At 36.8% G+C, this 131,370-nt stretch overlaps 2 protein-coding genes, 1 long non-coding RNA gene, 5 other non-coding genes and 1 pseudogene across 12 annotated transcripts; 2 read left to right on the forward strand and 7 right to left on the reverse strand.

Moving 5' to 3' along the window:
- Positions 1–46,344: 46,344 nt before the first annotated feature.
- On the forward strand, positions 46,345–47,505 carry LOC113309281. The gene is made up of 2 exons (XR_003340483.1): positions 46,345–46,592; positions 46,749–47,505. It is a non-coding gene; the product is annotated as an uncharacterized LOC113309281 (long non-coding RNA).
- A 20,302-nt stretch (positions 47,506–67,807) lies between these two features.
- Positions 67,808–78,922, reverse strand: LOC113312093 (annotated as a pseudogene).
- LOC113314467 lies at positions 75,762–75,880 on the reverse strand. Its single transcript, XR_003342415.1, has one exon. It is a non-coding gene; the product is annotated as a 5S ribosomal RNA (ribosomal RNA).
- On the reverse strand, positions 76,251–76,369 carry LOC113314680. Its single transcript, XR_003342559.1, has one exon. It is a non-coding gene; the product is annotated as a 5S ribosomal RNA (ribosomal RNA).
- Positions 76,737–76,855, reverse strand: LOC113314568. The gene has a single exon (XR_003342469.1). It is a non-coding gene; the product is annotated as a 5S ribosomal RNA (ribosomal RNA).
- Positions 78,923–103,971: 25,049 nt separating the features above from the next.
- On the reverse strand, positions 103,972–104,044 carry TRNAK-CUU. Its single transcript has one exon. It is a non-coding gene; the product is annotated as a tRNA-Lys (tRNA).
- Positions 104,045–106,515: 2,471 nt separating this feature from the next.
- LOC113309469 (ABC transporter B family member 1-like) lies at positions 106,516–112,565 on the forward strand. The gene is made up of 10 exons (XM_026557887.1): positions 106,516–107,279; positions 107,368–107,422; positions 107,514–107,689; positions 107,774–107,974; positions 108,072–108,331; positions 108,431–108,747; positions 108,836–109,059; positions 109,811–110,190; positions 110,286–111,000; positions 111,110–112,565. Exons 1-10 carry the CDS (start codon positions 106,797–106,799, stop codon positions 112,391–112,393), a joined length of 4,095 nt encoding a protein of 1,364 aa, XP_026413672.1. The 5' UTR covers positions 106,516–106,796; the 3' UTR covers positions 112,394–112,565.
- Positions 112,566–113,988: 1,423 nt separating this feature from the next.
- On the reverse strand, positions 113,989–121,055 carry LOC113309470 ((R)-specific enoyl-CoA hydratase-like). Of its 5 annotated transcripts, none has more exons than XM_026557891.1 (7): positions 120,466–121,055; positions 119,191–119,312; positions 116,371–116,603; positions 115,060–115,379; positions 114,661–114,776; positions 114,463–114,575; positions 113,989–114,013 (listed from the first exon to the last, which is right to left on the reverse strand). In XM_026557891.1, the coding sequence occupies exons 4-6, from the start codon at positions 115,327–115,329 to the stop codon at positions 114,488–114,490; spliced, it is 474 nt and encodes a 157-aa protein (XP_026413676.1). In that variant the 5' UTR covers positions 115,330–115,379; positions 116,371–116,603; positions 119,191–119,312; positions 120,466–121,055; the 3' UTR covers positions 113,989–114,013; positions 114,463–114,487. The 5 variants fall into 5 exon arrangements, with proteins under 5 accessions (XP_026413676.1, XP_026413678.1, XP_026413675.1 ...); XM_026557890.1 differs by lacking the exon at positions 113,989–114,013 and adding an exon at positions 116,717–116,870 and having other exon boundaries at positions 114,160–114,575; positions 120,466–121,052; XM_026557889.1 differs by lacking the exon at positions 113,989–114,013 and having other exon boundaries at positions 114,160–114,575; positions 120,466–121,052.
- Positions 114,081–114,153, reverse strand: TRNAK-CUU. Its single transcript has one exon. It is a non-coding gene; the product is annotated as a tRNA-Lys (tRNA).
- Positions 121,056–131,370: the final 10,315 nt, after the last annotated feature.

Here is a 131,370-nt window from a genome sequence, read left to right on the forward strand (position 1 = left end):
AACAAGTTATTGTGGAATCACAAACGATGAGACGAAGTTTGTTCGTGATTACTTTTCTATCTTGCCTATCGGAGATATAAAATCTCGAGCCAATTATTTCAATTGCACTCAACACGATAGAAACAACAAGATCAGATCACGCAACTACAAAGATAATAGTTGGGTCTGGCTTCACAATCCCAATGAAGTCTTCAACTCATTAACCTACAGGGTCTCGAGAAGAAACCTAAGGTTAAAGGAGAATCGACTCTAGTTATGCAACTAGTAACACACAGGAGGTGTGGGGATTAGTTTTCCCAGTTGCTAGAGTTTTCCTTTATATGGTTTTCAAATCAGGGTTTGCAATCTAAGTTACCTTGGTAAAAAAGCCTTCAATATTCACCGTTATATGAAAACCTGATTCAACCAAGCTAATATCTTTCAACCGTTAAATCGAACTTAGCTTGTTACACACAAATGAAATGTACCCTCATTTAGGTTTATTTAACCGTACCTAAACGTGTACACCATGTTGGTTCACAAATAGTTAATCGAGGTTAGCCATATGATTACTCTCATATCAACCTTATTCATCTTAACCATAACTAGTTCAAATGACTCAAATGAAACTAGTTAAGAGTTGTTCAATTGTTTAGAAAACACAATTTAAATCAAGTCGGTTTGATTCACTTGAATCAATCATGAACATTATAGCCACGGTTTGCAAAGATTGCATTCCTTATGATTTAAATGTTTAAGTTCATGGACTTGACCGATTTGACAAAGTAACCAGCTTAAGTATGCGTACGGATATGCGTACTTAAGTAACCGGTTTTGAGTTTGTGAATTTTCCAGACTCAGCAGAAATTTTCGGTTCAAAAACTTCCGCTAGTATGCGTACGAGTACGCATACTTAAGGTGACTGGTTTGTGAGTTTTGCCAAAACCAAACTCTGCAGAAATTCTCGGTTTGAGAACTTCCGCCAGTATGCATACGGGTACGCATACTTTACCTGTCTCCTTCACCAAATCCGTATACACACATATGTATACTCTTGGCTTCCGGTTTATGGACTTATACACTAATGTGCGAACACACTATATATGCTTATATCCAAAGATGGTTACATCATCAATTCTTTATTTCAATCATTTAAACATTCTTCTATAATGTTAATAGCCGTTTTCACACACTATCAACATCAAAGCAATTTTCAAGATATTGAAATAATCATTATTGAAACCTTCCAAGTCTTACACCAAATGATTGTATCACACAAACCATGTAAGATGTTACTCGACAATTTTCTCATGATATAAGATGAACTTGGTCGAAGCGAAAGCTTACCAACACATATTTCGAGAAATATGTAAGCGAGATATACTCAGCTCGAAATCTCAATGTGTATAGAGAAAACCATATCGTAACACGACTCATGTCTCAATATAGGAGATAATAGAAATATACTTTCCAAGTGATAATAAGTTCAAGTATCCACATACCTTTTGTCGAAGAAGTTCCACAAGCTCCCCTTAGTAGTTCTTCGTCTTCAAGAGATGAACGTCGAGAGATTTAAGATATACTACACTATCTATGTCCTAGTTCGAAACATCTACAAATAGGCTAGAAATCAAGACTTATAATTTTGATCACTAACATTGAAAAAAATGCTTGAGATAGCAACGCATGCGAGTTTGACCGAGCAATGCTCTAACAATATCTATCACCATAGGTAGGGTATATAGACCTCAAATCCCCGTGAAATCAAAATTTTGATATATATCGTATATTTATAATACATGATCATAGGCAAATTCATATTTTTTGCATGTGCCAAATATCCGATGCCAACACTATTATTTTTCGCATTATATTGATTTTATTTTTATAAATTAAAAATACAAGCAAGTTGTAAGTTAATCAATCTTTGTGATTTAAGAACTCTTTTAAGAGATTATCCAAGGATATTTTCTTTTCTGCTTTTATATTGTATTGAATTTCACGCAATAAAATAGTTTATAGGTTTCGTAACGAAAAGGTTGGTGGTGTAATTTGTACCCTTCTCTTTCCAATTGGTTATAGAGAAGGAAAACACCGATGTTTATGACTGAAAAATGTTTCTACTGATTTTGGTAAATTTGGGTGTGTGGATGAGAAACGAATCTAAACCCTAAACAAATGCACTGCACGGGAGTGCTTTTGATTCGAGAGATCAATCTATACAATTCTGGCCTAAATCAAGAAATGGTCGTTCCAGACTTGCTTCGGTCACAAAGTGAAGGAGATGGGGTTGATCTTAGGGAGGGAAGCGAAGAAGGTGTTGAGATTGTGAAGGTGTTGGCTGTTTATGACTTGTATCAGAATGATGAACTGGCTTGCACAATGAAAGCTATCAGTTCTGGGTGTTTTCTGAATACTGTGACAACACTTGTTTTTTTCTGTGTTGTTTGAAGATAGGTCGAAGAACCTATTTATACAAGTCATTTGAGCGCAATCCTCATCTCGTAGGAAGTGGATGAAGTTGAGTGATGGAGTAGTGGGGTCGTGTAGGTGATTGTCACACGATCACGCCTTTGCCCACTTCCCTCATCATCATTAACCGCCATGCTTCCTGACACGTTCTCGTAATGGGTGCGTTGCACGCCGCATATGCTGTAAACCGCCAGACCAATACCCCAGTAAGTATCCCCCATTTTGTGACATGTTTGATGTCTCGAATGAGTGGGTCGAGTCGTGGGACCCGCCGCAAGAAATAGCATACGGTGCTATTAGGGTAAATAACTAAGTTATTTAAGGATTTGATATTCGTGAAATATCGTGCATGCTCGATGCATGTAATGCATCGTTTTAAAGCAAGCAGCTCAAAATAATCGATATGCATAAAGCATCGCTGTTTTAAAGCTTGATCGAGTAAGTCACAGATTAAGCGTCTTAAAATGACAGCACGTCCAACCATCTTCGAGTGATCGTTTAGAGGCCGCGTAGGCAGGCCATCATCTGGTCGATCACTCCTTCTGACAGAGTGGCGGACTGTAATCATTGAGGCGCTTCATTGATTGCCTAACTTTTAATCCAAGCCGTCCGACCAAGATGGAAAAGTTGGACGGACGAGATGATTTACGACATATATTTGTTGTCTTTGATGGATTTTAGAGTTTTTAGAGATGCGCAACATCCCCTCTTTGGATTGAACGAATCCAAGCGTGGGTGCTAATTTTGGTGGGACCGACCAGGCATGCGAGGAGACGGCCTGCCGTCGTGCATGCCTACACCTCTCGGTCCCATAAAGATTCGATCAAGGCCACTCAATTCGTCCGGCAAAGATGAGTGGTCATGGTCGATTTGCAATAGAAATACATTTCCGCAAAGGTTTAAAAGCAGTGTGGCATGCCACCTTTGGGCTTGCGTTTCGAGGCGCCGGGCCCTAGTCTGCATAGGCCGACCGGTCACACGCAAAGGTGGGCCTACGGTGATCACGTTGACATCCTTGGGACCTCTTGAGTCTATATCAACACCCTCCGTTTAGGCTGGCGAAGATGGATGGTCACGATCGAACTACGACAGATGTGCATCGCCGCAAACCCTAATTAGGGTTTTGAATCAGTCACGTACGCGTGACTTTGGCCAAACGGTTTGGCACGCCGTGATTCTCCTTTGGAGAGACCGATCACGTGGGCCCCATGTTGGGCTGACGCTGAACGTATGCGCACCTTCCTGATGGTCCTAAATGCGATCTAAGCCATCCAAATAGACTGTCTAAGTTGGATGGTTGTGATCGATTTTCAGACACTAGTGGAATTCCGCAACCCTTAGAAACATCACGTCTGCCATGGTTTGAGCAATCGTTTCATTGCTCCATGACCTCGCCGTGAGAAAACCGATCGGGTGAAGGATAAGTGGGCCGCCAACGTGTGCGTTAGCGCTTCCCTGATCATTCATGGGATGATCTAATCCGTCCAACCAGGCTGGTGAAGTTGGACGGTTGTGATGGTTTTAATACTGCCCTGAAAAGTCTATGCTCATCGAGCTTCTCCCAAAACAGCGCGACCACTCAACTTTGGGTTGACGTTTGATGGCGCTGGAGGAGTATGGAGATTTTTCGACCGTCTAGGGCATAAGTGGGCCCGCCGGTGGTCATCACAACAATTGCCTGTTTTTGCCAGGGTTTGGCTAGGCTTGTTAAATTGCGTGGCCACGATCGTTTCTGAGACTGATATGGACAGTCCAGATTTTCCTTATGGAAATTAAATACGTTCGATCGAGCTGTCTTTAATCAAAAGCGCGTCGATTCGAAATTCTCTTTGTCAGAGAGTGATGCAGCCTATGTGGGTATTTCATGCATGTCTCAATATTGGCACGGAGATTCATGCTACTCTGCTGAGAGTGAACACTCAGTCGTCATGTCATGTCAATAAAGAGAGTTCGGCTGAGAACATAGCACGGGAAATACTAGGAAAATCATGCATTAATTAATAATGCTAATAAAATTCACAGAATATTTGGTATTGCTGTTGCACGCACCATTCTGGGTGAATTTTGTGTATTTATTGAATTGATTCAAATAAATAAAGTGAAGAGGTACTCATCACTTATCAAATGACTTTACCCTTTGCAGGATGTCAGCGCATTATCAAACGGCTTTACCCTTTGCAGGATGTCAGCGCATTAAATTTGGTTTTACAATTTTAGCCCTGAAATAAAATCCACCATAAACATTAAGTCCCCTGCCTAGCACGCAATGGTTGCACTATTGTGGGGTAGGCATTAGATGGTGACAAATAAAGATAAAACTTATGAGACAAAGTTAGATGTTACCAGGATAGATGGGTCGTCCTGTCCTTGGAGCATGTCACGTTCAAGAGGCGTCCAGGTGAGCGTTCCCCTAGCATGATGTCGGTTGTCCCCAGGTAGATTAGGCATATGGTTGGTCGAATTCTCAAACTATTCATGACGAGGTCGTAATCCTAGATTCTGATGAGGATGAGCCCTATCATGAGTAATATCATTAAAAGGCTGCTAAACCAATTTCTGAAAAAGATGTTGAAGCAGCTCCAAAAGAGAACGTTGATGTAGCTTCCGCATCGAACGTCGAGGCTCCTGGAGAGAGTGTTGAACATCTTCTGGATCAAACGTCGAGGAGGCTCCTGGAGAGAATGTTCCAGCGCCTTCTTCCTGAGAGATCGTTGAAGTGGCTTCTTCAGGAGAGAGCGTTGAAATGACTTCTTCAGGAGAGACTGTTGACTGCTGGAGGGAGCGTTGAAGCGGCTTCTGCTGGAGGGAGTGTTGAAGCGGCTTCTTATGGACAGAGTGTTGAAGAGGCTTCTTCTGGAGAGCGTGTTGAAGAGGATTCTTCTTCAGTTTGACTTTTCCTTGCGAATTACATGCTTCTTGATTGGCCACCTCTCTTGTGTTGAAGAAGTCCTTGACTGACGACGCAGGAATTTCATGTTGAGCCTCAGTCCCCAAAGCGTGATTTATATGGTTCTATCTTGTATGGTCGGTGGGTTTACCATAATAAAGATATCGTCATCTCGTCTACGTGACTCTATTACTTCTCCATGGGAAAATAAAATATGCAGAAGTTCGGATTACCTGTGTCCGTAGTGGTTGTTTCTATAGTGAAGCTCGGGATTGGCAGTCTTCATATAGTGATAGAGCTTGTCTCGTTATTAGAGGGAAAAGATAATGATAGAACCAATAGCTTCCCTGATGTTGCCTCATGGAATGAAAAAATAGGGAGACAGTCCCCTGCCCACGAGTATCTACTGAGCCTTCGATTTGATAGACGTTGTCACGCTGGGTTCATGAGGTCGTCTTTACGTCTGCACTGTGTTTCATAGACGTCCAGGAACATCACTGGTCTTTGACAATACGTCTGCTCTCTTGAGTATATCCTTGTCTTTGGACATCTTGGAATCATAATGATAGCGTGCTTGCATCTCTCTAAATTCACCATCTTTGAGATGGGCAGTGCTAAGAAGTCCTTAGTCACACTCCTTTGCCATTATCATCTTTGGATCCTGTCTTTGAGGAGTAGGGAAGTTCCTTCATGCGAATGACTTAACTAATACGTTCTGCAAATATGATGAAGCTCTTTTCATGGAGAATCTGTATGTACCTCTTAAGTCCAAGGTGCAATCTCCTTTGGTAACACAACTACTTCTTCTACGAGAGACGAAATTCTGAAAGCGTCTCTCATTGATATTTCTGCCGTCGATACAGATATAGAATATCTTGGACGTTGTTTCATCATTGTGGCAGTCGTGCATGTGGTATTGGAATTGGAGTTGGCGATTTTGGACGCGTAGGATGTTGTATCTCGGTGGTTTTCCTCTTGCTGCTTCGGCGAAACTGCTTACAGAAGGCTGAAGGTTGTATTGCCTGTTGGTGAGATGTATGATTCCACGAACATCATGAGGCTCTTCATTACTGGCATGCTTGTTCTTTCTAGCGGGGCATGTGTTGTCGCAACTGAGCATTTAGCAGCTTCACGGATTTCAGAGGATGTCTGAAAGCGCAGGTTCTTCGACAAAGTACGATAGACAGGTACCATCATATTTATGCACAATTACACCACTTGTTGTTCAGTCACATTTGAATTGTGACCCTCCAGTTCCTGAATTCAGGACCTCTTGACATAATAATTTGGATGTTCGATGTTTCGCTGAAGCATTCCTATTAAGTCTGACAGAGTGATTCGCTCAAGCTGCGGATTATTTCTCGACATGATGATACGGACATCGCTATCTTCTTGAGGTTGCTCCCTTGAGGTTTCGACTCTAGTAGATATGAAGATGTCCCGGGGTCGCTCTCGTCCGGGCTGACATAATAGGCGAACCCTTTATGATGATTTGGAGATGACAATATTCGTTGAATCTTCCGAAACACTTCCTGTTGTAGTGCGATCCAGACGAAACTTGCTCATTTCTTCAGTAAGGGGATGAATGAAGCAACAAGCTGGGCTAAACCAGGTATAAAACTGTAGTTCACCTTTCCCATGAAGCTTTGGAGTTCCTTCACAGTTCCCGGAGGTATCATCATGAGGATAGCTTGGGTCTTGGATGGGTCCACTTTGATTCCCTCAGCAGTCACCTTTCGAACACTTGTCATAAGACTCCTGTGTGGGCCACCCGAGCTTTTGATTTGACTACAATATCATCCACGTAGTTTTCAACCATGTCGTGGAAGATTGCCGTTATAGCGCGTTGATACGTTGCGCCAGCATTAACCAAATGGTATTACAGTATAATAAAAATATCTGAGAGGAGTTTGAAAAGCTATCTTACTCGCGTCATGTTCATACATCCTTATCTGATTGTAGCCGCTATATCCATCCATGAAGGAGAACATATCGTGTCCACTGGTTGCATCTACTAACATGACGATGTTAGGTAGAGGAAAATCGTCTTTGGGGCAGCATCTGTTCAAGTCTCTGAAATCCACGCAGCACCTGATCTGTCCGTTTTTCTTTTTTACTGGAACCACATTAGCCAACCAGGTCGGATGATAAATGGGTTTAGTAAAGCCAACAACTAACAACTTCTGAATCCCAGTCTTGATTTGCTCTTCTACCTCGTGTCTGAACTGCCTCGGAGACTGTTTAACCGGCTTGGATCCAGGTATGACATGTAGATGATGAGTGGCCAATTTTTCATCTAAACCGGGCATTTCTTCATACGTCCAAGCAAATATGTCCTGGTACTCTTTGAGAAGTTCCACGAGCTTCGTGCGTTCATCCGTACACAAGGTTGAGCTGATGGGATAGTCCTAGGAGATTCCTCGTTCCCGATGTTAACGATTTCGAGCTCATCAGTTGTGGAGTTGGTGCCATCTTGCAGCTGTCGTGGAGCATCTAGCACTTTTTTTTTTTGCGTCTAGTCGTTGTTGTAGCATTCCGTTGGGAGGAGAGAATGGGTAACAGTCTCCCCTGCTAATTTCTAACAGAGGCGTCGGTACACGGTTTTACCTTTCTGATCACGGCTCGTCATAAAAGTTCGTTCCCTCTTAGTGTGAGCGTGGGTCGTGGCTTCACATGATGAAGAAGAATTGGTACGCCTTGTCAGCAAAGATGCATCGTGGGTCTTAGATTTTATTGATGCAAGTCGGTCCTCTTCCTGGATTGACGCCCACGTGGGGAGTGGGGTGCAATGAACCTTGTCTGATTCTCCCCGCACGCACAACATACTGGTGCTAAGGAGACAATGATGCAGGAATACGAACGACTTCTTTGTTCAGCATAGTCTTCAGGTATTGATGATACGTCGAGGGGACGATCCTATTGTCATGAAGCCATGGTCTCCCCAGTGTCATATGGTAGTCCGTCTCCTTTTCTATGACTTCGAATTTCACCTTTGATTGGACGGGCCCTACAGATAGATTCAGATTGACATACCCGTATGTGTTGGTTTGGTTCCCTTCAAAGTCTGTCATCGTGGTAGGCTGTCGCACAATTTTGCTTGGGAGAACCTTGGACGTTCTGAGTATCTTGAGAGTAATCACATTCGAAGACGCTCCCGTGTCGATGAGGGCCCTCTTGAACTCTGAACCCTTGATGCGTGCAGTAACGTGTAGGGTCCGGTTGTGACCTTCTTCAGCCATCATGTCCTCTTCTGTAAATGTAACATTATTCACAGACATCTCTGGTGTTTTTGAGGCTTCTGAGCGCAAAGGATTCAAATGCACGTCCAGGGCTATCTGGTTGATTACAGCAAACGTCTCCGCCCGCTGATTCTTCGAGAGGTATAAAAGTTCGCATAAGATTTCCACTAGAGAAGCCTCTTCCTGATCCACCAGTCTCTGGTTCATAGTGAAACTATTGACTTGAGGAGGATCGTTGCGAGGATCAGTCCCCAGTGTAGAAATCTCCGTGACAGGAGAACCGCTCATATCTGATGTCATTTTGACGAGGATATCGAGTATGTCGTTTATTGTTTCTTTGATCAGGTCCATGTTCTTCGTGTGAATCTCCTTTACCCGTGCTAGCTCGATCAATGTTGGTATTCTTTCGGTTAGACCATCTGATACACCGTTGGGAAGAGGGGTATCTTCATTGGAGGAGCTTCGACCGGGATTTGAAATTATTGGGGAAGTCCTAAGACAAACCATTTTGAAATCATCCAAATGGGATTGGGTATTGAAGAAATTGACTTCACAACCAAGAGATTAATCTCCCATTGTGGTCGCCAATTGTTTATGAGTGAAACTGTTTTTACTGATTTTGATAAATTTGGGTGTGTGGATGAGAAACGAATTTAAACCCTAAACAAATGCACTGCACGGGAGTGATTTTGATTGGAGAGATCAATCTATACAATTCTGGCCTAAACTAAGAAATGGCCGTTCCAGACTTGCTTCGGTCACAAAGTGAAGGAGATGGGGTTGATCTTAGGGAGGGAAGCGAAGAAGGTGTTGAGATTGTGAATGTGTTGGCTGTTTATGACTTGTATCAGAATGATGAACTGGATTGCACAATGAAAGCTATCAGTTCTGGGTGTTTTCTGAATACTGTGATAACACTTGGTTTATTCTGTGTTGTTTATAGATAGGTCGAAGAACCTATTTATACAAGTCATTTGAGCGCAATCCTCATCTCGTAGGAAGTAGAGGAAGTTGAGTGATGGAGTAGTGGGGTCGTGTAGGTGATTGTCACACGATCACGCCTTTGCCCACTTCCCTCATCATCGTTAACGGTCCATGCTTCCTGACACGTTCTCGTAATTGGCGCGTTGCACGCCGCATGATGTAAACCGCCAGACCAATACCCCAGTAAGTATCCCCCAGTTTGTGACATGTTTGATGTCTCGAATTAGTGGATCGAGTCGTGGGACCCGCCGCAAGAAATAGTATACGGTGCTATTAGGTTAAATAACTAAGTTATTTAAGAATTTGATATTCGTGAAATATTGTGCATGCTCGATGCATGTAATGCATCGTTTTAAAGCAAGCATCTCAAAATAATCGATATGCATAAAGCATCGCTGTTTTAAAGCTTGATCGAGTAAGTCACAGATTAAGCGTCTTAAAATGACAGCACGTCCAACCATCTTCGAGTGATCGTTTAGAGGCCGCGTAGGCGGGCCATCATCTGGTCGATCACTCCTTCTGACAGAGTGGCGGACGGTAATCATTGAGGCGCTTCATTGATTGCCTAACTTTTAATCCAAGCCGTCCGACCAAGATGGAAAAGTTGGACGGATGAGATGATTTACGACACATATTTGCTGCCATTGATGGATTTTAGGGTTTTTAGAGATGTGCAACATCCCCTCTTTGGCTTGATCGAATCCAAGCATGGGTGCTAATTTTGGTGGGACCGACCAGGCATGCGTGGAGACGGCCTGCCGGCGTGCATGCCTACACCTCTCGATCCCATAAAGATTCGATCTAGGCCACTCAATTTGACTGGCAAAGATGAGTGGTCGTGATCGATTTGCGACAGAAATACATTGCCGCAAAGGTATAAAAGTTGCGTGGCATGCCACCTTTGGGCGTGCGTTTCGAGGCGCCGTGCCCTAGTCTGCATAGGCCGTCCGGTCACACGTAAAGGTGGGCCCTCGGTGATCACGTTGACATCCTTGGGACCTCTTGAGTGTATATCTACACCCTTCGTTTAGGCTGGCGAAGATGGATGGTCACGATCGAACTACAACAGATGTGCATCGCCGCAAACCCTAATTAGGGTTTTGAATCAGTCATGCACGCGTGACTTTGACCAAACGGTTTGGCACGCTGTGATCCTCCTTTGGAGAGACCGATCATGTGGGGCCCATGTTGGGCTGACGGTGAACGCATGTGCACCTTCCTAATCACTAGTGGAATTTCGCAACCCTTAGAAACATCACGCCTGCCATTATTTGAGCAATCGTTTCATTGCTCCATGACCTCTCCGTGAGAAAACCGATCGGGTGAAGGATAAATGGGCCTGCCAACGTGTGCGTTAGCGCTTCCCTGATCATTCATGGGATGATCTAATCCGTCCAACCAGGCTAGTGAATTTGGACGGTTGTGATGGTTTTAATACTGCCCTGAACAGTCTATGCTCGTCGAGCTTCTCCCAAAACAGCGCGGTCACTCAACTTTGGGTTGGCGTTTGATGGCGCTGGGGGAGTATGGTGATTGTTCGACCGGCTTGGGCATAAGTGGGCCCGCCGGTGGTCATCACAACAATTGCCTATTTTTGCCAGGGTTTGGCTAGGCTTGTTAAATTGGGTGGCCATGATCGTTTCTGAGACTGATATGGACCGTCCAGATTTTCCTTAAGGAAATTAAATACGTTCGATCGAGATGTCTTTAATCAAAAGAGCGTCGATTCGAAATTCTCTTTGTCAGAGAGTGATGCAGCCTGTGTGGGTATTTCATGCATGTCTCAATATTGGCACGGAGATTCATGCTACTCTGCTGAGAGTGAACACTCAGTCGTCATGTCATGTCAATAAAGAGAGTTCGGCTGAGAACATAGCACGAGAAATACTAGGAAAATCATGCATTAATTAATAATGCTAATAAAATTCACAAAATATTTGGGATTGCTGTTGCACGCACCATTCTGGGTGAATTTTGTGTATTTATTGAATTGCTTCGAATAAATAAAGTGAAGAGGTACTCATCACTTATCAAATGGCTTTACCCTTTGCAGGATGTCAGCGCATTATCAAACGGCTTTACCCTTTGCAGGATGTCAACGCATTAAATTTGGTTTTACAATTTTAACCCTGAACTAAAATCCACCATCAACAACCGAAAAGACCTAACAATCTGTGCTTGTAAATAACCCAACATATGGACAAGATCTCTAGTTTTATTAACGTATAACCAAAATTCACCAAAATTCGATGGCACTAGATATTAATGGCGGAAAACCGTTTTTTTTTTTTTTTATATTGAGATTTTAAAAATTGAATCTTGGTTATTAATGGATATACACGCCTTAAGGTCTTAGTACAAGGTTCTGAAATAGAATACAAGATCAAGAAACTTGAAGGCTATAACACCGATGAGATTAATGAAGCACATGGACTTAAAACTATAATCCATGTAGTCAAGATCTTCAACATCATGTTTCAACATGTGAAACTTCTAATGATGTTTGGGACACCGTATATAAAGAAAATTCTTCAAAGAAAGATACTAGGCTTCATGACCTAACTTCTGAATGGGAAAAACTTTGTATGTCGAATGATGACACCTTTAAGGTTTCGCCATAAACTTTTTGAAAATGCCTCACATTTTTTAGATAAAAATATTTCAGAAAAGGATAGTATGTAAAAATTTCAGGTATCTACCATCAAGATACGAGTAAAATACATGATGTCATGGAAGCCAGCGATCTTTCGAAACTAACAAAAAGTGCACTTTCTGGAAACTGAAGGTCCTTTAATCATGTACAACAAATTGCTAAAAGCAATGACGTTTTTGAGACCGTAAACGTCTCTAATACGACTTCTGAAAAATCAAGCTTACTTGGGATGATGAATGCAATGATGATGAAAAAGTTGTATATTTAGACACAACATTGTCTCTTATTACCTAACAAGTTAGGATTTATTGAAACAGAGGAAAATCCAATGTTTTGGAAAGAATTTCTCCTCTAAACCTTAAAATCTTTCTTATGGAAGATAAATAGATTCAGAAGAGGATAATGAATTATAATGCTTTAAATTCCACGATTTCAGTCATATGGAAAAAGTATGTCCAGGAAACAAATACTATAGAGGAAACAAGCATTAACTACAACTCTCGATGATATGCTTGACTCGGTTATCTTTGAAACATCTGAAAACGCTTAATTTGATCAAGATGATGATGAATCTAACAATGTGATTCTTGAAATTATAACTAAAAATGAAGAAATTCATTATGAAAATCTTCAATTGAAGAAATATCTTGACTAGGATAAAAATTATCTAATAAAAAAAATCTAAAAAATTAGAAACTCTAAATTGTGACCTTTGAAAGAACCTTGTTATAAAATACTCCATCATGCACCTTGAAAAGAGATCGGCACCTTGAAAAGTAATTTACAAAGGCTCTCAAGAAGGTCTAACAAAATTTCCGTCATTCTTTTTGGTCAAAAGACCTTTGGAAACACTTATGACGTTAGATAGAATATAAATCTCCTATAGTAAAAAATAAATAAAATAAAATCAATTCTTGTCGGTTCCTCTCTTCCTGCAGATGAAAACTTTAAAGTTAATTCTAGAGCCAAAGAAAGTATCAAGGTCCAAGCATAAAATAATTTTAAGAATTGTTCTTATTGTGGCAAGACAAGTCATGCTAAAGAACAATGCTTGAGAATTGACAAAGATAATAAGATTATCAAAAAACTCCAGGCAAATATGAGAAAGATGGAAGAAGATCTGAGAAATTCCACCGAAGGAAATAAAGGGAGTATGTCCTTAAATTACTGCACTAAACCGAAAGGAAAAGCCAAAGAAAGGTAAGGCACACCCAATATTTCAGTATAAGAAAATAAAAGATTCTGATACTTCAGTACTTGACACAAGTGGTGACACCAGTGCTCACAACAATTCTACTTAAACGTAGTAAGGGTGTTGATCCTCGTTCTTCTAAAATGAGGTTCATATTAACATCAGGATATCCGTTGTTCCTGATGTGTACTAAGTCTTATATATTTTTAGCATTTTTATTTTATTTATGATTCACAAGTGTTTTGGTGGGATCCTAATATTTTTTTGTGATACTTTAATTTAAGATAACTACCTTGTGTTGAAAAACCCTTTTTAGGAAGACAATAATCTTCATCTCTTTTATATCGAGCTTTCTTTTTCAAGCACATGAGTCCCATTTTATAAAATTTATGCAACCTTACGTTTATGACTATAATTCCCAAAGTTGTTGCCATAACACTCTTCTAAGCGCGCAACTTCAAAATAATAAGAGTCAGTGAAGATCTGACTCAAGGTGCTACCACATCGGTAATAGTAAATCCAAATTGTAAAAACTCGATGTGGGTATCAACATTATTATGCTATATATAGAAGTTTCATGTTTCTGCCTCCTAAGGAAAGAGTTAAGAACATGATACATGGTAGCTATACAAAAAACTAAGATGATTATGTACTAAGATAAGTTTTATCTTATTATCATGGAGTTGATATTTAAGCTTAGGTTAATTTATAAAAGGTTTGTTTATATCAAGTTATCTATGTATCTTATCATAAAAATATTTTGGGTAACATCAATCATCTTAGACTGCATTCCGAAAAATTGTTCTTATTCTATTTTTAACGAGTCTTTCTTGTATTGTGTATATGTTTTCCATCTTTCCACAAGTATTATAACTTGTATAAATTGTGCTTTTATTTTCAAATCCATGTAATTACTTTCTTTTGGTAATGGTATAAGGTTCTAGAACGTCCACGTCCATGAACTAGTGAAGTAAATTGCTCCTAGAGGTTTCTTTTTCTCAGAACTTCCATTACTAGGCAGTTCTTCTCTATATATGTTATTCATCCTTTGAACAAAACTTTGTACTTTAAGAAATCATGGCACCTACAACTAAAAATATAACATATAAATACACTGAAAAAGTTGTCGAAGTCTACTTTTGAAAAGGTATATGTTCATCAAAGACAAAAGGATGGGTATCGATAAAGAGACTAGTTCTTCATCATCATCTATTAATGTATGTTTTTGTGTTATTTGTCTTCCGTACCCGAGGAGTTTGCTATAAACTCATGGGATGCCATTGAGTAATTTGTGTTTCGAAGAAATCATCGTATAAACCAAATAAATTTGTGGAATCAGTAATGGAGAGAAATACAGACATTTTGTACATGATAATAGCTGAACGAGTCATGCCAAGAAAAACAAAGGCATTGAAAAACGAAAGAATGCAATGTAAAGATGATGTAATCATCAAGGTGTAAAAAAATGGCAAGAAGAAGGAATACACAAAGAAAAGAAAAGAGAGAAAAAGAAAAAGAAAAACATAATGATGAACCATGAAGGATCGCTCTTAATACTAAGCGGATCTAAGAGACTCATAGAAATTTCATTTATCTGAGAAAATAACGAGACATTGTCCCTCCCCCACCAAAGTTTGGCGTGATGAATATTCCGGAATCGGACCCTAATCTCCGAATTATGTAACTTAAAAGGATAGTTTACCAAGTACACCTTTTCGCTCTCCAACCTGTATGGAGAAAACCTAATACAACTGCAAGTAGACCAACTTGATGATCCTTGACGATATGTGTACAAAACTTATATCTTTATCTCCTCTCAATAAGAAAGTATAAACAATGGAGCCCATGAACCTCATTGTTAAGAAGAGTACTTGGACGATCTCAAAATCAATATCCAAGAACAATCTAGTCATATCCAATATCTTCAGGTCCGAATTCTGCCACGTATAAAACTTGTTATCTATCTTTTAAGATCCAAATTCTATAAAATACGAGTCTCATAATTGATCTTAATAATATATGAAGATGTATCTACTAGAATCGAATACCTACTACTTGTGTAAATCTTATTATAAAGATAAACAATATGATGCAGAAACTTGTTAGAGCATTGCTCGGTCGAACGCGCATGCGTTGTTAACTCAAGCATGTTTGTCAATGTTAGTGATCAAAACTATAAGTCTTGATTTCTAATATACTATATCTAAGGTCTCGGACTAGGATAGAAAGTGTTGTTGAGCTCAAGAACTCCATGATAATCATCATACAAGACGAAGGACTACTCAAGGAACTGGTGGATCTTCATCGACTAAAAGGTATGTGGAGACTTGAACTTATCTATCACTCAAAAGTTTATTTATCTCCTATCTTGAGACAAAAGTCGTTTTGCTACATAGACTTAGATTATACACATTTGTTATTTCGAGCCGAGTTTATCTCGCCTATCTATTTCTCGAAATATGTGTTGGTAAGCTTTCGCTTTAGCCAAGTTCATCTTTACCTAGTGAAGAAAGTCATGACAAGTTTCAATAACTTCGAAAATTGCTTACTTTGACGAAAAATAGTTTGTGAATAACAACTATAGAATATCAACGTCCTCTAAGAATGTTTCAATGATTGAAATGAGAGTTTAGATTATATAACCATTGGAGGATATAAGCATTGTTGTGGAAACACGTATATGTATAAGTCCTTATTCCTTGAACCGAAGTTTGCAAACTTTGTTGATCAAGAGTACCGGCATGGTGGCGTGAGCCAAGTCCGCGAACTAGCGGAAGTTCTCGTCCCGAGAATTTCTGCTGGAGTTTGTGAACTCCGTCCGGGAAATTAAGTCCGAGAACCCAGTCCTCGAACTTGAGTAGTTTATATCTAAAAACGATGTTTGTGAACTTATTCATATTAACTAAGGAATGGAAATTGCAAACCGTGGCTATATAGCTCATGAACCGATTCGAGTGAATCAAATCGTTTTTGCTTCGATTGTGTCTTGTGTAGTTACATAAGATTTCCTTGCAATTGAACAACTCTCTAACTAGTTTATTTGAGTCACTTGAACTAGTTATGGTGAAGAAGAACATGGTTGATATGAAAGTGATCATTTGGCTAACCATTTGGTTTACTATTGTTGAACCAACAAATGTACAAGTTTGGGAACAGTTACACAAGCCTAAAAACGTGCATTTCATTTGTGTGTAACAAGCTAGTTTTCGATCTAACGGTTGAAAGATATTAGATTGAATATGAATCAGGTTTTCATCTAACGTGTGAATATTGAATGCTTTGTTACCAAGCTAACATTGATTGCAAACCCTGATTTTAAAGACTATATAAGGGAGAACTCTAGCAACTGGGAAACCTAATCCCCACACCTTCTGTGTGATACTAGTTGTGCTAAGCTAGAGTCGATTCTCATTTAAACTTTGGTTTCTTCTTCTAAACCAAGTTAACGACTTAAAGACTTCATTGGGATTGTGAAGCCAAACCGATACTACTTTCTCGTAGTTGTGTGATCTGATCTTGCTGTTTCTATCGTACGAGTACAATTGTAATAATTGGCTTGGGATTGATATCTCCGATAGGCAAGATATAAAAGTAATCACAAACACTTCGTCTCATCGTTTGTGATTCCACAATATCTTTTTTCGCTGCGTCGATTAAGATTATTGTGACGTGATTGATAATACTAGGTTGTTCTTCGGGAATATAAGTCTGGTTTATCAATTGGTTCATGTTCACCTTGATTTATCAAAAGACAGAAAAAAACTCGTAGGTATATTCGTGGGAGACGGATTTATCTATTACGGTAGACTTTTCTGTGTGATACGGATTTTTTTACTAAAGTCTTCGACTTTGGGTCGTAGCAACTCTTAGTTGTGGGTGAGATCAGCTAAGGGAATCAAGTATGTAGTATCCTGTTGGGATCAGAGACGTAGGAGCATAATTTTACCTTGGATCAATGTGAGATTGATTGGGGTTCAACTATAGTCCAGACCGAAGTTAATTTGGAGTAGGCTAGTGTCTGTAGCGGCTTAATACCGTATGTGTTCAATCTGGACTAGCTCCTGGGGTTTTCTTGCATTTGCGGTTTCCTCGTTAATAATATTCTGGTGTTTGTGTTATTTATTTTCCGCATTATATTTTGTTATTTAATTGAAATATCACAGGTTGTGCATTGTTCAATCAATTAGAATATCCGACCTTTTGGTTGTTGATTTAAATTGATTGACACTTGGATATTGGTCTTTAGTACCATCCAAGTTATCTCTCTAGTATTTGATAAAGACTCGCAGATTTATATTTGCTTGAGTATATATCAAATCGAGATTTTGAGATATAAACTCTTTGATATACTTTTTTATCTAGATTGAGTCTGACTTTCTAGTTGATTCTCTAGAAAGTATGTTGGAGTTTGTCCATACAGATTGCTAAGCGACATATTGGGTGTGGTTGTTGTACCCTCGCTTTTTCAATTGGTATCAGAGCAGGAAAACACGTTCAAGACCTCACAAGTCTGTGTTTGTAGCGATCTGACTCACTGGACAGAGGTGATATCTCAATTAACGTACCACCAGTCTTTGATGGTTCAAACTACCCGTGGTGGAAAGTTGCTATGCACGTTTTTCTTCAAGCTCATGATTTTCGAGTATGGGTACATGTTATTAATGTCTATGAGCCTCCAGTTAATATAAAAGGCGATGTATTTATTCCTAAGGATGTTGGTAGTTATAGTCCACAAGAAATCCTTGCTGCAAAGCAAAATTATGAAGGCTTAAATGCTATCAGACAGGCCATTACCCTAGACCTTCAGCATTATGTGTCTACTTGCACTAAGTCTAAAGATGCCCGGGATATCTTAGAAACTACTTTTGAAGTCAACAGATACGTTTCTAAGAAGTATACCATCGATGGAGGAAATAACCTCAACACTCTTTCCAAAGATATTCCTTTTGGAAAGGTAAGAATTCCTGATCAAAATTCTGTTCAAAATATTGCATTCAATGATGTTTCCTTCACAAGTGAATCCTCTACCTTGTCTTTGGATGATGAATGCTGTTCAGACGGTATCTGGTTTGAAAAACCATTGATAATAGAAAATATCAAAGAATTTGTAAAAGGAAGCATTAGACGTGACAAACATCTTTTGTCAGCCTCCACTGCTAACGATTCCGTGAACGGAAGATCTCTTAGTGTCAACCGTTTGAATACGATTGATGGATGTGATAAACCCTAAGCTCTTACAGCAAAAACATCCTCATACTCAAGTTCTGATTCAGAGTTTGATTCTGACACAGAGATTTTAGAATTCTTGAATAAATAGGTTCTTCGAGAAAATCTTCAATTGAAATCCTTATTGAAGAAACTAGAATCATTAATCCAGGTGAAAAATCTTGAGATAGACTGTCTTAATGATAAACTCACCAGAACCATTTCTCTAAAGGAGAAAGAGATTAATACTCTTAAAGATGATCTACAAAGATTGTCTGGAAGCTCTGAAAAATCTTAGCAATGTTATTTGGTCAGAAGTCCTTAGGAAACACTAATGGTTTAGGATTTAAAAGAAAGTGTGCAGGCATTGTCAACCCCGTTGCTTCTATTGATCAGGGAAAAATAAAGGTTGACTGTTGTGTTAAGCAAAAGACACCTCAACAAGACAAATGAGCCTTGATCTGTTCGTTTTGTGGACACGCAAATCATGTTCAAAGTACGTGCTGGAGATTCAGAAGGAGCAATAAGAATCTCTCTAAACTGCGGAAGAACATGCAAAAGATGAGTTTGGATAATCATCATGGCTCCCATAAAACCAGTGTTTCCAGAATCAAAAGAGGTAGGAATTCTGTTTACACAACAAACCTTGGTAAATCACTATGTGATAAACAAGGAGAGCGTTCAACTCACAACGTCTCTATTTAATACTAGAGACGTTCGCATCCTCTTCTTTAACTTGAGAAAATTGGGCTCTAAGTATTTGTGGCTCAAGTAGTGTATTTATTGTTGTTAAGAAAATATTCTCCTAACAATATAGAATATTGATTCTCTAAACTACGGAAGACTGGTTCTTCTAGGGTTTAGACGCTCACTAGTTTATTTATTTCATTTGTAGACTATTTCCTTTCTTCCCTAAAAAGATACAGTTTCATGGCTCCTGTAACTAGAGGCATCACAAGCAGAGATGCAGTCGAAGCAATCAACGTGTATCTTTGTAAGGGAATCTCTTCCTCAAGGTTGAAGAAATTGAAGACTACAAATTGTGGAGAAGGTTCTTCCTCTAACTACCTCTTGCCTTTTTATCAGCTTGATGATAACTTCAGGGGTTTGGTGAAAGACCTCATCAACATAAGAAACAATTTAAAATATCAAATTGTTTCATCTTTAGAAGAGATAGCTCAATATGAACAAATGTTGTCTCTTTCAAAGAACACCTTGTGTGAGCTAAAGAAAGAACTTAGTGAGTTGACTGATATTTCTGAAGATTTGGAGGAATTGAACGATCCCATAATCAATGGGTTTTTCAATAATGAGAAGGAATTCTCTGTAGAGAATCTGAGAAAGATCTACAACAACTAGTAAGTCTTCGAATAAGAATTCTTTTTCTTGTTTTTGTTAGAAGAATAACTAGTGTTTGGAATAGCCACTATTGTGATTACACATAGCTATGTACAACGTTTTCATCTCCATGTTTTTAGATTTATTGGTTTAAATTCTAAATTTGTTTGGAAGATGATTTTTGCAGTATTAATCTTTATGGTTTTATACATTGCAATATTGTTATGGGATATGTGTGTTTACGTCCGTGAACTTTGATTATCCCATACCTTGTCAAAAGTAAAGTCTTTCTATGTCGATATGCATGTATTGATAAAAGAATGAATAGACTTTTGAAAAATACAAAAGTTAAGCCTATTATGTCAATTATTGATGGAAGATAGGTTAAAATCTTTTGTTTACAAGGATTATGTCTATTGAATGTCGTTATGCGAATAATAATGGAAAATAGAATGAATCCTTGTGTATTCCGCAGTATTGATCTTCCCTGATCCATATTTTATGTATTACTGTGAGGCTTCGTAAAATGTCTTATGTTGAGCATTAAACGACCAAGTTGATTATTTTTATGATTAACTATGTTGTTGTTCCGTGAGGTACTGTATGTCGAGCATTTTCAACTAAATTAATCATCTTGTTTGGTATTTAGTTGTTGCTCCGTAAGTTTTCTTATGATGAGCATGACCAATTAAATTGATTATTTTTGTGATTAGTTTGGTTGTGTATTTTGATTAGATTAATTATGGGTTCTCTTGTGATTAATCTAATTGTATATTTTGAGTCTCCATAAGTTCACTTATGTTTGAGCATCTTTCAATTAAATTAATCATGGGTTCTCTTGTGGTTAGTTTAATTGAATATTTTGGATTCAAATTCATACTTGTATGTGATTTGTTATGTCCAAAGAATCCTTCTTTTCGTTCGAAATTAAGGTCGCTCTTGTTGTTTTCGGGAATGACATTTTATGGGGGAGAGTTCTTAATTGAACTTGTGCTTAATTGCCAAATCTTTGTGGGGAGTGCGGCTGTGGAATATTATAGGGGTTATCTTACATCTTTACAAACTCCTTGATGAATGCATTTAGCTTCGGCTTTATGATTGCATCTAAATAAGATGATATATTTTTGCTTTCTTTTAGTCAAGAAATGTCTCTTTCGGAAATTTCATTAGGATCCCGTTCTTGTACCTTTGCCAATTTTATTAACAAAAAGGGGGAGAATTAATATGTAGTTCACACTACAAATACATATGGTTTTCGGATCATTATGTAACGGGGAGTGGTTTCCATGTGAGATGGAGTATTGACTAAGGGGGAATGATACATATCACCATAGTATTGTTGTTGAAGTTGTGATACAATTGAACTTTGACGCTGTGTAATGATACTATGACACTGTATAACAATGATTGAGAACTCTTGTTTTCTCGTTGTTATAGCTACGGATTTTCAACAACGATGATGCTGAACTTACAACCTTTGGGATCATTGGAGTACTTGGAAGTGACGAAGATTTCGAGTAATGTTGAAGATTAGGCATGTGGAATAGGATCTACAAAAGTTAATTTATTTATTTTTTGTATTCCATATGTATTGATAGTTTTGTCACTAAAATTGACAAAGGGGGAGATTGTTATAGCATTGCTCGGCCGAACTCGCATGCGTTGCTAACTCAAGCATGTTTGTCAATGTTAGTGATCAAAACTATAAGTCTTGATTTCTAGTCTACTATAGCTAAGGTCTCGGACTAGGATAGAAAGTGTAGTTGAGCTCAAGAACTCCATGGCAATCATCATACAAGACGAAGGACTACACAAGGAACCGGTGGATTTTCATCGACTAAAATGTATGTGGAGACTTGAACTTATCTATCACTCAAAAGTCTATTTATCTCCTATCTTGAGACAAAAGTCGTTTTGCTATATAGACTTAGATTATACACATTTGCTATTTCGAGCCGAGTTTATATCGCCTATCTATTTCTCGAAATATGTGTTGGTAAGCTTTCGCTTTAGCCAAGTTCATCTTTACCTAGTGACGAAAGTCATGACAAGTTTCAATCACTTTGAAAATTTCTTACTTTGAAGAAAAATAGTTTGTGAATAACAACTATAGAATATCAACGTCCTGTAAGAATGTTTCAATGATTGAAATGAGAGTTTATATTATATAACCATTGGAGGATACAAGCATTGTTGTGGAAACACATATATGTATAAGTCCTTATTCCTTGAACCGAAGTTTGCGAACTTTGTTGATCAAGAGAACCGGCATGGTGGCGTGAGCCAAGTCCGTGAACTCAGTCCATGAACTAGCGGAAGTTCTCGTCCCGAGAATTTCTGCTGAAGTTTATGAACTTCGTCCGGGAACTTAAGTCCGCGAACTTGAGTAGGTTATATCTAAAATCAATTTTTGTGAACTTATTCATATTAACTAAGGAAGACAATAGTCTTCATTTCTGTTATATCGAACTTTCTTTTTCAAGCACATGAGTCCCATTTTATAAAATTTATGCAACCTTACGTTTATGACTATAATTTCCAAAGTTGTTGTCATAATTCTCTTCTAAGCGCGCAATTTCAAAATAATAAGAGTCAGTGAAGATCTGACTCAAGGTGCTACCACATAGGTAATAGTAAGTCCAAATTGTAAAGACTCGATGTGGGTATCAACATTTCTTATGCTATATATAGAAGTTTCATGTTTCTGGCTCCTAAGGAAAGAGTTAAGAACATGATACATGGTAGCTATACAAAAAACTAAGATGATTATGTACTAAGATAAGTTTTATCTTATTATCATGGAGTTGATATTTAAGCTTAAGTTAATTTATAAAAGGTTTGTTTATATCAAGTTATCTTTGTATCTTATCATAAAACTATTTTGGGTAACATCAATCATCTTAGACTGCATTCCGAAAAGTTATTCTTATTCTATTTTTAACGAGTCTTCCATGTCTTGTGTATATGTTTTCCATCCTTCCACAAGTATTATAACTTGTATAAATTGTGCTTTTATTTTCAGATCCATGTAATTGCTTTCTTTTGGTAATGGTATAAGGTTCTAGAACGTCCACGTTCATTAACTAGTGAAGTAAATTGCTCCTAGAGGTTTCCTTTTCTCAGCACTTCCATTACTAGGCAGTTCTTCTCTATATATGTTGTTCATCCTTTGAACAAAACTTTGTACTTTAAGAAATCGTGGCATCTACAACTAAAAGTATAACATAGAAAGACTCTGAAAAAGTTATCGAAGTCTACGATTAAAAAGGTATATGTTCATCAAAGACAAAAGGATGGGTATCGATAAAGAGACTAGTTCTTCATCATCATCTATTAATGTATGTTTTTGCTTTATTTGTCTTCCGTACCCGAGGAGTTTGATATAAACTCATGGGATGCCATTGAGTAATTTGTGTTTCGAAGAAATCATCGTATAAACCAAATAAATTTGTGGAATGAGTAATTGAGATAAATACGAACATTTTGTACATGATAATAGTTGAACGAGTCATGCCAAGAAAAACAAAGGCATTGAAAAACGAAAGAATGCAATATAGAGATGATGAAATCATCAAGGTGTAGAAAAAATGGCAAGAAGAAGGAATACACAAAGCAAAGTAAAGAGAGGAGAAGAAAAACAAAAACATTATGAAAAACCATGAAAGATCGCTTTAAATACTAAGCGGATCTAAGAGAATCATAAAAATTTCATTTATCTAAGCAAATAACGAGACATTTTCCTCCCCACACCAAAGTTTGGCGCGATGAATTTTCCGGAATCGGACCCTAATCTCCGAATTATGTAACTTAAAAGGATAGTTTACCAAGTACACCTTTTCGCTCTCCAACCTGTATGGAGAAAACCTAATACAACTGCAAGTAGACCAACTTGATGATCCTTGACGATATGTGTACAAAGCTTATATCTTTATCTCTTCTCAATCAGAAATTATAAACAATGGAGCCCATGAACCTGATTGTTAACAAGAGTACTTGGACGATCTCAAAATTAATATCCAAGAAAAATCTAGTCATATCCAATATATTCAGGTCCGAATTCTGCCAAGTATAAAACTTGTTATCTATATTTTAAGATACGAGTCTCATAATAGATCTTAATTATATATGAAGACGTATCTACTAGAATCGAATACCTACTACTTGTGTAAATCTTATTATAAAGATAAACAATATGATGCAGAAACTTGTTAGAGCATTTCTCGGTCGAACTCGCATGCGTTGCTAACTCAAGCATGTTTTTCAATGTTAGTGATCAAAACTATAAGTCTTGATTTCTAGTCTACTATAGCTAAGGTCTCAGACTGGGATAAAAAGTGTAGATGATTGTAGGATCAGAATCTCGCAACAATAATGCCTCAGCAAAATTATCAACAACACAACACAACAGTGTCGCAGAACAATTTCTGAAATGACATGATAAACGATGTCAGCTAAAAACGTGAGAAAAGTATGATGATCGTGCGAAATTTAGGATGTTTGTGAAGTTAACATTTGTAAGTTTGCGAAAATACCGCAAGCCAGATCCGAAATTAGGGGAAATGTTAGATGTACTCCACCATATATGAGCTGTCATCTATTATGTAAATACCTATATAAAGAGAAAGGCAAGAGAGAGAAATGAGGATAATCAAAAAATAAAAAGGAGAGACACACTTTGTAGAGAGACACGTTTTGTAGAGAGAGAAAGGGAGGTCAACCTTCTCTTTTGTATTCATCTTCTTCCCCAAAAACTAGATCTAGAAAGCTCCAAATACTCATTAATGGAGTCTCAATTGTAATCCATATGTAATTACAAAAAATTACAGTGAAGATCCCTAACCCCGTGGATGTAGATCATATTGATCGAACCACGTAAATCTTGTGTCCTATTTTCTATTTTCATTATTTTTATCTTTATTTGCATATCAAATAAGTTTAGATCTCGAAATTATAGTCATGATAATACAAGGGGTGTGTTGTGGGATTTCCTGCAACTACATAATGGCGCTAGAAACAGGGAAATAATGGGAGAATCTACTAGAATGAGAAATAATGGAGAAAATAAAATTCAACCACCAGTTCAACAAACACTAGTACAAGGAAGGAATATAGATTATGATAGGGTGAGTATACACACTTGGCAATCAAATTCCGCAGAAGAAGTAGAAGAACAGCAGCAAACCAGAAACCATAGACAGGTAGAGAGAAATCAAGAAGTAGATGAAGGAATAATTCATGGAGATGAGAAAATTGGAGCGTTAGAAACGTTGAGACGAAGAATACATGAAGAAAGAAGAGCTGAGGCAGAAGAACGTGCAAATCTAACAAGGAAAAATCACGAATTGAGGATGGAAATATGAGAATACAGAGTAGAAGATCGAGAAGTATTACAAAATCATATTCAAGATCGACTAGAAGAGATATGAGGCGAAACTCACCCACAATTAATGCTGAAAACAATATTCAAGAAGAAATATCAAATCCTAATGATAAATATCGCGAAAATAGAGAAAGAACTGATGATCGTTACGTTCCACAAAATGAAACTTTTGATGATCGGAAAAATGATAGAAATCAAGAGAATGGACAACGTCAGGGACGAAATGATCAAGATGGCGAAGGGAATCGAGAGGAAGGAAGGAGAATTTTACATGAGAGAGAAGCTCAAATAAATCAACAAACGATTGAAGAAGAAATTGAAAGACATTATGTTGAACAAGCACGTTTAATTTTCGAACGTGAAAGATTGAGAGCGGAAATGAAAGAACAAGAGATTCAGGAGACAATTCGCCAGAACAATCACGACAATCGAGAAAGAAGGCGTACATAAAACCGGAATAACGGTAATATCAATGAAGAGTACGATAGAGTACAGAGGATGGCTGAAAGACAACAAATGGAATTAATAAGAAATGAACAAAATCATGAAGGGGAAAATGAGAGACATCATCATATGCGAATTCAAGATAGAGATGAAGAAGAGAATCGCAGAAGAAGACAAGATGAGGATAATGAAGAAGAAATGCAAAATTTCGCGAGGGAAGAAAGACATGAACGCAGAAGAAGGGAGGTGAAATTAAAAAGACCAATGGATCAAAATTCAGGTGTAAATAAACAAATCTTGAAAGAATTAGAAGAGATGAAAGGAATGCTAAATAATAGAGGAGAGGTAGGCAGAAGACAATTAGATGAAGCTATAGAAGAAGCTGCGAAAACTCCATTTACAAGGGAAGTACAACTAGGAGGAATACCTCCGAAATGCAATTTGCCCGCATTAACCAGCATTTTTGATGGAACAACTTGTGCAATTCAACACATTAAAGCCTACGTGAGGTATATGTTGCAATGGGAAAATCATGATGCCGTAGTATGCAAGTATTTTGCATCCAGCTTAACAGGGGAGGCGTTAAAATGGTTCGAAGATCTACCAAAGAATACAATAACATCCTTCAATCATTTGCAGACTACATTCCTGGGGGCATATATAAGTAATAATTCTTCGCGACCTGGTATTGAAGATGTGTTTGGATTAAAACAAAGGATTGGCGAAAGTTTTAAGCACCTAACTAAAATATGGAGGACTATGTGTAGCGAAATGGTTGGTCGTGTGGATGAGAGATATCTTATCTTATCATTTATCAATGCTATGTTTGCAACCAACCTATTGTATATCCAAATTTTCAGAGTCAAGAATATGATCACAATGACTGAATTGCGAGAACTTCTAGAAGAATATATTGCTCTAGAGGAAAGGCAAAATGAAATGGAATCATACCCAGTTGCGAATGCCAGTTCACAAACAGCGAATGCAAGCTTATTACCCAAACTAATAAACACAGTGGCGAACACTTCGCAAGTACAACAAGAGAAGGTGACGGGTAACAATCAACAGAAACTTGTGGCTATGGGAAGCCGAGATCAAGAGGAGTATGAAAGAGAAAGAAATTTCTATAATCGTGGTGGAAATAACAAGATTCAAAGACTCGATCAGCCACAAGAAACTTATGGAGGTCAAAGACAAAACTATAATAGAGGACAAGGAGGTCACAAGGTAGTATGGGAAGAAATCAAGATGCCACCTCTAAATGCAAGTGTGGAGAAAATATGGGAAGCTATAATTTTGATGGAGAATATACCAACACCATGGAACATGGGAACGGAACCACCTCCAAACCACAGAAGTCATGAGTTATGTTCTTATCATCACTTTCATGGACATACTACAAATGATTGCAGAAATGTCAAAAGAATTATTCTGAGAATGATAGATCAAGGAAAACTAAACTAATTTTTGGTAGGGCACCCACAATCTCAACCATTGCCACCACCACCAGAGCATCATAAAGTAAACACGATGAAGAAGAAGGAAACATTCTTTATAGAAGTTGGTGTAAAAGCAAAGAATCTATTCTGTCACTCTATCGTACATTCATACAAGACAATTGAAGATTTTCATGACAATGTTTTGAGTAGAGTGTTCGCAAGAGATGATGATGGAAGAGAAATTATGAATATTGCGAAAATCTCGCCACTAGAGGAATGGCAGAAACAGATTATTTCTTTTACCGCAGAAGAAATCCCCGAAGGTGAAGAGGTACATGATAATCCATTGGTAGTAAAATTAGAAATTAATCCAAAACCGAAAGAAGATGAGGATGATGAAACTGAAGATTCATGGGCAATTAATAGGATTCTAATCGATACGGGAAGCTCTGTGAACATCTTATTTTATCATACTTATAAAACTATGGGAGGAAGAGATGATGATCTTATACCATCAACATATAAGATATATGGTTTTAATGGTACTGCCAACAAGCCTAAAAGGGAGGTTACTATGCGAATTCCATTGAAGGGAATATCTTCTGAAATCTTGTTCTGTGTCGTTGACGTAGAATCACCCTATAATGCATTAATTGGTCGACCTTGGTTACATGGGATTCTAGGTGTAGCTTCAACTTTCCATCAGTGCGTCAAATTCCCTCACCCCAGCGGTGTAAGAAACATAAAGGGAGATTGGGTTGAAGGAAAGAGGTGTTACGAAACTGAGGTGGAATCTTGCGAAGGAAGAGCAAACAAGAAGGCAAGTTGGCGACAAAAAATCAAAGAGACACAAAGAAGTGAGAAATTGATGGTGGATGCATTCGAACGAAAAGAAGAAGAGATGTTGCGAAACTAATGCTAGCTCAGAATAATAAATGATGAACATACCACTACCAAGGAAGCAGTAGCAGAAAATAACAAAGAAGCAGATCATGGCAAAGGTAATAAAAATAAGAAATGTATGAATGATTAATTTGTTGCGAAACTCTCGCAATAAGTAAAATTCTCAAAAATACTTTTATTACTTGACAAAATTGAGATTGCGAAATGCAAATACGATATGATGATGTGCGAGAATCTCGCAGAGATAATGGATTTTACAGAAGACAATCAGAGAACAATGACAAAAGAGAAAGGGGCGAACCTTTATGTCGTACACCCTAGTTCGCGAATACAATTTCGCAAGAGGCAAATGTAAGACCTAAAGTACGTTATATAAGGGGGTACCTGTTGCATGGCTCAGGGAAAGGCTACACCGCCACCGGAACCTGAGTCATGGAGATTTGGGGGTCAATAAAGCCCATCCGGGAGAGGCACCTTGGATTCTCAGCTTACGCATATGCTTAGGTTGGGCGACTAAGGTAATAAGGACTCTCCCAAGGAGTGTAGAATCTGACCAAGGCGCCGAGGTACACGGTTGAGTCAAGAGTTCCAGGGGCGTCTGAAGCGTACCTTGCCATTCTTGACAAGTCTAGGCTTATACTGCACTCGGCCCGAAGAAAACCCCACTTAGGGTGCAGTCTCGTAACCATAAACCCTATAGGTAAAAGGGATAAGAGGCTGCGAAAACAACTGGTTGTTGTTAAGACCGGATGGGAGGAACCAACCTTGTATGTTAGAGGTACGCCTGCTTGAAGGGGAAACCAGGGGGAAGATAAGGGCGGCACCCTCCATTAGGGAGCTGATAAGTGTCTTAAGACGCAAATGTCATGAGGCTTTTTACTCGCAAGTGTGTTAAGGCTTGTCATATTTGTGCGACAATCCTGAAGAGGCAATAATACAAAAGAAAAAGATAAGATGAGATCAATGGGTTTTCGCATGAAAGTGCGAAGACGTCCTGCGATTTCGTCGCAAGACGGCAATGTCATGGGGCTTTATTTTCGCAAGAATATTTAGGCATGTCATATTGTCGCAACATTCCTGAAGAGGCCATAATACAAAAGAAAAAGTTAAGGCAAGATCAATGGGTTTTTGCATGAAAGTGCAAGAACGTCCTGCGATTTTGGCGCAATGACAAGAGGTGGCATAATAAGACCTTTAACTAGGAAGGCAAAATAAGACCACACAGGAATGAGATTTTGAAAAGAATCAAAATTCACTTCGCATAAGATTGCGAAATTATACATAAACAACTGCGAAGTTGAGGCACAAAATAAGAAAAATCTGCAAAATCTCTCATTTGGATACAAATAACAGAGGCAAGTATGGGAATGAATGAAATTATAAAATGTTCTTTGTCTCCATATGATAGATTTATCCAAAAATTCAAAAATTAATGATTATGTTGATTAACTGTATTGCAAGGAAGAATTGTTTTAATGTATGCAGGTCAAAATGAAAGAAACTCATATATTAAGGAATATGGGGAACCAAAAGAATTCGCAAATATACAGAAAGAAGGAATAAATGTACAAGTATTACAGAAGATCAAAGAAAGAAACAAAGACTACTTCTTAGTTGATCCTTCATCATTTTCATCATACTTGTTCCCTTCTTCTTCTGCATCAGAACTTTCATCTCCATCAGAACCTTCATCACCATCAGATTCTTCATCATCAGCTTCGCTATCAGAGATAGTCAGACTAGGAATGTTCTTTGGGATCTCCTCCAAGAGACAAGGATAATCAGAGTGAGGAATACGATGGTCATCACAAACCATTTGAATAGTTTGATTACGAAAATGCAGAGCGTCGTTCTTAAAGTTCGCAACAGTGATCTTGATTTGATTCTTTAATCTAGAATACTTGTCGTTGCGAGAAGAAAGATTCTTTGCGAGTTCCTCTTTTTCAGCTTCAAGTTCCTCAATTCTTTCGCGATATCTACTTTCAGAATCTGCGAGCAAAAGGCAATCAATTAATAACTTGATGAAAATTCATAAGAAACAAAAGATTAGTGAAGAAGAACAGTTAATAACCTTCTCTGTCAGAAATCATATCTCTAATCAAGGCTGTATGCTCAACTTGGAGACTAACATTTACACCTAAATCTTTTCTGGCATCGTCTAAGATTTTCGCAGCCCAAGCGAATTCATCCTCATTATTTATAAGAAGACGAGAACGAATTTGGTTTTCTCTTTCGCAGAGCTCGATGTTCTTGCAGTTAGCTTCATCTCGTTCAAGTTGAACTTCAAGAAGGGTCTCTTGGAATTTCGCCAAATCCTTAGCACCTTGATCAGAGATACGATCTTTATCATCTATGAGACCGCTAATTTTGGTTCTTAACTCATTGATTTTCTCTTTAGAATTAAGAAGGAGACGCTTAAATCGGTTGGCTAAGCCTAAACTAGATTTATGGTCAATTTCTAAGAGGCGAAATTTGGATCTTAGTTCATTCAGAGAAAGAGACGAAATTTTATCATTTGAGAAACTATTTAAAGATTTATTAAGACGCTCAAGAAGGGTATCATTATCCAAGGCATTAGGAAATGAACGAAGAATGGTAGCTTCATCAGAAAGACCATAAATGTCTGCAAAAAGGATCAATTAAATAAGATAAAACAACAGGATGAATGAATGAAGGGAAAGGAGAAAAGTATCATACCATAGAGTTGATTATTAGCTTGCTGAAGACTAGAGATTTTGTTCTTATACGAAGAAGAATCAATTTCTAGTTGTTTGTTCTTCTCGCGAAGACATTTGACTTCAGCTTCCAGTTCCTCATTCTTTGTACGAAATTGAAGATTCTTCTTTTCAAGTCTTCGCAACATTGGCAGGCTCTTCTATTTCAGCAATAATCTTCACACACAGATAAAAATAAGAAATAGAGGCAACAGTATACTGTTTAAAATCATAAGAGAATATTTCTTACCTCATCTGTGTATGAGCGAAGAGCTAACAAGGTACTAGCCTTCCCAGTCCTGTGATAGCTATCTTTCAGTTTCTGGATCTGTAGAATTTCGCAAGAATCAGCGAACAAAAGAATAAAGATAAATAAAGAAATGTAAAGTGAGCGAAACTGGAAGAAACATACCTCTTTTTCCTTCTCAGGCTAAAAGAGTACCCAAGGTTGATAGGTAGCGATATTCTCAGGAAGAACATTTGACCCAGCAATGTAAGGTCCTTTCAGCATCAAGGGAAAAACACACCATTTATAATCTTTGAATTGGCGAGGAGTTGTGTTCTTACCAGAATGCCAATCAATGTCTTGCATGAGTATTTTACCTTCATCAATATTATCTTTCCTTTTCAGGCGAATACCCCAACGAGTATTCTCTTTCTTCATGGAGATCAATTCATAATTCTCGAAGAAACTCGCTACTGTGTATTTTTCAGCGATTATCTCCAAATCTGCGAATTTAGGATCCCTAAGTTCTTTAGAGTTTTACCAGCACCACGGTTAGTGAACTCCATCATCAGACGGATACAATCCCCACTCAGTTGGAAGATAGCTCGCGAAAATCCCGAGTGAGCGAGAATTTCATAGAAGAGAGGAATATATGGGTCATAAAGAGGAATGGGAAGACCTGTGAGAATTTGACCTAGCGAAACTATGATTGATTGATTATCACAATGTTGATCAGAGAAAAGTTTGATAGAAAGAATTGATTTGGCACTTTCACCAGGAATGGTAGAAAGTGTGAAACCTTTCTCGGCAAGATCTTTTTGGGTTTCTTTAAAAGTTTTCTCATGCTTTTGACCGCTTGGAGGCATATCTGAATATAAAGTATGGGAATGGATGAAAAATAAGAAAATTAAAGAAGGAAGAATTAACTTACGGAAGAACAATAGAGTTGCAGAGATAAGAAAGTAAAAAGAGAAGAGAAAGTAAAAAGAGAATGGAAAGAAGAGTAAGAAGAATATATAAAGAAGATTTTTTTTACTCGAAGAAATAAACATTATTAATGCGAAAAGACGTGAGTGGTTGAAAAGCAGCGGTTACAGAAGATGTGTCAAGAAATAAATGGAATAAAGGATACGTGTGATAAATGCATAATATGAAGAGATGGACAACTGCGACATTTCTCACATCATTCTCTACTTCGCAGAGAAGATATGAGAAGAGGCAAGATGTAGGATCAGAATCTCGCAACAATAACGCCTCCGCGAAATTATCAACAACACAACACAACAGTTGTAGGATCAGAATCTCGCAACGACAATATTTCAGCAAAATTATCAACAACACAATACAACAGCGTCGCAGAACAATTTCAGGAAGAATATATTAAATAACGTCAGCTAAGATCACGAGAAAGATGTGATAGTCCTGCGAACATTAGAGATCTTGCGAAATTAATATTTGTAAGGTTGCGAGAATATCGTAAGTCATTTCCGAAAATAAAGGACATGTTAGCTGTCATCCACTATTATTTCCCTATAAATAGTCGTTCAGTTGTAAAGGAAAGAGAGATATTTTTTGAGTAAGAAACAAGTAAATAGGAGAGAGAAAGTCTAGAGCAGAAGTCATTCTTGATTCTTTTATCTTTTCTGTACGAACATTCAAAGATTAATCAATAAAATTAAGAGTGTAAATCTAAAATGAGTTGAGTAATAGTGAAATCATATGAGGGGTGTAGTGTAGGATTTCCTGCAACTACATAACGGCGCTAGAAACAGGGAGATTGAAGATCGAAAGTTGAAGATTGTTGTTGAGAATATTCAAATCAAGAAAGTGATTAAATAAATCAGTGAACCAGTTAAAAGAAAGATGAATAGAATTAATGAAGATGACAAAAGATTGGAGTGTAATATGATAAAAAAAACGATGGTTAATGAATTCCATGAAAACATCAATAGAAGAATACATAAACGAAATTTTGAAGGAAGGAAGGTTATGGCGATAGAAAAGACATCACCCTTGAAAGATTGGGAAAAGCAAAAAATTACATTCATGGCGACAGAAATACCAAAAGAAAATTTGAACCACACATCTCCATTGGTTATTACAGTGCCTATTACGCGAAAAGACAAGGAGACGACAACAAAATACAAGGGAGAATGGATATTAAACAGAACTTTAATCGATACAGGAAGTTCAGTGCATATAATATTTTATCATGCATTCCGGGGAATGGGATTTAAAGATGAAGAAATGTCCAATTCAACATATTTTGTTCACGGCTTTGGAAAATCCACAACAAAACCTAAAGGAGAGATAGTGGTACGAATTCCACTTGGAGAGATCGAGACATACGTAACACTATGCGTGGTGGATATGGAATCACCGTATAATATGTTGTTAGGAAGACCATGGATACATGCGATAAAAGCTGTAGTATCAACATTACATCAATGTATTAAATTCCCCACACCAAATGGAATAGGAGAAACCAGAGGAGATGTTGATAATACGAAATTATGTCATCAAATCGAAGTAAAGCATTATGAAGGACAAGCAAAAAAGAAACGATTTCGTAGAAAGTTGGCAAAGGAAGCAAAGAAAGAAGAAGAATTTAGAGTATATATGATAAGGGCAAAATAAGGCAAAGGAATACCCAGCGAAATTTCGGAAGAAGGAGAAGGACCTATGAAAACAATAAAAGAACCAACACCAATGGGAGAACCTAAACCCAGTTACACTGTCGCAGAACCAACAAAAGAAATAAACGTTGGGACTATAGAAGAACCTCTAATATTGAGAATTAAAACCAAAATGGATGTGGAAGAAGAAGAAAGAACTGTTAACTTGTTGTGAGAATATAAAGATGTTTTCGCAGGAAGCATGGATGAGATACCGGGAATAGATCCATCAATTGCATGCCACAAGTTGGAGATTAACAAAAATGTGAGACCATTTAAACAGAGAATAAGAAAAATTGCAAAAACTTACCATTCCCAAATAGAATAAGAACTACAGAAAATGCTTGATGCGGGAATCATAAGAGAAGCTAAATACCCAGAATGGATAGCAAATATGGTCATTATCCCAAAGAAAAACAAAGGAATCAGGATTTGCATAGATGTCACTGATTTAAACAAAGCTTGCCCCAAAAATAGTTTTCCGTTACCAGATATTCCTCAATGGTGGAATCCGCAGCGGGAAATGATAGAGTATTGTCTTTAGATGGGTACAAAGGGTATAACCAAATCCCTCTCGCTGAAGAAGATCAAGAACATACTGCTTTCTTTGCCCCTAGAGGTTTATATTGTTACACGAAAATGCCATTTGGTTTGCGAAATGAGGGAGCGACATACAAAGAATGGTAGAGAAGGTGTTCGCAAAATGGATACACAAAACATTAGAAGTATACGTGGATGACATGTTAGTAAAAAGTAAAGAAGCTAAAGACCATGTACAGGACCTGAGGGAGATTTTTGAAAAAATGCGGCAGTATAACATTAAATTGAATCCTGAGAAGTGTACTATTGGAGTTGCATCGGGAAATTTTTTAGGCTACATTGTATCAAAGGAAGGAATACAGGTTGATCCAGAAAAAGTGCAAGAAGTTCGTGACATGACAACACCAGCAACAATAAAAGATGTACATAAGTTGAATGGGCTTCTAGCTTCGCTGGGGAGATTCATTTCGCGATCATCAGACAAATGCAAATATTTTTTCAATATACTCAAGAAGGGTGCGAGATTTAAATGGACTGATGAATGTGAAAAAGCTTTTCAGGGGATCAAAGAACATCTTATGAATACAACTATTTTACAAAAAGCAGAATCAGGAGAAGAATTATTGATCTATCTTGCGACGACGTCGCATGCATTAAGTGTTGTGTTATTGTGAGTAGACGCAGGAGTGGAGAAACCCATTTATTACATTAGCAAAACTTTTAATACTGCCGAGAAGAATTACTCAAATATTGAGAAGTTAATCTTAGCATTAGTTTATGCATCATTTAAGCTCCGCATATACTTTCAAGCGCACAAGATAAAGGTATTAACAAAAGTACCAATTGAATCAGTGATGAAGAATTCTAAAATACCAGGAAGAGTGGAGAGATGAAATGCACAAGTAGGCCACTTTGATATTAAATATGAAATTTTGTCTTCACCAAAATCACAAGTTGTTGTAGATTTCTTGGCAGAATTTCCTTTAGAAGAAGATGAAGCAGTAGAAGAAATGATGGATGTAGAAGAAGAACACGGGGATCCAAAAGATTTATTAACAGAACCAAATAGATGGGATATATTGGTAGATGGATCATCAAATGGAGAAGGAAATGGAGTTGGAATTGTTTTAATTTCTCCAGAAGGAATAAAGATGGATTTTTCATTCATATTGAAGTTTGCATCCACTAATAATGAAATAGAATATGAAGCTGTGATACATGCCTTAAAATTCGCAATAGAAATGAAACTAGAAAATGCCAGGATCACTAGTGATTCGCAGCTAGTTATTCGCCAAATAAAAGGAGAGTATACTACAAATGAACCATCCTTGAAGAAATACAAGAATCTGGTTGAAGAATTGTCGGCGAAAATCCCAAAAATAAAATGGAGGCACATTTCAAGAAAGGATAACAGACTCGCAGACGCTTTTTCTTTCATCTCAAGAATGATGACAGATCCAACTGCGAGATGCATAAAAATACAAACACTTCTGTCACCATCAATAAATAAAGAAGAAGAAGACGTGGATGTGATGATAATAGACGATGAAGAAGAAGAAGAACAAATGAACAATATCACAGACTGGAGAATGGAACTTCATGCATATTTGGCGAAAGGAGAAACACCAAGAAATAGATTGGAAACACACAAGTTCAAATCCGTGAAACGAATTATAAATTAAGAGATGGGTTGCTATACCGAAAATCCTTTAACGGACCATCACTCAGATGTTTGACACGAGAGGAAGGAGAAAAAGTGCTAAAAATGTTACATAGTGGGGATGCTCGCAATCATAGCGGGATAAGATCTTTTGCACATAGAGCATGCAAGGTTATTACTGGCCATACATGCATGAAGATGCAAAACAAATATCAAGGCGTTGCGAAGATTTTCAGCGGCATGGAAAGAAAATATATGCACCTGGAGCACCGTTATCATCTTCAACCAGTGTGTGGCCTTTTGGAAAGTGGGGATTAGATATTGTGGGACCATTTTTACCAGGTTCTGGACAAAGAAGATATTTAATAGTCGTAACAGATTATTTTACAAAATGGACAGAAGTGAAAGCAGTACAGCATATTCGCGACAAAGATATCTTTACATTCATATTCGAAAATATCATTTGCAGATTTGGAATTCCTGCGCAGTTGGTATCTGATAATGGGAAACAATTCGAAGGACAGAATATAGAAATGCTACTTAATGCATTCAAGATAAAATGTGGAAAGTCTACTCCTTTGTATCCACAAGCTAATGGGAAGGTAGAAGAAACAAACAAAACAATTGCAGATATATTACAGAAGAAATTGGAAGGACATCACAGAGCATGGTGTGAACAAGTACATAATGCAGTATGGGCTTATAATACAACTAGAAGAGAAGCTACTGGAATGTCACCTTTTTGTTTAACATACGGAGTTGAAGAGGTGTTACCAACAGAAGTTGTTATTCCGACAACAAAGAGAGAAGCTTGGGAGAAAAATCTTAGTGCGGGTTTGATCTTAAACAAACTTGATGAATTAGAAGAAATAAGAGAAAAAGCTTTACAATATATGGAGAATTATCAGCGAAGATTAGCCCGAGAATATAATAAACGTGTCAAAGTACGTGAATTTCAACCAGGAGATTTAGTTCTGAGAGAGACACCAATATATCAGCAAGAAAATGGCGGAAAAGTAGCGAAAAAATGGGATGGACCTTACATCATTAAGGAGATAGTTGGAACAGGAGCTTACAGATTAATGGATCCAGAAGGTAGAGATGTTGGTCATAGATTTGATAGACCATGGAACAGGTTGTACTTAAAAATATATTATCAGTAAGAAGCTTTGAGAAGTTATGGATTCTGAAAGAATAATTGCAAGATTTTTCATATCAAAACAAGACCATGATGTGCGAAATTTTCGCAGAGATAATCACAGAACAATGACATAAAAGAAAGGGGCGAACCTTTATGGCGTACACCCTAGTTCGCGAATAAAACTTCGCAAGAGGCAAATGTAAGACCTAAAGTACGTCTTATTAGGGGGTACCTGTTACATGGCTCAGGGAAAGGCTACACCGCCATCGGAACCTGAGTCATGGAGATTTGGGGTCAATAAAGCCCATCCGGGAGAGGCACCTTGGATTCTCATCTTAAGCATATGACTTGGGTTGGGCTACTAAGGTAATAAGGACTCTCCCAAGGAGTGCAGATCTGATCAAAGCACCGAGGTACACGGTTGAGTCAAGAGTTCCAGGGATGTTTGAAGCGTACCTTTCCATTCTTGACAAGTCTTGGCTTATACTGCACTCGGCCCGAAGAAAACCCCACTTAGGATGCAGTCTCGTAACCATAAGCCCTATAGGTAAAAGGGATAAGAGGCTGCGAAAACAACTGGTTGTTGTTAAGACTGGATGGGAGGAGCTAACCTTGTATGGTAGAAGTACGCCTCCTTGAAGGGGCAACCAGTGGGAAGATAAGGGCGGCACCCTCCATTAGGGAGCTGATAAATGTCTTAAGACGCAAATGTCATGAGGCTTTCTATTCACAAGAGTATTAAGGCTTGTCATATTTGTGCAACAATCCTGAAGAAGCAATAATACAAAAGAAAAAGATAAGACGAGGTCAATGGGTTTTCGCATGAAAGTGCGAAGACGTCCTGCGATTTCGTCGCAAGACGGCAATGTCATGGGGCTTTATTTTCGCAAGAATATTTAGGCCTGTCATATTGTCGCAACATTCCTGAAGAGGCCATAATACAAAATAAAAAGTTAAGGCAAGATCAATGGGTTTTTGCATGAAAGTGCAAGGACGTCCTGCAATTTTGTCGCAATGACAAGAGGTGGCATAATAAGACCTTTAATTAGGAAGGAAAAGTAAGACCACATGACAAAACAAAATATTTATAAGTATTCATAACAGATTATTTCTCGCAAGAAAGATAATGAGAGGCAAGTATGGGAATCAGTAAACAAGAGGCATTATCTTTCTCGCAAGCAAAATACTAAAAGAGAGAATTAATTCCAAAGTTTGTTGAAGAATATTATTCGCAAGAAATAATAAAGACGAAACAATTCAAAAAGATAGAACTAGATAAGAAGTTCTTCGCCAATGTTCACATTATCGCCAGTCCTTTCTTCATCTCGATTATGATATTCGCCAACAATAATTTCTTTAAGATGGACTTCTTTTTCGCCGCCATCTTGATTATGCCAGCAATTACTTCTTTAGAAGGTATTTGTTTTTCACTTCCATCTTGATTAGCACCAGCAGTTGCTTCCTTGGAAGGGATCTCTTCTTCATCTTCCAAAAGATCAGTCTCTCCACCACTTTCGTAATCATAATCACTGTCAGCTGGACGAGGAATTTCATCATCATCTACTTCCAAAGGCTCAATTGATGTATGATGAAGAGATTTGGATACTAAAATATCACTCACAAGAACTTCAGCCCGGAGATGAACTTGACGAATAAGTGCTCTCTGATGATTCCTATCTTGAATATCCTTAAACTAAGCAAGATAATCAAGTCTTCTTTCTGCTCGGTCACGAGAACCAGTAAGGACAGAGACGAGTAGTGCATTTTCTTTGCGAATTTTGGCATATTTAGCCTCCAAAACAGAAATGGAGGAATGAAGATTCTTCTCAGACTCTGCGAAAGGTAGAATACAAAATTTCAATAAGATGAAGAACTCAGAAAAATATGACAAAGAAAAGACAGCTAAGGCAGTCAAAATATTATGAATACCTTCCTTTTGCGAAATAAGGTGTTGAATCAAGGACATACAACTATTCTCCCAACGGTCCATTGCGTCATCAAATTTATCTCCAACTAAACCTTTAAGTCGAGACTGAAGGTTTTTCTCTTTAGAAATAAGAAAGGCATTTTTCTTCGCAAGAGAAGAATAAGATTCTTCTAATTTGGAATATTGTTCTTTAAGTTGATTCTCCTTTACACTTAAAGCTATTCTACCTTGAATGAGTGTATCTCTTTCAGCGATAGATAACTCTGTTACTTCTTTAAGTTCATTTCTCAAAGAGCGAAGAGATTGCTCTTGGTCATCACATACTTTCTGAAGAATGCTAAGTTGTTGCGAAGATATTGCCATCTTGTTTAAATAAGTTCGCTTCTCTTAAGATAAGGTTTTATTCTCATCTGATAAAGTTTCCATCCCTAAATTAGCGTTAGTTAAAGAATAAGAAAGGCGAGATACTTCATTACTTAATAAATCTTGTTTTTGAACTAATTGGGTATTTTCATTGGTAAGATTATTTATATGATCAAGGGAATATGAATAGAGGTTATCTAATTGGTTATATTGATGCATCAAAATTTCTTTATCAACACGGGCTTCTTCAACGGCATATTCAAATTGATATCTCTCCATTATTCGTTTCTGGTTTAAGGCTTAACATGCGAAAGAGGGATTTCAAGGATAATTAAATATGGGAAGGATAAAACCATTAAAAAGGCAAATTAAAGACACAAATAAGAAAATCATACCTCTCAATTCATCATTCTTCTTGCGAAGATTGTCACGATCCAGCAAGACATTCTGAAGCTTTTGATTTTCGAGACGAAGAACATTACATTCTTTTTCCAAAGTTGTCTGCGAAGCAGCTCTGTCAGAACCTAAATGCTTGCTCAGAATTTCACAAACATTAGACTTGATAGGATCAGTAGAAGACTTCTTGACATCATCCAGGACTTCAGATAAAATTTTGAAAGCAATATCTATCCCTTCCACTGTTTCTTTCGAAAGAGGAAGAAACTTAGGTAGAGAACTGGTAGTGATAGAAGGTTGAGAAACATTCTCAATGGGAAGAGAAGAGGTTTCATTCACAGAAGGATCAACAAGGGGGTTTTCAATCATTGAAAGGTCAGCTGAAGAAATGAAGTCTGAGGCAGCTTTTTCGCGAATTGGAGATAAAGGTTTATCTTGCGAAGATGTCGCAGGAGATTTAGAAGAGATGAGTAAGTGGAAGGGAACAGAAGTTGGAACAGTTTTAAGGTGGCGATATTTCTTGAAAGGTTTATTGACATCTTTATCACCCTGCGAATTATAATCCAGATAAGAAACACAGGCAACAATATTTTTATTATAAAAGGATAGTGTTTCTTACTACCTTCTCATTCGCAGACTTTCTTTTATGCGCAACAACCTTATGCTGCGATTTGGGAATGTTAGGGTTCTGAACTGTAAATCTAGTGTTGGAGGCGCTTTTGCTGAAATAACAAGAGTATGGGAATCACATAAACAACATCAAATAAGGCAATAAACAAGATCAATTTCAACAAAACCCATAAAGAAGAAAAAAGAAAAACTAACCTTGATGAATCCATGGAAAACAATAGCAGGGAGATTGTTTCGAAGAAAATTACGAACGATGAAGATCTGTAGAAGAAATAGTATGAAGATGAAGAAGAACTTAAAAAGATTGAAGAAGAAAGAAGAAAAGTTGCAATAATGGAATTTGCAGAAGAACGATGAAGTTGCAGAGAAAATAAAAAGAAAGAAAAAAAAAGAGTGAGAAGGAATATATATAGAGGGAATTTCTCCTCGAGAAAATAAATACGATTAATACGGAAAGAGATAAGCAGTTAAAAAGAAACGGTTACAAAAGACGTGTCAAGAAATAGATGGAAGAAAGAATACGTGTGATAAATGCAGAATATGAAGAGGAGAACAGCTGCGGCATTTCTCACATCATTCTCTACTTCGAAGAAAAGATATGAGAAGAGGCAAGATGTAGGATCAGAATCTCGCAACGACAATATTTCAGCGAAATTATCAACAACACAATACAACAGCGCCAGAACAATTTCAGAAAGAATATAATAAATGACGTCAGCTAAGATCACGAGAAAGATGTGATAGTCCTGCGAAAATTAGAGAGCTTGCGAAATTAATATTTGTAAAGTTGCGAGAATATCACAAGTCATTTCCGAAAATAAAGGACAGATTAGCTGTCATCCACTATGTATTTCCCTATAAATAGTCGTTCAGTTGTAAAGGAAAGAGAGATCTTATTTGAGTAAGAAACGAGTAAATAGGAGATAGAAAGTCTATAGCAGAAGTCATTCTTGATTATTTTATCTTTTCTTGTAAGAACATTCAAAGATTGATCAATAAAATTAAGAGTGTAAATCTAAAATGAGTTGAGTAGTAATGAAATCATATGAGGGGTGTAGTGTAGGATTTCCTGCAACTACAACAGTGTCGCAGAACAATTTCTGAAATGACATGATAAACGATGTCAGCTAAAAACGTGAGAAAAGTATGATGATCGTGCGAAATTTAGGATGTTTGCGAAGTTAACATTTGTAAGTTTGCGAAATACCGCAAGCCAGATCCGAAATTAGGGGAAATGTTAGCTGTACCCCACCATATATGAGCTGTCATCCATTATGTAAATACCTATATAAAGAGAAAGGCAAGAGAGAGAAAGGAGGATAATCAAAAAAGAAAAAGGAGAGACACACTTTGTAGAGAGACACGTTTTGTAGAGAGAGAAAGGGAGGTCAACCTTCTCTTTTGTATTCATCTTCTTCCCCAAAAACTAGATCTAGAGAGCTCCAAATACTCATTAATGGAGTCTCAATTGTAATCCATATGTAATTACAAAAAATCATAGTGAAGATCCCTAACTCCGTGGATGTAGATCATATTGATCGAACCACATAAATCTTGTGTCTTATTTTCTATTTTCATTATTTTTATCTTTATTTTCATATCAAATAAGTTTAGATCTAGAAATTATAGTCATGATAATACAAGGGGTGTGTTGTGGGATTTCCTGCAACTACAATGATCTCAAGAACTCCATGGCAATCATCATACAAGACGAAGTGCTACTCAAGGAACCGGTGGATCTTCATCGACTAAAAGGTATGTGGAGACTTGAACTTATCTATCACTCAAAAGTCTATTTATCTCCTATCTTGAGACAAAAGTCGTTTTGCTATATAAACTTAGATTATACACATTTGTTATTTCGAGCTGAGTTTATCACGCCTATCTATTTCTCGAAATATGTGTTGGTAAGCTTTCTCTTTAGCCAAGTTCATCTTTACCAAGTGACGAAAGTAATGCCAAGTTTCAATCACTTCGAAAATTGCTTACTTTGACGAAAAATAGTTTGTAAATAACAACTATAGAATATCAACGTCCTCTAAGAATGTTTCAATGATTGAAATGAGAGTTTAGATTATATAACCATTGAAAGATATAAGCATTGTTGTGGAAACACATATATGTATAAGTCCTTATTCCTTGAACCGAAGTTTGTGAACTTTGTCGATCAAGAGAACCAGCATGGTGGCGTGAGCCAAGTCCGCGAACTCAGTCCGCGAACTATGGGAAGTTCTCGTCCCGAGAATTTCTGTTGGAGTTTGTGAACTCCGTCCGGGAACTTAAGTCGCGAACCCAGTCCGCGAACTTGAGTAGATTATATCTAAAAACGATGTTTGTGAACTTATGCATATTAACTAAGGAATCCAAATTGCAAACCGTGGTTATATAGTTCATGAACCGATTCGAGTGAATCAAATCGTTTTTGCTTTGATTGCGTCTTGTGTAGTTACATGGCCACTTTCCCTATAGTTATAAGGGGTGTTCTAAAATGTGGAAATGACTAACCTATCCTTAACCTAACTTAATTTAAAACTAACCTAATAATCACATATATACATATACACATATATATATATAAATAACCACCACCTCCTCCCATCGCCGCCGCCACCACTACCGACCATCACCTACCATCTCCGACTACCACCACCAACAACCACCACCACCTCTCTCTCTCTCTCTATATATATATATATATATATCATCAAACTATGTATATATATATCGTTTTTGGTTGAAAAAATGAGAAGTAATCACCAAAATGAGTTGAAAATGGAAGTTGTAGAGAGAAGTTCGGTTAGGAATTATGTGAAAAACTTTGTCGAACTAACCGAACTCAACTTTAATGGAGGTTTTTCTTTTTCCAGAGAAAAGTTTGTTTCATCGCAAAGAATTCGGTTACGTCGCAAAAAGTTCGGTTTCGTCGCAAAAAATATCCCAACCGAACATCGAGTTCGGTTACGTCGCAAAAATGTCCCAACCGAACTTTGAGTTCGGTTACGTCGCAAAAAATTCAAATGCGTCGCAAAAAAAAGTTCGTTTTCGTCGCAAAAAATGTCCCAACCGAACTTTGAGTTCGGCTACGTCGCAAAAAGTTCGGTTACGTTGCAAAAAAGTTCGGTTACGTCGCGAAAAAAATGTCTCAAGCGAACTTTGGGTTCGGTTACGTCGCAAAAAATGTCCCAACCGAACTACATTTGCAGAAACAAAAACTCCATTAAAGCTTTGGTTCGGTTGCCTGTGATTTTGGATTTATTAACCGAACTACATTTACAGAAAGTTCGGTTACATGTTCTTCATATAATATAACCGAACTTTGTTGACTTGGTTGAAATTTTTTGTTACAATTTGATTTTGACGATATTTTAGGCCATTTATAACAACATTCACTAAGTTACAAGCATATTTCGGTACCGAGAGAATGTTTTTTCTCCATATTTACCCATCTCAAAATAATTTTTTTCTCCATCTTCTTCTTCTTCTTCTTCTTCTATTACTTTGGTCACTCAATAATTCTATTTCTTTTAAATACAATCATCTATTAATTTAACCTTAATCAATGATTAATTACATTAACTAATCATTATACAAAAATAATCAGGAGGATAATTTTGGTATTAATATAAATATTGAGATAAGGGTGACCTAGATTTACTTCTAATGTCTTACCCAAAATAAAATAATGGTCCCCAAAAAAAGGCTGGTCCCCGAAAAAACTGTTCCTGATCTATATGATCTTAGTTGAAGTAATGGGCAATGCCCATGTGTGGGGGTAACTGAACTATGGCTATCGATCATACCCATAGTTCTAAACTCTTCTCGGATGAATCTCAATGTATAATGGACCTCAGGGGTGAGCATATGAACCCTAAACCGTCAATTCGACCCAACCCACTCACAATTTGGAGTGTGGACTTCCAACCCGTTTATGAGTGGGCTGGACATGGATATATTTTTGAAAACTCAATGAATATTGGGTTGGGTCCAGGAGCGAATCTAAAAGTCCATTGAATACCCGCACCAGCTAGGTTAGGGATAAATGAAAAAATATAGCATATATATGGATGTTTTTATATTTTATAAATTATGTAAGTGCTAATGTTTGATTTTCTAACCTGATTGCTTTTTTTTTTTGCAACAATTCACAAGCAGCAACTAACACAACATCGTTCCAACTTGAAGATTTAAAATCGATTTCTCTTTAAAAGAAATGAAATCCATTTTATATAAGTGTTAATGTTTAATTTTCTAGCCTATTTTTTTAAAAATTATAAAAGTGTTAATATCTTATTTTCTAACCTATTTTCCAAATTTTTTTGTAAACCAAATAAATCCGTGGATTATCCGCATCCAATCCACCTACCCGTCGACTAGCGGGTGATGAACCGGACGTGGACGCAAATCTAGCGCCCGCCATTTCAATGAATTGGATTTGGATGAAACCAAATCCACGGGTTTCACCCGTTACTCACCAAATCAACCACCGAAGATATCACATTTAGAACGCAAGCTATTACTATTATACATGCAATAGTTATGGACAAACTATTCATGCGAATTACAATACAATCCTGTTAAAGGGGCGGCATGTCCATTGGAGGGGCGGCAAGGGTGATAGCAATGTCCCTCTTATTGGTTAGGGGATGTCCTATAGGGGGTGTAAATTGACCAGATTACCCTACTCCTATTTTTAACCTAATGGAATCAGAAAAATCAAAACAGTTTTTTTGATTTTTTTCATTTTCTCTTCTCTTCTCCTCCTCCATTAAAATTGAAATTTTCATCGTCCTCAATTAATCAGAGCTTTCAAAAATTGATAATCGTTGATAGAAAACTATATTTCCAAAAGACCCAGTTAGGGTTTTGTTTATTGTGTTTGACTTAAGTTAGTTTTGTATCAAAAATTAGGGTTTTGGATCAAAATTGAAATTGAAATTTCTGTGTTGCATGTGAGTTACGGTTGGTAATAACTCCAATTGGAACCGTAACTATAGATTTGGTTGATGTTACGGTTCATTTAACTCAAATACCAACCGTAAGTTCTTGATTTTGAGATAAAATATTCAGTTACGAATTTTTTTTCCAACCGTAAATTACTTACGGTTGGTCTCGTTACTTAAGTTACGAACCGTAAGTTGTCCTGGATGTTTCATTTTCTTTTTACGTACGGTTTGTAATTGCATCACTGTTACCAACCGTATTTGAGGACTTGTAACTCAAATAACCTTACCAACCGTAGGTTAATTACGGTTGATCTCGATTCATTAGTTACCAACCGTAATTTGTTACGGTTGCTATATGTTGTCATTCTACCAACCGTAACTGGTATTACGATTGAGTTTTCCTCAAATTGAACCAGTTACGGTTGGTATTCGATACTTTTGGAACCGTAACTGCGAGTTACGGTTGGTAACGAGCTAAATTCCAACCGTAAGTTCTTATGAAATTTTAAAAGTTTCGATTTTTTTACGTACTTTAGATAATTTTGAGCGACAAAAAACTAATGGGAACTAATTTAGAGATTCACCCATCTCAAATTTGTCATTGGAATCACTCATTTTGGTTGAGTGAATCAAAATCTAGGGTTTCACAAAAAATGTCTTTTTTCTTCTCCTCACAACTTTTTTTCAACTCTAAAAATCTCATTTTAGAATTATTATAAGTGAAAATTAATTATCAACATTAATCTTAATTATCAACACTAATCTTGATTATCATCACTAATCTTGATTATTAATAATAAGGGTTAATTTGTCATTTTCATTTTTTTGATAAGGGGTGGCATGTATTATCATGTAATGATCTTTTTTGTCTTATTAAGTTGCCGCCCCTCTAATGGATCATGCCGCCCCTTTGCCCCTTTAAGAGGATTGTTACAATAGGTTAGAGTTTTACGACATTTTATCAATAATTTTCATGGGATCTTAACTATAAATTGATATTGAGTTGAATATACTTCTTTCTCTCTCCTTGTTGTGATCTCCTGTCTCGTGTCATATAAAAACTTAGCTCCATAATTACCGCTAACTACAGAAAATGGGTACATGGAATGCTTGAGGGAACTGAATCTAATAAGTTGGAGTTGATCCATTCAAGAGGACTACTAGAGTAGGATACTTCATGCCTATTTGAGATTCCATATGCATATCTGAGATTGGTGTCCTGGTTGAACTACTAACTGTTTGTACATCTTTACTTGAAACAAGTAAGAGCCTTAAACATCTATACTTAAATAAATAAGATCCTCAATCCCAAGCTTGTATTTACCTATTCTTTCTGGTCTCTAGTTTTCTTGGATAATTTTTAGATTTTTCAGTTGTTGATTTTGATTTTTCGGTTTGTTGCTGTTGCAATCTTAAAGTTTGGTTTGGTACATCGTTGGTTGAAGAGGGCTTCCAGTCTCTTTCAGTAATGATCCCCGACCAAGGTGCTCAGTAGTTTCTTCTCCGGTGACTTGCAGCAAATTGGCCACTACATTTGTTATCGGCTTTGATTATGATTGTATCTAACTTCAGTAGTTTGTAATTCATTTTCTTAAATCTCGGTTTCACTGGATAATAGGACTAGTACTAGTATTATGTGTTCTCTGTTTGATTTCTTATTCCCTAACTTGAGGTTTGAAATCTTCTCTGCCATGGGGATTTTAAGATTGGGTCATGCTCTTATCGGCGTTTACCGCAAGATTGATGGTGATTTTTTCCGGCAGAATCAGAAGTTCCGTCACTTCTCCGGCGTGTTCATTGTTCTCTGTGGAAGAATTTTTCCAGTCAACATATTTTCAACAATCCTTAGAATCTTCTTTTTGTTGTTGGTTGTGCTCAGTATTCGAATTGCCTCATGGGTTTGGTTTGCATTTTTTGGCAGAGAATCAATCACAGCTTTTCATCAGCTTCATATATAACCACTGATCAATTGGAAGTGTTAACAACAGCTTTGGCATCGGCTTCAAATACACCGACAGGTTTCAGATCTGCTATATTTTTTATTTATGGTGTTGAGAGAATTTCCATATCTCTTGTGTTAGATTTAGTATGTATTGCTATTATGTTGGTCCTCTTGTTATAGTTTTACCTGTTTTAGGCTTAGAAATGAAAACAAAGACAATACCAACTCGATCAAGATTATCATCCAGTTCATATTCTACTTCAACTGTTACCACATTTCCAACGCCGAGTCAGTCCGATACTTTCTGTTACAGACATCTAAAGACCGATTCAGACTACCACAGCTACTTGACACATTTCGGTTACTACTTGAGACACTCTGGTTACATTTTGGATATTGTTACTATTAGCTGGGTAACAGTTACCTTGATTGTACTAGGAAATCTAAACTTTAAAAACGCCAGTTCATGTTGTTTACATGATCTGAGGAACATTGGGTTGGATTCTATCCAGTCACCGCTTTGTGCTTTGACACATTCTGATTTTGTTTTCAAAATCAATTTGACCCTATATGTTTGGTCCTCTCCTTTGCGAGAGAGAAGGTTTTTTGAAACTGTTTTTAGATCTGACGGGATAGATTTGATTGGAAAGAATTTGTGGAAATACTATAACATGTGTGACTGTTTTATGATCTTAAATAATCTTTGTAAGGTTTTCGATTACCTAAATCTGTTCTATCAATACAAATTATGAGGCTAGTCTCTTTTTCGAAAAAAAAAATAAAAATAAATAAATAAGAGCCTAAATTGGGGATACTGCTTGGTGATTATAACTATAAAAGACTTGAAAGAGACACAGATTTGATTAAGAAATCTTTTTTAATTATTAAAGGCCCTTGTATTGCATTAAATCTGTAAGATTTTTAATTATTTTTAATGATTAAAGGTCCTTGCTCCCCGAGCCCCTTTAAATTCATTATCATTTTCCAATGAGTCCTCTTTTCGCAATTTTTTTTTTGATCGGAAGAGAAGAATATTACTAGAAGATAAAATTTACGAAGTGGCTACCAAATGTAGCCAAGGGAAAAGAGAAAAAAAACGAAAACAAAATGAAAATTACTGGAGATTACACAAATATTGAATCCCATTTATTGTGTATTTAAGTGTACTATTTTCCCTGTTGCAGCTTCCCAACTGAGTACTAGAGATTTAGCATCAATCACCAGATCTTGATCAGTCTTAAAGGAGTAATCTTTCTCAAAAGTCCGCCAATTTCTTTCTCTCCAAATAATCCAGATAATAGTTGCTGGAATAAGACTCCAAATAAGACTTCCTTGACAAGAAAAGATTTTGTGATCCCAACAATGAGATAGAGAGTACATAGAGTTAGGAAAAACCCATGCCCAACCTTCTCATGGAGTAAGTGAATTCCATATTTTCCTAGCAACTTTACAGTGAACAGATGTTCATGAGATTCTTCAGCATCCCCACAAAGAATGCAGCTGTTGTAGATAGTGAGACATTTATTGTTGAGATTATCTAAAGTATTGAGCTTTCCATGTGTTGCACACTAAACCAAAAATTTAACTTTGGGAGGAATTTCAGGTTTCCAAATAAAAGATTGAGAAAAATTCTCTACACCAATCTGCAACCAAGTAAGAATACAATGAAGCATGCATAGACCATCTTCTAGTATCTGGTAAAGTATCCAGAGTTGGAGGATCATCGTCAATCTACAAAAGAAGAGTGGCCAGATCCATAGCTTTTGTAGCAGATAGATTTCTATTGAAGTCAAAGTGCCAGTTACCATCCATGTTGATCATGTCAGCAATTGTGGAGTTTTTGTTCCTGACCACCTTGTAAAGTGCCGGAAAGATTTTGTTCAATGAGTTACTGCTCCTCCAATGATCATTCCAGAATGCAACTTGTGCCAGAGTGGATAATTAAAGTAGTATTTTCCGAGATGAGATTACTTGTAGAAGAAATAACTCTCCATCATGACACTCCAAAAGAGGATTTAACAGTATTTGGAATCCAACATGAGAAATTATCACCATATTTATCTTTAATGATCCTGAGCCATAGCCCGTTTCTTTCTACTCCAAAACGCCAACACCGTTTAACAAGCTTGGCTAAGTTCATAATCTTCAAATTGCACACACCAAGACCATCTTTCTCAATTGAAATATAAATTATCTCCCACTTGATAAGATGAGAAGTTTTTGAGCTTGAATCATAATCCCATAAGAAGTCTCTCATCTTCTTGTTTACGATTTTAATTACTGAAGCTGGTGCCTTGAAAAGAGAGAAGTAATATAAAGGTAAAGAGGATAAAATACATTTAGGTAAATCCATCTTACCACCTTTAGATAGATTACACCTTTCCACAAAGATAATATGGCATCAAACTTCTCAATAACTTGATCCCATAACTGCTTTGAATTGGATTTTGCACCGAGAGGCATTCCCAAGTACTGGAAAGGGAGAGAATCTGTTACACAACCAAGTTCAGCATCCCAAGATCCAAATCTGACACATCTCCAATGACAATGAGTCTTGTCTTTAAAGTATCAATTTTAAACCAGCTATGTATAAAAAAAAAATGTAGTGCAGAGAATAAATTATGTAATTCATCTTTGCTATTGTTATTGAAGAATATTGTATCATCCTGTAGATGGGGAAAAATGATTTGCTGGTTTTTTAGGAAAGTGATGAGACGACGGTTCGGGCGAGACTCCTCAACCGAGCAAACTGCTTAACCTCACACAGATGCACTGCACGGGAGTGCTTTGAGTTCGAGAGACCAATCTGTAGGACTCCGACCTAAACCAAGTCAATGGCCGTTCCAGAGTCAATTCGGTCACAAAGAGGGAGATGGGTTGATCTGTAAGAGGGAAGCTGAGAATTGTGGGATCAATGATGATCAAGGATTGTGGATGTGTTGAAGGTTTCTGCAAGTATGTGAACTGTGTAAATAAGTTTCGATCGAGAAAATTGTTGTGTCCTCAATCATCGATTTTGGACTTATTTATATTGTCAGAATAGTAAACACATTGATCCCAGTAAGTGTGACGGTTTCTTGAGTGAAAGAGTGGGGAAGTGGGAGATCGTGGTAAAATCAGTTTCATGTCGTATGGAGCCTTGATTGATCATCCACCCACTACTTTGTTAACTCCCTCAACCGCTTGCACAACTTACTCACATTTCTCATCGTGGATGAACACACGTGTTGTAGGCTGCCAGACCAAAACCCTAATTGATATCCCCCATATGACGTGATTGATATCTCACGAACGTGGAGTCTGCAAAGCAGACGTGCAATTGATTAGCCAGTCATTGACTTGATTAAACAGTGAGTCTAAGTTTTGTTGAATTGAGCATGATTGACGAATGCTCAGTGATTCATGGATTGAACCTGTCAAACGTATAGTTCTTGAATGATGTTGATATTGCTCGTCTGAGCAAATATCGTAAATTCGATGAATTGTTGAATATTGAGTTGAATCAATATTCGGCGGTAAACTACTGAATATTGATAGTTAGATCAATATTCGAGCATTTGAGGGAGTATTTCTCATTCGACAAATTACTGATATTGATAGTTGGATCAACATTTGAGCAACTGAGCAAGTATTGCTCAATTCGATAAGTTACTGAATATTGATAGTTGGATCAATATTCGAGCAACTGAGCAAGTATTGCTCAATTCGATAAATTACTGAATATTGATAGTTGGATCAATATTCGAGCAACTGAGCAAGTATTTCTAAGATGAATTATTAGTAACGTGACCCAATAAAATATTAATGAAAATATTGGTAGCCTACCAAATATTATATAAATAATCCATATGTTGATTGTTGGGTCAACATAAATTTATTAGTGTATGAAATTTCTCAAAATCATGATTTGCAGAGCATTTGTTTGAAACCTTAATTTTGATCAATTTTTCATCAATTGATGATTTATTAAAAATAGGCCACTGAGTGAAGGAGTGACCGGATACATGGGATTATGGACGACCATGTTGCGCCCATGTTCTCGAGTGAGCGTGCACCAAAGTCCTTTGTTGACCGGTTGGTGAAAGGATGATTAAATGCTGGTTTAATCACTTATTAGAATAATGCTCGTCTGAGCATTAGGTGATCAAACCTAATTACGGAGAAGTGAAGGACCGGCCAAGGGAGCATAGAACCGTCCCTTGGAGGTGTGGGACCAGCTGACGGTCGATTGAGCAAATTTCAAGTTGGTTGGAAAGAGTTTGGACCCAATATGAGCAATTTAGCAAATTAGGTCAGAACTATAAAGATGTGTGGGATCGGCTCCTTGCAAGCCTTAGGGCTGGCCTTGGTCGGTCAAGGAAGCATGTCCGTGTCACCATAATGTATGTGTCTCAGTCCTGAGAGTTTTGGTATTTTCTGGTGTGCGTTTGAGCAATATTTTGGATTTTCAGAAGAGTTTGATCTTTGACTGAAATTCTTGATTTTGCTCGAATGAGCAAGTAGGACTTTGCTCGTTTGATCAATATTTTGAAAATATTAAAATTATAATATTTTAATATTTTACGTGAGTAGCCTAGTCGGTCGTGTGATCGTTTGACTTTTTGGTTTTTTCATGGTTTGAGCAATGTTTGAGCAAATATTGAAAACTAGGGTTTTATACTAAAACGCTGGAGTTGCATGAGATGAGGGAAATAATAATTATGAAAAATAAGGGGTTGCAAGGTGTGGGACCGGTCATGGATAGGGCTTGGCCGACCAGCTAGGTAGCCCGGTCCCGTGACACTTTCCCTTACTTTTATTATTTTTCATCGTTTGAGAGAAAATATGGAGAAACCGTGAGTTTTGCTCAAACAAGGAAATTTGCTCGAATGAAGGAATCTTCATGAGATTATGAAAGTAATAAAATAAGAAAAAAATAAAGGAAGATGCATGGGGGACCGACAACGGCGGCATGACCGGCCGGCCGGTGGGCCCAGTCCCTAGACGCCTCCTTTTATTTTATTATCATTATTTTATCTCTCCTATTTTGTGTAGGATTCCTCGTTTATCCATATTTTGAATGCTCATTCGTGCATTTGGGTGCTCGTTCGTGCATCATCATTGAGTACACTTGCACCATTTTTTGGGGCTTACTCGGTGATAGTCCACACGCCCGATTGTTGAGTAATTATTACTAATTCATGAAATTCAGCGGAGAATGATTCATGAAACGGAGCAATAAAAATGAATTGTGTATCTATTACTAATCCATGGAATTCATCCGGGGAATTCAAGGAGCAGGAGTAATAAGATAAAGTGGTTATCTATTACTAATTTATGGAATCTAGCCAGGGATAGCCATGGAACAGAGTAATTAGATGTAATAGATTATTTTCTAGGAATTCGGTGGATGAGTGTCACGATAGAATTAATCTATTTGCAGAATCGAGATATGAGATAGATGAAGCATCATATTCGTTCCGAGGGGTGTATAGTCAGAGAACAACGTGCAGCGTCGACGTCTTGAACGCGTTAAGCCCTCTAACAAACAATTATGTCTAGAGAGTCTCCTGAATCTATACACGGTCTCTCTACATAGTCAGGGAACAATGTGCAGCGTCGACGTCCTGAAGGCGTTAAGCTCTCTAACAAACAATTATGTCTAGAAAACCGGCCAATCATTATTTTATGCAGAGGTGGGTCTCTCTATGTAGTCAGGGAACAACGAACGGCGTGACGTCCTGAAGGCGTTCAGCTCTCTAAGAAAAAATTATGTCTAGAGAACCGCCCAATCATTTGATTCTACATAGAGGTCATGATGAAATGTACAGCATCGAATGCTCAGCTGGGAGGCCTTTCGAGAAACATATTCATCATGGCTCTCTGAGAGGAACACTCACTTAGTCAGAGATCGTGAATGGTTCACGGATCGTAAAACATGAATCGTCACATGCGTTCCTGAAGTCGGGTCAGAAACATGCAGTATCATGATTTTACGATTTTTTCCCTTGTTGAAAATCCACCATCAACACATCCGCTTAGTCTAGATGATTCACCACCAAGCTGGAAGGAGAAACAGTGAAGCCACTGAAGAGATTCATGTTTGCAGCTCTATCCAAATATCTGGAGATACCCTCCATAGCTATATTAAAGATAAGTGGAGAAGCACGACAACCTTATCTAACTCCTCTAGAGCTTTTCAAAAAAACAAAAACAATACCATTTATAAGGACAAAGAAAGAACTGGTAGAGTAACAAAACTTGAGCAAATTACACAATTTGCTCCCAAAACCAATTTAACCCAACACAGATTCTAAGTATTTCCAATTGATCATATCAAAATCCTTTTCAAGGTCAATCTTGCAAACAATTCCTGCTTTTGTGACCTCAATCTAGAATCAACAAGCTCATTAGAAATTCAGGTACCATCTATAATTTGCTTACCTTATATATAAGCACATTGAACTGGTGATATTATCTTATCCATTACTAATTTAAGTCTTGTAGCAAGAACCTTAGCAATGATTTTGTAAACACTAGCCAAAAGACAAATAGGTCTACAATCTTTTATAGTTTTTTTTGGCACTAAAGTAATGAAAGTTGAATTGTGCTTAGGATCAATGTTACCAGTTGTGCAGAACTAAACAATAATATTCATGATATCCTCTTTAATGAAGCTCCAATATTTGAGAAAGAACATTACTGGAAAACCATCTGGGCCAGGTGCCTTATCATGTCTAAGATCTTTTATGTCTGTGATAACCTCCTCTTCTGTAAAGTTACTTTCAAGAATGTCAGACTCAACTTGATTAATCTTATCAAACTCAATATCTTCTAATTCTGGTCTTATAATCTCCTCCTCAGTGAAAAAGTGCTCATAATAGTTGATTATGTGCTCTTGTAGAATATTTTTACCTGAGATCAGTTCACTATATATATATAATTGTTTGATTCTATTAAATAAACTTCTTGCAGACGCATAGATAATGAAAAAAGAGATATTCTTGTCACCTTCTTGTAACCATTTTTGTGTTGGACTTAATCTTCCATGATATTTCTTCCATCTTTGATACCTTTTCAAATTTTGTCTTCAACTTGATCTTCTCTTTAGCAACTTCTTCAGTCAAGACATTATCCTCAACATAACCATTTATATCTTGTATTTCATCAAAGATCAGATTCAATTTGGTATTTGTATAACAAAAAATTTCTTTGTTCCATATCCTCAGCTTTTCCTTGAGTGCATTGAGCTTTTGTCAAATAATTGAACTAGGAGTACCTGCAAAATAAAGACTTCCACCACTCTTCCAGCAAGTTAATGAAACCATTCTCCAAGAACCACAGAACTTCAAACCTAAAAGGACTAGGGCCCTATGAAGGATCAGAAATATATAGAAGGAGTGGAATGTGACTAGAGGTTGGCCTAGCTTTAACTAATAAAATGAGCTTCAAAGGAAGGGGAAAGAAGAAATCTATCAAGTCTAGACTTTATAGTGTTGGATTATCCATTAGACCAGGTGTATCTTGTACCTTTCACAGGAAGATCAATGAGGTCATGATTGATTATGAACTTTCCAAAATATTTCATGCTCTTGGTTATCTAGTGCAGGCTTTTTTATCATCACACTTCAAGCTAACATTAAAGTCTCCTCCAAGACACCATGGAAAATCCCAGTAACTGCATACATTTTCTGGTTTATCCCAAAGATCAGCTCTTTCAAAGGATTTATTAAGTCCACGAACGTAAGTTAAGACCCATTCAAAACCATCTGATTTGTTAATGCAAGAAATGGATTGAGTGTATTTACCAACTAAAGAATCAGTAACTTCCACAAAATCTCTATCTCAAAGAGTGGGCATATCACTAGAACTACCAACAGATTGTTGGAAAGTCTAACCCAAATTTTGATAACCATTAATCTGTTTTATGTCATAAGAAGGGAAGTTCACCATTTTAGTGTCTTGTAAAATGATAATTGGAGATTTTATCATTTGCAACATCTTTATGACAATAAATCTTCTATTATTAGAGTTAAGACCTCTAACATTCCAAGATAGGATCTTTAAACTCATTGGGAAACATTTACATCCCTCACTTTCGCAGATGATCTTCTTGACTTCGGAAAAGAGGTGTTGATGGTAGCATCTGAGACACCTAACCATTTTGCATTCAATGATCATTCTCTTAGGAATAATAGTTTTATGAATATCTTCCATACAACTTAAACTAGCATTATCAATGTCTTCAGGTGTTGTAGGTTCAAAACCTGGTAGAAATGTTGGAGTGCTTGAACTTGAGGTTGTTGACATTTGATCATTGTCGAGTTGTACCATGAAAGTTCTTGCATGTCCATAAGGTTAGTGAATAAGGATCTCACCACTTATATCCATAACCATGATAGTTTGAACTGCAATATCTTCCTCTGGTATTTTCTTCATAGGTAGTATGGGAATGGGTTTACTGATAAGTCCAGATATGGATATTCTTGTTGTCAAAAATTTCCGTGAATGATTAGGCATAGATTGGAAGTTGATTCTTAGTTTAATACCCAAGTCAAATAGACGAATAACTTCAGTGATGACCCACATTGGGATGTGAATTTTTTTAGTGGTATGTTGATCAAAAAAATGGAGGAAAGAGGGATAAGAGGAGTTGTTGAGGTAGAATGTAGTACTGAGATGGGGTTTAGGTTTATCACGAGGTGGAAGTGTGGAATGGGAAATAAAGCAACAATCTCATTGTTGGGTTGAGACTGTATGATGGGTGTGAGGGGAACAATCTCAGTAGTTGGGTGAGTTTCAACAATGGGTTAGGTTTTCGGTTCTTCAGAATTATATTTGTTTCAGCAACTGAGAGTTTGAATGCAGAGGGCGAAGAGTCCACATCGATATCCATATCAAGATCAATCATGGTATCCAATAGGCAATATCCTCTACTGCAGAACTTAAAACTTGGACACACTACAAAATTTGTTTAGGTGTCACCTCTTTCTTTTTTGATTTATTCATAATTTTGGTATGTTTCTTTGAGCCATGATGTACGGATTTTCGAGGAAGATTTTAGAATATTTTTCCCGTTGAAGTAAGAGATTCTGTTAAGCTTGCTGGTGAAGTTACCATATTTTGAGCTCGCGTAACAAATTCTTGAGAGAGTGGAATAAAAGCCGGGAGAAATTTCTCTTTTTTCTTCGACTAACCTCCAAAAAATTAGGCAAAACATATTTTCCATTGATTGAGTCACTTGAATACAGATCCACATTAGTTGGTGGTATAGTGAGAGGAAGTTTTGATCAACCGGCAAAGACTTACCAGTTACATATATGTGAGCCGTGAATTTCTTGTTACCTGAGAAAATGTTGATCATCATTGGTATTAAGTTGTTGTCTTTTTTATTTCTGATTTGCATACGTATGGATCTTAAATTTTTCAATCTCAAGGTTGCTGGATCGATAAGTAAAATTTCTCCATAAAATTTACCAATTGCATGCATAAGCTTCAGTGTCCAATATTGAAATGACACTCTTTCAATATTGAATTCATGATGTTTGTTTGCAGAAGTGCTCCAAATATGCTCGTGCCACCGGAAAACTGAATATGTAACATGATTTGCTACAAATTTAAACTCCATATTAGCCTTGGATAGTTCAGTATCCACATGAAATATAGCATGAAAAGAATTGATGAGGAAAATCTGAAACTTTATAGCTATGTGTAGCTCAAAACACAATGCAATACCAATTTGGTTCCATGAGTAAACCATAAAGGGGGAGGAGACAATAAAAGCATCATTCCATCTGCCTAATTATGTTGATGGATTATCAATGGTGATATTATTATTGATTCTGGATTTGTGAATCCTAATTGATTGAGCTGGAGCAAATCTGTTACATAGGTAGGGGGATGAAGTTTGAGATGAAATAGTATTAATGATATTATGGATTGGGGGTGAAGGAATTGGTTTGGAAAGTAGTGTTTGAACATAGGATAAGGAATGAGGTTGGAAAGGGACGAAGATGTGTTAGAGCACTGCTCGGTCGAACTCGCAAGCGTTGTTATCTCAAGCTTGTTGGTCAAGTTTAGTTGATCAAAACTATATACTTGATTTCTAGTCTACTTATAGCTATGTCTCGGATTATGATAGAATGTGTAGTTGAGATTTAGACTTCAAGACATTCACCAATTGAAGACGAAGATCTACAGAGGATCTTGGAGGAACTTCATCAACAAAAAGTATGTGGAGACTAAAACTTACCTATCACTCAGAAGTCTATTCTATTATATCTTCTAATGAGACTAAGTCGTGCAGCTATATAGACTTTTACATTATACACATTTGATATATCGAGTTGAGTTTATCTCGCTTATCTTTTTCTCGAAATATGTGTTGGAAGCTTTTTGCTTTAGCTATGTTCATCATATTCTTGACGAGTTTAGTTGGAAATAATTTATTTGGTGGGAAATAAATATAAGTCAAAAGATGATCATGTGAAAATTACCTTGAATATCATATATAATTTGTGTGAGACAGTCATTTGATGTTAGCTTGAGAGTTTTGTATTGATCATTCGATCACTTGAAAATTACTTGAAGTTAATGGTTTGTGTGAGAAAACCATTTTCGTCTTCCAAGGATGTTTAAATGATTGAAATGAGAGTTTAGAACAATTACCCATATCTGGATACAACACGGTATGATACCTAGTATACGAACTGTTTTGTAATGATTCAGGTCCGGGAACCTTGTTTGCGTACCTAGTATACGGACGGTTTTACATGAAAAGGATCGGGAACCTTGTTTGCGTACCTAGTATGCGAACGGTTTTACCTGAGTTGGGTCCGGGATGGCTGTTTGCGAACCGAGTTTGCGAATGGCTTGACATGCCAAGATCCGGAGCTTCTGTTCTCGTACCTGGTTGGTGAACACATTTATAAAGTTCTAAAATCGGTCATGTATGATTCTCATAATCATGAACTAAAACATTTATGATCTAAGGAATGCAATCTTTGCAAACCGTGTTTTAAAATTCATGAATTGATTCTTGTATAAGTACTTTGTACGATTACGAATCAAACCGATTTCGATTCAATTGGTTCATATATATTTCTATGAGATAGTGAACAATTGAACAATTATATTTGAGACACAATTAGATTCATTTGATTATCCTTCATGATTGATTGATCTTCATATTTGATCTAGAAGTGTGGTTCAGATTTTTGATTGTCGTTGTTTTTTTAGTAAATAGGATTCGAACTCTAAGACTTGTTAAGATTAATTTTAAAGGAATAAAATAGAGAGTTACTGGGTCTAGGATTCGGCCAAACTCATATCAATAGGTTCAATTATTCATTCTCAAACAATTATCGCTCGACAAATAAAACAACATCGACTCTTATTCTTGCCAAGGTTGATTCTCCAAACATTAGTTATAAATCGTAAGGATGGGACATCAAACATCTAAGCAAGCATGACCCATCTAATAAAATAATAACTAATTTTTTCAAATCATAATTCTATTTTAATTAAGTGCAAAAGTCAAATAGAAAATAAAACAAATTCACCCATGTATGAAGTCCGGCTTCCTCCGTCGACCCAGTGTTGGGGTCTAGCTTCTCATGATAAAAACACACTCAAAAAAATATGATTTATAGCTCAAATGGTGTTTTTATTAGTAAAACAATGAATCTGCAACGCTGTATAGGCGTTACACAAATCACTGTTACAATATTTGTTGCAAACTGAAGCTACTTGTTACAATGGACTGTTACAAAATTTAAGACACTGGGATGTTGGAAAAATAAGACACTAGAAATAACGACTGCAGTTTGCAGTCTTATTTTCTTCGTGGCTTATTCTTCCTGCAGGTGATGATTCACTCTACAACCTCCTATTTTACGCTTAGTCTCTGCCCCCAAACTCTCGATGTTACTTCTACGAATCCTGTGAAACCTATTTATACTCATAACACCTTCAAATCCTCCGATTAAATGCAAATATCTTCTCATTATTTCTCTTGGAAAAACTTGAGATTTTCTTTTCTTCTTTACTTCTGCACGGCTTTTGCTGCTGTCAAATATCTCCTACACGAATTATTCTCGCAGAAAACAAACTCCAATAAGTCACAAAGTGAGTCAAACACGAGCAGTCACAGGCCATTTACACAGTAAACACGGGAATATCTCACACCCTGTCAGATCGAGTTTGGAATGGGAATACTCTTCGTGCGTTGTTGACTGAGTTGGCTCAAGATATCTTTCCTTGTTTAAGATATATCGAAATCCTTTCGTAATGAAATATAATCCAATAATACTCGATATTCTTTCCTTCCCTGTTGTATCGTGTGGACACGATATCTTTTTTTTTTCGATTCCAGGTCACTTACTGGTCCTGTTTTAGTGCAACAGGATAATAGTAAACCAAATCAGCAATCGAATCCATGTAGAACTCATGCAAACCAAATCCAGTGGAATACTACATAAACCAATTTGTTTGAACTCTCTCTGTTTTGTTCGAATTTGAGTATCCATCCCAACTGAATCGAAACCATCACATATACCATCCATGTTTTGTCCAAACAGGCCTGAAGCAACCAAATCCAGCGCTCGAGTCTTACTCAAACTTGTCCAAATTGTTAACAGGGTTTCCGCCGGAAGATAAACCCGAGAATCTGTTGAATCATTAAATCCACTATTCTAGCCAGTTTTGGTCCAAAAGAAGACCATTACCAGCCCTGTTGAGTTTAATCCAGTCATCCCATGAAGTTTCAGCCATTGAATCTAATTAAATTTCCTCCAAAACACGAACCCTAATCTGGTTTGCTGCTGCCAAAAATTCCCGCCAAAACTGAAATTTGAATTGTTGAAGATGAACTCCCCCTTAATCCTGTATGGGTGTCCCTTTAGCACTTGTCTTATGGGGTGTAAATAGTAAGGAAGGTGGCCCTTAGCGACTGGACGCCCCTTAGTAATTGAGGTGTCCCTTAACCTACATCGAGAGTCCGAATAAGATGTGTCCTCCGGGTGCAAATAACAGTTTTTCGAGCCAATTCTCCACAAGAGCTTATTCTTCCAAAAACAACTAAAACAAGTTTATTAGTGATAAAAAGAGTCTCAGCTAATGTATTTATGGGTGAAAATACGTCGCACTTTCGTGCTTATCAAATTCCCCCACACTTACATTTTGCTAGTCCTCGAGGAAAACAGAAAACTGACCTGCTACACAGCTAGTCATATAATAAGAGACATAGAGAGACCCGCTACACAGCTGGTCATAATTTTTTTTTTCTTAAGACCCGCTACACAGCTGGTCATATAATGCAAGAACAAAGAAAAGACCCGCTACACAGCTGGTCATAACCCTAACAATCATTTTTTTTTATATAGACCCGCTACACAGCTGATTATTATTATTATTTATTTATTTTAATTTTTTTAATTTTTTTTTGGAGACCCGCTACACAGCTGGTCATAAAATGCAAGGAAATTCCTGAAAAAGAAAAGTAAAACGTTAACCACTCCCCCACACTTAAACATTACATTGTCCTCGATGTAATTGAGTCATCCAATGCAAAATTTAAGATGGGAAATCCATAAGATGAAAAAAAAGTAAATGAAAATATAAAAAGAAAAAGAAATTAAAATACACCTACTGGAATGTACAAAAAAGGATCCCCAAAAATTAATAACCTGAAAATTTGGGGATCGACCCAAAATACAACATTTGTAAATGACAGCTTCACACTTATGTTATAACGATGCGGAGACACTGAAACTATCAAAAACAAATATTTACCCCTAAACCATGTTTTTACTGCACAAGAAAATGCGTAAAGAACAAAATATGGGGATTCTATTGAGACTGAGAATTATCAATTGACTCATGCACTGTATCAGGAATAGGCAATTCCTCTGGGTATTTAGATACAAAGTACTCCAATAAAATTTTAGAAGCACACAATTTTAACCCTAAATTAGGTAATTTTTGGAAGTCTAGGGGTCTATAAACTACCTGTAAGTCGAGTGAATGTTTTTTCGAGATAGATTCATCTAAAGAGTTAAGCAAATCCTCTGCACAATCATCCACAAGGTCATCTATATATTCAGTATGGGACAGAGAGTCACTATATGATTCATCATCATCATCAGCAAATAATCTTTGACATTTAAGAACTCTTAATCTTTGTTCCAAACTAGGTGGTGTGTGTTTATAATACTTCTCGTATATCTCTAAAGGAGATTCTTCACTTACCGCATGTGGATCAAAAACTCCATACCGTTGCCTATGCATGTATTCACCAAGCGTCATCGCAGATGAGGTTTCCTGATAATTTGAATTTCTACGCATATATTCCGCCAGCGTCATCGTAGATGACGTCTCCTCAGAAGAAGTCATCATCCTCAAAAAGTCCCTGAAAACAAATACAAAAAGAAACGCATAAAAAGGAAAAAAAAATCTAAAATTAAATTAAAATACTGTACAAAATAATAAAAAAAAACCTAAAAATTAATCTAAAAACAAATCCGCCTCGGCGGCGCCAAAATGATTCAGATTTTTGCTTGTCTTTTGTCTTTTTTAGTAAATAGGATTCGAACTCTAAGACTTGTTAAGATTAATTTTAAAGGAATAAAATAGAGAGTTACTGGGTCTAGGATTCGGCCAAACTCATATCAATAGGTTCAATTATTCATTCTCAAACAATTATCGCTCAACAAATAAAACAACATCGACTCTTATTCTTGCCAAGGTTGATTCTCCAAACATTAGTTATAAATTGTAAGCATGGGACATCAAACATCTAAGCAAGCATGACCTATCTAACAAAATAATAACTAATTTTTTCAAATCATAATTCTATTTTAATTAAGTGCAAAAGTCAATAGAAAATAAAACAAATTCACCCATGTATGAAGTCCGACTTCCTCCGTCGACCCAGTGTTGGGGTCTAGCTTCTCATGATAAAAACACACTCAAAAAATATGATTTATAGCTCAGATGGAGTTTTTATTAATAAAACAATGAATCTGGAACGCTGTATATGCGTTATAGAAATCACTGTTACAATATTTGTTGCAAACTGAAGCTACTTGTTACAATGGACTATTACAAAATTCAAGACACTAGGATGTTGGAAAAATAAGACACTAGAAATAACGACTGCAGTTTGCAGTCTTATTTTCTTCGTGGCTTATTCTTCCTGCAGGTAATGATTCACTCTGCAACCTCCTATTTTACGCTCAGTCTCTGCCCCAAACTCTCGATGTTACTTCTACGAATCCTGTGAAGCCTATTTATACTCATAACACCTTCAAATCCTCCGATTAAATGCAAATATGTTCTCATTATTTCTCTTGGAAAAACTTGAGATTTTCTTTCCTTCTTTACTTCTGCACGTCTTCTGCTGCTGTCAAATATCTCCTACACGAATTATTCTCGCAGAAAACAAACTCCAATAAGTCACAGAGTGAGTAAAACACGAGCAGTCACAGGCCATTTACACAGTAAACACGGGAATATCTCACACCCTGTCAGATGGAGTTTGGAATGGGAATACTCTTCGTGCGTTGTTGACTGAGTTGGCTCAAGATATCTTTCCTTGTTTAAGATATATCGAAATCCTTTCGTAATGAAATATAATCCAATAATACTCGATATTCTTTCCTTCCCTGTTGTATCGTGTGGACACGATATCTTTTTTTTTTTTCGATTCCATGTCACTTACCGGTCCTGTTTTAGTGCAACAGGATAATAGCAAACCAAATCAGCAACTGATTCCATGTAGAACCTATGCAAACCAAATCCAGGGAATACCGCAGAAACCAATTTGTTTGAACTCTCTCTGTTTTGTTCGAATTTGAGTATCCATCCCAACTGAATCAAAACCATCACATATACCATCCATGTTTTGTCCAAACAGGCCCGAAGCAACCAAATCCAGCGCTCGAGTCTTACTCAAACTTGTCCAAATTGTTAACAGGGTTTTCGCCGGAAGATAAACCCGAGAATCTGTTGAATCATTAAATCCACTATTTTAGCCAATTCTGGTCCAAAAGAAGACCATTACCAGCCCTGTTGAGTTTAATCCAGTCATCCCATGAAGTTTCAGCCATTGAATCTAATTAAATTTTCTCCAAAAGAACCCTAATCTGGTTCGCTGCTGCCAAAAATTCCCGCCAAAACTGAAATTTGAATTGTTGAAGATGAACTCCCCCTTAATCCTGTATGGGTGTCCCTTTAGCACTTGTCTTATGGGGTGTAAATAGTAAGGAAGGTGGCCCTTAGCAACTGAACGCCCCTTAGTAATTGAGGTGCCCCTTAACCTACATCGAGAGTCCGAATAAGATGTGTCCTCCGGGTGCAAATAACAGTTTTTCGAGCCAATTCTCCACAAGAGCTTATTCTTCCAAAAACAACTAAAACAAGTTTATTAGTGATAAAAAGAGTCCCAACTAATGTATTTATGGGTGAAAATACGTCGCACTTTCGTGCTTATCAAAGTGTTAGATGAATACGGCTAAGAAAAAAGTGTTCATATGGCTAACTTCGGTTAACTATTATTGAGACAACTCAGTATACACGTTTAGGTACGGTAACCCATATTTAAATGAAGGTATATTTCGTTTGTGTGTAACAAGCTAAGACCATCTAACGGTGGAGATTGATTTCTTTATTTTTAAGCGGATTTAGTTAGCTTGAATCTTAAATCAGGTTTTCATCTAACGATGAATATTGAATGCTTTGTTGCTAAGCTATCCTAGCTTTGATTGAAAGCAACCCTGATTTGAAAGACTATATAAGGGAGAACTCTAGCAATGGGAAAACCTAATCCCCACACTTATGTGTGTTCCTAGTTGCGTACTAGAGTAGATTCTCCTTTAACCTAGGTTTTTCCTAAAACCATTATAGGTTAACGACTTGAAGACTTCATTGGGATTCGTGAAGCCAGATCTAACTATTTTCTGTGTAGTTGCGTATTCTGATCTTACTTGTTCTATCGTATTGAGTTTTATCTTCTCTAATATTTACTCAAGATTTATCTCCGATAGGTAAGATATAAAAAGTAATCACAATAGTTCTTCGTCTCAGACTCTTGTGATTCCACAATAACTTTTTATGTTCATCAGTTGGGTTATTGTGAGGTGATTGATATTTCTAGGCTACTTTTCGGGAGTATAAGACCGGATTATCGATTGGTTCGTGTTCACCTTGATTTTATCAAAAGACGGAACAAAAACCGAATAAAGAATTGACATATCTGTGGAAGAAAATTTTGTTTATAAGTCTTCGACTTTGGGTCATAGCAACTCTTAGTTGTGGGTGAGATCATCTAAGGGAATGAAGTACACAGAATCCGGTGTGGTTCTAGAGGCGTAAGGAACGCGACTGTACCTTAATCGGTGTGAGACTTGGTTATGGCTCAACTACATTCCAGTTCGAAGTTAACTTGTAGTAAGATAGAGTCTGTAGAGGCTTAATATAATGTGGTGTTCAATCTGGACTAGGTCCCTTGGTTTTTTTGCGTTTGCGGTTTCCTCATTAACAAAATTTCTGATGTTTGTGTTATTTCTTTTCCGCATTATATTTGTTTATATAATTGAAATATCACAGGTTGTGCGTAGTTCAATAAGTTGATAAATATGACCTTGTTTATTAGATAGAACTTGATTGACACTTGGACATTGGTCTTTGGTACCGTCCAAGTTATTTCTCATATCAATCAGGCTCGCAGATTTCTATTTGTTTGATTTGCTGATTGTATTGAGAAAGAGATATACACTCTTTGATTTAATTCTTGATCGAGTCTCCCTTTTAAGTTGGTGCTATCGGAATTACATTGGAATTTAGTCCATACAGATTTTCGAACGAATTATTGGGCGTGGTTGTTATACCCCCGCTTTTTTAAGATGGATTGAAAAGAATGTGTAGAGGGTGGATGAGAGAAGATAAGATTTGCAATGGAAGTGGAAAAATTAATAACGGAGTCAAAAGGATTTGCAACAGAAAACCATCCATCAAAATAATCACCAAAAGGGATGTAGAAAGAGACATGATAGTCTTTTGGATTAGGTCTCGTAATGACTATTTGAATGTAAAATCCTTTTTCATTTGAATGTTTTGTTGCACAAAACCAGTTTCTATTATTTTCATGTTTCCAGATCTTGCTACCCGCATCACCATTTTTGCAGAATTCGTAATTAGTTAAGAAGGTAAATTAGTGATTCGAGCGATTTGAAAACCACAAAGATACAAACCAATGTGCAATAGCAACATCGAATCAGGAGGGTCAGCTACATTCGAATTTCACAAAGAATGTAATTGAGCCTTTGATTACTGAGTTCTTGCAATCGGTTTGTGTTGGAAATTTTGAATAGAAATATGAATTAGTGTGTCCACTCACTTATGCCTTTTCAACATATAATGTCTTATCCCAAGGGATGTGACTCTTGGTGAAAGGATATCTCCAAGAGTCTCCTTGAAACTATATAAACCCCACACATTCTCCATTGCATGAATGTTTGTTAGGGTAATAAACTAGTACTAGAAATTTTAGAGTTTGCATGTTGTCTTCAAGAGTCAAAGAAGAGTTTGTGCTACATCTTTCGCGTTTGATGTTTGGCGATCCTCGAGTGCTACGAGAACAACCAAAGGTATTGTTGAATGCTGGAGACATATGCCATACGTTATAACAAAATAAAGAACATGACATTAAATGTCTTAAGTAAAGAGATTACTCGCCTCAATGCACCAAAGTAAGTTTGTTTAAGTTTTGTGATTGATAATCTTTTTCTATCATTCTTTTCTTGTTTTGTTGTTGGTATTACGAAATGTAATACATAAATGAAAACCATGTTACAAAGAGTTGTAACAGATCAGTGGATAATACATGAGTTGTAACGTATCGGTGGATAGTACACGAGTTGTATTATTGGAGAATCAGTAACGAAGATATTATCCAACAATTTGACTTATAATAAGGCAAAAGAAAATTCCGGGTAAGGAAAATCGATATGTTCTACAGGGACAAGGTGAATAAAAATTGAGTTAACCATGATGCCAATGAATAGGATCGAAGGATACTGCTCACACAAGCATAATGCAAGTGAAAAATGTCATGCGAGACGTGTTTTTTTTTTCCGGAAAATGGGTCATTTGTCCAAATATTTTTAAATCACGGTTCAAATGGACGAGTAAAACATAGTTTGGGTGAAATGGCCAAAAAGAAAATAGTAAGGATGAAACTGGTTTCATCCTAGCTTAAATTTAAAAAATAGCAAGGATGAAACTGGATACATCCTGTGTAAATTAAAAATAAGAAAAAATATTTGAAAATGGGCACGATGAAACTGGTTACATCCTGCCTATTTTTACATTTTTGTCCATTTAAACAGTATCAAAATCTAACTGTCAATTTCACCCAGGAATTGTTGATTTCGATCTTTTTAACCAATTTTGTGTTGTTTTTTCTTACTATACTCTTCTATATTGTAAATCATTGGATACAAGTAAAATTTCTTCTATATACAGATGAAAGAAATAAAGAAAGAATTTCGTTAGTAGAATCAAATATCTCTATTTAATTGAAGACTAAATGAAATAAGAACAACCTATAAGAAAACATTTTCCATCCATAAAGTAGTTAAGACACATGCTAGTACCAATGTAGATTATTCCGGATTTCGGTTCATCTCGGTTGGGACCGAGATACTGGGAAACTTTATTTCGGGGAGATTCTCGGTGAAATCTCGGAATAACTACAGAAAATTTGTTTCCAATTTTATACATATAGTATGTATATCAAGCATTATTCAAACGTTTTCACACATAATTGTATGTAAATATCACCAATTTATTAAAATATAAGTAAATCTTCATATAATAATAGAAAACTCTAGATCCATACAAATTTCAAAAACGGAAAATGGGTCATTTGTCCAAATATTTTTAAATCACGGTTCAAATGGACGAGTAAAAAATAGTTTGGGTGAAATGGCCAAAAAAAATTGCAAGGATGAAACTGGATTTATCCTAACTTAAATTTAAAAAATAGCAAGGATGAAACTGGATACATCCTGTGTAAATTAAAAATAAGAAAAAATATTTGAAAATGGGCACGATGAAACTGGTTACATCCTGTCTATCTTTACATTTTTGTCCATTTAAACAGTATCAAAATCTAACTGTCCATTTCACCCAGGAATTGTTGATTTTGGTCTTTTTAACCAATTTTGTGTTTCAAAAACTTCAACCAAGTTTTCGGCTAATTCCTGCCAATTCCTGCCGAGACACCCGAGATTCAACCAAAAACTCCTGACGATTCTGTCCAATTCCGGCCAAATTCTGTCTCGGCGGAATTAAGCATTCTACTACCTCGAGAGCCGAAAAGTGGAATTTCCGGCGAAATCTCGGCCATCTCGGCCGATATTGACTACATTGGCTAGTACCAACATAATTTCATTACTCCGGGTATACATGTAAAGGCAACCTTCGTTTGGCATGAACAAATAATGACTTAGCCAAAAATAGATGATTAACCGATTCAGAGAGATCTATCATCGATTCTCATGGAGGAGCACTCCAGTCGAACCCTTGAATAAGTCTAGCTAATAACATGATAGTAATTGCGGTCCGAAGTGCACCACCAACACATCCTCGTTGTCCAGTAGTAAACGATATGAATCGCAGTTCCTGCTCGGTGAGATCCACATCATAAGTACATATGAAAAATCTTGAGGAACTTTGTTCTTCATAGTTCCATTGCTCCATTGTTCGTATCCGTTCTTCAATAATTGGATCATGATACTTATTCATAACCTTCATTGCTCTCTTGACAATCTTTTCGTGACCTTCTAAATCTAACCATCTCAAGTAAGGCAAATAATCTTGTATACCAAGAGCATAAAAATAATCCAGGACTTTAAAGGCTGAACTAACATGTTCTATCTCTTCAGTACCAGGTCCTCCATCTTTTCTTCCTTTGCCGAAATACCTTTTGTTGAAAATCATTTTTCTCATCACATTCCCACAGAATTGCCTAGTTAGTAATCTTAAATTGGAGACTTCACCTCCATTCAAGGAGTTTTTATTGCACTGATTGTGTAAATAAAATACGAGTCTGTTAAGCTTCTTCATTTCTCTTTTCCAGAAGCCATTTCAGCCTCGCATGATTGACCATTTCGGAAGTCACAACTCTTCTCATTTTCTTCCATTGGTCTCCCCATGGCGTGATGATTAAAGATTTAATGGGGGTTGTAGTAATAAAGGTTCGAACTCTAAGACTTGTGAAGGTAAAGGATTTTTTTAGACTTATAAAAATATATATACAAAATATTAACAATTTTGGGCGAGAGGTAACCAAGACACTATATTCCACTACTACGCAAGATTGAATGATAAATATTTCAAAACTCTATTCAATTCTTAAGTCCTCTTTTATCTTTAATTCACTATCAATCATACAAATTCTCAAATATTATTTGTAAACCTTAAGCATAGATTATCAAGAGATTAAACCAAGCATAACCTATCAAACTGAATAACAAATAATTAAGACAATCATTCAAACAATTTAAAACTCTGCAAAAGCAGCGATTAGGTGAATTATATAATTAAATGAAATAGTTACCCATTTATGTTGCGTGAATAGCTTCCTCCATTGCCTTGGTTACGAGGGAATTAACTCATCATGTTGGAAAACCTCTCAAAATATTTTATTAAGCTCAATTGATGTTTACAATAAAGAGAAAGATAAGTAAATGTTCTAAAACAGGATTCTGCGACCCACAGAAGGCGTCCAAAATGAACGACAAAGCTGAGGTGCTGTTGTCGCTGAAATGCTACGACCCACACCTACGACCCACGGACAGTCATTTCCACTGTTGATAAACGACTGCTACTGCGAGTGCGTTCTTCGTGTTTTTGGTGTTCTTCATCAGCAGCAGCAGCAGCAGAGTTTGATCAACTCTTGATTTCTGCGTCTGTGGCTCTCCTCTCTTCTCCCAACTCTCGACAGCCTCTCTAGTACTCCCAGGGAACATATTTATACACCTACAGCTCGTTGAATCTCCCTCAATTACTCCATATAATCTTCATTACTCGGTGTTTAAAGAAAATATTTTCCGAATATTTTCTTCCCTGAAATGATTCTCCACGCGTAAACAGCCTCTGATACTCCCTTATTTAGCTTCTACACGGTCCAAAAGTGTGCTAGAGTCCTCCATGCATCATCATAACACGTCCGAATCCCTCAAAAAATCCTCTCAAACCCGTGACTGCCATGTTCTCTGATGATGACTTGTTTAGCCGATTCTAGCCAAATTAGATCGATTCTGACACCCATACTGTATCTCTTAAGCTATATCACATCTTCCTACCAATTTTTAGCCATTGAATCGCACCACAACACCTTCATTTTGTTGATTTAAAATCTGCCAGAGAGAGAATATATTTTCCCGCCAAAAATGAAATTTGAATTATGAGAAGAAAAGTGTCCTCCCCCTAATCCTGTACGGGTGTCCCTTTAGCAATTGGGGTGGAAATAGTAATTTTGGGGTGGAAATAGTAATTTTTCTGGGTTCCTCCGGTACATTTCTGGGACGCTTCCGGTGCATTTCTGGGGTGCCTTTAGTACTTTTCTCCGGGGTGTAAATCATCACTTTTTTGAGCTCATTTCGCCGCAAAGGCTTATTTCTCTAAAAACATCTACAAAAACACAAAATAACACAATAAGTACTTAATCGAGTCTAACAATACAGAATATTGAGAACAAAATAGACACATAAATGCGTCTATCAAATACCCCCAAACTTATTATTTGCTAGTCCTCGAGCAAAATTTATTCTTGAAAAGTGACCGAGTTAATCTCGGGTGGGTTTATCAGAGGTGTACCCACAAAAACCAATACTCCAGACCCTAGCTATCTACGCAGAACCTTGGAAAGCACTAAAAAACCTCCTTGGTTGGCATACAATTATTGACTCTAAGAGGAAGAACCCTGATGCGAAATTCCAATTGGTGTACACGAGTTTGCACTCAAGCATACTAAAATTCATATAAGTGACAGAGCTCTACTAAGATAGTTTCACGATGGACATCATACTCGGAGTCAGACTAATCACATGAAAAGATTAAGAAGATGGAAAAAGAAAAATGTAGATGGTTGAAAAGTGAACGGTGTTTCCCATATCTGTCTGAAGGCCTCTGCCAAGATGAACCTAACCTAAATGACTGAGATACCTGTCTGACTAATATTAACACACTGGCATATACAAGGGAACCAGTGGTCAATAACTTAAATTTAGATCAACAAACTGGCAAATACAAGGGAACCAGCAGTTGACTACACATAACAATAACCATTTTTTTTTTTTTTTTTTAACTTAACAGCATGAATAGATCTTTTGGATCCAAGCGCATGCTTCTTGTCAGCAGATTACACGATAGTTCCCACGGGTCCTGCATTCCACGCTTGCTTAGGCGACGGAAACAGGGAGAACACACGCATATTGCTATCCAAGTGTTAATACTTATTCCGATTGGTCTAACTGGTCCGGTCTAATAATAATTTTTTTTTTTTTTTTGAAAAGGTAACTCAGTCACTCTATTTCACCCTAGCAAAGGTAACAACTTGAATCGTGTGCCCCACCAAATCACTTGAAATAAACGAAAACTAAAAATAGAAAGTGAAAAGGACTCGACAAGATATGGCGAAACTATCATGTTATTTCTAACACCTGAGCTCTGTGCTTTTATGAATAGACTCTATAGATGTTTCCATCTAGTCAGATTGGTTCCTCAACTCCTAAAACAAAAATGTTTCCATCCACTTAGATTGGTTAGTGCTATCCTTAATAGGCGTAAATTTCTAGGCTCTGGAGTTTATTTATTATGCAACTAAAAAGTTTCTCCCATACCCCCAAACTTAAATCTAACATTGTCCTCAATGTTCTAAAGATGAAACTAAAAGCATGAACAAGGAGAAACTGTTACCACTTGAAGCAAAAGAGATAAGGAAGGATATTACCGTGTCGCAAGAATATTGGGTTACCTCCCAAGAAGTGCTAAGTTTAAAGTCTTCAGCCAGACTTAGGAAAGGATTAGTCAACTCGAACCATAAAGTAACAGTCGAAATAACTGTGGGTCTTTAAAACGAAAAAGATCTGACCAAAGGAAACTACAATAACCCAAGAAAGTGAACAAGAATAACATGCCCTTATCTAGTTTCCTGATTAAGATATTTATATCTAATTGTGGTTCAGGTTCAGGTTCTATGAAAGGGTCTAAATAAAATATTTTCCTCGGATGCATTTCCTCATAGGTTGGATCCAAATTATTAGGTCCTAGAGTCTGGAAAAACTCAAATATGATCTTAGAAGCGCACGATAATAACCTAAATAACTGAGGATCCTCTAAGCCAATAAGATTTGACTTACAAATTTGACCACAATGAGAGTAGTGGTCATTCTTAAGCAAATGTGTCGATTCTAATTTCCTAAAGCATTTAGGTCTAGTCTCACAACTTAATATTCGACACATTTGGAATATAAACGTTCCCACAGTTGGAAGAAAACTATTTGGTGGGAAAACAAAGTCAATCTGGGGATCATAGCCTGGGCAAACCACATCAACCAGAGGATGGGTTTCTAACGACTGAACTCCTTCATGGACATCATTAGGCTCGGGAAAACGAGTATGAAGGTAATCTTGTAAAATGGTCGAGGCACAGATATCAAGTCCTAAGTGTAGTAACTTTCTGAGAGTTAAAGGTAAGGCACTAGGGAAGTGATAATCACCCCCAAACTTAGAGTTTTCAGTGTCTCTAGATAGACCTCTAATTATTTCTTGAATTTCCGTATCTTCAGAGTCCTTAAAATATTCAAGAGATTCTTCTAAGTTATTATCAGGTAGTGCATCTTTACTCATCTCTGCGGGTCTATCTTTTTCTTCCAAGACTATTGTTTCTAAGTCGCTAGACCCTAAAACAGTATTTTCGAAATGAACCCGTTCCTCTAAACCACTATCGGCTTCGTAAACAGGAAATACTACGTCGTCTAAAACGGTGGTATCCCTAATCAAATCCTCGTCCTTTTGAATAGGTGAATAATCATAAAAATTATTTGGATTTGAACTAGAAATAATATAATCACTATACAACTCAATTGGATTACTAGACTCCTGATCACTATGCCTACAAATTTCAGATTCTTCATCACTGCTATCCTCATCATCATAGTACGAAAATGATTGAACCTTATCTAAATAAGTAGTGTCTTTTATTCTAACCTCGTCATCTAAATTAGGCATATATTCACTATTGACATCAAGGGTAAAATTGGAAACACTATTTTGGAAATTTAGATCTTTTAGAGAAGTTCTATTCTGGGTCTCTAACAAAAGCTTTTGGGCCGACTCACATGAATTCCTGACGTAATCTAGGAAACCAGGTAAAGAAAGTTCACTCATTGCATTATTTTCGTCCATAACTAAGTTATTCATTTCAGCGAACTTACGTGTTGTCTCAGCTAACTTACGTGTCGACTCAAGTAAAGAGGAATTATCAGAATTTTTCTCGTATGACTGATGGTTGTGGGGATAGTGATTGGGCTCACCATGGTATGAACCATAACCTTGAAGAGTTTGGCGTTCCCAACCACTATTCCCACCATGGTAATAAAACTGATGATGTCCATATTCAAATTCGGGTCGATATTCATTGTATTGGCTTCTATCATACCAGCTCGACATTCTTAATTGCAGGGGAATTCTACACAATCACAAACAAGGCCGACTCGACTCCACCAAAACAAACCTAAAGATTTCTAGCAAACAAAAAGCATGATGGCTCCACTTAGATTGTTTCTAGACCAGCTTCTATCTTTCGAAAGGGAATTCGTTGCAATTTGAGCAAACCCCTCTGGAATCAATCCGAGTCAAAGTAAGTTGAATTGAGGCGAGGGAAGCTCAGTGGAGCTTTGATACCCAAGGCCTCACCGCTATCACAAGGCGGCGCAGTCACGCATTCAACTCACAGAAACCATCATGAACTTTGGAGTTTGCTTAAAGAGCAACCAATATTTTTCGAACGAGTTTCCTATTAAGCTCGTTACCCTATCGGTCTCGTTCTATTCCAAATTTTAAAGCTTAGGTTCGCGTTCGGTTTCGTTTTCCTAAGGCGGGCAAGAAGAGAACGGTGATGAAATCCGAACCCTTATCTTGTTTAGGCCAGGCCTTGCCCTTTACTAGGAAAATAAAGACAGTCCGGTTCGTCCTCAAACAATTATCACCTTAAGGCAGACAGTAACCCGCTTGCAGGAGATTCGCGGGTGTTTCGATTGGACTTACCTCCCGTACCAGACGGGCGATGAACCGTTGTCGTCGACTCGGGCCACGACTCCTATGTCGTGTGCGAACCCGAGGGGCCGAGACGATATAGTAATCGTCGTCCTTCCCTGCAAACAGTTTGTATTTAATTTTTTTTTTTTTAATTTATAACCCTTCCGTAGGGTTTTAAAAATAATGTCCAAAGTCCAGAATAAAGTCCAAATAAAAAAGAAAGTCCAAAATAAAAAAAATTACAGTTTTCCTCACACACTCTAAAAAAAAAAATTAAAAATTAAATCCTAAAATTGTCCTTTTTTCTTCTCTTTTCGCTTTTCGCTTTAAGCTTTTTCCTCTCCAAGTCCTTAGTGCTCCACTTCGAACCTGTAAATCAAAGACAAAAAGACAAAGTAAAAAGGAACAAATAATTCTAAAAAAAAATAGTAAACCTAAAAAAAAAAAAAATCTACCTAAGCACAAATCCGCGTCGGCGGCGCCAAAATGATTAAAGATTTAATGGGGGTTGTAGTAATAAAGGTTCGAACTCTAAGACTTGTGAAGGTAAAGGATTTTTTTAGACTTATAAAAATATATATACAAAATATTAACAATTTTGGGCGAGAGGTAACCAAGACACTAGATTCCACTACTACGCAAGATTGAATGATAAATATTTCAAAACTCTATTCAATTCTTAAGTCCTCTTTTATCTTTAATTCACTATCAATCATACAAATTCTCAAACATTATTTGTAAACCTTAAGCATAGATTATCAAGAGATTAAACCAAGAATAACCTATCAAACTGAATAACAAATAATTAAGACAATCATTCAAACAATTTAAAACTCTGCAAAAGCAGCGATTAGGTGAATTATATAATTAAATGAAATAGTTACCAATTTATGTTGCGTGAATAGCTTCCTCCATTGCCTTGGTTACGAGGGAATTAACTCATCATGTTGGAAAACCTCTCAAAATATTTTATTAAGCTCAATTGATGTTTACAATAAAGAGAAAGATAAGTAAATGTTCTAAAACAGGATTCTGCGACCCACAGAAGGCGTCCAAAATGAACGACAAAGCTGAGGTGCTGTTGTCGCTGAAATGATACGACCCACATCTACGACCCACGGATGTGAGTCATTTTCACTGTTGATAAACGACTGCTGCTGCGAGTCCGTTCTTCGTGTTCTTGGTGTTCTTCATCAGCAGCAGCAGCAGCAGCAGAGTTTGATCAACTCTTGATTTCTGCGTCTGTGGCTCTCCTCTCTTCTCCCAACTCTCGACAGCCTCTCTAGTACTCCCAGGGAACATATTTATACACCTACAGCTCGTTGAATCTCCCTCAATTACTCCATATAATCTTCATTACTCGGTGTTTAAAGAAAATATTTTCCGAATATTTTCTTCCCTGAAATGATTCTCCACGCGTAAACAGCCTCTGATACTCCCTTATTTAGCTTCTACACGGTCCAAAAGTGTGCTAGAGTCCTCCATGCATCATCATAACACGTCCGAATCCCTCAAAAAATCCTCTCAAACCCGTGACTGCCATGTTCTCTGATGATGACTTGTTTATCCGATTCTAGCCAAATTCGATCGATTCTGACACACATACTGTATTCCTTAAGCTATATCACATCTTCCTACCAATTTTTAGCCATTGAATCGCACCACAACACCTTCATTTTGTTGATTGAAAATCTGCCAGAGAGAGAATATATTTTCCCGCCAAAAATGAAATTTGAATTATGAGAAGAAAAGTGTCCTCCCCCTAATCCTGTACGGGTGTCCCTTTAGCAATTGGGGTGGAAATAGTAATTTTGGGGTGGAAATAGTAATTTTTCTGGGTTCCTCCGGTACATTTCTGGGACGCTTCCGGTGCATTTCTGGGGTGCCTTTAGTACTTTTCTCCGGGGTGTAAATCATCCCTTTTTTGAGCTCATTTCGCCGCAAAGGCTTATTTCTCTAAAAACATCTACAAAAACACAAAATAACACAATAAGTACTTAATCGAGTCTAACAATACAGAATATTGAGAACAAAATAGACACATAAATGCGTCTATCAATCACGAGATAAAAAATCCATCTTATCTCGTGCAACCCGCTTTCTATCTCGTGCAACCCGCTTTCTAACTAGTCACTAGCCTTCATAAGAATAACCGGCGAAAAAAAAAGTAAAAATAAATAAAAAAGGCAATCAACACGAGGACTTCCCAAGAGGTCACCCATCTTAGTACTACTCTCGCCCAAGCACGCTTAACTGCAGAGTTCTGATGGGTTCTGGTGCATTAGTGCTGGTATGATCGATTGCTGAAAGTTTCTCACCAATTTTACTACTTAACACGTCTCCAATGTATTGGCTCGACCCATCTAACGCCCGTTACTTCCTCGTGGCAAGTCCGATCCGGGCAAGTGATGACTCCCTGGAAACCTTATGACGAGGAGAACGCTTGACGCGGTTATTTTGAACTACTAATCTCGTTTTAATAGTTTTTTAGTTAAAAAATATTAAAATATCCAAATAAGTGCACGATTTTTGGATTTTCACCAAATTAGGGCAGACGCCCTCCCATATATCACGAGATAAAAAATCCATCTTATCTCGTGCAACCCGCTTTCTAACTAGTCACTAGCCTTCATAAGAATAACCGGCGAAAAAAAAAGTAAAAATAAATAAAAAAGGCAATCAACACAAGGACTTCCCAAGAGGTCACCCATCTTAGTACTACTCTCGCCCAAGCACGCTTAACTGCAGAGTTCTGATGGGTTCTGGTGCATTAGTGCTGGTATGATCGATTGCTAAAAGTTTCTCACCAATTTTACTACTTAACACGTCTCCAATGTATTGGCTCGACCCATCTAACGCCCGTTACTTCCTCGTGGCAAGTCCGATCCGGGCAAGTGATGACTCGCTGGAAACCTTATGACGAGGAGAACGCTTGACGCGGTTATTTTGAACTACTAATCTCGTTTTAATAGTTTTTTAGTTAAAAAATATTAAAATATCCAAATAAATGCACGATTTTTGGATTTTCACCTTAGGGCAGACGCCCTCCCATATATCACGAGATAAAAAATCCATCTTATCTCGTGCAACCCGCTTTCTAACTAGTCACTAGCCTTCATAAGAATAACCGGCGAAAAAAAAAGTAAAAATAAATAAAAAAGGCAATCAACACGAGGACTTCCCAAGAGGTCACCCATCTTAGTACTACTCTCGCCCAAGCACGCTTAACTGCAGAGTTCTGATGGGTTCTGGTGCATTAGTGCTGGTATGATCGATTGCTGAAAGTTTCTCACCAATTTTACTACTTAACACGTCTCCAATGTATTGGCTCGATCCATCTAACGCCCGTTACTTCCTCGTGGCAAGTCCGATCCGGGCAAGTGATGACTCGCTGGAAACCTTATGACGAGGAGAACGCTTGACGCGGTTATTTTGAACTACCAATCTCGTTTTAATAGTTTTTTAGTTAAAAAATATTAAAATATCCAAATAAGTGCACGGTTTTTGGATTTTCACCCAATTAGGGCAGACGCCCTCCCATATATCACTGATTAAAGATTTTTCATGGGTTGTAGTAATAAAGGTTCGAACTCTAAGACTTGTGAAGGTAAAGGATTTTTTTAGACTTATAAAAATATATATACAAAATATTAACAATTTTGGGCGAGAGGTAACCAAGACACTAGATTCCACTACTACGCAAGATTGAATGATAAATATTTCAAAACTCTATTCAATTCTTAAGTCCTCTTTTATCTTTAATTCACTATCAATCATACAAATTCTCAAACATTATTTGTAAACCTTAAGCATAGATTATCAAGAGATTAAACCAAGCATAACCTATCAAACTGAATAACAAATAATTAAGACAATCATTCAAACAATTTAAAACTCTGCAAAAGCAGCGATTAGGTGAATTATATAATTAAATGAAATAGTTACCCATTTATGTTGCGTGAATAGCTTCCTCCATTGCCTTGGTTACGAGGGAATTAACTCATCATGTTGGAAAACCTCTCAAAATATTTTATTAAGCTCAATTGATGTTTACAATAAAGATAAAGATAAGTAAATGTTCTAAAACAGAATTCTGCGACCCACAGAAGGCGTCCAAATTGAACGACAAAGCTGAGGTGCTGTTGTCGCTGAAACGCTACGACCCACACCTACGACCAACGGACTGAGTCATTTCCACTGTTGATAAACGACTGCTACTGCGAGTCCGTTCTTCGTGTTCTTGGTGTTCTTCATCAGCAGCAGCAGCAGCAGCAGCAGAGTTTGATCAACTCTTGATTTCTGCGTCTGTGGCTCTCCTCTCTTCTCCCAACTCTCGACAGCCTCTCTAGTACTCCCAGGGAACATATTTATACACCTACAGCTCGTTGAATCTCCCTCAATTACTCCATATAATCTTCATTACTCGGTGTTTAAAGAAAATATTTTCCGAATATTTTCTTCCCTGAAATGATTCTCCACGCGTAAACAGCCTCTGATACTCCCTTATTTAGCTTCTACACGGTCCAAAAGTGTGCTAGAGTCCTCCATGCATCATCATAACACGTCCGAATCCCTCAAAAAATCCTCTCAAACCCGTGACTGCCATGTTCTCTGATGATGACTTGTTTAGCCGATTCTAGCCAAATTCGATCGATTCTGACACACATACTGTATTCCTTAAGCTATATCACATCTTCCTACCAATTTTTAGCCATTGAATCGCACCACAACACCTTCATTTTGTTGATTGAAAATCTGCCAGAGAGAGAATATATTTTCCCGCCAAAAATGAAATTTGAATTATGAGAAGAAAAGTGTCCTCCCCCTAATCCTGTACGGGTGTCCCTTTAGCAATTGGGGTGGAAATAGTAATTTTGGGGTGGAAATAGTAATTTTTCTGGGTTCCTCCGATACATTTCTGGGACGCTTCCGGTGCATTTCTGGGGTGCCTTTAGTACTTTTCTCCGGGGTGTAAATCATCACTTTTTTGAGCTCATTTCGCCGCAAAGGCTTATTTCTCTAAAAACATCTACAAAAACACAAAATAACACAATAAGTACTTAATCGAGACTAACAATACAGAATATTGAGAACAAAATAGACACATAAATGCGTCTATCACGTGACAATAACAGTTAAGAACCCACGACTCCTACACTCAGTAGCCATTGTTTTAGGCCTTGACGCAAATACCGCATCTTGCGTTTTCAAGAATTCTCGAGCAAGTTCCGGAGAAGTCACGGGAATTACATGAACGTTCCCAAAACGAATGCATGCAATTTCAGTATTCATTTCTTTCGTTACACCTAACAAGTAGTGAGCACGTGCGATGCACGTCGGCAACATTACTTTTTCTTAATTTTTCCTTCCATTTTTGAAAAAGTAGTACTTTCATTTTATTTTTCAATTTGGTTTATTATTAGGTAAAAATGAAAGAAATGAGAATATCACTTTTAATGAAACATAGGCAATCTTTTGTGTCCCAAACTAAAATCTATAAGCAATTTTATAGTATATCAATGAAGTATTTGAGCATCATATAGGCAACATGTAAAAAGTGTATAGGCTCTTTCAATTTACCTTTAAATTATAGCTATTTTTTTTGGAGAATTACAAATATATTAAAAAGTAAAAATTTGATATAGTTGTTTATACTCCTTGCGTAGGTGATTCAAAGAGCTTTCCAAATATATAAAATTCACAAAAATTCGACGTACCATTTGGAAGATATGAAGTTTTAAAATATTTATCATCATTTTTATAAAAATGACATTCCCGTAAATAAAAGATTTCACATATTATTATTTTTAAGTCCGTATTCAGTTATGCATTTCAGTTCATATTGAGATTTGTTGACGAAATGATCCCTATTCCGTTAAGCATTTTGGTCCTATGCCGTTTGGTGAACCAAAAATCCGTTTGATTAACCAAATTCCATTAGGTGAACCAAAAATGGGCAAGGAATTTTGATTTATCTTGCTAGCATTAAAGAGGGGGAGATATCCCCTGGGATAAGAACAAGCAAACGAAGACACGTTTATTAGAACACGATATTATACCATCTCCAATTCTCCATAATGTTTAATTTTGTTAAATTCTCATTTTAGCATACAGTAAGTTTAATTTCTTTGGCGTGAGCTAGAATGCTAGCTGGATGATGCAATAGTTGAGTTGAACCATAATGCCAATGAATATGCTTGTTGGATGCTGCTCACAAAATTCTAATGCAACTGGACAATTCTATGTTTTGATGTAGTTTGAGGTTCATATGTGTTTTGTTCAATTTGCTTGTCATACCTAATTTAGGGTACCCAAATGAATCCATTGTGAGGTAACAGCTGTAATTTAACAACTTCGTACTATAAAATAAAGTGACTAACAACGGTCTTGTAAGACATCGATCAAACAGAAAAAACGCTCGTATACTTCATTTGATCACTATATATGCTTCGGCATTTACCTTTTCTATATATTAAGGATTAAAAAAAAGGAACAAGAAGAAATTATAAATCGAAATGTTGGTGGAAACTGAATTAGGTTGTAGAATTCTTAATTCGCTTTAATGTCTTGTTTTAGGCACATACACCTGTGAATAAAATGATAGGATTTGAGTTTTCAGTCAGATTGGTCTCCCTTGGGATTTGCATGTACTGCGTTTGCAAACTGATTGATGAGAAAATCCGTAATATATGGACAGGAGGAAAGTGTTTGGACGAAAGATTTCTGCTATTGGAGGACAATTTCGGTTGTTTGTCCCTAACAGAACATAATAGAAATAAAGAAGAAGAAGATATTACAAACCGGAATGTTGGTGGAAACTGAACTAGGTTGTATAATTCTTAACTGGGAGCTAGAAAAGATGTTGATATGCCTTCTAATATTGTATTGTACTCGACTCACTAACCAGGTTGTATAATTACAGCGTGTTTCCATCTCTTTAGATCGAGTTTTTGACTGCATTCCGAAGATTGGAGCTCTTTGCAGCCAATTATTTGTGGGGAACCATTTGCTTGCAATCTTAGTCAAGGCATGGGACTTGCTAACCATGTGACCGAATTATCATAACACTTTTCCAAGAACCATAATATTGGGCATATCAAAATCTTTCAAGGCATACTGATTGAAGACAAAAAAGATTGTTGAATAGCAAAATCAGATAACCCCTTAACCCAAAATCTTTTTAATGGCAAATATGCCCTTTACGTATTAGTGTTAATAATCTTGATTAGTGATTAAATATTTTGTTTAGTGATTAAAATAATTTTTAGAATTATAAGAGTTGTTTAGATGAAAAATTTGAGGAAAAAAAAATCAAAGTTTTGGTTTGGTTAAGAAGGAGAGAAAGAGAAGGAGAAAGTGAGAAAATTCTAATTCTTGATTCAATGGAGGATGAGGAGGGTCATATATTATCTAAAAAACCTAGGAAAATACACATCAACTACACCTATGATTCTCAAATGGCTGATTTCTTAGATTATGAATCATGGTTCGGCGAAACAGGTTGAGGTTCGGCTCACATCTATGAGCCGAATCTACCAATTGATGAACGGTTCGGCTTACTGAATTTGTTTACTGCATGCGCCGAACCTATAATTTCCAATTCCAACCCTTTTGCTAGACATTAGTTCGGCTTATATGAAAGTTTCATAGTAAGCCGAACAACATCCTGAGTAGCCCGGAATAGAATCATTACTAATTCGGCTTACATATCCAAAATCGTATGTGCCGAACATAATTTTTTAATTTCCGGGTTGAAATATTGTTACTGGTTCGGCACATATGGAGAATATCGTATCCGCCGAAACCTCTTATGTTTAAGGTTCGGCACATAATATGATTATAGTCTGAGCCGAACATGAATTTGTAAATTTTTGGGTTAAAATATTGTTCGTGGTTCGGCACATATTGAGGATATCGTATAAGCCGAAACCTCTTATGTTCAAGGTTCGGCACATAATATGATTATCGTCTGAGCCGAACATGAATTTGTTAATTTTTGGGTTAAAATATTGTTCGTGGTTCGACAAATATTGAGGATATTGTATAAGCCGAAACCTGTAAATGTTTATAGTTCGGCACATAATGTGATTATCGAATGCGCCGAACCTTGTTATTATATTCCCTTTCTAGTGTACTAGTTAAAGGACAACAAAGCCGATGGGATCGGTTTGAAATGATTTGTGAGCGTAGTCACACACCTTTTCCTTGCCCACCCGGAATGCACCCAATTGGCTCTATGCTTCCCACAAGTTATTATATTGGATTTCACGTGCAAGACTAATAAATATGGAGAATACCAAGGTCCATATTAAACTCATTAAAATCAATTAGATCTTATCTTCAACTTCAAGAGAATGAAAAGACAAAAACAACGCAAAAAGAATGAGGTCATTCCGACATCGGACGAAAAAGTTATGGACAAAAAAAGATCGAAAAACTTGAGTGTGCAAAGAGAAGGTTCGTCTGATAACTCAATAACACGAGCTAGCCGAACCTAGAGCCTGCAAATCAATATTTTCGAAGTGTTTACAGAGAGAGGTTCGGATTGAAAGTGATCTAATCGAGTCAGCCGAACCTGACAACCACCTGGGGTAAATTTCACTTCTCAGGTTCGGCCGGGAAGGTTTGCAAGGTATTAGACGAACCTGGCACTGTTCTGGGACGTATTCAATACACATTGTGGGGTTCGGCTAGAAATTGACATTTACGGTTTAGCCGAACTGTTCATAGACACTTTCAGGGAGAAATTTTAAGAACAGTTCGGCTCAAAACTCAACTCAATTATCAGCCGAACCAGCTACTGTAACCGTCAAAAACCCTAAGCTTTTAGCAATTTAACCCATTCAATCCATGAAAAACAACAAATAAAAGACTGGGTTTGTAGGGAATACCTTATTATCCTCATTTTAGTATTTGGAGCTTCAAATGGTTGAATTTCCGATTCAATTTCCGGTTCAATTATAGTTTTTACACCTTCATCTTCAATTGGTTCTTCTTCTTTAATTCATGGATTGGAAGAGGATTTAGAACACCTGACGTTTGCTTTTTTCTTTGTCGATCCATTATATAGTTCAATTTAACCGACGATCGAATTTTCACGAATCGATAATTAATTACAGTGATGAAAAAAAATCTGAGAGAAAAGGAAGGAGGTTTAGCTAGAGGAAGAAGAAGAGATGTTTAGGATAGTTTATTTTTTGATTTTAAGTTCAAGGGTATATAGGTAATTGAACTACCCAAAGACACCCCTTATAAGGTCACCTAGGATGGGAAAATTATTTTGTATGCCTTGAAAGTTTTTGTTATGCCTAATATTATGGTTCTTTTCCAATGGCTCTAACCGCATCTACAAGTTTGAGCATATGACATCCAACAACCAGAGATGCCCACCAAAAACCATGTGAAGTTCGGATGTATACATGTGGGCTGAAAAAGCAAAAGAAAATCTACAAAAGCGCCAAGGTGACAATTTCTAGTGGGTCCAAATTAGAGAAGTATGGTGGGCCGAATTGAGCTGAAAGCCCAAACTTATGAAGAGAATTGTTAACAAACAGCTTCCTTTGGTGAGAGTTTTTTTTTTTCTACAAATATAATGTTTTGAAAGAGATCAACAAATTTTAGAACAATTTTTTTTTCATCTCATTTACAAGAGTAAAATTTTTGATTTATGCGCTATTCCATCATAAATATTATTTTTATAAATTTTTTTATCGGAATTTCTACTAGTATTTTCTAATTTCAACCCAAAAAAGAAAATATAAAGTACAAAACGGAAAAGAAATAACAATAATTAGTTAAGAGTTAGATGAGACAATGACAAAAAAAAAAGAAGAAGAATATGGTAGACCATGGTACCCTATCCATTAGAAGATGCAACAAAGTGATTTTCCTAGATACATGATTTTATCTAAAACTGTTCACTTTTCTTGAAATTGCACTTTACAGACACTAGCTCAAACAAATGAGAGGTTCCTCGTTAGACAACATCACAAAGGTTTACAACACTTTTTTTGAGATTATTAGCTACTTAGGTCGAGTGTCAATTTCCATACTATTATTTACACCTTTAATAACCCTTTTGGATTTTATTTTTCTTCTTTTTAGATGCCCTACGCTAGTGGTCCCTAGATTACATCCAAACTCTTTAAATTGGAGTGGATTTCATCAATTACAAGGTTTGAATCCCTACCTCCGTAGTGGGAGGGAGCATGCCAGCCACCAGATCAATTGGCCATCGCTACATATACATGGCCAAGTCCCCTGCCTTCTTATATATTTCTACTACGTTAAACTAAGACCTTGTTTATTTGTTTGCGGTTGACTCGGCGTCTGGATCTGAATCAACCACTGACTCATATATTTTTAAGTCAGATGAGTCAGGTGATTTCTCTCATATCTATATGATTCAGTTGAGTAGAAGTAACCAAATATGGTGTAAGACATATAAGACATATAAGACATATGATATAAAACAAAGGGCAGGCACGCCACCATTCGCATACTATTTGAAAAAAGAGGCAAAGTCGTACGTACCACTAGAAGATAACAAAATTGTACAGTGTCCACAAGGCAGCAAATCTGCATGTAGATTTAAGACAAAACTGTTGATACGAATTATTAAAAAAGAAAAAAATTATTAAAATACTTTAGAATGTACGGATGTTTGGCAGAGAAATAGTAGAACCACAACTAAATGATTTTATTAACTGCCACTTTTCAGTTAAGATCCCTTCTTGACCACGTTAGTTATAAACTAACTTGGAAGATTCAGCTAACTAATTAGTGTAAAGCATCTCTCGATTAAACATCCAAACCATTCTTTATTCTAGTTAAATACTGATAATTACATTGCTACCTCTAAAGATGCTAAAAAGAATTTCCATAGTTGTGTAGTTGTAGCTAAAATTGTCGGGTTATCCCGTTTGAGAATTCAGGTTGTAGATATCAATATTTAACATTGTGTCGTTGTTTTAAGAAATGTAGGTAATTTCACCACCAGTTAAAAGAAGATAAAAAACTAAAAGAACTTTATCCAATGCTGGCTTGCTGCATAATCTATTTTCGTTTTCAAGTCATTGTAGCTTAGCTTTAGACTTTAGTAGTCTATGTAGATGTTGATCACAACCAGACTAGAAAATGTCCAACAAAGGCTCTTTATCTAAAAACTTTGATGATTGCAAGCTTTCACCAAAAAACATTGTTGTCATGGCATGTTGTGGACGTATCAATCCTAAAGAATATCACTTTCTCTCTTTAGTGGTAAAGTTGGGACCAACCATTTTTCTATGTAATGGTTACTTCAACTCATCCAAGGCTATCCCTATCCCTGAACAAAGCTTTGAACTTCACCCATTTTTATAGCTTGTTATCAGCTTTCTATGTCCGACTGATTTTGACATGAAAAAATTCTATAAAAAAAGGGAGTCTTATAATTGAATGACATAATTAGTGTAACATGCAACACTATTTAGAAGCAAATTTTAGTAGTCAGTTGCGTGTTATTAGCATTACTATTCACTAATAAAAATTATACTAATAAATTAATAATAATTAGAAAGGTGGTTCCATGGATTAAGGAAAAAAAAGGGGAGTGACTGAATGACCTTTTAGAGTATTGATCCAAATTGTTAATTAGGTTGCTTTCCATGCAAAACTTGATTATTGAATCATTGTCCTCTTTTAGAATTATTCCAAGGTGGGGAAAATGTCTGGTTTGTTTCTCTCGTAAGGAGTTTTTTTCAGCATTATTTGTAAGATTTGAGATCAAAACTCAAGTATAACGTACTTTTTGATCGAAACAACCGTTATACTCCCTCAATTTCTAAAAAATAGGCTTGTTTGGTTTGCACAAATATTAAGAAAACTAATCATTGTAGCCATGTTTTTATATTTTTTCCTAATTTGTTCTTGGTCTTATTCATTTGATATTAGAGAGAAGGTAATGCAGAACTAGTAAGAAGAATGCAAAGCGGAGTTTGCCAGAGATGAGAATAGACGAACAGGATGAGAATCAGATGAAAGTTTAATAAGGTTTGAAGGGAAAAGAGTATAGTTGCTCTGAAATAGAGTTGTATTGATTAAACTGATAATAATAAGTGTGTTCTCAAGGAACGACTTAGCCAGTTTATATAGGCACTAACAAGAGTCTAAAAATAGTAAAACACTAAAAGAAGAAAGTAATAAAACTCTAAAACAAGGAAAACTAAACTTGTCTAGAAAGTATAGAAGAGTCTAGAAAGAGACGTAGAGATGTTCTATATCAGTCCACCCTTCTTGAAAAACAACTTGTCCTCAAATTGAATTATGAATCAAGCAATATCATTCTCTTCATAGAAGGTGAAAAATTCCTGCACATTGAATATGTTAGAAATATTCCAATTGGATGGAAGATCCACAACATAAGCATTGTCACTTATCTTCCTCAAAATCCTGAAAGGTCCATACTTCTTCATTTTGGTTTTGTTGTAAGTGCCAACTGGGAACCTTTCTTTTCTAAGGTGTATCATTACCAACTCTCCTTCTTGAAATGTTTTAAGTCGCCTGTGTTGATCAGCATTTGCTTTATACTTAGCATTAGAATCCTCCAACTTTGTTTTAACTTCTTGATGAAGTTGAGAAACTTTGTCAACCAGTTGATCAGCCTTAGCATGAGACTTGGAAGGTTTAGGTAATACAACCAAATCCAGAATATGATTTGGTACCTTTGAATAAACAATAGAAAATTGAGATTTACCTGTAGAACGGTTCACAGAAGTATCGAACGCAAATTCCATATGAGGAAGAAAAGTTTCCCACTGCTTTTTTTGAGATTCAGTAATCTTAGCACGAAATAAATTTCCTAACGATCTGTTGACAACTTCAGTTTGTCCATCAGTTTGTGGATGTGCAGTAGTACTGTATTGTAATTTAGTTCCCAATCTCATCCATAAGGATTTCCAAAACTAGCTAAGGAATTTGGTATCTCGATCTAATGTGATAGACTTAGGTACTGTATTCTTCTTTATCCTTGAAGAATAAAGAAGCCACAAAGCATCAGTAGTCTTCTTACAGGCAACAAAATGTGTCATTTTTGAATATCTATCAACAACGACCATAATTGAATCATTCCCTTTAACAGTACGTGGCAATCCAAGTATAAAATACATACTTACATCGACCAAAGGAGCTCCAGGTACTGGTAGTGGAGTATATAAACCAGTATTTTGAATGGTACCCTAGGAGCGTTAGCACACCATGCATTTCTGAACAAACTTCTGCACATCTCTTTTTAAAGAAGGCCAAAAATAACGTTCTTCAACTAATGCAATTGTTTTATCTCGACCAAAATGACCACCAAGTCCACTGCCATGTAGTTAATGAATTAAATGAAGCCTCCAAGAAACTTGTGGAATACAAAGACGAATACCTTTGAAGAGAAATCCATCTTGAATAAGAAAATCATCGATCCCATAAGACATATTTCCACATTGCTCCCATATAGTTTTAAAATCTTCATCATCAACATATAAGTCTTTGATGTAATCAAAAACAACACTCTCACTGTGAATAGTGATCAAAAGGTGAGCACGTTTACTCAATGCATCAGCTACTTGATTCAGTTTACCACTCTTGTGTTTAATAGAAAAGGTATACTGATTTATGGTAGATAACCATTTATCAAGCATTCGATTAATCTTATCTGAAGTTTGTAAAAACTTCAAAGCTTGATTGTCAGTGTTGACAATAAATTCATTATGGACCAGATAAGGATGCCAGTTTTTTAAAACTTAAATTAGAGCATATAATTCAAGCTCATAAGTGGACCATTTCTTCTTAGCATCTGAATTTTTTTCACTGTGAAAAGCAACTGGGTGATTATCTTGAGATAGTACGGCTCCAATCCCCACTATAGATGCATCACAATCAACTTCAAAAGGTTTAGAAAATTCTGGCATTGCAAGTACTGGTGCACTACACAACTTTTCCTTAAGAAGATTAAAACTCTTATCTGCCTCCTCAGTCCATAGAAATTTCTATTGCTTCAAACAATTAGTCACTCCAGCGGCTATATAGCTAAAATTGCGAATAAAACGCCTATAAAAAGATGCCAAACCGTGGAAACTTTATACATCTTTAATGCATGTTGGAGTAGGTCATTCAGAGATAGCTTTAATTTTAGAGTCATCAACTGAACTTCCTTTGTCAGAAATAATGTATCCCAAAAAGGTTACTGATTTGGATAAAAAGGTACACTTTTTGAGGTTTACGTAAAGTGCATTATCAGTAAGATCTTGAAATATCTGAGATAAATGAAAGAGATGCTCCTCTTCATCACGGTTGTATATCAAGATATCATCGAAGTATACAATGATAAACTTACCAAGAAAAGGTTGTAAAACTTGATTCATTAGCCTCATGAAGGTACTAGGTGCATTGGATAGTCCAAATGGCATTACTAACCACTCGTATAACCCTTATCGAGTTTTAAAAGTTTTTTTCCATTCGTCTCCTATTCGTATAGGAATATGATGATAACCACTTCGAAGATCAATTTTAGAAAATACTTTAGAACCAACAAGCATATCTATTAAATCATCAAGTTTTGGTATTGGAAATCTATACGGAATAGTAATCTTGTTGAGAGATCTACAATCAATACACATTCTCCATCCTCCATCTTTTTTGTCGACAAGAAATGCTGGACTAGCACAAGGACTTTTACTCAACCTGATCAAACCTTTCTCTAATAAATCATTCACTTGTCCTTGCAGAATCTCATGCTCTTTAGGGCTTAATATTTAATGAGCATAATTAGGAAGAGATGCACCTGGAATAAAATCTATCTGGTGTTGTAAATCTCTTAAGGGAGACAAAGATTTTGGTAGTTCATCCGGAAATAAACCAAGGAACTGATTGATCAAGGGTTTCACCTTTTCTTGTATGACTATTATTGGCTTAGACTCTTCATGTGAACTAAGAGAATGTGTTTGTAACTGCTTTACGATGCTTGCCACTAATGCGCTTTTCTTGCCATCACTATGCTCCCTATAAATAGCTGTAGATTTAGAAGGAACTAAAGTTTTCTTCTTTCCATCCTTGAAAAATGTGTATGTATTCTCAAAACAATTATGAACATCATGTACATCCTATTGCCAAGGTCTTCCAAGAAGTAAATGTGTTGCATTCATATTGATTACATCACATAAAACTTCATCTTCAAATCCAATGAACGAGAACTTAACAAGACACTAATGTGTTATATCATGAGATGGGAACTATTTACCCAACCAACAAAATAGGGTTGAGGATGTGGAGTCACTGGTAAACCCAAATTCTTGACTACATCAGCTACAATGTAGTTATCCATACTTCCACTGTCTATAATCATATCAACTATTTTTCCTCCAAGAGAGCATTTAGTCCTGAAAATACTATTTCGCTGAGAATAAGAAGGTTGAGAAAGTAGTAATGGTCGAATCACTCCAATGTAATGATCTCCATACATCTGACCAACTTCATCTGCTTCAATAGTCTCATCAACATCAGATTCTTCCGACTCCCTTATAGTATCATTAACTAAACCATTATACTTGTGTAAATCCTCTTGACTACCTTATACCAAACCATGTACTCTACGACATTCTGATGATGTATGACCTGGTAATTGGCACTTGTTACATTTTTCTCCTCTGAATTTAGCATAAGGATTCAAGTTTTTTTTGTGGAGGAGGAAAAGATGTTTGGTTTTTACTAGTGAAGCGGGTATTTGAGGTATTACTTGGTAGAGAAGTAACATCCTGGGATGGCTGTACGGATTGATACTCAGCTGGAGTAGGAAGAATAGGTGAAGGATTATTTGGTGTAGGAGAATTAGTAAAATTTGTAGCTCGAAACTGTGGTCGACTAGGGATATCATCTTGATAAGAAGGGTTCTCACTGAAATTACTGCATGAAGAAGAAGTTTTGAAGTTACCTTGATATTTAGGATTTTGTCTAGTAGGAAATTTTGGAGAATGACGAACACGTCGTTCGATCTTAATGGCTTGTTGAATCGCTTCAACCATGGTATAAACTGTTTGAGTCATTTCTTCTTGAATCAATCTATTCAAACCTTCAATAAACCTAGATACAAGTTGTTCTTCAGTTTCATTAAGTTCATTACGTGCTACTAAGTTGTAAAATTCAGAGACATACTCGTCTACTAACCTTGCACCTTGTTGACAAGTTTGAAGATTAATAAAAAGTTGTTGTTTGTATTCTCTTGGAAAAAACTTATCTCTTATGAGATCTTTCATTCTCCTCTATGATCTTACTGGCGGTTTACCAAAATTCTTGCGATCTTCACTAACTTTAGACCACCAAGCAGCAACTCCTCCCTTGAGTTTGTAAGCTACTAGTTTTACCTGAATACGTTCTGGTACATCCATAAAGTCGAAAAAATATTCAACTTCATAAAACCAGTCTAGTAATTCTTCTATTTTGAACCTACCACTGAGCGTAGGAATGTCAGCCTTTAGCTTGTAATCAGGAAGAGATCCAGAAGAGTTTTGATTTGTACATATACGTTTTTCTCCAACCCAATTTCTTTCTAAATATTCTTCAACATCATCTTCACTACTGCTAAACCGAGGGTTAGCAAACTTCTTGTGAGACTGATAGTTTTCTCTTTCACATTGTCTATTTTTTTAACTCCTTCTGGGGTATGAGTATCACGAGAAACATTATGTTTCTTCTCATCTCTAGAAGAATATCTTGATCTATAATGTTTTCCTTCTTCCCGTGACTTGTTCTCAGTATCAGATTTTTCTTCGCTTTCTGATTTTCTTCCACCATCAGAATTTTCTTTAATATTCATCTTCTTTTGTATATCTTCTAAGATGCTCTGTATACTTGCAACATTCTTGTCAAGTTGATCTAATATCTCTGTAGTTTTTGCAAACTCTGCTCTTGTGATTTGGTCACCCATAGAAACTAACTAAAGGACCTTTTTTTTTTTTTGTGTTTAGGGTTTCAGTTGCGAAAGCGAATTGAGGATCTGTTTTGAGATAAGAATCTCAAAACGTTGGCTCTGATACCACTTAATGCAGAACTAGTAAGAAGAATGCAAAGCGGAGTTTTCCAGAGATGAGAATAGACGAATAGGATGAGAATCAGATGAAAGTTTAATAAGGTTTGAAGGGAAAAGAGTATAGTTGCTATGAAACAAAGTTCTATTGATTAAAATGATAATAATAAGTATGTTCTCAAGAAACGACTTAGCCTGTTTATATAGGCACTAACAAGAGTCTAAAAATAGTAAAACACTAAAAGAAGAAAGTAATAAAACTCTAAAACAAGGAAAACTAAACTTGGCTAGCAAGTATAGAAGAATCTAGAAAGAGGCGTAGAGATGTTCTACATCAGAAGGTGAGACAAGTAACCCATTTTTGTGTTAAGAGAGAAAAGTGGTCCCTCCATGGATAAAATTGTATACTCGTAATATTTGACTTTTCATTTATGGAAACCAGCCTATTTAATTAGGTTGCTTTCCATGCTAAACTTGATTTATAATCATTGTCCTCTTTTAGAATTATTCTAAGATAAGGAAAATGTTTGATTTGCTTCTCAAGTAAGGAGGTTTTATTCGGCATTGCTTGTAAGATTTGAGATCAAAACTCGTGTATAAAGTACTTTATGATCAAAACAAACGTTATAGTAAAAAAAAAGAAGCATACATTATTCTTGTCGTAATTGTTTCATCGCAAATTACCTCCATGGGGAGAGGGAATTATTATAAATATGTTGTTGATTTTTGTTTGTTTTGTTTTTGAAGCATGAAATATATTAAACTACTAAGACACTATTGCAAGAGGGTATATAATACCTCAACAATCATCAATTACAATTAGATCGATAAGCCATGGATCTGCAGTCAAATGATATTGGAGCAAAATAGCAGTCTTCATATCAGTGTTACATCAGGGGAGGTTGTTTGTGTAGAAGGTCAAAAGGCTTACGGTCAATGATTTCCAAAAGAAAAGTTATATACTACTTAAAGTATGTTGTTTTTATTATTTTCTATTTCTTGATGTACTTGATCTCCATGTACCTTCCTTTGAGATTATTAATAGAAAATAGAGCGTGAAGATGCCTGTTTGTACCAAAAATTACTTTTAGGCATAAAACATGATTGATTGGTGATGGCGATGCAAAATTAGGGTTAAAAAACGAGTTGAAGATAAAGAGAAGAGACAAAGATTTAACGTGGCTCGCCGAGTTATGCCTATATTCATAGATGAATATAGAGAGATTTTATTGGTTGTTTGATACAATAGTTCTTATTCGGGTTAGCTAACCTAGAATTTCCTATCTTCTTAGGGTTTAGGATATATGTATTTATGTAGTTTATGTACACCCTAATTCTGATATAAACTTCATGTGCAAGCAACTTGGGCAACAATACATGTTGACATTCTGGAATTTTCTATGAGGGCATGGTTAGCTGGCTTTCTATTTATTTTATACAGTACAAACAATGCCACTTAACTCGTTAGATTGACATAATAAAAGATAAAATAAATATGATTCCATCGATTACATTTCTTTTTTCATTTTACTACACAATGATTTTTTTTATTATTTTTTCTGAATAAAAAAACTAAATGATTTACTACTTTGAACAACGCAAAACTCATAGCAAAATACTTGAAAGAAGCTAACCCTGTAATTTATTTAAAGACAGGTTTACAGTAAAAAAATGAAACTGACGTTAACTTTAACTTTTTAGTTATATTCGTTTTATTAAATAAAAAACGAATATAACTAAAAAGTTAAAGTTAATGTCAGTTTCATTTTTTGTAGTATCGTTTTATTCAAAGAGGTGTTGGAGCCCAGCTTATTGCTAGGTTACCAATCAATAGTTTTGTTTAATAATCACTCTTATTTCTTTTAATAGTATTTTAATATATAATTTACATACAAAAAAAATTAAATAAAATAATTTATTATTTAAATAAAGCAAAAAAGGGTTCACTCTATTAAAGAACTACAATCATCCGACAATAAGTTGGAGGGTAGCCTGGCAACAAGCTGCGCACAAACACTCTTTTGGATATCTAACCATATTCTATGAAAAAGAGCGTCGAAACGAAAATAACACCGAAATTTATGAGACTAAAATGACACATTATATTTCTTTGAAATCAACATGGATATGCGCAAAAACACTGCCTTTGACGAGTAGCGATAATAAAGTTACAAGATCCTTCGCCGCGATAACCGTAGTTGCATTCAGCATCGCATATTGCGTCACTTTGGCATGGAGTCCATGCTATTGTGCAAGTTTTACCTTCCACCTCGGACACCATAGATCCAACAAAAACAACGATAAAGATAACAAAAATGAGGTAAAAAATTGCGGGTTGTTTAGCCATTCCGCCTGAAAATAAGTAAACAATCACAAAAGTACTATGAAATTTTTGTATAACTTTAACTTGCATATACCATACAAGACAAATGCTATATATATATAAGTGAAAATTGTTACGACGATATATAAAATTTAATTTCCTGGATTCTCAACCGTGTATTAGCATTAAGCATCCAGATTTATCGACTTAATGAAATATTTTGTATTTAATTATAAATATTTTTAGTGGCCCACCTAAATATTACACAATCAAATCTACTTTTATTACTTTTTAATATGAGTTGCATATCTACATGGACAAGTAACCATGAACCTTAACATCATATCCGAAATGATTATTAACATATAAATTAGTTCGAGGATCGTTAATGTGTAAATTAATTCAGTAAATGAATTACTCCCAGGTAAAAATATATGTCTTATTTTTTTCATTCATAATTATCATCCTGATAAATATTTTACAAATAACATGAATTTTTATGTTTTTTTTATACGAAAACTTAGGCAAGCTTAAGAGTAATACATACTAGTATCTGATGTGCTAGCATTAACATCGTTAATCGAGTTTTACTGGTTCCAAAATTCAGGATTGGAGTTGCAATCATAGTTTTTACATGTCATAACTAAGTTAAAAGCTTCTGAGTTGTCTATTCTATGAACTATCCTAAGATAAGGAAGCGCAAAAGAAATATTAAAAAAGCCTCGCGTTTTTAGGGGCCACTCAAAAGGATTTAGGGGCCAACAATAAAACAAAAAAGGTCATCCAAAGGGAAAATGTAGCCAGCCCTTATCTCGCGTAACTCGTAATGGCGAAATTACCCTTATATATTCGGAGGATATGATAACATTGTTATCCTCCGATTGTAATCGGAAGCCAAAATATTACCCAGACTCCCGATTGTAGTCGGTGCAGTATTAGAATGATTTCTGTTTTATTTTTTCCATTTCTTTTTCATTTTTGAGTTGTTAGAGTTATAGAGAAGAATGTGAAGGAAAAAAGGGAAAACCCATTTTATCACTACAAAAATGGATGGATATGAAGAAGAAGGTGAGAATCATGGCGAAGAACAAAATGTTGAGGGTTCACGACCGTTTAGAGAAGACGATTTGGGGTATATGTTGAATGATCCAAACTTTTGTGGAGAGTAAAACCTAGACGACCCTTTCATGGAAGAAAATGGAGAATCGCCTGATATTGAAGCTAACGATGCATGTAAAACACAGGTATTGTGTTAAGAAACTCAAATACTCGATTTGCATGCGTTTGTGTGCTTTTGTAAACATGAAAAACCGATTATTGCATGCATTGAATGCCATGAACTATCCAGATTCGGTAGATAATTTCTCGAATAAACTTACGAATATAACACATTGAGTACCAAATATGTATATTCGGTAGTTCCAAGATAGTAGTTTACTGCCGAATATGAGAAAAAAACCCAAACTGGTTTTCCAAAAAAATCTACATTCGGTAGTTATGTAGAGTTATTTTCCCCCGAATGGCCCCAAAAACGAATTCCTCAAAAAATTTCAAAACTCAATATTCTTATCCTTTACAATCGGTAATAGTTTAACATTATTTGACTGCCGAATATAACAGTGGCCTCAAAATAAAATTTCCGAAAACTTGAAAATCGGATGTTTATCGATTAAAGTTATCTCCCGGTTATTTATATTCGGCTATTTTACTATATATTTTAGCTTCCGATTATATCATTTTTTGCACTCAGTAAACTGTGTACATTCATTTGCATAAATCGGGTGTTTTGGATAACCGATAGGATTCCGAATATAGTATTATTCGGCAATTTGACTTATTTAATAACCTCCGATTATTGTATAATAATTTGTTGCTTTCATATGCAGGCCATTGAAGAGTTTGTTGATGATTTCTATTTGAGGCCCGACACTTCCCTATATTATGCAAACGATTTGGTATACTCATTACTACGTTTTTTTTCAAAATTTATATGTTAAAAGGCAAAAGATAACATGTGCGTGGTAGTTCAAAATAATCATGTTAGTGACACTCGATTTGAAATGATTTGCGAGCGAGGTGGGACGCGAAAGATTCACGAGGGAAAGAATAGTAAGTATGTACGGAAGACGAATAGGAAATACCGAAGCAATACCAAGAAGATAGGATGCCCATTTAAGATTGTCTTCTATAAGCCCGATGGTATTAAAGGTAAAGAGTATAAAATGTATAAAGTTGATAACGGTTGTCACAACCATGATGATCCGTTGGATTTAATTGGACATGTAATGGTTGTCAAGTTAAAACCACATCAAATGCAGACGGTGAGGTCTATGCGGATCCAAAAAGCGAGTGCGATCTTAAGTAAAATAAAGGCGGACGACCCCGACAACTTGTCTTCTTTGTCTACAATTAAGTCGTCCCTAGCTACGATCAAAAGGACTGAATGGGATGGTAGAACGGTCATGCAACAATCGGAGTGGTTAGCGGAGTTACACGGATACACCTTGAGAAGGGAAGAAAAGGATGGTATAGTGGTTCGTATTTTCTTGGCACATCCCGAAATGATCCAATTGGCTCAATGCTTTCATCAAATTTTGTTGATAGATGCTACTTATAAGACAAACAAGTATAACATTCCGTTGTTGAACATTGCTTGCCATACTTCGGACAAAAACACGTTTACGATTGCATGGGGTTTAATGGATCATGAGAACAATGTGAGTTTCATTTGGATGTTGGAGACGTTGAGGTCCATTTATAACGATGATAATTTTCCAAGGGTTATTGTAACGGATAACGATCAAGCCTTAATGCATGCAAAAGAGGTAGTGTTTCCGGAAGCCTAAAACTTGCAATGTACGTGGCACATTCAATGCAATCTCAAAACCAATTGCCATCATCATTTCCAAGCTAAAAGACCAAGGAAGGGTACCAAGAGGTCAAAGGAAGAGGATGAGCACATTAGTAAATTAACCGTGGAAGAACGTAAGGAAGAGGATAGGCTATTTGAAGAAAAGTGGAAGGAGGATGGAATTATTTGGAAAATGTTCATGAAAGCATGGGACAAAATCGTTTGGTCGATGACCGAGGAAATTTACGAATGTAACTTGAAGAAATTTGAGGATGAATACGGCACGGACTACCCAAAACCGGTTGAGTATTGTAAAAAACAATGGTTAACGATTAAGGAGAGGTTTCTGTTTGCATGGACATATGAATATCGTAACTTCAAGAACGAGGCGACAAGCATTGCGGAGGGGTCTCATGGTCGACTAAAGAAAATACTAATTGGTAGTCAAAATGGAGTTGTGTCGATCCAAGAAGCAATCCATGAATTCACCAATCGTAATCTCGTAAAGATTAGGAAATGTATGCAATTTAGTGTACACCAATTCCCGATGGAACATATTAAGGAAAAATTGCTTCTAAGGGGAGTTGTTCATAAAGTTTCAAGATGGGCAATAAATCGCATGATGAAACAATTGAAGTTATATAAAACTTATGATGACGAGAATACGGTTTGTGTTTGCAAGGATATGATAGGTATTGGACTCCCGTGTCGTCATAAGTTGGGTAGGTATGTTGAAGTGATTGACATCGATGATATTCACCCATTTTGGAAGCAATTAAATTTCACTCCGAACACCCCGGTAGTTGATGGTCCGTCTTTCTTGGAGTCGGAATTGTGTGCGCGAATAGACGAGCGTTACGCTACATCAAACGACACCAAGAAGTAAATATTGATGCATAATTTGGAGGAAGCCCTTCACCCTTCTTTAAGGGAGGTTGATGAACCTATTAAGCAAAATAACACCGGTAGGCCGAACACCGAAGTGTCGAGGACCATCCAAAGAAAATAGTTGAAGGAGTATTTGTCTAATAAAAGAATATTGTCTAGGCACGAGCGTTCGGAAGCCGAATTTGAAGATGAGCCGGAGCCTAAGAAAAGAGGTCGTCCAAGAAATGATCAAAGTGGACCAACCACCCGGCAAGTAAGGCCAAAGATCTCTACAGAGCCTTCTCAAGTAAGTCAACCCAATGTTGTCGAAGAAGTTGTTGAGCAAATGAACGCCTCGCAACAAACCCAATCAATGGAAATTCTTACTATAAAAGAGGACAAAGGTACTCTTCGTTGCCCTAAAGATCTTAATGGAAGACCAAATCGATCCACATATACAATATACAAAGATTATTTGGAACAACTCCCTCCACTTATCATTCCATTTGTTTTGTCGACCGACGAGGTTGATGGGGATGGAAATTGTGGGTTTCACGTTGCTACGGAACAAATGGGTTACTTTAGAGAGGCGGATATCGAAGATGTCACCAATGCCAATATTTAAGAAATAAGATGGCGGTACAACTAGTGAAGGACAAGGGTTTTTATATGGAGATGATGCACTACAATCGGTTGCTAACGATACACATATTCCCTCCGAATAAAACATTCGGAGGATAATTTTTTTTGTAAAGTTCCGAATGAACGATGGCCCAAAAATCAGAATTTGGGAAAAATTGATACTTTTCAAATTTTGAAATTGAAATAATCGGAAGGTAACTCAGTTACCAGAACTTCCGAATATGGGGTGTCTAACCTTCTATATTGGCCCTTGGAACCACCTAGAGCTATGGCATGGTTTGTTTTGAACTTGCAATATTCGGAGGATAATTTTTTTTTGTAAAGTTCTGAATGAACGATGGCCCAAAAATCATAATTTGGGAAAAACTGATACTTTTCAAATTTTGAACTTGAAATAATCGGAAGTTAACTCAGTTACCAAAACTTCCGATTATGGGGTGTCTAACCTTCTATATTGGCCCTTGAAACCACCTAGAGCCATGGCATGGTTTGTTTTGAACTTGCAATATTCGGAGGATAATTTTTTTTGTAAAGTTCCGAATGAACGATGGCCCAAAAATCAGAATTTGGGAAAAACTGATACTTTTCAAATTTTGAACTTGAAATAATCGGAAGTTAACTCAGTTACCAAAACTTCCGAATATGGGGTGTCTAACCTTCTATATTGGCCCTTGGAACCACCTAGAGCCATGGCATGGTTTGTTTTGAACTTGCAATATTCGGAGGATAATTTTTTTTGTAAAGTTCCGAATGAACGATGGCCCAAAAATCAGAATTTGGGAAAAACTGATACTTTTCAAATTTTGAACTTGAAATAATCGGAAGTTAACTCAGTTACCAAAACTTCTGAATATGGGGTGTCTAACCTTCTATATTGGCCCTTGGAACCACCTAGAGGCATGGCATGGTTTGTTTTGAACTTGCAATATTCGGAGGATAATTTTTTTTGTAAAGTTTTGAATGAATGATGGCCCAAAAATCAGAATTTGGGAAAAACTGATACTTTTCAAATTTTGAACTTGAAATAATCGGAAGGTAACTCAGTTACCAGAACTTCCGAATATGGGGTGTCTAACCTTCTATATTGGCCCTTGGAACCACCTAGAGCCATGGGATGGTTTGTTTTGAACTTGTAATATTCGGAGGATAATTTTTTTTGTAAAGTTCCGAATGTACGATGGCCCAAAAATCAGAATTTGGGAAAAACTGATACTTTTCAAATTTTGAACTTCAAATAATCGGAAGTTAACTTAGTTACCAAAATTTTCGAATGTACCACACAAATCATTGTCATTTGAACTTGTCTAACTTAGTTACCCAAACTTCCGAATGTACAACACAAATCATTATTATTTATCTGCTCTTCTTTACTTTACGACCGTGACTACCTCCCAGTCCTGCACGACCACGGGTTTGAGCACCTTCAGTTGGAGCAGCTTCAGTTGGAGCAGCTTCAGCGCTCGATGAAGCTCGAGTTCTTTTACCCGTCTTTGATACTGCCACCTTGGGATGATGCCTCTTCGTGACTTTCTCCCCAAACTGGGCAGCATAATCTTTGTTATCCATATTATCAACTAGATCTCTAGCCTCTTTGATCTTCTCAGCTGGCATGGGATCTCCGCTCTTCAGGCATGCAGTTAACATTTTGGAAACACGCTTGAACCTATTCACCTGTTTTTTATACGTAATTACATAACATCAAACGGTAATTACCTAAGATTTATAGGAATAATATAAAATGAACAAAAATATAAGAACACGCACCAGTCTATCATAACCAGCTGGTTTGTCTTTGATGATACAATTATAACTTGAACCCGCCGCAGTAGTGTTGGATTTGATTTCACGGATAACCAAAGGATGTGATACCTTGTTATACCAACTCATATAGTTTGGAGAATTTTTCATCACCTCGGGTGGTTCGTCTACCAGTGTCGATAATGAAGTCATTCCTCTTATCCCAGTTATCAAGAACAGTAGGTGGGCCTGTGTGAACAATCATGAGATTATCACCACTAGAAGAGCACAACTCCAACTCCAATTTGTAGTAATCCCCCATTTTCTCCACAGGTTGATGTTGTATATACCCGTGTTGTCGCATCACCCTAGAGGGGTTATACATCACATATCCTGTGGGGTGCCACAACGGTCCAAAATAAAGGGACAAGTCCGACCGAACATTTATATGCCCACTGGATCGATCTTCCTTGTATGGATCAAAGCATACGTCTGAGGCCTTAAATTGGTCCAAAATCTCCCTCATGCGAATCAACTGCTGCTCTTTTGTCCTAGAACGGTTGTCTTCAAATATATACTTTGTTCCTCTAGGAGTACCTTTGCACCACCCCGGGTTCTCTCCGGCCAACTTCAGGATAGGGAAGTGGTCATAGATCCATGCCTATATACATAAGAAACCAAGTTTTAGTAAATAGATTGTGTATATTCGGTAGTAATTTCCAAACTTTATTTCCGATTATATATAATCGGAAATAAAACTGAATACCTATCCACCGAATATCAAACATTCGGAAATAGAGATGGATCATTTCCTACCGAATATGCGTCATTTGGAGTTCAGTAACCTATAGTTTTTCTGGCATGTATATTCGGTTCTAATATCAAAAGAATTTTTCCGATTGTATATAATCGGAAAACAAAGTAAGTACCTAACCACCGAATAACAAACATTCTGGAAAGAGATGGATCATTTCCTACCGAATATGCGTCATTTGGAGTTCAGTAACCTATAGTTTTTATGGCCTGTATATTCGGTTCTAATATCAAAAGAATATTTCTGATTGTATATAATCGGAAAACAAAGTAAGTACCTAATCACCGAATAACCAACATTCGGGAAAAGAGATGGATAATTTCCTAACGAATATGCGTCATTTGGAGTTATGGATATGCATCATATGTATTGTCTACCGAATAACTATAGAGTGAGTTATAGAGTTAAAGAAAAAACCTGCAATAGAGCCACGTTCCCGGCAACTTGGCAGGTTCCTAGCCTCGAAGCCTTTCTCAACTCTTCCATCAAGAATGCTAGGCATGCCGTGCCCCAAGAATAGTCACTGACTTCATGGAGAGGATCCAAAAGTTGTATAAGGTTGGCTTCGATCCGGTTGCCATAAGTATTGGGGAATATGACACATCCCAATACACAAAGGAGATAGGCGGTGGCAGCGTGGTTCACTTGCTCATCAGTTAACGTTCCATTCTTTTCCTTCTCCAAGGTGCCTCAAAACATATTCATCAAAACTGTAATGTTGATCTGTCTTGTTCTGTAACTTGCATGCCTCCTAAACTCTGCTGTTGTTGTCTCTTCATCCCAACCTAAGCACTTTTTAGTTAGAGCATAAAGTTGTGCCCAACTTAACTGCTTTGTGTAGTTAAAATTCACAGCTGTGCCTTGGTCGGGAAGGTTAAGAATCTGCACAACATCATCCGGAGTAATCGTCATCTCCCCAAACGGCATATGGAAAGTATCGGTCTCAGGATACATTCTCTCCACGAACGCCGATATGGCCACACGATCATGTTCCAACAATGAATTCTCGGCGGCATTAGCTAACCCCGAGTTGGCAACAATTGACTTGAACCTTTCACATTCACCGGATAAAGGCCACGCAAGCATTTTTGTTGGTGCGTCGGTAGGTTTGAGTAGACGGACCGCATCTTGATGATCCTATTAAAGTACATAAAAAAAATCCTTAATACAAATATTACGATATAACACATAGACAATACATTAATAAAAAATAGTAATTTTATTACCTCGGTTTCGTATATTTCTCTGGCCCATGAGTCTTTGTATCCAAATAGCAATTTTCCTCCATCCGCCGGTAGCCCAAGGATTGTGCCTGCTAGAATACCCTTCTTCTTCAAGTGCTGAGGGACAAGATGTGATGCTTTCTTAGCAATATCCTTCTTTACACCATCTTTTCCTTTTTTGGATTTTTGGGTATCACTTGGTTGTCCTTCTTCTTCTACTCTTGGCACTGGATCAACTGGTTCAATTTCATGGTGGGGTGTAACTTGTGGAGCAGTTGGTTCTGCACTTTGTTGAGCGGCTTGTTCAACACTTGGTTGCACCCCTTGTTCACTGCCTTGTTGTTCTACACTTTGTTCAGTACTTGGTTGCACTCCTTGTTGACTGCTTTGTTCTTGTAAGCTTTGTTGAGCACTTGAATTATATTTGGCGCTCCTTTCCCTCCTAGCACTAGCTGTCACTTTCTTCCTCATTTCTCGACTTTGTCTAAACAACAAAGAAAGGAACAATATTTACAAACTATACAATCGGAAGACAAAGTATGGAAATATAACCCGAATGTACACATTCGGACGTGAGAAGACACATATTGTTCCCGAATAAAAAACAATCGAAAGCTAACTAAACATATTTACAACCGAATATGCATCAATTGGAGTTCAGAAGCTCTAAATTCATCCTACACAATTGGAAGACAAAGTACACAACTATAACCCGAATGAACAAATTCAGAAGTAAGAAGACACATATTTTTCCCGAATAAAAAACAATCGGAATATAACTAAACATGTTTACAACCGAATATTCATCAACTGGAGTTCAGAAACTCTAAAATTTTATCCTACACAATCGGAGGTATAAAACATTATATTGTCTTACGAATAAATACTGGCCCCAAAATGGGATTTTTCCTATATCAGAAATTTTGAGATTTTTTCGATATATATATTCGGTAGTGAGTGTACTTCCAAATACTATGTGTCTACTTAAATATATTCGGAAGCCAAAAAATTCATCAAACTACCGATTATTACCAGTTTGTATCCAGGAAGATATGGCCAACAATATTCGGCAGATAACCAACAAATATATCTCCCGAATACTGTCGATGTTCTTGAGAAACGAAGAACACGACTACATTCGGAAGTAAATAAGCATGAATATCGCCCGAATCTGGATAAAAAACCGAAAACCCTAGAAATTTTTTTTCTCGATTCGTCGAATTAAAGCGAAATAAACACCAAAAATGATAGATTCTTACCTAATCGGGGCCATTTGAAGTTGACGAAGTGTTTGACTATCGGAATCGCCACCACCGACTACATTGTCGGGTTCTTGTTCTTCGCGTTCTTCTTCATTTGCAGCAAGAATTTCTTTATATCTTGCTAAAATCCCAATCTTTGGATCGATACCCCGAGCAACATTTTTGGTTCTAGGTCTGTGGGTTTCATTTCCCTTATCCATTGTTTTATAAATGAATCGACGATGTTTTGATTTTACGATTCACGACGATGTTTCGGTTGAACGAGGGAAAGTTTTTTTCTTCCACAATCGGAAGATATGAAACTGGAAGAAGAAGAGTTGAAATGAGTAGAATTTTTTTTGATTTGGTTTTTATACGGTTTTACCAGAAGGGCATTTATGTAACTTCAATATCATATAGGGTACCCCTTAACTAGAGTCTTTGGATGGGTATAAATTGATGGCCCCTAAATCCTTTTGAGTGGCCCCTAAAAACGCGAGGTAAAAAAGGTTGAATATTAATAAGCTTTTCAATTTGTTTTTACTTGAGAAATTCCAGAAATATGAAAACTCATCTCTGCATCCTAGTTAGCAATTCGGGGTACGAGTAGTAGTTCGGGACGGCATACATACGGGAATCATACGGATTCGGATAGGTCGGATTCGGTCAAAAAATCGGCCAACGGTTCGTCGTTCGGACAGTAGTTCGGAACGACATACGTACGTGCATATTCGTTTTATAAAATTTGAGTTCGGCACTTAAAATTCGGCTTACATATATGATAAATTGATAAGTATTATGACCTTATTACGAGACTAATTGTATTTTTATATGATTTATAAGATGGAAAAAAATATTTTAGCGTGATTATTTAACAAGAAGTAAACAATTTAATCGCATAAATGTATTATAAGACGAGTTTATAGAATGTTAAACAAAAATTAACACATAAAACACTGGTTAAACAACTATCAATAGAAAATTTTAACTGAATAATTGTATTTAAATATAAAGTATATACAAAATCAAACAAAAACCAATAAACAGAACTCTGGTCAGAGAATTAACCATGTGAGAGCGAGGTTGGGCACAAACTAGGTTCGAAGTTCGAGTTCAGAACTATCATTCGGATTCGGTCAGTTCAGATACGTTCGTGAATCATTCATGAGGTCCATATAATCCGGAAACCAAGTTCAGAGTTCAAATAGTTCGAAAATATCATTCGGATTCGGTCAGTTCAGATACATTCGCGAGAATTACTAACTACGCTATGCATGAGCACTAGTACTGGACTTTTCATTTTCTCTATGATTAAAGAAAGTTATAATGTCCTTGGACTGAAAAAAGTGAAAAATAAATAACAAATCAGGTGACCAGAAACATTGTCAGGTCAGTAAAGTGTACTTGTCAAGCTTCAAAGACTCATTTTAGTAAAAAACTGGAATACTATTCACGGTTAAAATGACACGGTAGTTTTTGAAGCTTTTGATTTCACCCCACCATGATTTTACATCACATGACCTCACCAGAAATAATGTAGTCTTTTCTGCACTTGGATAAGAATTTTGTTCCAGAAAGTCATTTTAAATCTTTCTGCCCATATTGATGATATCACACCACACACAAAAAAGGAAAAAAAATGGAAAAAGAAGACGCCCACCGTGGGGCTCGAACCCACGACCACAAGGTTAAGAGCCTTGCGCTCTACCAACTGAGCTAGACGGGCGGTTGTCCAAAACCACATTAATAGCTATTTGAAAGCATTTCATTAAAGATCAAAATAGGAGAAGAAATAAATGCCAGTAAAATATGGGTACGAACCGGAGTAGATTTCAGTCTTTGTTTACTGGGAGCAAACAAACTCTGCCCAGTTAAAAAGTATTTGCAGTCTTGCTGATTTGGGGTTTGACCGAGTGAAAAAGGGAAAGATCGAAGAGGCAGCCTGCCCTTCAACTGTTTATGTACTTACCCTGACTCATTTTCTAAAACCATCAATATACATTTTACACTCAAAGCTCAAAAGTCAGCCAAAGTGGACAACCCCATGTGTAGGGGGATGTATGAACCCATGCCATGCTAATCTCCTACTTGTGCTTAATGAACCAAAGATTTTGGTTACCTTATTCACGATTTATATGGACGGATACCAGATTGCTAGGTGCTGATACCATTTCATATAAGAGTGGTCTTGACCGTTCTGTTGGCTAAATGGTATCAGTCCCTAGTAATGTTGGTATCAGCCCATATAAATCAAGACCTTATTTTCTTTGTTTTAGGGATGATGATTGGAAAATGTACAAAACAATCCTAGTATTAGGACCCGATTCACAAAAGCATCTTACTGTTATAAACTATTAACAAAATGATCGTACTTCCGTTAAAAAGGGAGTTAAGTGGTGACTCACAGTTAAATATGTTAATGAAATTACCTATATGTCCTTCATATTATCCTTCCACACACATTTTTAACTTTTGCCTTCATTATAATTTTTTTTGACAGTGGTGCTATTTGTTGGTGGTGGTGGTGCCGCTTATATATCGTTACACCGCATTCAAGATCGTAAAACCACATTCAGGTTCGTTACACCGCATTCAGGATCGTTATACCGCATTCACCCAAAGGGTTCACCGCTTCCCCTCCGGGGTTTAGCAGGTATTCTTAAGCTTCCACCACCACCACCACCGCTTCATCACCACCACTTCAACCAATTAGTTAACTAGGAAGAGTATTTGAGGGAGGGTATATTTGGAAAAGATAACACCGTTTTATTCAAAAGTGCTAAATCTGATGGAAAAAGACCATTTTGTAAATGGATTACAAAAGTATGATCATTTTGTGACCGAATTACAAAAAGTATGGCCATTCTGTAATTGGCCCATGATGATTTCGGTTTCGAACTTAAGTAACAATTTGGTGATGACGAGATTCAGTTTTGAACTCCGATTACTAATAGAGCATTTGGATACAAATTTGTTTCTGATTTCTGCATGTCGAAGTTAGAAGTAGAAGTCAGAAGCAAAACTATTTTGCTTCACTTAACTTTTCGATTTTTAGAAGTCGTTTTGAAATATGACAGCCAAACTGACTTCCGACTTTTGGACTTTTAGAAATCAAAAAGCTATTTCTGATGTGCTGTCCGAACAGACTATAATATCATCAATAGTTTTATTATTGTGCTTTCATTTCGTTAAAAGTGATACCTTTGATTTTTCAATTTTATCTGAAAATAGACGAAATTGGAAAAACAAAAATATCACTTTTTGTCAGACGGATGAGTATCGGTTACATGCAACTCGTGCAACATAAAAGTAAGGGGAACAGTAGTATTATTCCCATATACTATTCCAAGACAAGTGATTCAAACAGAAGAGAACTCTTGATTAGAGATATCAGTCAAGGATCTTCTTGTTTTCGGGTATAAAGAAACAGTGAAAAGTAAAAGAGAAGCCTGAGTTAGAGGAAAGGAGACAAGCAGTTAAAAACAAAAGAAATAAACAGCAAAACAGTGACAAAACAAAACATGATCTCTTATTTTCCGGTTTTCATATCTTGCACCGAAATCCATCAAACACACACTCCATCCCCTCCCTATTCTCACCTTATTTAGTAATTGTACCTTGTACCATACTACAACCTTTCAATCCCCCATGCGAGATGCTTCACGCGCACATATGACCGGTACTAGTCAAACCCAAATGACCATAATGCCCTCAACATTGCATGTCAAGCTACTAGCTTGTGTAAAATAAGTCAATTTTAACATTTAACTTGTTGGGGAATTTTCCCTCAGCCATCGTGAGGAAATCTGAATATAACCCTTATAAAGGAGTCTCGGAAAAAAGTTACTTAGCGGCTGGTTAATTTAACAATCATTTCATAACCCTTGAAAGGGAAAAAATTACGAGGTCTAATAATGTGTCGTTCACAATCTAGATTAAGCAACGTTTATGAATAATTGCACGGAAATTTTTCAGAAAATATTTTGATTTTTTCTAATAAGGAAAAGAATATAAATCCAATCATCTCAGACTCTAGAGTCTAGATTAAACCAAATATACAGGTGTGATTTCAAATTACAAAGGGATATTTTTGGAGATTTTTTTTCGATGGGTGAAGCTCTGTCAAACTTGTATAGTCAAGCAAAAAGTAAACCAAAAAAAAAGTCATTTTGATAATCAGATGTGAATACTCACTTTTTTTCTTCTTCAGAATACTAGTACTATATACGCCAGTAGTTGTTCTGGGAGCAGCTTTAAATAATGGATATTTCTTCCTCTCATTTCTTCAATTCACAGTTAGTGTTTTTCAAGTGTCATTTTCTTTAGTTTCACACATTCATTCTTGGTTCATATTGATCTATTCAAAACACAACTACAACTCCAACTATAGTTCTTGGTTTTAGAGCAAAAACAAAAACAAAACCAATCAATACATCCTCAGTGAAAAATAAGTAAGTCAAAGAGAGAGAGGGTTTGCAATGTCATCACAGGATACAACTGAGGACATAAATAAGGTAGAGTACTGGAGATGGACTGAAGAACAGGGTATAGAGCTTGGGTCTATAGAAAAACCAGAGAAAAATTTACAAACAGTAGAAGAAGGAGAAGCACAAGTGAGTGAAAAACAAGTAGTAATGGAGGAGAAGATGAGTAATAGTAATGATAATAAAGAAAAGAAATTGGATGAGAGTAATAATAAAGAGAATCATACTAAGAAACAGCAACAAGTAGTTATTGAAGATGAGGAGAAGAAACCCATTAATTCTTTAGCTCCAGTTGGATTTAAGGAATTGTTTAGATTTGCTGATAATTTGGATTATGTTTTAATGGTGATTGGTACATTAGGTGCTATTGTTCATGGTTGTTCTTTACCTTTGTTCCTTAGATTCTTTGCTGATCTTGTTAATTCTTTTGGTGCTAATATTAATCATATTGACAAAATGATGGATGAAGTCCTGAAGGTAATCATCATCATCATCATCCAATTCCATCAATTTTGTTTTTGTTGATTTGATTTGATTCACATTTCTTGATTTTTTTTGTTTGCAGTATGCATTTTACTTTCTTGTTGTTGGTGCATCAATTTGGGCATCCTCATGGGCAGGTGCAATCAGCATCCAATCTCTCTGTTTTGCTCTGTTTTTGTGAAGTTTCAGAAATTTTGATTATTTTTTTTTTCCTGTGTGAATTTACAGAGATATCATGTTGGATGTGGACTGGAGAAAGACAATCAGCAAAAATGAGAATCAAATATTTAGAAGCAGCATTAAACCAAGATGTTCAATACTTTGATACAGAAGTTAGAACTTCTGATGTTGTTATTGCTATCAATACTGATGCTGTACTAGTCCAAGATGCCATTAGTGAGAAGGTAAACAAATTTTCTTTTCAAAACCCAAATTAAGTCTAAGGAAACTGAATCTAATTATGTTGTTTTCGGGTTTTTTCGAAACAGTTGGGAAATTTCATGCATTATATGGCAACATTTGTGACTGGATTTATAGTAGGATTTACTGCTGTTTGGCAATTAGCTTTACTTACACTTGGAGTAGTACCTGTAATTGCTTTGATTGGAGGTATTCATACTACTACATTATCCAAATTCACTTCCAAAAGTCAAGAATCTCTGTCTCAAGCTGGAAATATAATTGAACAGGTAACAACATTAGATTTCTATCTATGCTTCTAAATTTCGAGTTTTGAAGTTTTTTCTTTAATCTGATTGTGGCAACAAAATTGAATGAATTGTGCAGACAGTGGGTCAAATAAGAACAGTCTTCTCATATGTTGGTGAATCAAGAGCATTACAAGCTTATTCCACTGCACTAAGGAATTCTCAAAAAATTGGTTATAGAATTGGATTGGCTAAAGGGATTGGTTTGGGTGCAACTTTCTTCACTGTCTTCTGTTGTTATGCTCTTCTTTTGTGGTATGGAGGTTATTTAGTTCGTCACCACGATACCAATGGTGGTCTTGCCATTGCTACCATGTTTGCTGTCATGATTGGTGGATTGTAAGTTGTTTAATCTTTCGCCTCGAAATTATGTGTTGTTTTAATTTTTGAGTGTTTGCAAGAATTGAAAGTTTTTGTTGTTGTGTTGATTATGAATAGGGGATTGGGTCAAGCAGCTCCAAGTATGGCAGCATTTGCTAAAGCTAAAGTAGCAGCAGCAAGAATCTTCCAAATTATTGATCACAAACCAAGTATTGATAAAAATGCGGAAACGGGGCTCGAATTAGATTCAGTAACAGGACATGTTGAATTGAAAAACATCAATTTCTCATACCCATCAAGACCAGATGTTCAAATCCTAAACAACTTCTCATTAAATCTTCCGGCCGGAAAAACCATTGCCATAGTAGGAAGCAGTGGTTCTGGTAAAAGTACTGTTGTTTCTCTAATCGAAAGATTCTACGATCCATCTTCAGGTAATTTCACTAGATTCTTTTTCTTAATTTTCTTTGAGTTTTTGTTCTTGAAACTCATGTATTAGGTAAATGAATTACATGTCCACAGGGGAAGTATTGGTAGATGGGAAAGACATAAAGACATTGAAATTAAGATGGTTGAGACAACAAATTGGACTTGTAAGCCAAGAACCAGCCTTATTTGCAACATCCATCAAAGAAAACATGCTCTTAGGTAGAACTGATGCTATCCAAGTTGAGATAGAAGAAGCAGCCAGAGTTGCTAATGCTCATTCATTCATTATCAAACTCGCCGAAGGTTATGATACTCAGGTAATGCTTCTAAGCTTAATCTTGCTATTCGAGCAACTGAGGCACAGACTGCATTACTGCGCCATGTGTCTAGGATGTCATGTCTGGGTTTGCTCTCGATAAATTGGTCTAGAGAGGATCTTTTTTTCTTTTTGCATTGAGTTTTGTACAGTATTGACAAAAGGTGTGTGTCTGGGTAATGTTATCTGTTATATTCTAGGATGTGGTTCAGATCTCTGGATGTATACTTGCCAATTGGTTTGGTAACATGTTAATGATCTGTCATTTTCTATCCGTATAACAGTCAATAATGTTAAACAAGTCATATTCAGCAATTATGTGAAACTGTTTTTCTGAAGAAAAAAAATGATTTTTTTGTGAGTTAAGGCAAAAAAATTTGTAATTAAGAAAGGACTAATTATGTACTAGTGTACTTTGTTTAATTCTTATAAAAAAATTTGGGGTTCCTTGTAGTCAACTGATTCAAACCTAGCTTATTTTAAGTCAATCATGGAGAGAGTTGTTTCATATAAAACTGATAGAAAAATAAGATAGTCTCAGTCAACATGTGCTGAAATAAAGAATGGAAAAAAAAAAAAAAATTTATATTCAATTGACTTTAAGTACTGTTTTAACTCCTAAATACCTGCAAAATCATGATATTAAACTCAATATTTAATTGATTGTTGAAAAGTAAAAAAGTAGTGGTAAAAGTTTGTTACTGGCAGTAAAAATTGAGATATTGAAGTGAATTGTAATTTGGTAATTGCAGGTAGGAGAAAGAGGGTCTCATTTATCTGGAGGACAGAAACAAAGGATTGCTATTGCCAGAGCAATGCTTAAGAACCCAGCAATCTTACTATTGGATGAAGCAACAAGTGCATTAGATTCGGAATCGGAGAAGCTAGTACAAGAAGCTCTAGATCGGTTTATGATTGGAAGAACGACTCTAGTCATTGCACATCGTCTCTCAACTATCCGTAAAGCTGACCTTGTGGCAGTTTTGCAACAGGGAACAGTTACTGAAATTGGTACCCATGATGAACTTTTCGCAAAAGGTGAAAATGGTGTTTATGCTAAACTCATTAAAATGCAAGAAATGGCTCATGAAACTGCTGTTAACAATGCAAGAAAAAGTTGTGCAAGTGCAAGGTATGTCACAATATTGTTACCTAATTTCATTACTGATACTGAACTTGATTACGCAAAAGAGCAATTGTTTAACTCAGTGTTGATTTTCTTAACAGGCCTTCTACTGCTAGAAACTCTATCAGCTCACCCATAATAACCAGGAATTCATCATATGGCCGATCACCATATTCACGAAGACTATCTGACTTTTCTACAGCAGATTTTGTGCACTCTATCGACGGTTCCTATGCTAATTATAGACATGAAAAGCTTCCATTCAAAGCACAAGCAAGCTCGTTCTGGCGTCTTGCCAAGATGAATTCTCCTGAATGGGCGTATGCTCTTGTTGGCTCAGTTGGTTCTATAGCATGTGGTTTCATAAGTGCCCTTTTTGCCTATGTTCTTAGTGCAGTTCTTAGTGTCTATTACAGCCCAGATCATGCTTACATGCGCAGAGAGATTGCAAAGTACTGTTTCGTATTGATTGGGGTTTCTTCCGCAGCTCTTATCTTCAATACATTGCAACATTTCTTTTGGGATGTCGTAGGTGAGAATCTAACGAAGCGGGTTAGAGAGAAGATGTTGGCAGCAGTACTAAAGAATGAGATGGGCTGGTTTGACCTCGAAGAGAATGAGAGTGCTAGAATTGCAGCTAGACTTGCAATGGATGCCAATAATGTTCGATCAGCAATTGGTGACAGAATTTCAGTTATCATGCAGAATTCAGCTCTTATGCTTGTTGCCTCTTTGACTGGTTTTGTATTACAGTGGCGCCTGGCCCTTCTCCTCCTTGCCGTTTTTCCTGTTGTTGTTGCCGCTACTGTTTTGCAGGTTCGTGTTTCAAATAGCTTCCTATATATTTTCTGCAAATCCTAACTAATTGGCTTCAGAATTTGATGAGACAATCTGGTTACTAATTGTTTATTGTTTGTAATGTCAGAAAATGTTCATGAAAGGATTTTCGGGTGATTTGGAAGCTGCACATGCCAAGTCCACTCAGTTAGCTGCTGAGGCAGTGGCCAATGTCAGAACAGTTGCTGCTTTCAATTCAGAAGAGAAAATTGTCGGTCTCTTCTCTGCGAACCTCGAAACACCTCTGAAACGTTGCTTCTGGAAAGGACAGATAGCTGGAAGTGGATTTGGTGTTGCCCAGTTCTTACTGTATGCATCTTATGCTCTTGGTCTATGGTATGCCTCCTGGCTTGTTAAGCATGGTATATCCGACTTCTCAAAGACTATCCGTGTCTTCATGATTCTAATGGTGTCGGCTAATGGTGCTGCTGAGACACTAACTCTTGCACCAGACTTCATCAAAGGTGGTCAAGCCATGCAATCTGTCTTCGATCTACTTGACCGAAAAACTGAAATTGAACCTGATGATCATGACACAACTCCAGTCCCTGACCGTTTACGTGGTGATGTAGAACTCAAACACATTGATTTCACCTACCCATCTCGCCCTGACACACTAATATTCAGAGATCTGTCTCTCCGTGCTAGAGCTGGAAAAACGTTAGCACTTGTTGGTCCAAGCGGATGCGGTAAAAGCTCAGTGATTGCTCTAGTTCAGCGATTCTACGAACCAGCATCTGGTAGAGTACTGATTGATGGAAAAGACATCCGCAAGTACAATCTAAAAACATTACGGAGACACATCGCAATGGTACCACAAGAACCATGTCTATTTGGTGACACAGTTTATGAGAATATCGCTTACGGACGTGAATCAGCAACAGAAGCCGAAATCATTGAAGCTGCAACATTAGCAAATGCACACAAGTTCATTTCAGGGTTACCAGACGGATACAAAACATGGGTTGGTGAGCGAGGAGTGCAGTTATCAGGTGGACAGAGACAAAGAATTGCCATTGCGCGAGCCTTTCTGAAAAAGGCTGAGATAATGTTACTAGACGAAGCAACAAGCGCCCTAGACGCAGAATCAGAAAGATGTGTGCAGGAAGCCCTGGATAGAGCTTGTTCAGGACGAACAACAATTGTTGTTGCACATCGGTTAGCAACAATTAGGCACGCAAATGTGATAGCTGTAATCGATGATGGCAAAGTAGCTGAACAAGGGTCACATTCACATCTACTAAACCATTTCCCTGACGGTTGCTACGCTCGCATGATACAGCTGCAGCGATTTACGCCTATGCAACCGATCGGAATGGTTTCTGGATCGAGTTCGTCGGCACATATTAAAGGAGCAGACAAAGAAAGTTAGTAACAACATAGAGTCAGTAATGGTTTTTCCTGTCAAGTGTTTTTTGGTTTTTGATTTTCCTTTTTCTTTTTTTGGCGGTTTTTTCTGTTAAAAATATATAGTAGGGATTTTTATGTAATATAATTTTCCAGATTAAAATGGACTGTTAAATGACTAAAATTTAGACTAAATTTTGTGAATCAACTCATTTACTGCAGTTTTGAGCTCAAACTCAAAAGTATTAGAATGTCCTCCAAAATGGGGTGACCCCAAATGTGTAGGACCCTCCATCCTTCGTCTAAGAAGGGACATCCTTTATGGGAGGTGGATCCCATTTCCCATGCCACGGTCAAAAGACGAAGTGATGGAAGTGCACATGACTTTGAGAAACAGCACGTTGTCCCAACACTACGTCCGGATCCAGTCACCTTCTCTTCCCAGGGGTATCCTAGTGATTTAGTCCTACTGTTTGATCAATAAGCTCAGAAGGCCTAGAAAAAACATCCGCCCGTCTAGCTCAGTTAGAGCGCAAGGCTCTTAACCTTGTGGTCGTGGGGGCGTGGTTTTTGGTCCTTTTGTTTTGGAATGGACCCCTAGAAAAATGATCCTTTTGCAGAGACCTGCAGCAAGAATACTACTCTAGTAGTTCAGGTGCAGATGCTTGTATGTCTATTTTTACTTCTTCTGTTGACATTCTATGAAAATGAATAACCTGTAGGGCTTGAGCTTTTCTGATATTTGTTCACATGTTATGCAGGGTATCCAGTCCCCATCAGAGGTAACGGGTGACGCGAATTTTCACCTACAAACCATTGCGAATTGGTGATGGATCATCCTTCTTTTGCCCACATCTGCACCATTTTCCTCTTATGTCTTCTTTCACCTACTTATACATGTTTTTTTCTATGACATTGAACCACCAACAACTACCTGAGAGTGAGAATGATAGATCTAAAATATACTCTCTTTTTTTCTCCACCATTATTTTCAGTGCTGATAAAAACTTTGACATGTGCATTGTAGGGTTAACCATCACATGAAAACAAGTCAATCTTGTCTCCTCATTTTCTATCAGAAGAAGAAAAAAAAATATTACCCAACTTCTTCCATTCTTCTTTAGTGGAAGTGACTAACAAAGTAGTGCTAGTACGATTCTATTATGCAAGTGGCTGGGGTAGGAGGATAATACGACTGCTTGGTTAATGGTGGGTAGGGTATATATGGTTTAGGAAATGAGATCAGTATCCTACAAATAGATGTATATATGAATTGTGATTGGTACAATGTCCTAGTCCCATTTTAGGGTATCTTTATCCATGTCTCCTAATGCACGTGGAATCCTGCCTTTAGGACCACTTAATCTGTACTAATGTCTTTGTAGACATATCAAGAGAGATGGAGATTTATGAGATGAATGCATCCCCTCATCCATGGTTTCTATTCATGGTGTTAATAATTGAAAGATCATTAATCCGAGCCGACCTTGTTTAAGCTACAAACGAATGATAATAGTACAGTGGGTAAAGTGGTAATCATACCACTAACCTCCTGACTTTGAAACTTTACCAATCAAAAGAATATCTCACTTTCTCTTTGTTGGCTCAAGATTGGTTGTGCTGCACTGCTGCTAGATCAAATATGCTAGGAGGGAGCAAAAAAAAAAAAATCTTGATCAGTTTTCCAAGTCTGACAGAAAAACTAAAAACAACGCCCACCGTGGGGCTCGAACCCACGACCACAAGGTTAAGAGCCTTGCGCTCTACCAACTGAGCTAGACGGGCAGTTGTCTTTTCAATAGGTCTTACCCACTTTATACGATGCAACTTCCACTGGACGCAAGTAGAAGGTTAAGACCCTTGCGCTTGATCAAATTCATTTGTTGAACTTTAACACAAGACTTCAGAAACTTTGATTTTTAAACTAGCTAAATTCTTATAAGACGAAAAACTCTAAAAACATTTGAATTTACAACCTAAGTCTAAAAACAGATGCCAAAACGACAAATTATATGGTAAATTTCAGGCTGGAAAAGTCCTGACGTTTAAAGACTATACCAAAACTGTAGTTGTATCCTTCAGCAGAGTCCTCACCTTGTCAGTACAGACGTCTAATTCTTTAACATGGAGCCGGTAATAATGCAACAGCCTCACCTCCAATAGCAAGGAGCTCCCCATCTTTAAAGCATTTTGTTGAGAACTTCACTCTGAAAATATGAGATAGCATGACTAAACCATCAACAAGCAGATACAAATAATTATGCATCTCATGAGAGGGACAAACAAACCCACATGTTTTTGTTCCTAAATTCCCTTATATTAAGAGCCAGTATTTGAGCTTCTACTTCTTCATCAACGTAGACAGGCAATTTGAATTGCAAACTTTGAGAAACATATATAGCTCCTGGCTGCAAAAATAAAATAAACAACTTCACTGAGAAACATCAACTGGCAGTAAAGGGCAAAGGAAGTTTTTTTCTTCCACAGAAAGTATGAAACTTTACCATCTATTCAAAAATTTGACAACTCCAAGAGTCAACTGATTTCAGTAGACAATAGTTAAATACCTTGGAACCTAGTTGGATTCGAGGTAAATAAAAGCAACCCAAATATGTACACCTCTAAAGTAAAAAGTATAAGATAAATTCAATAAAAGACAATATAACTTGAGAGAGGGAGCGAAAGAATTACAAAATGAGAAGCAATTATCCGAGGGAATAGGCTAGCAACAAGCATTCCATGAACGATTCGATCTTCAAAACCACAAGATCGAGCAAAATCTGAATCAAAGTGCAGCGGATTTATGTCATGGGTAAGTTTTGAGTACTCAGTAACATCTTGTTCAGAGAATTTTCTTGATTGTCTCAGAACATCTCCCACTTTAAGAACACAAGTTCCTGTAGATGAAGTGGCAAAGCTTAAGGATGGGACGAAGTTTGAAACCAAACGCTTCAGAAGCATTGTCTCATAAAAACAAGGTACTTCGCAATAAACGACAAACTTCCCTGAATCTGCAAATAGAACTTACATTAGATAGAATGTGGAAACAATTTATTTACTAACAAAGCTAAGCAACAGCAGATATAAACATGTTTGTTATGAAGATAACCACTACTCAAAATTTGCCAAGAACTTTTAAGCCTTACGAGGTTATGAATCTCATGAGGATCATATACGAAAGCATATAGCAGAACGATAACAGAGATCCAATTAAGAATTATCAATAACAAAACGCATAACCGTATTAAATAACTTGATAAGACTAATTAAGTTGATACACCTTAGCACTACAAAACCGTACAGCATACATGGGTCACGAACAAGACTAGATACTCTGGAACCCATTATGCAACAGTAATATGACTTCCACTCTACCTACTGCTCCACATGAGATGTTGTGCTTAAACCATGAGGAGTTCTGTAGCAAAAGGCATCCTAGAGAAGATCAGGCCTAACGTAGTATACACACACCAATTACTAAAACTATAAGGTCAGATTGATTAGCTAAGATAAAATAAGCTATCACACTGATTTCACTGTAATCGACCAAAACAATACATATCGCGTCAGTGACTACTATACCAACATTGCTTCCCCTAACCTCATAACTAGATGATCGCTTGTGCAGTGGTGGGGCCTACCAAGAAAAAAGACTGTTTCAGTGCGTTTTTTATTGACGTGCAGACGTTTCAGACAAATAAAGCCATTTTCTATTCTTATTATCGGCCAGATACCGTCACCGAGAAGCCTGGATCTACTAACATCCATTTCACATCCTTCTTAAGCAGCTCCTCAGTTTGGGATGATTTTGCATGGATGTATTTCCATATTGGCATTCTGTAGAAGTTTGTGTAGGTATTCTTCATACATACACGACCTCACAAACGAACAAATTGGTGAAACAATTATTTGATTATTTGATCAAGTCACTTAAAAAGGGTCAATGTTAACCTCTATTTCTACTTGTCAGCAGGAAACAGAAACTCCAAATAACTACTTTACCTGATGAGCCTCTAAGCACTGTGATGAGTTGACAGGGGTGACGCTTGAATATTTCTAATTTCGGACCTCTTTTGGGCGACTACAACAGAATCAAGAGATAGCAAATGACAAGATCCCTTCAATCCCGAGAACAGGAGTTAGCCAGTCTAAATGTGCCTTTGTTGAGCAATTCTTCAATGCTGTTGTAGATACGTGGCTTTTGATGGATCTAACAGGATATGGTATCTGCAGTTCTGCACATACATAATTAAGAGCCATAGTGAAAAATCAAATAAATTAGGGCAAGCATGATAGCATAACTAACCAGAGAGAAAAAACAGATGCGAGTTTGGTCTATTAAACAAACCATTGTTCTGTGAATTTTTTTTCAGTGATACCCGAAAGAAACTCCAGGATTGAGTGGCAAGCTAGCCAGGACAGAGCTGCAGTGTAGTCTCATTGAGCAGTTTAAAACTGTACGATCGTAGGACAGCACATGTACTAATACTTCTCCCTCAGTACTGACAAATGGATTAAGAGTTTCGTAAGGAGTAACTAGATGGTGTTAGCGTTTGATAACATAAACATATTATACTAGGACAAGGAATTGGCTCTACATATCAAAAGATGCCATAATTATAACCTCATGATGTGAACCTCTAAACTGCTTTCACTTAACATAGCAAGAAGCTCTTATCCTATTACACACTCAATAAAGTATTATGCGTAAGGCATGAACTACATCTGTTTTAGCACCGAGAACTAATTCCAGTTCACAATTTATGAATAAATATAACAAATTAAGCTATAGTAAACCTTGAATAAGTTAAAAACTAAATGCAGCACTTGAAGTCTAGGAAGTTTTTGTGTCTTGTCAAGTTCTAGACTCGTTCAGATCTTATAGTCCTCCTATGATGTTAGCACCGAGAATCTAATTCCAGTTCACAATTTATGAATAAATTTGACAAATTAATCTATAGTAAACGAGTAGAGAGCACTGAGCACGTGCGTTGCACGTCAGCGAACAATATTTTTTCATACACATCTTCTAGTTTCGATAAAATATTACAGGCTGCAACAACATATATTATAGCATGCCATCAAATAAAACAATAAAACGAAACATGAGGACACACTTTGATAAGCTAGTAAAAGATCCTGGGATAGTTACAGGAGACTCTAGATTTAGATGTTTGTTGAACAAAAGAGGTATATATGCTGCATCATTGGCTGGGCTTGGTCGAGATCCCTCTAGAGGGCTAGGATATTGTTATACATAGCAGTTTATAACTATATAGACAGTACGAATAGGACCATTTTCTTCGAAGAGCTAAATATTAGAGTGTCATGGAAAGGTTTGAGATGATGTACAACCTATTGTTAAGATACTATAATTACAGCGTAGCGCTAGCATTATCTCTCCTCGAAGACAGATAATTCATGATATAACCAACTCCAAACATTCAGCCTGCGAAATGACAAACTCATCTTCACAACATATCTTTCACTAAGATTTCCCTTAATAATTATAGCTATAAGGATCAATATACTCTATCAAATTACCAATATATTAAATGAAATCCACTAATACCATCTCCACCAGCACGTTTTTGAAAGCATGAACAATCAACTTATCCAAATCAAACCAAAAAATATGCAGTTGAACTGTTGAAGTATGTATCCGTATCATTTCAGGCTTGGCCAAACATGTAACAATCCAACAAAGCTTGGTATGCTTTAGTGGCTTGTACCAATTATAGCTGAAGCGTCTATTTACTTTATACTGTAAATGTTTTAGTTTTAAAGTTTGCTGAACCGATTTGAGGACACTTCAAATTGTGACTTTAAAAGAAATTAGCAGTTGGAACGAAACCGGTTTGAGAACACTTCAAATTCAGTTGAGACCACTTGAAGGTTTTTTAAGAAGCTAGTACCTTCATGCTTGTTGTGGTTATCAGTGACCTAACTACATGGTTATCACTGACCTAACTGCACACATTAAGGTCCCTTGCCAATTAATAAAATTATACTAACAGAAAGGAAGAAATACCCACATCAGCATAAAAAGTTCCAATGAATCTAAACTTTGCTAAGGTTCAGCTTGTATAAGTTATTAATTGAAGCTAGAGAGTGTCGTTACAAATGTGAAGCAAAGTATCAATCTCAATCACCTGAAATTAACAAAATCTCAAACAGCACTACATTCATGTCCTATTACAATTTACTGAAAAAACGAAGCAATTTAATTTTTCGATAGGGAACCCTAACCTGATGACAACAGTGACGAATTAGCGAAGTGAAAATTGAATCTGTATGATGATTTGGTGCTGCCCTAGAGTAAGTTTGGGGGAGAAAATAAAATCAGTCGAAACTTGACTTGAGGGAGAAGATGAAATCAAATGAAAATCATTGAACACTGTCGGGAGAAGATCGATGGGAAGAAAAGAGGAGAAGAGGATAAGGATAAAGAAAAAAAAAGGAATTTTTTCTGTATGTAATTTTATAGGTTAGTCCATCGAACGGCTGTGGTTCAAGACGAAGACAATCCAACGGCAAATGTAAACAACAGTGTTTTTTTGAAAGATATGGTTGGTGTACGAAAAGTGCAGCGGTACACGAAAAATACGTGAAATAAGCTTAGCGTTTTTCAGTTTAAGTTGTTGGCATTAAAAGGGGGGAGATCTTGAATAAGTTAAAGAGGAAGCTAAATGCAGCACTTGAAGTCTAGGAAGTTTTTGTGTCTTGTCAAGTTCTAGACTCGTTCTGATCTTATAGTCCTCCTATGATGTGTTCCTAATTTGAGTCAGTAAAAATGTCCTTAAGAAATTGTATTCTGGTTACCTTTTCTACTCCACTGTCAATGTACTGTGAGTAGGAAAACTTAAGCCGTTCCCGGATGTAATATAGCCAATTGCTGACCAATGTCAAATGTAATTTGGCTCAGTGATCCTCTTGCTGGTTTTCTGCATACACAAAACCCTCTAATCAAACCTCTTTAAAATCCTAAAACTACAATCAAATTTCAGGCACATGACAATTAATTCTTCGAGGCATTTTATCAAACAGTAATTAACCAATACTGTTTTCTTTCTTCTTCTTTTTTGACATATAAGAGCAATCAGAAAAACAAAGCCAGAAGAAAGAAAGAAAACAGAAAAGCAAGACAGTTACAAGCTGAGAAGAACAACATGACATGTATATTCTTAATCTTTACTTTTTTTAACCTAATCAATCAAATTACCAAAAAGAAAAATAATGATAATATGTGGTTCAAATCTTTTATGTAGGTACCAAGACCAAATTGCCATGATGAAAGTGATCGCAGGCAGAATGTTAAGAATTGCAGAAGCAAATGTGGCTAAAATTTAAAATATAAGAAAGTTATCAGGAAGGTCGGGTCGGTATACTTAACAGATTGAAAAACCAGACCCATACCCATCATCTTCTCTATCCAGAAAACACTGTAAAAGTTTCAGATTCGAGATTCTCCAATTTCATGTTAAATTTTCTCAAATTTGTTGCAGCTAAAGAGATGTAGTATTGAAACTGGAATAATTTGATTGAAAGTTGAAGAAATTTGAGATAGAATCACCCAAATCCAAGAAACTTAAAAACCGAGGACATTATCTATGACGAACAGAACTAAGTTGATATGATATGACCTCCACGAGACTGCTCTACATGATGTTGTGCTTACAATCATGAGGAGTTCTGTTGCAAAAGGCAACCTAGAGAAGATGAGGCCTAACATAGTATATACATACCCATGACTAAAACCATCACACTAATTTCCTTGTAATCGACATGCCAAATCGCATCAAGGACTACTAGACCAACATTAACCTTCATAATGATCACAACTTCAATTAACAAAAATGTCGTAACAAATGTATACAGATTGCCAAAGATACCACCATGTTTCTGCAAAAACACCAGCGCCAATTCTCGGTTGAAATTGATTGGCGCAGGTGCAAATGCAGGAACATGTGATCTTTAGGCAAAGACGAATACCCTCTACAGAACCAAATTGAAACCAGCCATATATATATATGATACTGACATTGATCTAGAACATGCGAAAAATGATTAAGAAAGAGAGATTTGACGAATGCTTACCTGTTAAAATCACCACGTGAAAACAAAACCCTAGAAACGTGAAATCCAAATTTGTGAGCCAACAGGAATACTCCACAACATTTGATTTCAGCTGATAGACTCGTGGATGATCGTGTGGATGTTTTCTACGACAGATTCAGATTTTCAATACAGAGAATCGAAGATGTACGGTGGAGTTTCTGTGAGGAGGAGATTGAGTTGGCATTTGGGGATTTCTCGGTTTTTCTTTGTCCGACAACAAGAGCTTCAGCTTTCTATGAGTCGCGTTTTATATTTCTTTGTCATGACCCTTCCTTCAGATCAGCGGTCTAGATGTATCCAACATGGGAACCTAACCCGACATCTTCAGCATCCTCTCTCTGTTAATGGGTACCACTTTACTTGCATTTCCTCCCCTCCCAAGATCGCTAATTAGCGTTTCCTCTCCAAAAAGATTGAAATTAGTGTTTCTTCTCATCGTCATATTTTCCATCCATTATTTAGTTAGCTGAGTAAGCACCTCTGTATGCATGGCATAAAGTGTACATGTGTTTCCTGACCTTCCTAAAATACCCTCCGCTAATAACCAGTTCACATACCCATCTGTAGCCACTAACCTAGAATCCATCACCGATTCCTCCATCACCTAATTTCTCTTGACCTAATTTCTATCTGAATTTCTATTTAGAGTCTTCTCTTGACCTAATTTCTATCTGAATTTCTCCAAAGACAAGATTGATAGCGAACCCTGGTTCGGCATAGATTGGAATTACAAGGGTTACTAAATGGGTTAGATTGAAATTACAAGGTTCGAAAGAACGAACAGAGAAGAAGTAGCAGTTAGCTAAAAAATCGAAAAGGGTTTGGAGGAGAAATAAAAAAGAACAGCAAGGATGAGTATTTTTGGTGACTTGGGAGTATGGGTTCAAGTATTCATGGATGCTTGCTGATGCTCGGTGTTGTTGCTGCCATGCTCTTGTGGATTTAAGAGATGATGGATGATTTGAAGATGGGTCTGGTAGAATGAATGGGTTGAGTTGTCATGAGGAATTGATGCAGGAATTGAAGACTAAGGTTGAATTCGAGATGGATTTGAGATTGAAGTGAGTGGATGTTATATTAAAGGGGAGATTTGGGTTAATAACAAATCCGACAACTGAGTGAAGAATGAAGGGTTTACTGGCGGCTATAAACTTGAGAGATGAAGATGCAGTTGAGTACCCAGGGTTCGATTAGTGAAGATGAACAAGATTGAGATGAACTTAATTAATTAATTAATTGAAACCCTTGTTCGATCGCTTTGCATATAGTGGAATCAAAATAAACCATAATTTTCTTTTGATTGAATGGTTACATGAAATTGCAGATGAAGAATTAAGGTTTGGTGCCGAGATTGATTTGGGTATTTGGGTTGGTGGGCGATTACAGATGGGTGTTTTGTTTTAAAATGAGTTGTTGGTGATGTTGTGTTGCCATTGAAGATGCAGACGAGTGATCCGAGTCTCAGTTCCGAAGGAAGAAGACTGTAAATTGATTCAGATTGCGACTTTGATGTAATTTACCGAAACGAATGAGGGTATTTTGAAATTTTTGTTTGACACGTGTATATATTTGCCACACGTATATCTTTGCTGACTCAACTAACTAGAAGTTGGATGGAAAATGTAACGACGGGAGGAAACACTAATTTCAATCTCTTTGGGGAAGAAACGCTGATTAGCGATCTTGGGAGGGGAGAAAACACAAAATAGCCACAAAAAAAAAGCTACTTGTCATATACGGGATTTGATACCTACACTGATAAAACTGGTACTCCTAATAGCAATGTTGCTTGATCTCTTTTTGTTAGCTCAAGCTGAAAGGTTGTGTCGTTTCCAGGATTTTATTTGCACTTAAGGTGGTCTACAGCTTCACACAAATTGGTGGTACTGGTACATACGCCCATCTTAAGGATGTCGATGGATGTTTGAAAGCTCCGAAATCCGTTGTATCTAAAATATTGTTTAAAACTAATTTTCGGATTTGGATATATGAATTTTTATCTGAAAATATAACTAATCAGGTACGAATTCAGATATGAAGGTAGTCGTATTCGAAATATTTGTATCCGAAATTATATACGCGTATATATACTAGGGAATCACCGGTGCCTAGCTTGGGGTAACGTAGGGACAAATGTACGTCATTATTTAATGATGCACTGTTGCTCAGTATCTCAAATGCTTTTCGCCACAAACACAGCTGTGGCAGTTAAATTTTCGACCTCCATTATCAGCACTCAGCAGTGCTAAGTAGGCATGCATCGTGTTAGCAAAAACGTAATCACATAAGCAGGGAAGCAATAAGGATGATAGATAAATGTGTTTGTAAGTTGGGTTGTTATGTCAAACTCTTGTATATGTCATGCAGTAAGGATGATGGAACTAAAAGGTTCTTATGTCAAACTCTTATTAGAGGTAGTGGAAGGCATGCAAGCACTGGTATTGAGATATGTTTCAGCTTAGTCATACAAAGTGTTTCTCTGCTAAGATAGAAACAGGCATAATCAACGACATTGCAAATTATTATTTTAGTTGTATCTATTTATTAGGTTCTTATACTTACGCTCCTCATGTTAGTGAAGAAGAGAATACAATCCATTAAAGGATTTTCAGATTGAGTCTGATAGATGAACTGCAAAATAACTACCAAAGATACATGCAAAATAGTGAACGTGAAGCTAGCTAGATTAACTTCGTCGCCCCTATGAGCCCTGCTTCCTTTTGACGAACCAATTTCCGGACCTGACTATCCAGAGCCACGAAGACTGTGGCACCAGCGTGGTCCTCCACTTCAAAGCGAAGATTGAACCTGGGATGATAAAAAGAACCATTTTTCGCTTCATTAGTTAATTAAAGGGTGAGAAAATTTCATTGATCTCGGATAATGAAAATCACAGGTTTGGGTGATTACCTTGCGATGGGCATATCAACTTTGCCTTCACATCTAGTGCACCAAAGGTTACCATTCTCACCAAGAATTTTTTCGCTACACCTAGGGAAGGCAAGATAATGCCATCCACCTTCGATTAGCATGTTGGTGGCAACGGCGTTTAGAGATGTTTCCGTCCTTGGTTAGAGATGAAGTGGAGTCACAAACAATTGGATCATTCCCAATTTGATTTGCGGAAGAACCTCATATAGCAATCTTCATTGTTGATCCCCTGATTCAGGAAACAACCGTTAAAATTACATACACGGACAAACGGATTGTAAGATGACAAATTTTTTGAAAAATGGAAAGGGAAAGAATGATCCTCTCTCATGGTCAAGATGGCCGTTGCGTTGACTAAGTCAAGAACATCACCAAACACTTCAATTCTCTGAAGTGTTCTAAGTTCTTCGTTTTCTGGATCGATCTGTAGTTCCTACAATCTGATTGAAATCCAGACAACCCCACCAGACACTTTACTGAAGAATTTCTGCTTTGAATCTTTCTTGGTCGTATCTATCAACTATCGTTTATCCCCACCATTTGAGAACCTCATTTTCTTCACCTCCACCTTTAAACAATAACCACAAATGAAACGTTACCCACCTCACCAGAGAGCCAATGCATGGCCGCCTCATCAAACACAAGATCAATCATCACCTACACCACGCGCAGCTGCGGAACCTGCAAAGACATCACATATACAATAAAAACTCTATATATTAATAGCCTTGGGACTTCACAAAATTATTAATATATGAAGTTTATTAATATAGGGAGGTATACCAAAAAATAAATCTCGACAAGAAGCTTTAAACATGCTCGACAAGTTGGAAATATTTTGGATTCAACAAGAAGGTGCACATAGTAACGAGGTCATACGCATACGCAAATCAAAAGATGTGATAACAACCCAAAAAATTACATCCTTTTCTCAAATAATTATAGATAAACATTTTTCATTTTGATGTAAGAATATCTATAATTTTCCGATTATGTGTATTATATTAATATATGGAGGTAAATTCCTTATGGTGGGACTAGAAAAATCTATTAATATTAAAATGTGGAGTTTTTTACTATTTACTATTGGCCCAAGTTGGGACCATGATTTTTATTAATATATACAGTTTATTAATATATGGAGTATCAATATATGGAGTTTTTACTATACCAACAATCCAACAAGTTCCAAGAAATGTCTCCATACACGAAGTTCATACCTTTCCAAAACCTTCTTTTCACTGCTTTTCTCAAGAACCCACTACATCAAACCTCTTATCGCCTTCTTCCACTCAATCCTCAACCCACCCACAACAGTTACCAAAAACCATAGAAAAAAGACCAAAGACTACTTTATAGGAAAAAAAAAAGAGGAAGAGATTATTAAACAGAACCAACACATAAAGAGTGAATCTGCAGAAAGGAAAAGGCAAGGAAAAAAACCACAATCATTCCAGGATAATAAGATACCTTGTAACAATCAAAAGCAAATCAAAATAAAGGAAACTGCACTTTTTCAACTCACTGAAAGAATGAAGACCCTCATGAATGATCATGAAGACAAAAGTTTGGCTGTCATGGTATTAGCAGGAAATATAACTTTCTCATGACTCAAACAAGCAGTCAGCAAACACTGGAGCCCAAAGAAAGTCACTAAGTTTGAAACTTGGCCGAACACGGACAATAGAATCATACAGTGTACCATGGAACATGTTGCTGCAAAAGAAGAGATCTTGGAAACAAAAACTTGGATCATGTCCAACCAGGTCCTGTTGATTGAAGACTGGAAAACCTACCTACAAAACCTTCTTTCCTGCTTTAAGACTGCTATGTTCTGGATACATCTGCTGGGATTACCGAGTTATCTAGGCGATGAAAGCTCAGTCAAAGAACTTCTAAGCGACACCGGAGAAGTTATAGAGGTCGACCTGGATTACAGACCGGTAAGAGCAAAGTTAGAAATGTTATTAACCGAACCTTTTATGCCTGGTATTCTACTTGATAATACTGCAAAAAGTTGGGTTCAATTCGCATACGAACATCTGCCAACACTGTGTTACAGATGCAGTCTTATTGGACATATTGAGGATGAATGTCCGATCTTCATAAACAGGCAACATGCACTACAAGATCCCAACCGCCCACTCTTTCCATATCACAGGCTCAACAGCAAGATGAGAGCAGCAAGACCAAGAACAACATTCTCCTACTTCTCAACCAAACAATCGTACAGGCTCTCAGGAGAATCATCATCAAAGTTCTGCACAAAAGAAACAACCACAATACCATCAACAATCACCGGGAACTACCAACCAGAAACCCTCCAACAGCATCAACAACAACCACCACCACCAACACCAAAATCGGCGCATTTGAAACAGCCAAAACAAACAGTCTCAAAACCGATCCCAACCCGTCTCAAACCTTCAATGACTCACCAAGGTCTCAGCTGGTCCCCACTTCCCATTTCTAAGTTGTATGAGTCAGTTAACTCTGACATCGGCACATAAGAAACATTCCTTGGGAACCCTGCAAATACCCCGACAGAAAGAAAGAATGATAATCCTCTGAGAAACCTGCAACAAGGAAAAAACAATTATGATTTCGGGTTCGGACCTGGATCGGGTTTCAAGATATTTGGGCTTGGATCCAACACTGGATCAGAAATGGGATCGGGCTCAGGAGCAAATTCAGGAGCCGAGAATACACCAAACCCGTTAATGGGAGGTCTGATCCACTTTGGTGTACCGATAACCAAATCCACCAGCCAAAAAGTTACATACATGAGCATTATGGATAAGGGTAAGCAAGTTCACACACACCACCAACCAGAGCTAAAAGTACCCCAACAAACTCAAGACCAGGCCCACCATCAAAATACATCTGCACCAGCAACCCCAATTCAGAACAACCAGCTGTATAACTTTTTCAATCCCATCTATGCTCAAACTCTGGATAATGCACTCGACAATCCGCACACAATAGTCAGTATGATCATTACAAAAGTGAACGGCATACTGATAGACGCATTTATGTGTCTAATTTGTCCCAATTGTTTATATTGTTAGTGCTCGATTTTGTACTTATTTGGTTATTTTATGTCTTTGTAGGTGTTTTTGGAGAAATAAGCTTTTGCGGCGAAATTGGCTCAAAACGTGGCATTTGAACCTCCGTAGATAACGTACCAGAAGCACCCCAGAAGTATGTTGGAAGCACCCCAGAAATACCCCGGAGGAACCCTGAAAAAGTGCTGAAAATATCCCAGAAAAATTACTATTTGCACCCGAGGGGAAAGTGTTATTCGGACTCTCACTATGGATAAGGGGTAACCCAATTCGGACATTGCTAAAGGGACACCAGAACTGGATAAGGGGGAGGTCACCTTCACCGTTTGAAAACAAATTTTGGCGGGAAAATTTTCTTTCACCAGACAGATTTAGGGTTGGATTTTCGGACGAGTTTTAATGAGATTAAATCACTGATTCTCATGGGATGGACGTGATATGGATATACAATTCTAGTATGGATGATTTCATGGGCTTAATTGGGCTAGAATATCCGGGAGAAGCAATCAAAGTTAAAACAGAGAGACGTGTCCTGTTGTGCACTTTCAAAGATTTTGTGGAGATTTTGGGAGAGTTTTACGCTGGATAATCATGTATTTGGTCCTGTTCAAGTCATAGGAAGAGTTTGGTGGCTATTTTATAGCTAACAGACGCGTACAAACACTGACAGAGGTGATTATTGTTTCAACGGCAGAGAAGAAAAAAAAGAGATTCTATCGGGATTTCTTTGAGCTGTGAAGTATATAAGAGGTGGATAGAAGTTAGAAAAGGTTTTATCAAGAGTTTGGGGTCGAGACAGAGCCAGGAGGAGCGAAGAAGAAGGAGTAGCAGCAATGTTCACCTGCTGCTGCTGTTGCCATTAAAAAGCTTCAAGAACACGAAGAACAGACTCTCCAGGACAGTCTTATTTTCAGCAGCTTCAGAACAGTCTTATTTTCAGCAGCTTCAGAACAGTCTTATTTTCAGCAGCTCAACATCAGAAGAGAGGTGTCGCAGTTCGCTGCAGTTTTCTGTTGTCGTTCTTTTCTGGACGCGTTTTGTGAGTCTCAGAACTACTATTTTATAACTTTTGACTCTTTTAATCACACTTTGAGCTTTGAATTAATATGTTGAGTGTGTGATTGATATGAATAGCTAAACCCCAATACTGGGATGATGGAGGAAACCATTCTTTATGCATGAGTAATTTTATTTAATTCTTTTATGACTATTTGCACTATTATGAATGGAATTATGATTTTTATTGATTATTTGTGATTTTGTCTGATGATGTATGCTTAATCCATGAGATTCTTGATGCATCATGCTTATGATTTACATATAATACTTACAAAATCTATTTTTGGCAAAGTAAGAGTCGGTATTTGTTATCAATATAAGCTTTAATTGTCTAGAATTAATAATTGAATCGCATGAGTATAAGAATTGGTGAAATCCTGAGTCCTGGTTCCTCTTGATCCTGTGACAATTTTGTATATATTTTTGTTTTTAAATATATTCAAGTCCGAGCATCGAATCCGTATTTACCGCAATCTTAATATTACAACAAAATGGCGCCGCCGACGCGGACTTGTATATAGATTTGTTTTTAGGTTTAATTTTTTATTTATTTATTATTATTTGTTCCTTTTTACGTTTCTTTTTGTGTCTTTGATTTACAGGTTCCAAGTGGAATACTAAGGACTTGGGAACAAAAAGCTTAAAGCTAAAAGCTAAAAGAGAAGAAAAAAAAAGACATAATTTTTTTTAGGATTTAATTTTATTTTTATTATTATTTTTTTTTTGTATATAGCTTTTATATATTTTTTTTAGAATTTGTAAATAGGCTTTATTTTTCATAATTTTTGTAATTTTTGGACTTTTTATTTGGACTTTATTCTGGACTTTGGACATTATTTTTAAAAACCCTACGGAAGGGTTAAAAAATAAAAAAAAAATTAAATACAAACTGTTTGCAGGGAAGGACGACGATTACTATATCGTCTCGGCCCCTCGGGTTCGCACACGGCATAGGAGTCGTGGCCCGAGTCGACAACAACGGTTCATCGCCCGTCTGGTACGGGAGGTAAGTCCATCGAAACACTCGCAAATCTCCTGTAAGCGATTTACTGTATTCCTTAAGGTGATTCATTGATTGAGGACGAATTTGGACTGTTTTTAATTTCCTAGTAAAGGGCAAGGCCTGGCCAAATCAAGATAAGGACTCGGATTTCATCACCGTTTCCTTCTTGCCCGCCTTAGGAAAACGAAACCAAACGCGAACCTAAGCCTAAAATTTTGAATAGAACGAGACCAATAGGGTAACGAGCTTAATAGGAAACTCGTTCGAAAAATATTGGTTGCTCTTTAAGCACATTTCAAAGTTCATGATGGTTTCTGTGAGTTGAATGCGTGACTGCGCCGCCTTATGATAGCGGTGAGGCCTTGGGTATCAAAGCTCCAATGAGATTCCCTCGCCTCGATTCAACTTACATTAGCTCGGATTGATTCCAGAGGGGTGTGCTCAAATTGTAACGAATTCCTTTTCGAAGGAATAGAAGCTGGTCTAGAAAACAATTTAAGTGGAGCCATCATGCTTTTTGTTTGCTAGATTTTATAGGTTTGATTTGGTCGAGTCAGACTTGTTTGTGATTGCGTAGAATTCCCCTGCAATTAAGAATGTCGAACTGGTATGATAGAAGCCAATACAATGAATATCGACCTGAATTTGATTATGGACATCATCAGTATTATGACCATAGTGAGAATAGTGACTGGGGACGCCAACCTTTTCAAGGTTATGGTTCATACCATGGTGAGCCCAATTACTATCCGCACGCGCATCAGTCATACGAGCAAGAAGATTATAATACTAGTTCTTCGTATTTAGAGGATACAATCAAACTATTGAAAAGTAGTCCTTATTATGATCCTTTAGTTCCTATTCCTTCTCTAGAAGAGACTCTCAGGAATTTAGCTGAGTCATCACGTCAGTTAGCTCAATCGACGTATAAATTAGATGAGGTGAATAGTATAATTATAGACGAAAGAACTACAATAATGAGCGAACCTTCTTTAGAAGACCACCTCAAGCGGATAGCTGAGATGAACGAAAGAATTGCTCGAAATTACTTGAATTGCCAATATAGTGTATCCAATAATACCCTTGAGAATGAAGATAGTTATTTACATAATCAAGATAACAAGGTTAGAATTGGTAGCACTACTTGTTTTGATGAGGTTCGATCTTTTTCATGTTATAATGATGATTATGATGAGGATAGTATTGATGAAGAACATGAAATATGCAGGAATAGTTATCAGGAAGCTAGTAATCCAATTGAGCTTTATAATGATTATATTATTTCTACTTCAAATCCAAATAATTTTTATGATTATTCACCTATTCAAGAGGACGAGGATTTGATTAGGAATACCACCGTTTTAGACGATGTAGTATGTCCTGTTTACGAATCCGATAAAGGTTTAGAGGAACCGGTTTATCTTGAGACTACTGTTTTCGAGTCGAACGATTTAGAAACTGTAATCGATGATGGTTTCGAGGAACGGTTTTACCCTGAGAATATTGTTTCAGAGTCGTACGATTTAGAAACAATAGTCTTGGATGAACTCGCAGAGATTAATGAGGATACACCGCAAGATTACAACTTAGAAGATTCAATTGCCCATTTTCAGGAATCTGATGACCTAGAAATTAGGGAGATTGTGGCTAGTCTAACTAGAGACACTAAAAACTCTAAGTTTGGGGGTGATTATCACTTTCCTAGTGCTTTACCTTTAACTCTCAGAAAGTCCCCTCACATAGGACTTGATATCCATGCCTCAACCATCTTACAAGATTATCTTCATACTAGGTTTCCCGAACCTAATGATGTCATGAAAAAAGTTCAGTCGTTAGAAACCCATCCTCTGGTTGATGTGGTTTTCCCAGGCTATGATACCCAGATTGACTTTGTTTTCCCACCAAATAGTTTTCTTCCAATTATGGGAACATATAGATTTCAAATGTGTCACTTATTAAGTTCTGAGACTAAGCCTAAGTACTTTAGGAAATTAGAATCGACACATTTGCTTCAGAATGACCACTACTCTGACTGTGGTCAACTATGTCAGTCATACCTAATTGACTTAGAGGATCCTAAATTATTTAGGTTATTTTGTGATTCCAGGTTCTTATCTGAGTTTTTCCAGACTCTAGGACCTAATAATTTGAATCCTACCTATGAGGAAATGCATCCGAGGAAAATAGTCTATTTAGACCCCTTCATAGAACCTGAACTTGAACCGCAATTAGCGATAGTTATCCAGAAACTAGGTAAGGGAATGCTAGTCTTGTACATTTTCTTGGTTCACTGCAGTTTCCTTTTGTCAGCTCTTTTTGGTTTTAAAGACCCACAGTTATTCCGGCTACTGTTATACGGTTCGAGTTGACTAAACCTTTTCTATGTCTGGCTGAAGACTTTAAACTTAGCACTTCTTGGGAGGTAACCCAATCTCATGCAACACAGTAATATCTTTCCTTATCTCTTTTGCTTCAAATGGTAACAGTTTCTCCTTGTTCATGCTTTTAATTTCATCTTTAGAACATTGAGGACAATGTTAGATTTAAGTTTGGGGGTATGGGAGAAACTTTTTAGTTGCAGTATGAATAAATGAACTCCAGAGCTTAGAAATTTATGCCTATTTAGGATTGCACTAACTAATCTAAGTGGATGGAAGCATTTTGATTGTAGGAGTTGAGGAACCAATCTGATTAGATGGAAACATCTAAAGAGTTTATTCATAAAAGCACAGAGCTCAGGTGTTAGAAATAACATGATAGTTTCACCATATCTCGTTGAGTCCTTTTCACTTATATTTTTATTTTATTTTGTTTTTAAACTATGTT

Source organism: Papaver somniferum, chromosome 9, assembly GCF_003573695.1.
Source record: "Papaver somniferum cultivar HN1 chromosome 9, ASM357369v1, whole genome shotgun sequence".
In the NCBI taxonomy this organism is placed as follows: domain Eukaryota; kingdom Viridiplantae; phylum Streptophyta; class Magnoliopsida; order Ranunculales; family Papaveraceae; genus Papaver; species Papaver somniferum.

What these genes read in the sequence shown, in the direction of transcription:
- LOC113309470 (XM_026557891.1), bottom strand. Translation starts at nt 115,329, where the DNA reads ATGCTTCTGAAGCGTTTGGTTTCAAACTTCGTCCCATCCTTAAGCTTT. An exon ending in GGATAATTGCTTCTCATTTT is followed by an intron (nt 114,777 to 115,059) that starts GTAATTCTTTCG and finishes TTATTTTTGCAG; the next exon opens with CCAGGAGCTATATATGTTTC. An exon ending in GAATTTAGGAACAAAAACAT is followed by an intron (nt 114,576 to 114,660) that starts GTGGGTTTGTTT and finishes TCATATTTTCAG; the next exon opens with AGTGAAGTTCTCAACAAAAT.
- LOC113309469 (XM_026557887.1), top strand. Translation starts at nt 106,797, where the DNA reads ATGTCATCACAGGATACAACTGAGGACATAAATAAGGTAGAGTACTGG. An exon ending in TGATGGATGAAGTCCTGAAG is followed by an intron (nt 107,280 to 107,367) that starts GTAATCATCATC and finishes TTTTGTTTGCAG; the next exon opens with TATGCATTTTACTTTCTTGT. An exon ending in CTGGAAATATAATTGAACAG is followed by an intron (nt 107,975 to 108,071) that starts GTAACAACATTA and finishes TGAATTGTGCAG; the next exon opens with ACAGTGGGTCAAATAAGAAC.